The sequence below is a fragment of the Sus scrofa genome, chromosome 6, assembly GCF_054392235.1.
Source record: "Sus scrofa isolate SSC_HxYL_T2T_F1_AM1 chromosome 6, Sscrofa_HxYL_maternal_Yorkshire_Landrace_v2.0, whole genome shotgun sequence".
NCBI lineage: Eukaryota > Metazoa > Chordata > Mammalia > Artiodactyla > Suidae > Sus > Sus scrofa.
In genome coordinates, this window is record NC_139388.1 from 76,264,870 (window position 1) to 76,382,470 (window position 117,601).

The 117,601-nt window shown below is 53.8% G+C and overlaps 6 protein-coding genes across 53 annotated transcripts; 4 read left to right on the forward strand and 2 right to left on the reverse strand.

Moving 5' to 3' along the window:
• Nucleotides 1–17,916: 17,916 nt before the first annotated feature.
• On the reverse strand, nt 17,917–24,553 carry FBXO2 (F-box protein 2). Of its 2 annotated transcripts, XM_084962778.1 has the most exons (7): nt 24,508–24,553; nt 24,388–24,471; nt 20,628–21,002; nt 20,063–20,192; nt 19,888–19,983; nt 18,555–18,690; nt 17,917–18,346 (listed from the first exon to the last, which is right to left on the reverse strand). In XM_084962778.1, the coding sequence occupies exons 2-7, from the start codon at nt 24,407–24,409 to the stop codon at nt 18,212–18,214; spliced, it is 894 nt and encodes a 297-aa protein (XP_084818904.1). In that variant the 5' UTR covers nt 24,410–24,471; nt 24,508–24,553; the 3' UTR covers nt 17,917–18,211. The 2 variants fall into 2 exon arrangements, with proteins under 2 accessions (XP_084818904.1, XP_020950994.1); XM_021095335.2 differs by having other exon boundaries at nt 24,388–24,553.
• Nucleotides 24,554–24,609: 56 nt separating this feature from the next.
• On the forward strand, nt 24,610–31,812 carry FBXO44 (F-box protein 44). 8 transcript variants are annotated; one of them, XM_021095337.2, is made up of 6 exons: nt 24,610–24,708; nt 26,334–26,615; nt 28,349–28,475; nt 28,607–28,702; nt 28,813–28,948; nt 30,688–31,812. In XM_021095337.2, exons 2-6 carry the CDS (start codon nt 26,351–26,353, stop codon nt 30,829–30,831), a joined length of 768 nt encoding a protein of 255 aa, XP_020950996.1. In that variant the 5' UTR covers nt 24,610–24,708; nt 26,334–26,350; the 3' UTR covers nt 30,832–31,812. The 8 variants fall into 8 exon arrangements, with proteins under 8 accessions (XP_020950996.1, XP_020950997.1, XP_084818907.1 ...); XM_084962779.1 differs by lacking the exon at nt 24,610–24,708 and adding an exon at nt 25,038–25,110 and having other exon boundaries at nt 26,186–26,615; XM_003481951.4 differs by lacking the exon at nt 24,610–24,708 and adding an exon at nt 25,038–25,110.
• An 883-nt stretch (nt 31,813–32,695) lies between these two features.
• FBXO6 (F-box protein 6) lies at nt 32,696–51,714 on the forward strand. 25 transcript variants are annotated; one of them, XM_084958322.1, is made up of 9 exons: nt 32,696–32,782; nt 34,862–35,003; nt 38,936–39,029; nt 43,069–43,322; nt 45,940–46,234; nt 48,760–48,886; nt 49,359–49,454; nt 50,245–50,380; nt 50,606–51,714. In XM_084958322.1, exons 5-9 carry the CDS (start codon nt 45,970–45,972, stop codon nt 50,777–50,779), a joined length of 798 nt encoding a protein of 265 aa, XP_084814448.1. In that variant the 5' UTR covers nt 32,696–32,782; nt 34,862–35,003; nt 38,936–39,029; nt 43,069–43,322; nt 45,940–45,969; the 3' UTR covers nt 50,780–51,714.
• MAD2L2 (mitotic arrest deficient 2 like 2) lies at nt 51,130–64,560 on the reverse strand. 11 transcript variants are annotated; one of them, XM_084962789.1, is made up of 10 exons: nt 64,400–64,560; nt 56,026–56,077; nt 55,810–55,928; nt 55,230–55,372; nt 54,483–54,554; nt 53,611–53,711; nt 52,694–52,788; nt 52,294–52,367; nt 51,709–51,801; nt 51,130–51,475 (listed from the first exon to the last, which is right to left on the reverse strand). In XM_084962789.1, exons 5-10 carry the CDS (start codon nt 54,552–54,554, stop codon nt 51,434–51,436), a joined length of 477 nt encoding a protein of 158 aa, XP_084818915.1. In that variant the 5' UTR covers nt 55,230–55,372; nt 55,810–55,928; nt 56,026–56,077; nt 64,400–64,560; the 3' UTR covers nt 51,130–51,433. The 11 variants fall into 11 exon arrangements, with proteins under 11 accessions (XP_084818915.1, XP_084818913.1, XP_084818914.1 ...); XM_084962787.1 differs by lacking the exon at nt 64,400–64,560 and adding an exon at nt 63,908–64,167; XM_084962788.1 differs by lacking the exon at nt 64,400–64,560 and adding an exon at nt 56,526–56,613.
• Nucleotides 64,235–92,182, forward strand: DRAXIN (dorsal inhibitory axon guidance protein). Its single transcript, XM_021095333.2, has 7 exons — nt 64,235–64,352; nt 76,230–76,693; nt 79,021–79,211; nt 81,375–81,486; nt 82,370–82,459; nt 84,516–84,605; nt 87,269–92,182. Exons 2-7 carry the CDS (start codon nt 76,240–76,242, stop codon nt 87,379–87,381), a joined length of 1,050 nt encoding a protein of 349 aa, XP_020950992.1. The 5' UTR covers nt 64,235–64,352; nt 76,230–76,239; the 3' UTR covers nt 87,382–92,182.
• Nucleotides 92,183–102,811: 10,629 nt separating this feature from the next.
• On the forward strand, nt 102,812–114,566 carry AGTRAP (angiotensin II receptor associated protein). Of its 6 annotated transcripts, none has more exon segments than NM_001445403.1 (5): nt 102,812–102,915; nt 107,224–107,258; nt 109,282–109,387; nt 110,274–110,469; nt 111,881–114,563. In NM_001445403.1, coding segments are annotated over 5 exon segments (465 nt in total). In that variant the 5' UTR covers nt 102,812–102,888; the 3' UTR covers nt 111,982–114,563.
• The last annotated feature ends 3,035 nt before the right edge of the window (nt 114,567–117,601 follow it).

Genomic DNA, 117,601 nt, shown 5'->3' on the forward strand with positions numbered 1-117,601 from the left:
CAGAACCAATTCCTGTCCCCAGCCAGTGCTCAGGAGAGTCTCACCTACTGGGTGGTAGCAGAGGGATGGAAAATGTGATGCTACTTAGGGTCCCCAGGGTGGGGACCAAACTTGGTTGGCTCACTCGGTATGCCCCGCCCCCAGCCCAGTGCACAGCAGGAGACTGCAGATGTTCAATAGATGTTTGCCAAACCAGCGAATGGAATGAATGAACGAGCCTCCTCTCCAAGTGGGGGATGGGGGCCATCTCCCTCTCTCAGTCCACACACGTGCAGGGCTGGCAGCCTGAATCGTGGATGGGATCTGGAATGGATCACCAGGCGAGCCAGCCTGGGACCCTGGGGCCTGCGGATGAGCCTGTGGTGCTGTGCGAGAGCGGGCTAGAGACAGCCCTGCGATGCATCACAGTAAATGCCCAGGAAATAAATATCGCACTGCCCTAGCCCTTCCCATCTCGGGCTCTAATATCCCTTCCTCGGGGAAGAAGACTTATTATTCAGTGCCCGTGATGACAGCCAACAAGTAAATCAGCCGCCTGGAGGTTGCGCCCTGGGGAAATTGGATGTGGCTTCTGGTGATGGCCACTCTGCAGGTGCCGTGTGGGAGGAAGAGGGGTCACTTTGGGGCAGGAGTGGGGGCAGGGGGTGGGTATGGAAAGAAACTCCCTGCCCATCCTCCTGCTTCCCAGGAAGCTCGCCCCATTGGGAACCTCCTCCCCAGCCCAAGGCTCTCACTTCCCACTTGATTAGGAGTTCCACCCCCCCAACCCCACCCCACCCCCATATTGTCGCTTGCCTCCCTGGGACAGAACCAGCTCGCAGGTGAAATAGACAAAGGCGCAACTCAAAGGAAACATAGGGCGGTCTTCTGGGCACTGTCCCTCCCAGAGCCTGCCCCCCACTCCCAGGCCCTAAATCCTACACCAATATCCACCCTTCTAGGCTGGCGTGGGCAGGAACCAAACCCACCAGTTACAATAATAAGAGATCACATCTGTTTTCCCACTGTTGACACCTAATTCTTTCCTATTTGCCTGGCACAGAATAGCCCCTCGATAAATATTTGTTGAATGAATAGATGAATAAATGAAGGCATGAAGAAATGGTTACAGAAGAGAACAGGTCTAGGCGTGCATTTTTTCATCTGTGTCTCTGCCTCATTATGGTCCTTATCTTCTCAAGGACGCACCACCCCTTTTCATCACGGCAGCAATGTAATTCACCGGGTCACACTAATTTCTAGCCTCTGGGTTTAAGGGCTGCTTGGTTGTGCTACCTTTCCTCCAATTGTCAGAATGACACTGTCCTGCAGTCCTCGCCCCTCTCCAGATGGGGGGCATCATAAGCAAACCAGCCCATGTCCACCCACCGCCTGGCCAGCGTCATCTTCCTACATCCCAGCAGGCCTCATGGGACAGTCTTCATGGTCAATCAGGATTCCGGATGCTGGGCCCAATGAGGAGATGCTTGGGGGGCAGAGGGCTTTCCTATTGCCTTGAAGCTTCATGGAGAAATAAAGTTCTGGGTATAGTTAGTGTCTACAGAGCCATGAACTCGGTGAGGATTAAAGGCCGAGTTCCAAGCTCTCCCCAAGGTCAGCAGGATACTGCACTCGGCAAATCTTTCTCCTAATTATATCTGAATTATGCACATCGATACCAAAGTCGATATACGATTTCCTCTAACAAGTCAAGAACATGCAAGAAGTAAAGACCCGGGGAGAAGGAAACCTATTTAATTGGAAGTGAATTTCTCTCTTTTTCTCTTGGCTGAGGGGATACATGGCTGTGTAACAACCCCAGAGAAGAGGTCAGGGGTCTAGAGCAGGGCAGAGGGGAGACAGAACATGAAGACGGGGCGTGGGCTGGAGGGGACCAGGAGATTGGGGTCACGCTGAGAGCATGATGGGTGCAGCACCCGTCACAGACCAAAAGGCGATCTTGGAGATTCTCTTTCCACTGAGCAGATTAAAATCCCCAAAAGCTGGATGTTGGTGGCCCAGGAACACAGAATAAGCACGGACTCTTACCCTTGGACATGGACTAAGGAGGAAAGAAAGAGAAAGGAAGGGAGGGAGGGAGGATGGAAGGAAGTCAGTCTATTACACTTGGAAGATTTGCCGTGTGCCTCTGCCAAGACCTGTACGTCCAGGCTCTCATTTAATCCTCGACACTCCGAGTTAGGTACGGTTATGACCCCATTTCAAAGACAAAGGCAGTGAGGTTCGAGAGGTGAATTGTCCTGCCAAGTTTCCAAGGCTGTAAGCACAAGGCTGGGACCTCAACTCTGCTGGTCCCACTGCACCTCACTGCTCTCCACACAGGCAGGCAGAGAGTTGCCTATGGGGGGGCAGAAAAGGGGACAAGGACTCCCACCTTGATGCCATAGGAGCTTTAGGCACAGGGGTCCCCTCCTGCGGGCCCCTCCTGCAAGGACGAAGCACCAGGGCCTGCGCCCATCACAAGGGCTGGCTTAACTCCCTTTGTGCTTTATGCCCAATCGTTTTGTTACGGCTCGTCCTCCCCAGGGAGACCGGATGCACCTAATGAGCAATGTCTGTGTTCTGTGCTCACACATTCTGCAAGCCAAGAACCCAGCATGAGGCACCGGAGCCTGGTGGCTAAGACCTTGATCTGTGGAAGAAGGCTGCCTCTACCCATGTCCCAGCTCTGCCATGCCTCAGTTCTTCCATCTCTAAAATGGGACTGATGGCAGTGCCTAACACAGTGTAGGCGCTGAATAAATGTTAGCTATTATGATTGCTCAGGGCAGGGTGCCAGGTCTCAAGGTGAATGGGGCACCATCTCTGTCCTTGAGGAGCTCAGGGTATAAGAACAGGGGAAAGACAGCACCCTGAAGGTCAGTTACAGAAGTGAGCTAAGGGACCTTGGGAAGTCAGGAAGGAAGCCCTTAACCTTGCCTGGCTTGATGATTTAGGGAGGCATGGCATAGTCAGAGAAAGCTTCCCTGGAGTGGTGACCCTGGGGCTGAGTCACCAGGTAGATAAGAGAAGAAATGGTCTTACAGACAGAGGGCTCAGCCTATACAAAGGCCATTCAGAATATCTGCAGCAGGCAGTGACGGAAGCTGAAATGGAAGAAATGGGCAGAGCCTAGCCTTCCAGAGGCCCTGAGTGCTAGGATTAGGATTTCATCCCCAAGTGCCAGGGAGACCCAGAAGAGGGATATGATGAGCCTTGCATTTTTGGAAAGCTTGCTCTATGTTTGAGCGGAGACTGGGGCACAGGTATAGAGGGAGTGAGGCAGGGGGTTGAATCCTAGAGCCCAAGCCTCCAGATCCCAGCCCCCAGCTCCCAGCTCGCAGCACCCAATTCCCAGCCAGACTCCCTCTGTGGGAGCCTCAGTGGGAACCAGAGCTCAGCGGGACTGGGGAAGTTATTAATCGCTCCATGACACTGCAGGCCATGGTCCATTTGCTGCTTTTCTCGGTCTGTTTTGAAACTGTGAAATGAGCCCTAGTCTTCAAGGCGGCCGTAATAACCATCCTGATTCTGACATTTAAATTACAGATGGCATTTTCAATTAAACAGCCACTCTCAGCAGGTTTAATTTAGCTATCAGTTCTGGTCGGTTCTTTAAGTGCTTTAAAAAAAAAAAAAAAAAAAAAAGCCAGCAGAGAATTCTAGGTCTCCTTCCAGGAGATGGGAGGGTCTCTGAAATGTGACACAACTGTCATCTTCTAGCTCCCATAAGGCCTCATGCAGCCTCCTGTAAACAGTCACACTCCACTGAATTCCCCCTTGCGCACTCCCAAAGGCACTCGCAATGCTGCACACACAGGCAGACCCAGACTCCCAGCTACAAATCCAGGGGCTTCGGGGTCATTGTTGCCACAAGTGTGCAGAAGTTATGCCTCTCCCATCTGATAAGAGAAACAGTAAGAGATTCTGGAACCAGACTAGCTTGGATTGGGGTCTGTGCTCTGCTACTAACCTGCCAGGTGACCCGGAGCCACTTAACTTTGCTGAATCTCAGTTTTCTCAGCTATAAAATGAGAATAAAGATGAGACTGAGTTGGAAGAATGTATTCAAGTGTCCAGTACTGGTGCTGGCTGATATAAGTGACCAATGATCCTTGTGCCTCCCCTCTTTCCTTCTCCTACGTAGACTTTCACCCATCAACTCGGAAGATCTCTGGTTCTAGAGGGTGTGAGGGTGCTGTCCGTGGTGCTGAACCACACCTAATGCTTACTCTCAGTTCCAGATGAGTCATCTCCTTCATCCAGCCTGGTCTTTTGCTCTAAGAATCTCTCCCAACCCAAGGTGGCTACTGCAGGTGACCTGGGTAAAAACGGTCCAAATTTTCTCCTAAGGTTCTGCCTCCCCATATCTCAAAGTAACTAAAATCCAGGTTGGAAGGCAGAGGCACCCAGAGGAACAGCATGTCTGGCCCTGAGCTCCAGCCCATATTGACACAGAAAATGCTCAGCTTCAGCCAAGAAAAAGTCCAGCTTCTGGGCTCCATCAGGGTTGTATCTGAGGTTTTTTGGTCCCAGGTCGATCCCTGCTCCGTATCTGGACGGGATGAAGATGGGCCGTCTTCTCCGGCCACAGCGTGTGCTTGGTTCCAACATTAGGGAGAAGCTAGCTCTGGAGAGGCTGCAAGTGGCCAAATACAATGTATGTTCAGGCACTGCCTGTCCCCTCACTCCAAACAACTTCTGATCAGGTGGAATTAGGGCTGAGAGAAGGATAGAATGGAGGGTATCACCCCTACTGTAAAGTCCAGCTACCAAAGACCCAGAGAAAACCAGAAATCTGCCCAGTGTGTCAGGTCAGGGCTAGTGCTCTAGTCAACCCCAGGCCAGCAGAATGCAGGAATAGCTTCCCAAGGAGTTCGAAATGAGGGGGAGGGTCGTGAGACTGCAGCCTAGAATCTGGTTAAAACAGTGTCTCCAAAGCTGTGTATTGAGAGCAGGGCTGGATCTCCTTGTGTTTTCTAAGAGGTAAAACTCATTGGCTCTGGCAGAAACTTGTTTGTAGAACAGTTACAGTTTACAAAGCACTTTCTCAACCCCTCACCTCCTTGGCTCTGGCCCCAAGTCCATGTGCTAAGTGCTATTATTTCATTTCACAGGGAAGGAAGCTGAGGTTCAGAGAAGTGGAATAAGTTGCCCACGGCCACCCTGGAAGAAAACAGCAGCACGTGGACTTGAACTCTGGACATGAAGAGTCCCATTATCATCCTGGGAGGAAACAGCAGCATGTGGACTTGAACTATGGACATAAGTCCCACTCTCATTGTCCTCATGCCCTAGGCTGCCTTTCTCAGAAGGAAAAGGGAGCTGGCAGAAGACAGGGGAGCTAGGTACTCTCTTAGGGCAAAAACATGGACGGCTGAGGCTGAAGCTACAGAGATTCAGGCCAGACTCAAGAAGATAGGTGGGCACGCACCTCTGCCCTGCACACCTGCAATTGGTGCTTCTGAGACTGGGTACACCTGCCCTCAGGTAAGGTTGCAGCACCATCCTCCCAGGCAATGCATCAACTTTTACCCTCTTGCTGTCCCTTTCGGTATTTCTAACCCAAGCCTCTGCCCTCTGTCCTCAAAGCCTTTAGGGGTAGTCTTCTGTGACCAGCAAGCCCCTATTTACAGGGGGCGGGGGGGGCACCCATCTATTATATGCTGAACCTGGTAGGGGATTTGAACCCCTCCCTGTATACCTCAAAAGCAGACCAATCCCTGGGGTCTTGAGCACCTGCAATGTGTCCAGTGCTTTATACAGAACAAACAACTTTATGGAATAGGCATTATTATGTCAATTTAAGAATAAAATTTATCAAGATTCAGAGAGGTAAATAACTTTGCCTAAGGCCACCTAGCTTGCCAGTGGTAGAAATCAGATTTGAACCCAGGTCCTGCCTGCACGTTTGCCAACTAGGCCCACTGGTCCAGGCTAGTAGCCATGAGGTGGGGTGGCCAGAGAAGACTGAGGGAATTCTGGAAAGGCTTCCTGGAGGCAGAGCACTTCTGAATTGCCCTGGACCCTGCCTCTACTTTGCACCAGGTGCCCCACCCATTCCTCAGGTCCACAATCTTCAGATGCTTCCATCTCCCACACCCTCTGGGGCCCCTTCCCCAAACCCCTGTGGGCCTCTTGCCCTGACCCCTTTTCCAGAAGCCTGGAGTACCTTTTTTCTTTTTCTTCTTCTTCTTCTTTTTTTTTTTTTTTTTTTTTTTTTTTTTGATTTCTAGGGCCACACCATGGAACATGGACCTTCCTAGGCTAGGGGTCCAATCGGAGCTGTAGCCGCTGGCCTACGCCAGAACCACAGCAACATGGGATCCGAGCCGCGTCTGCAACCTACACCACAGCTCACGGCAACGCCGGATCCTTAACCCACTGATAGAGGCCAGGAATCAAACCCAAGTCTTCATGGATGCTAGTCGGGTTTGTTAACCACTGCACCATGACCAGAACTCCCTGGAGTAGCCTTTATGTCTTAGGGGGAAATACTAATAAAGTCTAAGATTTGCTTTGAATACCAACTGTGCCTGAAGTTGCACTGAGTGCTTTATATACAGCATCCTGTTTCATCCTCATAACTGCCCAACAGGTGGGACCAATCTTTCTTCCTATTTAATGGGTGAGGGAAAAAGCTCAGAGAGGTCTGGAGCTCCGCTCAGAGTCACACAGCCAGGAAGGAATGGAGCTGGTCACTTAGCACCCATGCCTGAGCTGGGGACCGCCGTGTTCTGCTGCCTCTCAGAGTCCAACTCCAAGTCCATTGCTCTGTGCTTCTCATCACCTCTCCTTCTAACTCCTGAGGTCCCATGTCCCTGGTGGACAGGGGCCAGGCGGCCCAACTGGGCACTTGAAGAGCCCCAGAAATCAGGTATCTTCCAACTCTGCCCACTTCCTAGCTCATTTTCTTCCTGGCTCCGGAGCCTTTCCAGCCTTTCCCCCACCCCCGCCAGCCTAGGTCCCCTCCCAGCCCCTCCTTTCCCCGCAAAGGAAACAGAGGCAGGGATGCTAACCTCCCCCCACACCTGTATGCACAGCTGATCCCAGAACCCAGGAGGCAGAGCCAGCAGGCTGCCCCTCAGGAAGAGCATCCATCCCCTCCCCCAACCCAGTCTCAGGTTCCTCCTCTGTAACTGGGAAAGGAGCAGAGTCGGGGTGACCCGAGAGTGAACTTCTCCCTGGGAGCAAAGAGAAAGAGCCAGCCTTCATGGTGGGTATGAAACAGGATGGTCCTCTTTGTGTGGCTTTTTTTTTTTTTCCGCTTTTAGGGCCCCACCTGCATCATATGGAAGTTCCCAGGCTAGGGGGCTAGGGGTAAAATTGGAGCTGTGGTTGCCAACCACAGTCACAGCCACAGCAATGCCAGATCCGAGCCACATCTGCGACCTACACCACAGCTCACAGCAATGCCAGATCTTTACCCAACTGAGCAAGGCCAGGGATCAAACCTGCCTCTTCATGGATATAGTCGGGTTCATTACCGCTGAGCCACCACAGGGGCAACCCTCCTCCTCCTTCCTTGATCCCTGGAGCAGATGTTCTACCAACAGAGTAGAAAGGGTCAAATCGCTCTGGATGGGGTTGGAGGGGGTGTAACATAAAAAGACCACTGCGCTATTATAACATGACTTTATATTGGGGGAAAACAAAACAGATTCCCCGTTTTCTCACAATACAGCCCGGAGATCACCAAGCTTGGCAAATGTGACTTGGCCATTGGCGGCTCAGACTGCAGTGGGGCGGGAGTGGGGCAGAGCTAACTGAGGAGGGAGCAGAGCTGCTGTGGGCTGAGAGCACCCATCGCCCCCCTCCCCAGGCCCCCGCTGCTGTCTCCCTGGTCAGGCCTCCCATCCCTACAGATCCCCACCCTGGACCAGACAGGAAGTTCCTTGCCCTAGCTCATTAGCCCTGAAAAACCTGCTCAAACCCAGGGGGATGGTTTCTCAGCTAAAATAGCTCCATCTCAGGCTAGTTTGTTCCTCTCATCCCCACATCATTAGTGAAAGTGCAGCCTCTGCAGCTCCTGGGCTGTGTAGAGGGGGAGGAGCCCCCACCCCCTGTCCCTGGGGACCCCCGGCCAGGCAGAAGGATGAAGGCTGGGTCTGGCTTGGGGACGGGCTGGGGGAGCAGATGGAGCTGGAGACCATGAGGGAGGCAGAGGGAGTGCCAACAGAGCCCTCATATCCTGACCAAGAGGATGGCAGGCACCCCCCCGACACACAATGAAAATTGGAAGCAATTGCTGTCAGCATGGCTATGGTCAGCTGAGTGTCTGCCCTGAACCAAACACAGAGCCAGACACCCACTCGTCCCTACCCGAGGCTGTGCCGGGCTGGCCTCAAAGTTAGACTTTCATCCCAGCACCCAGTCGCCCTCCTTTGAGCCCCATGGCACCTGTCCCCTCCTCTCAGCCCTGCGGTTCTCAATGGGTGGCCCTACTCCAGGCCTTGCCCATCAGGATTCCATCCCTCAGAGTTCCCGTGTGGTTCAGCAGGTTAGGAACCCAACCAGTATCCATGAGGATGAGGGTTCGATCCTTGGTCTTGCTCAGTGGGTTAAAGATCTAGGGTTGCTGCAAGCTGCAGTGTAGGTCACAGATGTGGCTCAGATCCCACGTTGCCATGGCTATGGTGTAGACCGGCAGCTGCAGCTTTGATTTGACCCCTAGCCTTAGAACTTCCACGTGCTTCAGATGCAGCCCTAAAAAAAGAAAAAAGAAAAAAAAAAATTCTCTCCTCTAGCTCAGAGGTGGACTGTGAACCCACAGGACTTAATGGTGGAAAGGCACAGGCCTGGGGGTGCCCAGCCCCTTCTGGGGTGAGCCTGCCTGTGATGAAGCCACAGAGAGCTGAGAGACAAAAGAGAAATACCAAGTTCTGAATATACTGTTGGATCTTCTGGATCCAGCTTTACCTGAAAGAAATCGATACTGGGCTTCTCTGTATGTGTGAGGCCCAGATTTTGCTTTTTCATTAAACCACTTTGAATTGTATTTCTGTCATTGGTAGCTGGCAGAGTAGCAACCAGTACAAGGATTTTAGTTTCCCCCTCCCCCCCATTTTTGGATCAGGAAACTGAGACCCAGAGAGGTTAAGCTACTTGCCCCAAGTCACACAGCTTGGGATGGGCTCCAGAATGAAAAGCTCCCAGCCATAACTTGTTCCCCCTGAGGTTATGGGAGGAAAGGGGTCAGGGGAGGCACTGAGGTCATTTTCAGCAGGACAAGGGACAAAAACTTAAGAGATTGCCATGGTCACCAGCTCGCTGTGTGGTTCCCGACAAGCAGCCTCACCTCTCTGAAACTCAGGCTGGGAACAAAACATCTCACCCCTGCAGAGCGCAGGTGGCCCCTCTGGCAGGCAGGACAGCTGCCTCTTGTCCCTCATCCCAGAGGTCTGTGAGCAGGGGGCTTCCCCAGCCAGGCGACAGAGCCCCTCCGCCCTCCACCCAGCTGTCAGACACTCCCCACCACACACACACCCCACCTGGTTTTAAATGTCTCTCAAAGACCAAATTCAATTTCATATAACTCCACCAGCTCTGCAGTGCAGAATTCATCGGATGAGGAGCCTGCTTTTCGGGGAATAATTCATTTTTCCGGTGTTGGAGTGGAGAGTAATTGATCCAGGGGGCTTGATGCCTCCCTCCCCTTCTCCCTCCTTGGGACCATCTGATTCCAAATGCAGCCCTGAGACTGTTAGGTCAAAGTCATAGCAATAAATATGAGGGGGGCCTTCTGCTTTAATATATTGGATTATTCCACTCGGCGGTGACGAAAAACAAGATTTAATTCCCCGAGAAACGCCAGCAGAGAAAATCATTTCCCTGCCTGCTTCTCCCCTCTTTTTTTTTTTTTTCCGAGACATCTTTGTCTTTATGCAGGCTTTAGGGCTTCACTACACCCTGCGCCAGCAGAGACTTTGCCACACCTGCCCACCCTTTCCAGGATCGTCGCCTCCTGTCTTGAAGCAGATTCAGGACCCTCTCTGCCCACCCCCTTGATCATGGGTCCCTGAGGACAGAGGTTTCTATTCGAATGCAGGTGACATTATGGTGCTTAGTACATTGATAAATTACAACAATAAGGCACCGGGAGAAAAACCAGTTACTGCCACAGCTCCCTCTGAAGGGACAGGAAGCTAAGGGCTGACCAGGGAAGTAATTGACCTTCCAACCACTCTTTAGTCAAGAGTCCATGTACTGCCTCCTCCAGGAAGCCTCCCCCGATTAAAGTCCAAGTTAGATGCCCTTCCTCCAGGCTCCCAAAATACAGCAGGTTCCCCCCTTGCAGCCCTGTTACTATCAGACAATTGTTGCCAGATTCGTTCATTCATTTAACAAATCGGAGCTGCAGCTGCTGGTTAACATTTATTTATTTAACAGACTCCTCCTAGCACTTGCTGTGCACAGGCCCTGATCCAAATGCTTTCCAAATACTAATTCATTTGATTCTCATAACAACCCTACGAGCAAGGAACTGTGATCAGCCCCATTATACGGAGGACCAAACTGAAGCACTGGCTGGTTATGTGGACTCGGCCAAGGTCATACGGGCAGGGAGAGTCATTACTGCAAATCCAGCGGTTCCCCCCTTTAGCGCGTGAGCCTCCAAGGGACAAGGATCTTGTTGGTTCAATAAACCCGGAGGCTCACACCCTCCAACAATCCCACCACTTACAGGATTGAAATCCACCGTGAAGGTCGCATGGGAAAGCCCCTTGGTGTCGAGAGAGCCCCAGCTCTGCAGTGGGACAGACCTCAGCTGGATTCCAGCTGTGTGACCTTGGCCAAGACTGAGCCTGAGCCTCAATTCTGTCACCGTCTCTCCAGCAGGAATGAGAATAGTACACAGGTATGCTGGGGGAATTAGCAAGAGCCATGCGCCAACAGTGCTTCGAACACACCTAGCCCACAGTGAGTACCCAGGAGGTGTGAATGTCATGGACTAGCCACTGCGGCCTTTGGGGATCTGCCTGCCACACTCAGAAAAGAACAAAATTTTATCAATGCAAGTAAATGAAACAAGCCCTGAGATCAGGATGGAGGTTTTTCGTTAATAGTAGTTGGGGAGCTCCCATGTTGGCTCAGCAGTAAGGAACTCAGAAGACTAGTATCTACAAGGACGTGGTTTCGATCCCTGGCCTCGCTCAGTGGGTTGAGGATCTGGCGTTACTGTGAGCTGAGGTATAGATCACAGATGCAGCTTGGATCCAACATTGCTGTGGCTGTGGTGCAGACCAGCAGCTGCAGCTCCAATTCCACCCCTAGCCTGAGAAACTCCGTATACTGCAGGTGCAGCCCTAAAAAGGAAAAAAAAAAAAAATGTTTTAAATAGTAGTAGTAAGAAAGGTGAGTGGCCAAGAATTACCAAGAAGAATTTTGCAAAGCTCACGCAGTCCATTTACTTCTAGGAGGTGCCAAGATGTGGGAGAGTCTGAAAAAGGGACTTGCTGGACCAGAAATAGCACTTGGTGGGTGTTGCAGTCATTTAGCAAGTGCGGCTCCAATGCCTTTCGAGTGCACTGAAGCATCATGGAGGTGGGGAGGGGCATGAGCACTGGGGGCCCTTAGACCTGGGCCTCATCTCAGCTGGCTCCCTAGCTTATAGCTTTGTGACCTTGGCCATGAGACCCACCTCTCAGAACCTCGGCTTCCTCACCCATAAATTGGGATGACCAAATAAAGCCTCTCCAGGGGCTGCTGAGGGGAGCCAGTGAAATAATGTCATCAGGGTAGGAGAGGAAAAAATGGTTATCTTCCCTCCCTCCCCTCCCCCCGTTCCCCTCCCCCCGCCCCGCCCCCAATAACAGTGGCCCCAGAGGCAGCCGTCAGCCCAATCCCATCATCCCACCAGCCTCTCATCTTGTACAGAGAAGCTTGCAGGCAACCAGGTGCCGAGCCTGGAACCTTGGGGGCTTTGGCTCCTTGGAGCAGCAATGCATGTCGGCAGGTGGGGCGGCAAGTCCCATGTCGCCGATAAGTATGAGGAGCCAAGCCAGACACCATCCAAGTGTGTCTGTCTCCAAAGCCATGCTCGTCCTCCTGAACAAGCAGCCTCCCTGATTCCTGGGAGAGGAAGGGAAGAGGGAAAGCAGAGTGGGAAGGAGACAGGGTACCCCTGCATGCAGATTCCTTTAGCAAAAGGGACCCCAGGATGGAGCCCATGAGGCTGAGATAGGTCACAGAGAGATCCTCCATGGGAGGCAAAGTAGGGCAGAGTGACAGGTGTCCTGGAATGGAGATGCAGGAGTGACCAGGACCTCAGAGAGCAAAGGCCTGCTAGGGGCCAAGGTTCAGGAATCCCCACAGAGCCTCCCTCTGTGTCTTACAGACATTACCTGGGTGGGCGGGTCCAGGCTCCTCATCTTCCTGTCTTTGGCTCCAGCCCCCTCCCTAATCCAGGCAGTTCTTCCTAACCTCTAACTGAAATCTTTCCTGCTGCATCGCCAACAGACCCCGGCTGAAGCCTTAGGAGATGCCCCCCAGCCCTGCCCGCTCCATCTGCAGAGCTGGCAACTCCTGGCTCAGGGCGGTAATCCTGCTGACAATTAATTGGCTTTTGTTGGAGGAGAATGAATAGCATCTCATCTTAATCTTCTTCATTATTCTCCTTGTTCAGCAGAGTCAACACAAGATTAGGTTTAATTTACGGGGAAAAAATAGCGAAGTCATTACTCACTAGGAGATCAGGATTGGATCTGCCTGGGTGTTCTGTGTTCACTGCAGGCAAAAGGGGCCATGAGGAAGGCCCGGGGCTCTGCTGAGGTGGGGACAGACTGGGGGGTCTAGGTCCCCAGACCCAAATGGGGCTAGACCCCTGGAGACCATAGGTCCTTTCCAGTCTTATAGGGTTCAGGCCTCCGGGACCCAGCCTCCTAAATGTTTCTCAGGAGCCTCTGGCATAAGAGCAGCAAAAAGTGGGGCAGGAGGCTCTGCCTCTGCAAACTCAGCTTCAGCCCCAATCAAGGGAAAGAAATCAGGACTTGGATTCAAATCCTGACTTCCGAGGTCCCTTACTCTGCAGAAAACACGGCAGAATGGGCCCCATCTGGGGACTCCCTTGACAATGCTGACACCTAGGGGTGCTTATCGGAACTGGTCCTTCCTTCCCTCCTGCCTCTCTGTCCCCAAGTAAATTATAACATGCATTTGAAAATCCAGATTTACAAAGTAAAGGAAGCAGAAAGGGAAAGAGGGACTTTTTTTTTTTTTCATTAAAAATGGTTGTACTGGGAGTTTCCATTGTGGCTCAGCAGGTTACAAACTCCACTAGTATCCATGAGGATGCAGGATCGATCCCTGGCCTCGCTCAGTGGGTTAAGCATCTGGCATTGCCATGAGCTGTGGTGTACGTCACAGACACTGCTCAGATCCCACATTGCTTTGGCTGTGTCATAGGCTGGCAGCTGCAGCTGTGATTCGACCCCTAGCCTGGGAACTTCCATATGCCCCAGGTGCGGGCCTTAAAAAAAATAAATATAAAATAAAATAATAAAATAAAACAATAAAATAAAATAAAATAGGAGTTCCCGTCGTGGCACAGTGGTTAACGAATCCGACTAGGAACCATGAGGTTGCAGGTTCGGTCCCTGCCCTTGCTCAGTGGGTTAACGATCCGGCATTGCCGTGAGCTGTGGTGTAGGTTGCAGATGCAGCTCGGATCCTGCGTTGCTGTGGCTCTGGCGTAGGCCGGGGGCTGCAGCTCCGATTCGACCCCTAGCCTGGGAACCTCCATATGCCTTGGGAGCAGCCCAAAGAAATAGCAAAAAGATAAATAAATAAATAAATAAATAAATAAATAAATAAATAAAATAAAATAAAATAAAATAAAATAAAATAAATGGTTGTATAGAGGCTCCACCAAGAGATCCAAAAGGAAATACATCTCACCCTCCCCGACCCCTTAACAGAAATGGCCCAGATGCTTAGTGCCCCTCCCTCTGCTTGGGCAATGATATGCAGAGAAGCCCTGGAGCCCCACAGTCCTTGTCATTTCCAACTCCTCCTCCTCTGGCATGTGCCCATCTTGGACCTGGTACCATAGCGAAATGGCTAAGACCAGCCCAACTACTTACTCATCATCTGACCCTGCACAAGTTAGCCAATATCTCTGAGTCTTAGCTCTTCCCTCCATAAAATGGGAATAACTGAATGCACCAGAGAGGGCCACCGAGCGGATTAAACAAGGCTGTGTGCCTAGCACAGGAACTGGTACCAGTAAGGCCTCAGCAAACCTATCTCATCACCACCATCATCACCATTTGTTCCTCTTCGGAAATTCGGGTTCATCACCTAGACTGTAAGCTGCCGATGGCTAACTCCCCATCCCCAGCTCCTGCTAGAGAGGGGACAGGTTTTCCTTAAAGATCACTGATAGCATATCTGCTCCTGGTAGCCTATACACCTTGTAAGGCAGAGCACACAGTAAACTCTCAGGATTGCCTACCCACATCCCCAGTCTCATGTCAAACCACCTTCCCACTTGCTCACCAAGCTCCAGCCACGCTGGCTGCCTTTCTGATCAAAAAGTAAATTCATTCCCGTCTCAGAACCTTTGCACTTACTGCTCCTGCAATGTTCTTCTCCCAGATGTCAGCATGGCTGGCTTCTTCTCATTATTCAAATGTCACTTCCTGAGACAGATCCTCCCTGATCACCTTGACCTCCTGGCCTCACTCTCTACTTTGCTTACTATGCTATTGGGGTCAAGTGACTAAGCGGCTGAGTAGAATTCCGGTCCCACCACTTACTAGCTGTGTGGCCTCAGGCAAGTTGCTTAACCTCTCTGTGCTTCAGCTCTCTCATCTGGCAAAGTGGAAACAATAATGGTTCCCACTTGATAAGGTTATTATGATGAATCACTATATATAAAGCTCTTGAAATAGTACCTGGCATATATACTAGGTGCTCTATCATGTCAGGAATTATTAATTTAGCTGCTTGTGTTATGTTTCTCCATCTAGGCTGTATATTCCAGGAGGACAGAGTCCTTACCTGTTTTATCCCTGCCTGGGAGAGAGAAGGCACTCAAATGTATGGATTGCTTAGAAAAGCTCTTGGAGTTCCTGTTGTGGTTCGGTGGGTTAACAACCCGACAAATATGCACGAGGATGCAGGTTCGATCCCTGGCCCAATCAGTGGATTAAGGATCCAGTGTTGCCCTAAGCCGCAGTGTAGGTCACAGACATGGCTCAGATCCGTCATTGCCATGGCTGTGGTGTAGGCCGGCAGCTGCACCTCTGATTTAACCCCTCGTCTGGGAAATTCTATGTGCAGCAGGTGTGGCCGAAAAAAAGGAAAAAGATAAAAAATAAAAAGCCTCGTGGGATTCCTGTCGTGGCTCGGCGATATCGAAACGGGTTCGATCCCTGGCCTCACTCAGTGGGTTAAGGATCCAGCGTTGCCATGAGCTGCGGGTGTAAGTCGCAGATGTGGCTTGGATCCTATGTTGCTGTGGCTGTGGCTTAGGCCTGCACCTACAGCTCCGATTCAACCCCTAGCCTGGGACTTCCATATGCCGAAGGTGAGGCCCTAAAAAGACCCACCCCCCAAAAAAAAAGCCTCTTAAGGGACACGCAGGCCTCTCTCTACCGCGTCTGGTGCCTTTGAGCGCGGTGCAACCTGTCCACCTTCTCTGGCTTCCACACTCCTCAAGGGCTCTGAGGCGCCCCCTGCTGGACACCGTCTAGGTTTCACCCTGAAGGAAGCCGATACCCGCCTCCTCCGGCTGTAAATTTTCCCAGACCGCCTGGCTCCGCCCTCTGGAGTAGGGACGGTAGAGCTGAGGGGTTCCGCGCATGCTCTTCGGAGCCAAAGGCCCCTGGATCTGAACTTGTGCTTCTCCAGTTACTCTGTGCCCCATGCCAGGAAAGTCTCTTATCCTCGGTCTCATGTGTAGAAGGTGGTAATGAGGCCCCTGCCCCCGCTTCCCCCGCATCCAAGTGGGGTGACATGACAGGACATGCCCTGTCCGCAGTGAGCCTTGCAGCCACCCCCACCCCCCAGGTCAGAACTTGGATGACCCCTGAGACGCTGTCTGTCTTCCCCAGCGAAACACCACCAGTGTATCCGGCTGTCCCTCCAGTGACAGACCCGCAGAGAGAGTCTGGACCACCCCGTTATCCGAGCCCCTCAGATCTCCTCTGTGCGCCCCATGCCCTGGTGAGAGAATCTGGCTTCTCAGCTTCTGGCTCCTTCTTCTGCAAGCAGGCAGTTGGCTGGGGGTGGCCTTACTGGGCTTGCACCCACTTCCGTGGCTGCTCTGTCTCCCCCATCATGGCCCCAGGGGCTGAGGTTTCCCTGGGCTTTTTCCCACCTCACTCCCCACTTGAACTCAGCTCTCACCAGTGCCCTTGGCTTTGGCTGCTGGCCACAGACACTTCGACTCCTGTATCTCTAGCCCAGAGCCCCAGACTCCTTGTGGGCCTGGTTCCTGAATGCCCCCCCTGGGGGGGAGCTCCCCCACCTGCCCCTTTCATGGCGCCATATTCCTGCCCTGACAGACGGTCCTTCTGACACCTGGACCCGGACTCCTGGCTTCTTACACCACTGTATCTCCCTGTCCACCCTCCTCCCATGGCCCCAGGGTGGGCTCTGGTCCTCCCCCGGCTCATCCCCATCTGGCTCCCCACGTGCCCATCCTAGTCCCCCACCCCAAAGCATCCCCTTGCTTATTACTCCTCTATTTCAGCCTGGGAGCTTCCCAGGGTGACCCTCTTCCTTCCTGGCCCCTCATCAAACTGGGCCCTCAGGCCAAGGCCTCACTTCCCCATCTGATTGGCAACTCAGGTGGGAGCAGAGGATGCCTTTCTCACTGGACTGAGAAGTCCCCTGGAAAGGACCCAAGATGCTCATGGGACAAGGAGCTGGGCCTCCACCTTCAGATTGGTCTTCCCAGGCCAGCTGAGCATGGTCCCAGAGCAGGGCCTCCGCCTCCACCATTAGACTGGAGGCCTTCTTGACACCAGATAGATCCCTTCCTTGATGTGGCCAGGCCAGTGACTCTTCCTGGAACAAGGAGTGTCTTACTCGCCCCTGCGACTTTAGGACCCTGCACTGGGTCTGGCCCGAGGCTGGGGCTTCAGGAATCATGGGTGGGTTGAATGAACCAATGAACAAATGCAGGTAGGCCCCATCTTAAATGGCAAGCCCACCTGACAATTGTCACCATCAGGGTTCAGAATCAAAGGAAAGCTGGAGGGGCTTGAGAGACCAGATGCCCCTCCCTCTTGGAGAGAACAGGTGTTTTAAGGCCCTAGACCACTCCCAAGACAAGCAGCTGAGAGGCCTAGGGAGGGGCTGGGTTTGAGAGCTGCTGGGAGGCCACAAAGTGAGTGCCTGGCCCAGAGCCTGGCACCACACCCTTCCCTCCTCAGCTTGTCCTCTTGAACCAGTGTAGGGGCAGCCTCTGCGCAGGGCTTAGAAAACGACTGATGAGACCAGATGCTAATGGAGGAGAGCATGAAGGGGACATGAACTGAAGAGGGACACTAAGCTGCCTCTTCCTGAGCCCCCCACACTGCCACCCCCTCATTCCCCACCCTGCCACCCCCTCATTCCCCACCCGGAGCCACTGGCATCCATTCCTGGGCCCAGGGAATCTGTCCCCTAGAGGGCATGCTGCCACACCTACTATCCTGCCTTCAGAAGGGAATGAAGGGGATCAAGAGAGGCCAGGAGGGCAGCCCGCGCACACACAGCCTGTTGTGGCTCCTGGGCAGCTTGGGTATCATTCAGGCGCCAGGACCAGCTCCCTGCTCCTTAGCCTCACAATCCCAGCCTTTGTCCGGCCAGGCCTGCTGGCTCCACACCCTCCCAAGGGCCCCTGGAAACCAGAGCAGCTGGAGCCCCACCAAGTATTTTTCCAGGGGCCCTCGGAAGACAGAGACGAATGCAAAGGGAGGGGTGTTCATTCATCCGTTTCTTCAATCATTCCTTCCTTGGACAGACATTTATTGAGCTCCCGTTTAGTGGCAGGCACTGTGCTAGGTGCTGGCGATTCAGCAGTGGGCCCAGCCCAGGCCCTGGCCCTCACTCATCTTACTTTCTAGATGCAAACAGATACCATCAGAACCCCTCTTTCGCGGTGTAGGGGCTGGGCTCGAGTACCGGACAGGAAAGGAGTGCTTGGGGCTGGGGCAGGTGAGGATACTACCAACTAAGGCCTATCTCCCTCGGGGGCCTCCGCCCCTCCAAGTCAGCTGGGGGAGGCTGGAGGATGGGTCATTCAGGGCTCTACCCACACGCTGCTGTTGGTCACTCGGGCCCCGAACCAGCCCTTCCAGTAGACGCGGTCCTGTCCCCCATGCTCGAAGCGAACGAAGCGGACGCCAGGCCCGTAGTCGGTGAAGGTGTGGGAGATCTAGGGGTGGGGAGAGGCGGGGAGGGGGAGGGAGGGTCAGGCTCGGAGCCCTGAGGCCTCTTCCAGCCACCCCAGCCCGGCGCTCCGACCCTGGATGTCTCAGCGCCGCGTCCCTCCTCTGAGCCTCTCAGCCAATCCAGCCAGGATGCGGGCGGGGTTTCTAATAGCCCCGCCCCCTCGCGCCCAGCGACCCCGCCTCCAAGCTCACCTCAATCCACCCGTCGTCGTTGTCCTGCGGCACTACCACCTGCCCGCTGTTGAACTCGGCCAGTACGTCCTCGTGCTCCGACAGCAGCTTCACCGTGAGCTCGTACAGGCAGCCGGCGTCTCTGCGGCCAGAGTACCTACTCCGAGGGAGGGAGCAATGGTCCAGAGCAGGCCTCAGCCCTGCTGAGCGGATACTCCGAGCCCGGCCCGCTGGAGAAGTTAACGCTGCAGGCCAGTACTACCAGTGTCCCCATTTTACAGATAAGAAAACCGAGGCCAGAGGGAGAAAGTGACCCGCCCAATGGCCAAACCCAAGGACTAAACCCCACTTGGGCCAAACCCAACCTCGGGACCAAAGCTAACCCACAGAGACACTCTTTGGAGCTCAGACATTGAAACATACACACACACACAAATAAAACTTGCCAACATTTAACACTCAGGAGGAGGAGTTCCTGTCATGGCACAGCAGAAATGAATCTGACTAGCATCCATGAGGATGCAGGTTCCATCCCTGGCCTCACTCAGTGGGTTAAGGATCCGGCGTTGCCCTGAGCTGTGGTGTAGGTCGAATAGGCGGCTGGGATCTGGCGTTGCTATGGCTGTGGTGTAGGCCAGCAGCTGTAGCTCCGATTGCACCCCTAGCCTGGGAACCTCCATGTGCCACAAGTGCGGCCTTAAGAAAGAAAAACAACAACAACCACCACCTCAGGAGGAAACAGTGTCTTTCAGAGAGCAGAAGCTTTTAATTTGATGAAGGCTAATTTACCAGTTTTATCTTTTATGGATTGTACTTTGGGTATCTTACCTAAAAAAATCTTCTCCTAACTCAAAAGTCCAAATTATTTATTTATGTGTTTTGTCCTTTTAGGGCTGCATCCAGGGCATATGGAGGTTCCCAGGCTAGGGGTCGAATCAGAGCTGTTGCTGTCGGCCTAGCCAGAGCCGCAGCAACGCCAGATCTGAGCCGCGTCTGTGACCTACACCGCAGCTCACAGTAATGCCAGATCCTTAACCCACTGAGCAAGGCCAGGGATGGAACCTGCAACCTCATGGTTCCTAGTCGGATTCGTTTCCGCTGCTGCGCCCCAACAGGAACTCCGCCAAATTATCTTCTCCTGAAAGCTTTATGGTTTTACTTCTTACATTTATGTCTATAACCCATTTCATAATAAAGTTTTGACTTTGGGGGAAAAAAATTAAACTCAGGAGGGGAGGTGGCTTTCCACCTTCTGAAAACCCGAGCCCCGGGTTTCAAGGCAGTGGTCCCTGAGGCAGGGCAGCCGTCTCCTGTTTGCCCCCAGCCCCGTTCTCCTTCCCCCAAGGCCACTCACCAGTCCTTCACCACGATGGCCGGCTGAGTGGTGTCCAGCAGCTCCTCCCAGTAGCCCTCAGCCTGCAGGTCAACGACCTGCGCTTTGCGACACCACCTGGGGAACGGGGGGGGGGCGGTTAGGAAGGAGTGAAGGCCCCCTCGCCCCCCTTGAGCTCCATCCCCCGTGTCCTTACTCAAAGGAGGAGGCAAAGTACTTCTTGACGCTCTCATCATGGATGAATTCCAGACCAGAGTCTCCAGGCAGCTCCTCCACCCTCCAGCCGTCGCCACCGTGCTCCACATCGCTCCAGCCCTCCAAGTCCTCTGTGGGGACACGACAACCACACGCGCGTCACCCAGTCCCCGCAAGGGCGTGGCGGGGCCGACCCGTGCCCCTATCTTGGAAGGAGGGGAGAACAGGGCGAACGTGGTACTTGAACAGCGTTGCGGTGGGCAAATGATGGTGGGGACAAATGGTGAGCACTTCCGGTTTGTCTCCGGATCCTCTTTCCCCCTTGGGAGGGTCCCCCATGGGGCCTGTCTTGCCCCAGCTCCTAGGGATGGAACGACCTGGGAGAGTGGCACTTCCCACCCCCACCCCAGGAGCAGGACAGGAAGATAATACTACGGTATGATGGGGGTTACTCTGTGCTGAGCACCGCGCCAGGCGCTTTATCAAGGCTGTCCTTGTTACGGCCCATTGTGCAGAAGGGGAAGTTGAGCCCCCCCAGGCCGGGGTAACAGTGCGTGACGGCTCACCTTCCCCGCATGGGTTGCGCAGCAGGTTGCGCCTCCTCTTGCTCAGGAAGTAGAACTGCTGCCAGTGGTCGCGCTCGTCCTCGGTGCCGCCCTCGGGCACCAGCCCCTCCTGCTGGCACTTGAGCAGCCACAGGGGGGCGCCGTCCACCAGCTCCTTCCAGCGCAGGCACACCAGGCGGCAGGCCTGCACCAGCTGGGCCGCCGGCAGCTCGGCCAGCACGCGCAGCAGCAGCGGCTCGGGCAGCTCATCCAGGTACGCCGCCTCCTCCTCCTCCCCCTCGTCCCCGGGCCGCTCCTCCTCGGCTCCCGCCTCCTCCGTGCACGCCTCCTCCTGCTGCTCCTCCGGGCTTGCCTCCTCTGGCTGGCCCACGCTCTCTAAGGGCGGGCAGAATGGGGCGGGGGCGGCTGTCCCAGACCGTCCCACGCCGCGCCCCACAACCGCGGTGCGTCTGGCATCCGCCCCCCACCCACGCTTGCGCAACCCGCAGCTGGGGGCCGGCGATTCCGTGACCAGAAACCGGGGCCACAGCGCAGCCCCGCATCTGAAGAGTGGCCTCAGAGGCCCCAGTGTCCCCTGCAGGGCGGGTAAACCCCATACGTGAGCCCATAGCAGTAACTGATGACATTATTAACACATGAAGTCCCTTAGCCCTCTCAACCACCCTCTTAAGATCCCTGATCCCTCACCTCCTCAGGGGAGCCCTCCTGGACTTCCCCATTTACATCCCCTCAACTCACAGGGGGTGGTTTATAAACACCTCTTTCCCCCACGAAGGAACTGCAGGAACCAGGTCTGGGAAACTCACCACTTCACTCCCACAGTGCCTGGCACCTGGCACCCTGCCTGGCACACTATCACCAGCTACTGTATATTGGACACTTAGCAAGAGTTAGGCACTGTTCTAAGCATTGTAATGTTATTTACTCTTTAAAGAGATGTGAGGATGCATCTCTTCGAGGATATCCCTCTTACTGTCCCTATTTCATTGATGAGGAAACTGAGGCACAGAGAAATAAAACGACCCAAACGAATGGTTGGAACCTGGATCTGAACCCAGGCAGCCTGGCTCCAGAGCCACTTTTTAACCACCACACCCTAGAGAAAAACAGCTCGTGGAGTTCCCGTGGTGGCACTGTGGAAACAAGTCTGACTAGGAACCATGAGGTTGTAGCTTCAATCCCTGGTCTTGCTCAATGGGTTAAGGATCTGGCATTGCACTGAGCTGTGGTGTAGGTCACAGACGTAGCTCAGATCCTGCATGGCTGTGGCTGTGGCGTAGGCTGGTAGCTGTAGCTCTGATTCTACCCCTAGCCTGGGAACCAACATATGCCGCAGGTGCAGCCCTAAAAAAAGAAAAGATAAAAGACAAAAAAGGAAACAAAAACAGCTCGTTGGCTTAGGATTTTGATTTTGCAGATGAAAATGCTCTGGCTCAGAGATGTGGAGTGACTTGCCAAACATCACACTGCTAGGATTTGGGCAGGGGACACGGGGATCTGAGGCCTGAAGGGAAGGAGCACGGGGGCTTGGGGACAGGGGAGGGAGGTCATAAGAACAGAACATGGGGGAGTTCCCGTTGTGGCGCAACAGAATTGAATCCGACTAGGAACCATGAGGTAGCGGGTTTGATCCCTGGCCTCGCTCAGTGGGTTAAGGATCCGGCGTTTCCGTGAGCTGTGGTGTAGGTCATAGACGCAGCTTGGATCCTGTGTGACTGGGGCTGGGGCGTAGGCTGGCAGCTGAGCTGCATCTGGACCCATAGCCTGGGAATCTCCATATGCCATATCCAACAGGAAGTTGAAATAAGTGCTCGTGAAGGAAGGTTTCTTCCCTCCCTTTTCCTATCCCTGGTCCTCAGCTTCCTTATCTATAAAATGGGCCTAATCCCTGTACAGACCATTCAGTGCTGATATTCAGCTCCCGAGAGGGGCAAGGACATTCCAGTTTATAAGGAGAAGGACAGATGTCAGGAGCTGTGAGCTGGACTGTCTCCTGGATCCTTGCTGGCCTCGGCTGGGCCACTGAAGCCTTGAGTAAGCAGATACCAAGTGCCCAGAGTCCCTGGAGGAGGGGGAGACAGTGGGGAGGAGACGGGGCCATTCTGGGTGAGAGGGAAGCCACTACTCTCAGACCTAGGATGAGGGGTTCCTAAGGGCTGGGCCCTGGGAAGCCGAGGTGCTGGTGGAAACAGACCAGGCATGGGGGCAGGAGCAGGTAAGGCCTAGACTCAAGTCTGAGTGTGGACAGGGCCCGGCCAGCCTACCCTTCATGTCCTCACGTGCAGCTTTTCTCCTCCTCCCCACGCGGCCAGGGCCCTGAGAGCCGGATCAGGGTTTACCCCTTTGGAGCCCAGAGCACATAGTGAGTCCTCAGTAAGTCTTATTTAGTGACTCATTATTCAACACAGTTCCTTTCATTATTTGCATTTTGGTTTTTCTTTTTGGCCACATCTTTAAGATGTGGGTCTTTATCCTTCCCTGTGCAAGGAAGAAACTGAGGCCCAGAGAGGCTTACTGGCTGCTCCCAAGTCGCAGGGCAGAGCAGTGGAAAGGCAGAGAGGAAAATGCCTGCCCTGGAGCCACGTCACCTGCCCATCCTGCCGCCCACAGCTCTCTGGGGAGTTGGGCTCAGTGTCCTCACCTCTCCACCCCTCCCCCTGCCCTGCCCTGCCCTGCCCTGCCCTGTCCTGCCCTGGTGGACACCTGATGCTCCCCCGAAAGGTGCACCTCGCCCGGTCCCCTCTCCTGGCCCCAGGCCTGGCATTCAAGGCCCCAGATCTAATTACAGGGCCCCCCACCCCCTCTCAAGCTCACACAACTCCCTACATTGTTGCCTTCGGGAAGTTATCTGGCCCCTGGAAGCTGCCTCCAAGGCTGATTCACTTGGCCCTGGGAAAAAGCAGGAACCTATTCTGGGGCCCTATAAAGGGTGTGGCAAAGGGGCCACAGATTGGGAGCAGGGGCCGAAGGAGCTAGGATTTTCAGGGATGGGGGGCGGGGCGGAGGGCTCGGGTACCTGCGTGAGCATCAGTTTGTTACCTCTGCCTCCCCAAGCAATGGCCACTCTCAGGTAGGCCTGGTGAGCAGGGAGTGTGGGGATGCTAGAGCAGCTCTCTTTCCCACCCTGACTCAGCAGACAACCCCTACAGGCCCAGCAGGGAGGCAGGGGGCCTTTGGTACCAGAGGAGATGACTGGGCAGTCTCAAAAACCGGAGCATTGACTACAGGCGACGCCCCCAGCCCTCCCGGGTCCCCACTGGGCACGCAGTCACCCAAATAAAGGACAGCCCCTCCAGATAACGGATCCCAGGAGGAAGGCTAGGATGGGATGGGGAGAGGCTAGTAACCCCAAGAAATCCACTGGGATTTAGGCAACTCAGGGGCCAGAGTTGGCAAACGGAAGAAGCTGATGGAAGAAAGAGGCTTGTGGCTTATTGCATGCCAGATGGGTTCCAGACCCCGCGGGACAAACCCTCGGGAAGCTGCGAGGAGGCAGGAACGTGGCATTATTCGTATGCTATTTCCTGGGTCTCCCTCCTTGCCTGCCATCTCTTGGGGCCTCCCGCAGACAGAGGGCTGTGCTCTTTTGAGACTGTCTCAAGGGCTTTGCTTGGGTGAAAGTGTGCCGCGCTGGGTCGGGGCGGGAGGTGGTGAGGGGGCCAGGGGTCTTGGTCTCTGATGTCCCCTCTCTGCAGTACTCGCCCGCCTGCCCCGGTCTCCCCTCCTGGGTTAAGCGAGTGGATCCGGCCGCAGCGGCTACCTGGGTCACCGTCTCCGTCCATCGCTGCGGAGGGCGGTCGCGAGAGGAGGAGGAGCCGGAGCACTGCGGGGCTGTCCGAGTCCCGCGGCGGCGGCGGCGGCGGCGGCGGCGGCGGCGGCGGCGGCGGCGGCGGCGGCGGCGGCGAGTCCAGGCGCTGCCCGCGTCTGGGTCGGGTCCCCGCCGGCCGCGCCTCTTAAAGGCCCCCGCCTCCGCCCCCGCCCCGCCTTTGGCCCTGCGCCCGGACGCCCAGCAGTCCCGAGCGATCAGCCGGAGGCCTGAAGCTCTCGGTTCCTGGGAGGATCGACAAGGAGGCCAGGAAAGGTCAGGGGTCGGGTTTGGTTTTTGTGTTTTAATGGGGGTAGGGGGAGTCCGGTTCGGAACGGCTCCCAGCGCCGCCCTGGGCTGGCTGCTGGGAGGCGGCGGCGAGGGAACAGGGAGAGTCTGGGTCAGGCGGAGGGTGCGGGGCGCGCCGCCCAGGCGGAGGGAGCGAAGCCGAGGCTCCTCCTGGCACCGCCCCCACCTCGAGGTAATTTTCCTACCTCTGCGGGGGGCGCGTCCCAGGACTCTCGCTCCCCGCGCCGCTGGGACCCGGTCGGGCGGCGGAGGCGGGGCCGGGGCGGGGCCTGGAGGGCCGGGGCGGGGCCGCACCCACGGGCGACCGCAGGCCGAGCCCGGCTCAGCCGCGGCCACCGAGCGGGATCGCACAGCGGCGGCCGAGTGCAGGTGACCTGCGGGAGTGGGCGCGGGGCGCGGGCGCGGGGTGCGTGCGGGGGCCGGGCGGGCGGGCGGGCTCGGCGTTTCCCGGCCCCGCCGCAGTGCGCAGAGGGAGGCCTGGTGCCGACAAGGCCCAGGCCTCGGGGTTGCTCGGCGCGGCCTCGAGCGGCGGCGCGGGCGCGAACCCCAGCTGGGGTCTCCATCGATGCGCAGGGGTCCGAGCCTCGACTTTGGGGGACATTTGAAAGCCACAAGGCGGGATGGGAAATCCAAGGCGCGCGCGGTGAGGGGGCACCTGGGGCTGGAGCCCAGCCACAGCGGTGGGAGTAAGGGTATAGGAAAGGCCGTTCCCCATCACTCACGCCTCCTCCAGTCCCAGCCAGTTAGATCATTTCCTCCGCAGAAGGTGGTTTGAGCGCTTTGGTCCTACGTCAGAGACAATGGTCATTATCCTCCCCCCACACGTTCTCTCCCTCGTCCGTTTTGAGAATGGGAGAGAGAATGCAGAAGGCACCAGAGAGGCTGCAGGGCTGCGGATTATTCCCACTCTAAAGACGGTCAGGCCTATTGAAAAAGGCTGGCTCTAGGAGTTCCCGTCGTGGCGCAGCGAGAACCAATCTACTAGGAACTATGAGGTTGCGGGTTCGATCCCTGGCCTCGCTCAGTGGGTTAAGGATCTGACGTTGCCGTAAGCTGTGGTGTTAGGCCAGAGAGGAGGCTCGAATCAGGCGTTGCTGTAGCTCGGCCTAGGCTGGCAGCAACAGCTCCGATTCGATCCCTCGCCTGGGAACCTCTCTATGCCGCAGGTGCAGCCCTGAAAGGACCAAAAAAAAAAAAAAAAAAAAAAAGACTGGCTCTAATGGCTCTAGACCCAGAGAAGGCTCTGGCTCCTTTCCCCTCTGCTCCTGTCTGTGTACCTCTGGGCAGATGCTGCCACCTTTTCTGCCTCCTTAGCTCCCCTCAGAGACTATTGTGAGATGCTTGTAAAAAAATTAGAGCTCACCTTTTACTGCGCTTCCGCTGTGTCTCAGGCTCCTCGAACCCTCCTCAGGAGGTAAGTACCCTTCCTGACCCCATTTTACAGAGGAGGAAATTGAGGCTCAGAGAGGCTGACTTTCCTGGGATAGTCAAAGGCAGAGCTGGGAGGGGAACCTCCACCACCGCTGCGTGCTGTGAATACCTGGTCCTGGGAAGAGGGCCAGGTCTGTAGTGCAGCTTTTCAACAACCACAGGAGCGTGTCCAGAAGCCATGGCCGTGGGCAACATCAACGAGCTGCCGGAAAACATCCTGCTGGAGTTGTTCACGCACGTGCCCGCCCGCCAGCTGCTGCTGCGCTGCCGCCTGGTCTGCAGCCTCTGGCGCGACCTCATCGACCTCGTGACCCTCTGGAAGCGCAAATGCCTGCGCGAGGGCTTTATCACTGAGGACTGGGACCAGCCCGTGGCCGACTGGAAGATCTTCTATTTCCTTCGCAGCCTCCGCAGGAACCTCCTGCACAACCCATGTGCCGAAGGTGGGGTGCAGACTGGGTCTGACGTCCCCCCAACACACACACACACTGTCATGAGACCATCTAACATTTATTAAGCACTTACTAGGAGCCAGCCAGGCATTTGGAGGGTTTTAACTTCTTTCATTCCCTCACAGTAATCCTAAGAGGTAGGTACTGTTGCACACCCATTTTTCAGATGGACAAACTGAGGCCAAGAGTGTCATTTCTTATTCCACTCTTAAGATTATTCCCCCAGTGGCCTTTCCTAGGAGAGGGAATGTTGGCTAATTGGAACTAATTGTGCCCAAGACACAAGATTTTCTTAGCCTAGTTCCCAGACTCCAGGACTAGGCCTATAGGATTGTCCCAAGGGCAAAAGGGGGCTTTGCTTATGAAAGAATGAGAGATCCAGTCTTCTTTCTAGTACATTACAACAGGTGAAACAAGACTCCGCATCATCCAGATTCCCTGCCCCCTCTCCCCTTTTTTGGCTTTGTGGGGCCATACCCATGGCATATGGAAGTTTCCAGGCTAGGGACTGAATCAGAGCTACAGCTGCCAGCCTACACCACAACCACAGCAACAAAATATCAGAGCTTCATCTACAACCTACACCACAGCTCACAGCAACGCTGGATCCTTAACCCGCAGAGTGAGGCCAGGGATCAAACCTGTGTCCTCATGGATGCTAGTTGGGTTCATTACTGCTGAGCCACAGTGGGAACTCCTAAGATCCCCCTTTTCCCTTGCTATGGGTAACTCATTAGCTAGACAGTGGGATGGGATGAGAACCTCCTCCATTATGTGGCCAAATTCTGCAAAATGAGAATAAAACAACCCCAAGCTGTCCAGAGCTTTAGGATACCTACCGCATTTGACTCCCCAACAGTTCTTGACCACCAGTTGGCACACTACTGTCCATAAGCCACATCTGGCCCAGGAGCTAAAAATAGTTTGTATGGTTTTAAGAGGTTAAATTTTTTTTTTTTAAAGGCTATAAGGGAGTTCCCTTCATGGCTCAGCAGTTAATGAACACAACTAGGATCCATGAGGCCATAGGTTCGATCCCTGGCCTCGCTCTGCTCTGTGTTTGAAGGATCTGGCATTGCCATGAGCTGTGGTGTAGGTTGCAGATTCAGCTCAAATTTGGTGTTGCTGTAGCTGTGGCTGTGGCATAGGCTGGCAGCTATAGCTCCAATTTGACCCCTAGCCTGGGAACTTCCATATGCCATGAGTGCCACCCTAAAAAGCCAAAAAAAAAAAAAAAAAAAAAAGGCTATATGTATAGTCAATATGTAACCCACAAAACCTAAAATAGTTTGACCCTTTATAGAAAAAGTTTGCCAGCCCCTGTTCTTCACCCCGGTTTATGGAGGACAAAACCAAAGCTCAGAGAGAGAAGGCAGCTTGCCTAAGGTCATGGAGCCCAGTATGGGTAGAGCTGGGACTAGACCCAGATCTGTCTGGCTGGCATCAGAATGTTCTCCATCACCGAAGTGGTCCAGCCATTCCCATTATCACATGTCTCAGAATTCCCAGTAGAAGTCAGTTTTCACGGGGCCTGGCACACAGGAAGCAAATAATACAAGGCAGGCGGTGTTGATCTGCCGTGTTCCCCAGCCCAGGGCTTGAGGGCAACTCCTGAAATCCAGGGAGAGATGCCAGGAGCAAGGAAGACATGGGAGGTGACCACTGGTGGTGGGGGGGGGCGGGATGGGGAGCTTCCCTTTGATGGGAACTCTGCTTTCCACCAGAGGGATTTGAGTTCTGGAGCCTGGACGTGAATGGAGGTGATGAGTGGAAGGTGGAGGATCTCTCTAGAGACCAGAGGAAGGAATTCCCCAATGACCAGGTCAAGAAATACTTCGTGACTTCTTATTAGTAAGATCCAAGGGGTTCCGGGGTTGGGGGGAAGCCCAAGTCACTGGCACACTGGGGTCTCTCCTGCTCTGAGAGGGGCAGTCCTAGCCCCCGGTGCCCTAGTGGTGAGCCCCAGCCCCTCCCACCCCCAGCACCTGCCTCAAGTCCCAGGTGGTGGACCTCAAGGCCGAAGGGTATTGGGAGGAGCTGATGGACACCACACGGCCGGACATCGAGGTCAAGGACTGGTGAGTGCCTGGGGCGAGGGTCTGGGGGAGGGCGCCTGTCACTCAGGCGCCCCACCCCCACCCTGCCCCCCACCTCCGAGGCCCTAAATGGGCCCTCCCTCTGCCTGCAGGTTCGCAGCCAGGCCAGACTGCGGGTCCAAGTACCAGCTGTGTGTTCAGCTCCTGTCGTCAGCGCATGCGCCTCTGGGGACCTTCCAGCCAGACCCAGCAATGATCCAGCAGAAGAGCGATGCCAAGTGGAGGGAGGTGTGTGAGCTGGGGAGAGGCCAGGGGGCACCCTGCCCAAGGCTGACACTGTAGTCAGATAGGCCTGGGTTCAGATCCCAGCTCTGCTACTTCTCACCTGGGCTATGGCTGCTCTGAGCTCTAAAAGACATCGATAAAATGATGCTGGTAAAGCCATATTCAAAAAGTTGACTATAATTCATTACCAATATCAGTTATTACTATTATCTAGGTCAGGGTTCAGCAAACTTGTTCTTAAAAGGTCAGATACTGGAGTTCCCACTGTGGCTCAGTGGGTTAAGAACTCCACGTAGTGTCCCTGAGGATTCGGGTTTGATCCCTGCCCTCACTCAGTGGGTTAAGTAGTCCCCCTTGTGGAGTGTTGGAGTCCCACTTGTGGCCCAGTGGAAATGAATCTGACTAGGAAGCATGAGGTTGCGGGTTTAATCCCTGGCCTCCCTCAGTGGGTTAAGGATCTGGCATTGCCATGACCTGTAGTGTAAGTTGCAGACACAGCTTGGATCCTGCGTGGCTGTGGCTGTGGCATAAGCCAGTAGCTGTAGCTCTGATTTGACCCCTACCTGGAAACCTCCATATGCCACGGGTGCAGCCCTAAAAAGAAAAAAAAAAAAAAAAAAAAGAATCCAGCATGTTGCAAGCTGTGGTATAGGTCACAGATGTGGCTCGGATCCAGTGTTGCTGTGTCTGTGGCGTCAGCCAGCAGCTGCAGCTCTGATTCAACCCCTAGCCTGGGAACTTCATATGCAGCAGGTACAGCTGTAAAAAGACAAAAAAGGCCAGATACAAATAGTTAAGCATTACAGGGTGTACTATCTCTTTTATTACTCACCTCTTCAACTGTGCCTTTGTGTTGAGAAAGCAGCTTTAGCAAATGGACATGGCCGTGTTCCAATAAAACTTTATTTACAAAAATAGGTAGTGAGCCCCTAGACCATGGTTTGCCAATGCCTCACCTAGACCAGGGCTCTTGAGTAGAACTTTCTGCAGTTATAGAAATAGCCTGGCTGCCCCATCCCATTTCTTAGCCAAGGGCCACATGTGACTTATTGAAAACCTAATGAGTCCATTCCTAGTGCGACTGAGAAACTGAATTTTTAATTTTATCTAACTTTATTTATTTATTTATTTATTTTGTCTTTTTGTCATTTCTTGGGCCGCTCTTACGGCATATGGAGGTTCCCAGGCTAGGGGTCGAATTGGAGCTGTAGCCACCGGCCTACACCAGAGCCACAGCGATGCAGGATCGGAGCCACATCTGCAACCTACACCACAGCTCACGGCAATGCCAGATCCTTAACCCACTAAGCAAGGCCAGGGATCGAACCCACAACCTCATGGTTCCTAGTCAGATTTGTTAACCACTGAGCCACAACAGGAACTCCTAACTTTAATTAATTTCAACTCACATAGCCACATGTGCTCAGTGACGACTGTCTTGGACATCTTTTGGCAGCTGGCAAAGTTTTCTTCAGTTCCTTTGAGCTGCATTGAGATAATCCCATGGCCTGGACCCAGCAGGATTTAACTCCATTTTACAGATGAGGAGACTGAGGCATAGACAGGAGGGGTGGTCTGCCCAGAATCAGAGTTTGGACTAGAATTCCATCTGCTGACTCTGGTTTGAGCCCTAAGACCTCAGCGCATCCTGGCCCCCTCACCCCCCCAGGCAGGGCCACGCTCAGAGTCAACTCCTCTGACCACTCTCCTCCCCCCCCACCTGCTCCCCACCCCACCCCCAGGTCTCCCACACGTTCTCCAACTATCCGCCCGGCGTCCGCTACATCTGGTTTCAGCACGGCGGCGTGGACACTCACTACTGGGCCGGCTGGTACGGCCCGAGGGTCACCAACAGCAGCATCACCATCGGGCCCCCACTGCCGTGACGCCCCCAGGCCCCCAGCCACCTAACCCCAACTGGTAAACTGCTGGTAGAGAAGGGCTGGGCTTGGGAAGGGGAGGTGGGGGCCAGGCTCCCCTAGACTTCCTAGTTCATCCTTGCCCCCCTGCCCCCAGCTGCCTCTCTGTGGCACCTCTTACTTTGGGCCACCTTTGTATGTTATTGTGGCTAGCTCTCTGCCTGGGGCTCTCAACCTGAATGATAGGGCTCCTGAGGTTAGGGGGGTACAGGGCGTTCCCCCAGGCTCCTCCCCCAGATGCCTCTGACGGAGGGTCTCCAAGCTCCACTGGCAACCAGTGTCCCTTCCTGGGCCTTTTCTCACTGTCCTCTTTGAGGGCCTTTCAAGCAGGGACAGTCGAGACACCGGGTAAGCCCACGGCTCCCCTGCACGGCTGCCCTCCCAGATGCTAGGAGGTGAGCACGTAGCTCAGATGGGTCTGGGAGTGGAAGGAGGGCTCTGCCGGCCCATCCTCTGCCCCATTCTTTGCCACTCTCAAGCTCCCTGGCTCTGCCCACATGCTCAGAGAGGTAGTTTTGGCCCAGAAGTTCAGGCCTGATCCTGAGATAGGCAGGCCTCGGGTGGGGTGGGGTCCTGGCCGGGTCTGGACTGGCCTTACTGTCCATGAAGTTCCAGAAGCCACATGGGTAGGAAATGAGGGCAGGGGTCTCCAAATGACACCCCTGGGATCCTGTGCACGGTAACCCAGGGCAGGAAGGGGGCAGGATTGGACCCTGAGAGCTGGGATGTGTGAGCCCTGGATAAGTGGGGGGGAGAGGGCGCAGGTTAAGGACCATTTGTCCACCTGCATGCCTAGGCCAGGCCCCCAACCTACCCTCGGAACTGCCGTTCCCAGGACCTCCCCACCCTGTCCGACCATGTTCCTGCCTCTCCCTCCTGCTGGAAGGACAGAGTGCTCTGATCCTACCCCTGCTGCATGTGGCCAAATAAAAGGTCTTCCCAGCCCAACCTGTGCCCTGTGCTTTCTAGGGTGCGGGTGGGGGGAACCATAGACCTTGGGGGAGATCCTGCCCCTGGTCTGCAGAAGCCACAACTTGTATGGCTCTGTCCAAGGTACAGAGAGAAATGAACATCTCCGGGCCAGACCTTCACAGAAGGAGGGACAAAACAGACCCCTGGATGAGCTGCAGACACCTTGCCCTGGCAGTCCTCCAGTATACTGCCAGCTTCCTCTGGAGGCCTGGCCACGCTGAGGGGGGAGTGCTGGGGCGGGGGGGAATATCTCCAGCAGCTCTTGCATGGCCCTCATGCTGGGTCAGCGGTATCCCAGGCACTGCTTACTGGTGTGTTCCTCACTGCCCAGAGCGTTCCCGACATTAGATGCAGTCAAAGAATTTAGAACGGTGCCTGGCACACAGTAGGTGCTCAATAAGTACTGTTAATGTGCACTGTTTCACGCAACAGTGAGCTAAACTAGGGCTTCAGCTAGGGCAGGGACCACCACCCAACAGCTGTGAGATTAGCAAGTTCGCCAAAGACACCCTTCCTTGGAGAAGATGCAGCCCCGAAGAGTTAATAACTGGCCGCGATCAAGCACCCTTGTGCAGTGCACAGCCTGCACGACGCTTTGCGGTTGCCTGATGAACGGGGGGGAAAAAAGGAATTCATTAACTTAATCCTAACAAAAACGCAGAGAGGTACTTTGGAGGAAACTCAGGCCTGCCCGAGTTCAGGTCCTAGGGGAGCGTAGGCGCCAGGCTCACGGCCAGCGTTTCAGCAGTCACCCTGCAGGCGGGACCCCACCTCCCTCGCTCCCTCCGCGCCGCGTAGCGGTCGGAGCAGGGGCCCGGCGGGGGCGGGGGCTAGGTCAGGAGGCGGCTCCCGCTTCCCCAGAGGGAGGAGGAAGCCGAGAGGAGATGGGTCCCCGCCGCTGAGCCGCCCACCGCCGGGAAGGAAAGGCTGACGTTCAGGCGACAAGGTCGGGAGTTGCCGTAGCGCGGGCCCGGCACGTTCCGGGGGACCCCAGACCCTTCCGCTCACGGCGGGGGAAAGGGTCTTGGCGTGGGACCCGGCGAGGCCGTGGGAGCCGCCGGCCGGGACACCGCGGGAGGTGGCCCGAGCGCGGCGCGTGACGCAGGCGCGGGGCGGGGCGGGGCGAGAGTGGCCGGCGTCGCCGAGGTCGCAGGTCCAGGCCGACCCCGAGCTCAGGTCCCGTCGAGCGCCCCGCCCCGCGCCCAGGTCTCCGCCCCACGGGGGGATCGCTAAGGGGGCGCCAGGCCGGCGGGCGGGGGTGTGGGTATCTGGCGCTAGGCGTCGCCGGGACCTTAACCGAGCCCGCGGACGCTGTCCCGGGCGGCCCGGGACGCCGGCAGCCGGCGGGGTGGGGGCTGGAGGGTGGGGGGAGGCCGTGGAGGGCCGCTTCCGGGCGGGACCCTGGGCGGGGCGGGGCCGATCGCCGGGCTCTGGTCACCGCTGGCGGAGTCCCCCGTGCCGCGGGGCCCGGAGCATCCTAGGCATCCGCGGCCACGCCGGCCTCACCTCGCGAGCAGCGCCTCGGCCGGGGGGCCGTCTGGGAATTCTGGGCACCGTCACGCTAGGCCTGGGACCCAGGCCTAACTTTCCCAAGCCTCAGCTTCCGCTTTCGGAATTGGTCTTACTAAGAGTGCCTTAAGGGGTTGTTGGGACGGTCTCTGGTGGCAAGGAGAAGACAGGGCTCCGGGCGTGGCACGTGAGAAGCCCAGTCGGGGCGTGGTGGTTTCTTGGGGCTCTTGTGGACGTTTCCAGCCCAGAGTGCCCAGGATGGCCTTCACCCCCCACCCCCCGCCCCCGGAACACCCCTCTGCAGTCAGGCTTAGAGGATGGGGTTGGGTGATAACATGCGACCAGAGCAAAGACCGGACTTTGAACAACAGAGGGAGGAGCTTTTGTACCTAAGACACCTCTTACTTGGAGCCCAGGGACTTTTATTTGGCCTAGACAGGGCGTTTAGAAGTTATCAACATTTAAAAATTTCAGAGTTGCCTTCTGGCTCAGTGGGTTAAGCATCCTGCTATGGCTCGGGGTCATTGCTGTGGTGGGGGTTCATCCTGGCTCAGGAACTTCAGCATGCTGTAGGTTGAGCAAAAAAAAAAAAAAAAAAAAAAAAAAAAGAAGAAGAAGAAGAAAAGAAAGAAAGAAAAGGGAAAAAATGATTTTATGTTATTTAAAAATGTTTACAATTCTTCCCAGAAAATGAGAAGACCTGGCCACATGGAGTATTTTTCCATCATAGAATTTTGCACAAGATACAAGTACCTCATTTATCTGTTTATTTTTTTTCTCTGGTAAAATGCTCCTTCCTAGGCCAGAGTGTGTGCTCACCCTCATTTTTTATAGGATGAAAGCTTTGAGAACTGTGTGTAAAATTAATCAAGGGAAACTTTACTAAAATAGAGGCAAAGAAGCAAGACAGAGGAGCACTTAACAGTCAATACAATCTCTGTAGCAAGAGACCTTCTTGGCTTCTCTGGCAGGAAGTGACACTACTACTGCCAGCAGGAAGGTAAAAAAAGACTTTCTCCTTCCCTGGCAACAGCTCAGCCAATGAAAAGCCACTATACTTCCAAATCCCTATGTCTTCCAATGGACTTTTTTTTTTTTTTTTTTTGGTCTTTTTAGGGCCCCACCCACAGCATATGGAGGTTCCCAGTCTAGGGGTCCGATCAGAGCTACAGCTGCCGGCCTACACCACAGCCACAGCCACACCAGGTCCAAGCCACATCTGCGACCTACACCACAGCTCACGGCAAAGCCAGATCGTTAACCCATTGAGCAAAGCCAGGGATCAAACCTGCAACCTCATGGTTTCTAGGGTTTGTTTCTGCTGTGCCATGACAGGAACTCCGACTTTCTGTTTATAATGGCCTCCCCATCTTGCACTTCTCTATAAAAGAGTTCCCTCTCCGTAACAGGACTTGTAAGTGGTTCGCCATAGTTGCATATCCTGCATTACAATTCTTTGCTGTTCCCAAATAAACCTGTTTTGCTAGTAAAATAACTGGCTGTTTTATTGTTTTAGGCTAGCATTACACGAAGGTTTCAACCTGGATCCAGAGAAGACTCCCCAACAACTCCAAGGCTGGTGAGCAAACAGGTGCTGGTACCTACAGAGAAAGCCCGGAGCTCACTCATTGCTTTCTTGCCAACTTTGGAGTTTGAGGGTAAGTTTTTCTCCTGGATCTGAGCTCCGCTCTCTTTGCGTTTTGAAGCTCTCCAGGTTTTATTTGGAATGTATTTAAAGACTTCATCCTTTTTTGTTAAAGCCTTGTTTTGTCAGTGAGTATTTGGCCCTTTAGCCACACTCTTGAAATCAGGCTGTTACTTCTGGAACTGTGCTGTTCAGCCTTTGGCTTGACTCCTTTGGGATCAGGCTGTTCCTACTGGAGCTGTTTTGGTATTTGGCCTGCTGGCTGCATAAAAATTATTCTTTTCGGAGTTCCCTGGTGGTCTAGTGGGTTAAGGATCTGGTGTTGTCACTGCAGTGGCATGGGTTCAATCCTTAGCCTGGGAACTTCCACATGCCACAGGCATGGCCAAAACATAGTTATTATTATTCTTTCCCTCTAGGGAGAAACCCCTGAAAGGTGGGATCCCAGTTGTCTAAATGTTTTGAGGAGCCCCCCTCTCGTCAGGGACTCTGGGCAATTTTTTGTGTAAAAACTGAAATCTCTCCTCGCATGCATTTCTAACTAAATGGACCAACTGAAACAAAAGTATTTTAGAACCTCAGTGGCAATATGGGGAGCTTTTCAACTCCTCAAACTTACCTTTTGAAAAGTGTGTTAGATACCCATAGATCCGAAGTTATCAAATCTGAACCAGACATCTATTTGATTGCTATTTTAAGGCTTCCAAAACTTATAAGGAGGCATTCCCTTCGTGGCGCAGTGGAAACAAATCTGACTAGGAACCATGAGGTTTCAGGTTCAATCCCAGGCCTCGCTCAGTGGGTTAAGAATCCAGCATTGCTGTGAGCTGTGGTGTAGGCTGGCAGCTACGGCTCCAATTAGACCCCTAGCCTGGGAACCTCCATATGCCCCAGATGTGGCCCTAAAAAAAGGACAAAAGACAAAAGACAAAAAAAAAAAAAACTTATAAGGAGTCTAAAATTGCCTCTTTGCAAAATACAACTTTTAAATTTACTGAGGCAGACATAATATTCAAGAAAGACGCAATGGCTTCCGAGAGGTCATTTTGCCCACGCCCTCTTCTGTCCCTGGATGCTGAAGCCCATCCCAAGGGCCACCTTCCTTTCCCTCTGCACCTCCCCATTCTGATTCTTTCCGGGAACTTTCCTTTTCTCCTAAAGCTCCACTGACTCTTCCTGCTCCCTCCTCTGAATCTTTCAGAATCTGCCTCCTTAAAATTCAGTCTTCCCGGAGTTCCTGTCGTGGCGCAGTGGTTAACAAATCCCACTAGGAACGATGAGGTTGCAGGTTCGATCCCTGGCCTCGCTCAGTGGGCTAAGGATCCGGCGTTGCCATGAGCTGTGGTGTAGGTTGCAGACAAGCCTCGGATCTGGCATGGCTGTGGCTCTGGCGCAGGCCGGGAACAACAGCTCCGATTCGACATCTAGCCTGGGAACCTCCATGTGCCTCGGGCATGACCTTAAAAAAAGTCAAAAGACAAAAAGAAATCAGTTAAATCTTCTGAGGATTGAAATAACCCCCAAATTCCTTATGTTCCCTGAACTAAGGCCAAATTGCGAGCCATAGCAAAAGCCTTCCGTAAGGTGCCGGAGGCCCGCATAGGTTTGCTGAAGACTTGAATGTAGTGGTTCAAACCTCCCCGTCTGGTTTCTCAGGTTTCTACCAGTTCATCCACTGCTTGCTGGTGAGGGTCAGGCAAACACTGAATGAAACTAGCCCGATGGCAACATTCTGGAGGAGCTTTAGAGGAGCAAACCCTAACTCTTGGCAGGAGGCTAGAATGCTCTCTGGAAACTTCCACCAAGCAATTACAGTAGCCTTTGCTAAGTCTGTTGACTGGAGCAAAATTCAGCCTTGCCCACAAAAATCTGGTGAACCTCTTCATGGCTTATCAACCTCAGGTCAATTTTTAAAGAAAACTACTCTTTCTTCAGGTGATGAGTCCACCCTGGGTAGCTGTTACCTCCTCGTTTTTAATGGGCTGAATGGAGATCTTTTTCTTTTAGTTAAAAGAACTAGCATGGGATGGGAAACTATGTCCACTCTGGATTCATTTGGCAAATCAGCTCACTTGCTCCCTAGAGGAGCCGCCAAAGAGAGACCACTACTTTTTTTCTTTTTTTTTTTTTTTTTTTTTTTTGTCTTTTTACCTTTTCTTTAGCCGCTCCCGTGGCATATGGAGGTACCCAGGCTAGGGGTCCAATAGGAGCTGTAGCTGCTGGCCTACACCACAGCCACAGCAATGCAGGATCCGAGCTGTATGTGCGACCTACACCACAGCTCACAGCAACACGAGATCCTTAACCTATTGAGCGAGGCCAGGGATCGAACCTATGTCCTCATAGATGCTAGTCAGATTCATTTCCACTGTGCCATAACAGGAACTCCAGCCGCTAAAATTCTTAATCTTCAACTCCAGCAAGTGAAGGTCCCTAAATACAACCAAAAACCTTCTAGTCTCTGCTATTGCAAAGAGGGGGGGCGATGGGAAAAAGGATTGTAGCCAATCATTGCGAGCATTTGAGGACTTTTTCTGCCTTAACAGTGTCCTCTTAATTCCCAGTGCAGAGCTTCCAAGGAACTACAGGGGCTCTTCCCAATCCTCCAAGGTAATCAGCTCAAAGAAACTCCTCTCCAAATTGGGAAGGAGTCTCTCTCTGTCCTGATTGACAGCAGAGCTGCGCCCTCCGCGCTCCAGGCTCGGCGGCGCCGATGGAAGGTGGCCCCAGCCTCAGAGAACGAACACAGCTCAGATAGTGGGGCTCTCCGCAAACCTCGGCAAGTTCCTTCTCTAAAACTCTTCCCTTTTGTTTAGGCCCTTTGAGAGATACTGTAGTCAGATTCTTTTGTTTTTATTTTCGTTTTTGTTTTGTCTTTTTAGGGCCACACCTGCAGCACATGGAGGCTCCCAGGCTAGGGGTTGAATCAGAGCCGCCAGCCTACACCACAGCCACAGCAACGCCACATCCAAGCCACGTCTAGGACCTACACCACAGCTCACGGCAACACCAGATCCTTGACCTGCTGAGCGAGGCCAGGGATCGAACCCACAACCTCATGATTCCAAGTCGGATTTGTTTCCGCTGCACCATGATGGGAACTCCTGTAGTCAGATTCTTAACCCGCTGCACCACGGCAGGAAATCCCTACCATTCTCTTTAGGACCCAAATCTCCGGTTGATACTGGCAAAATCCATGGGGCACTTCCCACCAAGATTCAAATAGATCACTCCAGGAGTTCCCGTTGTGGCGCAGAAACGAATCCGACTAGGAACCACGAGCTTGCGGGTTCGATCCCTGGCCTTGCTCAGCGGGTTAAGGATCTGGCGTGGCTGTGGCTGTGGCATAGGCTGGCAGCAACAGCTCCGATTAGACCCTTAGCCTGGAAACTTCCATATGCCGTGGGTGGGGCCCTAAAAAAACAAAAAGACAAAAAGAAAAAAAATTGATCACTCCAGACTCTCTTGAGAATGAATCAGTACCTTCTAAGGAAAGAAGCCCCTCAAGGTATCAAGCCCTTAATAGAAGTTTTCAAGGCTTAGAGCCTCATCATCCCTTGCACGAGTCCTGGTAATACCCAGTTTTACCCATGAGAAAACCCAAGGGCTGAGGATAGAGGTTTGTCCAGGACCTCCAAGGAATAAACCTCACTGTTATCCCTGGACACCCCACGCGTGACTGCCGCCTCGTCCCACTGGAGGCAGATTGTTCACTGTGACTAATGCGCAGCTTGTAGTCTTCAGTATCCCAGTTGACAAGCTGGCCAACATCTTGCTTCACCTGCGATGGATAATAATATACCTGCACAGCAGGGCCCTAGGGTCCCACAGGAAGTTCCTGCTTTTCACGCATCTTGAAAGCTGGTTTGGAGGATGTAAAGATTTCTACAGATTCTACTTGATGACAAGATACAGATGACTTGCTTCTATGCTCTCCTTCTCAAGCCTCCTCACAGGAAGACAGCATCCACCTGCTGAAATTTTTGGCCTTAAAGGGATACAAGTCCTCAAAGAAAAATTGCAGTTTGCTCAAACACGGGTTCGACTTTTTTTTTTTTTTTTTTTGTCTTTTTATCTTTTTAGGGCTGCACCTGTGACATATGGAGGTTCCCATGCTAGGGGTCGAATCGGAGCTGTAGCTGCCGGCCTACACCTACACAGCAACACTGGATCCTTAACCCACTGATCGAGGTCAGGGATGGAACCCGCAACCTCACGGTTCCTAGTCAGATTCGTTTCCGCCCGCGCTGCAATGGGAACTCCAGGTTGACATTTAGAGAGCACCTGACCTCAGAGCAGGGGCTACATCTGGATCCAGATCAGCTTCATGATATCCTGAACTGCCCCAAACCTAAAACTAAGCTCCAGGTACGAGGTTTTTCTCAGACTGTCTGGCTCCTGTTGAAACTGGATTCCAAATTTCTCTCAATCCTTACATGCTTTATTAAAAACCAGCAAACCGGAATTCCCATTGTGGCACAGCAGTAACACACCTGACTAGTATCCACAAGGACATGGGTTCGATCCCTGGCCCCACTCAGTGGGTTAAGGATCTGGCCTTGCTGCAAGCTGCGGTATAGGTCACAGATGCAGCTCACATCTGGCACTGCTATGGCTGTGGCATAGGCCAGCAGCTCCGATTCAGTCCCTAGCCTGGGATCTTCCATATGCCATGGGTGCAGCTCTAAAAAAAAGACAAAAAGTAAAATAAAATAATAAAATTAAAATAAAATAAAATAAAAACCAACAAAACTGACCCTGTTAATTGGGGAGCTCAAGATGATACAGTTTTTGAAGACTTAAAGAAAAGCTTAATGAGACTCCCCCCTCTTGGACATCCCAATAACCAGCTTTCCTATCCCCTCTTTGTATGTGAGAAGGAAGGGAATGCCCTTGGAGGACTCACCCCAAAACATGGGGACACCACTGGCCCAGAGGTACTGCAGCCACAAGCTGGACCCTGTGGCACAGGGATAGTCCCTTTGCCTCAGAGCCATTCCTGCCACTGCCCTTCTGGTTAAAACCTCCAAAGAGGTAACCATGGGATCCCCTTTCACCATCTTTGTACCCCATGCGGTGGAAGCGCCCCCCTAAATTCTCATCCACTCCACACTGTGTCACCTCACCCCTTATGGAATCCTTTGGCTAAGCGCTCCTCGCATAACCCTTTCCCGTGTGCTAAGCTCAGCCCCGCCACTCTTCCCCCGCTTCACTCACCAAAGCCCTCGCGGCTGCCTGACACTGACAGGTCACCTTTTGACTCCATGTCAAAATTTGCAGAAGATCCCTCTAACCAATGTAGATTTTTTCATGGTTTACTGATGGTTCTTATTTAAAGGGAGAAAGTGGTTTATTTTGTGCTGGGTATGCTACTGTAATTCCTTTTGATATCATTGAAGCAACACCTTTGCCTATGGCTGAATCACCCAACAGGCTGAGTTATACGCTTTCACTGGGGCTTGTACTTTAGCCAAAGGCAAAAGCACGAATATTTGTACTAGGAGTCGAATTGGAGCTGCAGCTGCCAGCCTATGCCACAGCATTGCAGGATCCGAACTGTGTCTGAGACCTATGCCACAGCTCCTGGGAGTCAGTATGCCTTTGGAACAGCCCATGACTTTGGGATAACATGGAAACAATAAGATTTCCTTACCACTAATGAGGAGATTAAAAATGGATCTTAGGAGTTCCCGTCGTGGCGCAGTGGTTAACGAATCCGACTAGGAACCATGAGGTTGCGGGTTTGATCCCTGGCCTTTCTCAGTGGCTTAAGGATCCGCCGTTGCCGTGAGCTGTGGTGTAAATCGAAGACGCGGCTCAGATCCCACATTTCTGTGGCTGTGGTGTTAGGCTGGCAGCTACAGCTCCGATTAGACCCCTAGCCTGGGAACCTCCATATGCCGCAGGAGCGGCCCAAGAAATGGCAAAAAGAAAAAAAAATGGCTCTTATATCCGAAATTCTATTAGATGCTACACTCTTGCCAGCCACCTTGACTATTATTAAGATTCTGGGTGGGAGTTCCCGTCGTGGCGCAGTGGTTAACGAATCCGACTAGGAACCATGAGGTTGCAGGTTCGGTCCCTGCCCTTAACGATCCGGCGTTGCCGTGAGCTGTGGTGTAGGTTGCAGACGCGGCTCGGATCCTGCGTTGCTGTGGCTCTGGCGTAGGCCGGTGGCTACAGCTCCGATTCAACCCCTAGCCTGGGAACCTCCATATGCCGCGGGAGCAGCCCAAGAAATAGCAACAACAACAACAACAACAAAAGACAAAAAGACAAAAGCCAAAAAAAAAAAAAAAAAAAGATTCTGGGTGGAGTTCCCACTGTGGTGACATGGGTTAAGGATCTGGTGTTGTCTCTGTAGTGGCTCGGGTCACTGCTGAGGTGCAGGTTTGATCGCCAGCCCAGTGCAGTGGGTTGAAGTTCCAGCATTGCTGCAGCTGTGGTGTAGGTTGTGGCTGTGGCTTGGATTCAGTCCCTGGCCCAGGAATTTCCATATGCTACAGGTATGGCCAAAAAAAAAAAAAAAAAAAAGGGATCCTGGCCATTCCAAGCTTGAGTCCCTATAGGCTAAAGGAAACCACCTCACTCACATGTCCACCAGAAACACCGTTCTCAGAGGAACCAACAGCCAAACCTCTGTCATGATCCAAAGGGATACTCCAAAAAAAAAAAAAAAAAAAAGAGTTCCTGTCATGGCGCAGCAGAAACGGATCCAACTAGGAGCCTTGAGGTTGTGGGTCCAATCCCTGGCCTCACTCATGGGGTAAGGATCTGGCATTGCTGTGGCTCTGGTGTAGGCCAAGCAGTTATAGCTCCAATTGGACCCCTAGCCTGGGAATCTGCACATGCCACTAGTGCAGCCCTAAAAAAAAAAAAAGGATACTCCCTAATATAACAATCTAAAAAAGTTGACTATAAATGCCCAGTGCCCCCAGAAAGGAAAAACAATGTTGGAGATCGAGTAATTGTTGGCTCTATAGAAAGAATTCTTGTTTGAACCAAATAACAAACTGCTTCCACTAGAAATTCTGATTCCCACTGCTTACGACTGTGCATGCATTGAAGTCTTGGTTCACTGACAAAACGATAGCATTCACGAATCGGTGTTGATGGGGAGATAGTAATAAAGCCGCAAAGAGTACGCGCCTTCTTGTCCCACCTGTCCAAAATACAATCCAAAGAAACCTGTTTGCACTGTTCCAGACATTTTGAATAACCTAATGGGCCTTTCAGTTTGGTAGATGGAGTTCCTATAGCTGCCCCCATCTCATGAATATACATATCTTTTATACATGGTCTGTATGTTTCTCACTGGACTGAATGAAGCCTTCCCCTGGCAGACAGGCTGCTGCTGCTTCTGTGGCTACAATTTTGTTAGAAAAGATTATCACCCCTACCTGGGGAACCCCCTTTGAACCTTCACAGTGACCAAGGAACCCATTTTACTGGTCAGATGCTTGAATAAGTTTGTGTTCTTTAGTCAGTTTTACAGTATTTTCACTGTGCCTATCATCCTCATCCTCAGAATTAGTTGAACATACTGATGGCACTATTAAGCCTCAGTGGGCAGGAGTTCTCATTGTGGCTCAGTGGTAACAAACCCAGCTAGTATCCATGGGGACACAGGTTCAATCCCTGGCTCTGCTCAGTGGGTTAAGGATCCGGCATTGCCATAAGCTATAGTGTAGGTCGCAGACTTGGCTTGGATCTGGCATGGCTGTGGCTGTGGCATAGGCTGGCAGCTGCCACTCCGATTTGACCCCTAGCCTGGGGACTTCCATATGCCGCAGGTGTGGCCCTAAAAGGAGAAAAAAAAAAAAAAAACACCTCATTGAGTAAAGTTCGTAAAGATCCTCCCCCCCAAAAAACAAAAAAAGCATTGCCATTGGTCCTTCTAAATCTCATATCCACACCGTCTACCCCTTTTAGAACTCAAACTCTCACCCTTTGAGACAGTCACAGGCTACCCAATGTTCTTGGCCTCATCCTCTTTTGATCCACAGCTGATAAAAGAGATATATTTCAATATTATAAAGACTTAATTGCATCCATTAAATATAACAATGCTCTGGTAGAGCAATCTTTTTCACAGTGTGCTCTTGGGATACAAAGACCTTAAGCATCACGGCTTTCAACCTGGAGATTTCATCTATTAGAAAAGGAACCTCCAGAAGGATTCTCTTCAGCCTCCCTGGAAAGGCTCCATCAAGTATTGCTAACCTACTCTTGTGCCACTAAACTCCAGAGAACAGACTCCTGGATTCATGGGACATATGTAGAAAAAGCTCCAGACCCTGACTTGACCTGCATACCATCTGGTGACCTGAAGGTAAAGATTTCCTAGAATTGAAGCAGATGACATCTGATGAGCACTTTCCCAGGGTGTCTAGACAAGGCCTGTTAGAAGGTTTAGAATTCACAGAAGTGTCTCTCTTTCATCTAGACTATAAAACTGACTCTAGATTCTTATCCAAATTCAGTCTCAGATTTTGCAACCTACGGTCTGTATTATTGATAAAACATCTGATACCAAACAATTCCTTTTGAGATAACAATACTGTTTAATTACTTCATGTTTATTCCTGCACTGTCATTTCAACATTCTTGTTTAATTCCTTCAGTTTTGAGTATGCCTTTGCTGTATTCACTATTCTAAGATACAGACTTTAGATGGGAAATTCCTGAGAACTCTCCCTCCTACCCCTCCTTGTTACTCATATGTGATTGAAAACCTGTGTACACCCAGGAAAGGTCCTTCCTGGCATCAAGGGACAAAAGGCCACTGAATGCTGGTTGAAACAAACAAAACAAAACAAAATGAAACAAAAAAATCTGACTCTTAATCAGCAGTGCTTTTGGAGAAAGATCTTGATTAAAAGGGGGAAATGTGAAAATGAATAAAGGAAAACCTCACTAAAATGGAGTCAGGAAGCCAGAAGGGGGAGTACTGTCAATATAGATTCCCAACAAGAAGAATCAATACAGATCTCTGGCAAGAAGTAACACTACTACTGCCAACAAGAGGAAGAAAGATTTTCTTCTAACAGCCCCTCTGCCCTTCTCTTCTATAAAAGAGTTCCCTCTCTTTGTTTAATGTGACTTACAAGTGGTTCACCAGTTGCATGTCCCAAATTGCAATTCTTTGCTGCTCCCAAATAAATGTGTTTTGCTGGTAAAAAATCTGGCTGTTTTATTGCCTTAGGTTAACAGCTGCTTTTGTGGCCACGTCTCAATAGAAAATGAGAAGTCTCTCCAGTGTCCCTACACGTGGGAGGAGAATATTCCCTTTCCCACCAATAAGCAGACAAGACCATCTGCTAAAAAAAAAGAAAAAAAGAAAAAAAAAAGAAAGAAAGAGAGAGAAAGAAAGAAAGAAAGAAAGAAAGAAAGAAAGAAAGAAAGAAAGAAAGAAAGAAAGAAAGAAAGGAAAAGAGAGAGAAAGAAAGCCCATCTTCATCTTGAGTGACAGTGGCTACAGGCCCATCCCAACCACCTGAAGAAATCCCCTTGGAGAACTGGATAACCAGAATCCCCCTAGGCAAGATTTGGGCCAAGGTGGTAGCTCTGTAATTTCCCCCAAACCCTGTGCAGTTCAGATGTAGAGAGAGGAAGGTGTTCTTGTAGGCAGGTAACTCTACAACTACTGAAGAGTGGTTTTATTCTAAGGCTGGAAATCTGGGTGCTGGTGTCATGGAACACTTCCTAGCCAGCCCTGTGCTAAGTGCTCTACTTGGACTAACGCAGCCATCCTAACCCTTCTCAGGTCGGGACAGCTGCCAACTCCTTTGCGGGAGGAGTGCAGCGGATTCAAACTCAAGCAATCTTGCTTCTTCACCCTCCATCTGCTTTTTGATTTCTGGGCCTTTCAGAGTGGCCTGAGGCCCAACCCAGAACTGTTGCAGGGAGCTTCTCATCAAGATGTATTATCACATCCTGTTTCTAGGCTAAAGTGAGCAGTTTGGGGAGGGCAAGTTTGTTTCTCAGCACTAGCCCATCACTTTAGTTGTAAACTGGTCTGTGGATATAATAAAGGTTTTGTTTTCTAACGGTGAATTCACACCATTAAAATAACATCACCAAAAGCTTTTGCAGAGCTTCCAGACAACAGCATGGCCTTGGCAAAATCACAGTTCACCAGGCCCACCAACTTAAAGTTAAGCAATTAATTTTTTTTACTATTATTATTATTATTATTGTTGTTTGTCTTTAAGGCCACACCGGTGGCATGTGGAGGTTCCTAGGCTAGGGGCTGAATTGGAGCTACAGCTGCTGGCCTACATCACAGCCACAACAATGAGGGATCTGAGCTGAGTCTGCAACCTACACCACAGCTCAAGGCAATGCTGGATCCTTAACCCACTGAGCAAGGCCAGGGATCAAACCTGTGTCTTCATGGATCCTAGTTGCATTCGTTAACCACTGAGCCATGATGTGAACTCCAAGTTAAGCAATTAATTTTTTTTTCTTTTTGTCTTTTGTCTTTTTTAGGGCCACACCCGCAGCATATGGAGGTTCCCAGGCTAGGGGTTGAATCAGAGCTGTTGCCGTCAGCCTACACCACAGCCACAGCAATGCGAGATCTGAGCCACATCTTCGACCTACACCACAGCTCACAGCAACGCAGGATACTTAACCCACTGAGCGAGGCCAGGGATTGAACCCGCCACCTCATGGTTCCTAGTTGGATTTGTCTCTCCTGTGCCATGACGGGAACTCCAGCAATTAATTTTTAATGGGGGGCTGGGACCTCTTAAAAAATTAGTCCCTAAAGACCTTATACATGTTGTTATTGCACTCTTTCAAATGTGCATAACATGTGACCGATCTGTATTTTGAGGGTCTACTGTGTACCGGAAGGGGGCTCAAATGTTCCCTGTCCCAGGTCCCTGGGGATCTGAAGAGTCCACCTCTTTGTCAGGGCTCATGACCACTGTTGCTCCCTACAGGCTTGTGTGTGCCCCCTGCCCTGCACAGCCATGGCCCTGGTCAGCATCAACCAGCTGCCCGAGAGCATCCTGCTGGAGGTGTTCACGCACCTGCCCGCCCGCCAGCTGCTGCTGAACTGCCGCCCCGTCTGCAGCCTCTGGCGTGACCTCATTGACCTCGTGACCCTCTGGAAGCGCAAATGCCTATGTGAGGGCTTCGTCGCTGAGGACTGGGACCAGCCCGTGGCCGACTGGAAGGTCTTCTACTTTCTGTGCAGCCTCCGCAGGAACCTCCTGCGCAACCCGTGTGCTGAAGGTGGGCTGGCACCTCCCTTTCCTTAACCTCAGGGCCTTTGCACTTGCTGTTCCCATGCTACCCAGAATGTTCTCTCAACCCCTAACACCAATCACGCTCCCTTGGTCCCTCTCCTTGTTCTTCGGATCTCAGTTCAGAGATGTGTCCTGATCTCCCATCTGCACACAGTGCTCCCCCACTCTGTCACATCACCCCACTTCCTTCACAGCACTGGCCATAACCTGTCATTACTGAATGTCTTTTCTTGTTTTTTGTGTTTTTTTTTTTAATCTCTGCCACAAATTTTTTTTTTTACTTCTTTTTTTTTTTTTTTCATTTTAAAGGATTTTCAATTTCTTTTTTTTTTTTTTTTTTCCCACTGTACAGCAAGGGGGTCAGGTTATCCTTACATGTATACATTACAATTACAGTTTTTCCCCCACCCTTTCTTCTTTTGCAACATGAGTATCTAGACATAGTTCTCAATGTCTGCCACAAATTTCAAGTTCTTGGGGCCTGATGGGTCTTGCCCCTCTGCACCCCGTGTCCTCATAGCAGGTGCTCAGATACGTTTGTTGGATGAATGAACACAGCGTAGACCCCCTTCCCCGTGGTTCAGTTCATGCCGCTGACGGACGCTGAGGGTGGGCTTCCTCTGTGCCAGACACTAGTCTGAGATCTTTACAAATGTCACTGTCATCCTGTTACCCCATGATACAGAAGAAAGTGAAGAACTACAGGCACATGGTTTGAGGCGCCTATTTTTGCTTACGTTCTCATATTCGCCAGGGCTTTTATTTCATTTGTTTATCATATATCATGCTTCTCGTTGGGGTATGGCTAGGTTAAGAGGCATAGTTTGGGAGTTCCCATTGTGGCTCAGCAGGTTAAGAACCCAACTAGGATCCATGAGGATGTAGGTTTGATCCCTGGCCTTGCTCAGTGGGTTAAGAATCTGGCATTGCTATGGCTGTAGCGTAGGCCGGCAGCTGCGGCTCCAATTCACCCCCTAGCCAGAGAGTTTCCATGTATCACAGGTGGGGCCTTAAAAAGAAAAGGAAAATAAAGAGGCATAGTTTGCACACTTAGAATCCCTTTCACATCTGTTTTCTCTTTTTATCCTCAAGAGCATCCCCAAATAAGGAAGGCTGGCTCTGTTTTATAATGGGGAGTGTGAGGTCCCCAAGATAAGCGTCCTGCCCAAAGATCTAGAACTGCCTAGTGTCTGGGGTCTGGTCTGGTCCGTACTGTTGAAGGCCCTCAGGCTCCTTTAAGAGGCCCTGTAGACAGTAGCCCAGACCCTCAGGCTCCTCACCTCCCCCAAATTCTGCTTAGAAGCTGCCCAGCCAGCCTGGGCCGCTAGCTCAGTTCACACAGCCATGCAGAGCCAACCCCCAGCCTTGCTCAGCTCTCCCCCTGGGCCTGCACTGGGCACTAGCCCAGCTCTCGGGCTTCTGACTTACTCCTCTGGTTCTCCAGTGGGGGCCTCCAGGACACCTGGGGAATGGATGTGGGCTCCTAGGAGATGGAGCAAGGGACTAATTTGGAGAGGTGCCCCTGGTGATTGTTCTGGAAAGCCTGGGTGGAGAAGCACTGTTGTTTCCTGAGGTTCTCAGCTCAGTCTGAAGGGGGAGATGAGGACAGCCCAGCCCTCCAAACCTGCCAGGCCAACCTGGGAGGGATCCTGCCACGAATATGGACTACATGCCACCAACCCACGGGATGTCTGGCTTCCAAGTCATTCCTCCTCCATGGGTGTAGGGGGTCCAGGGGGCACAGTAGGTTCCCACGCCCCACCAGCAAACCCCTCAGCTCTCACTTGTGCAGTTAACCCCCTGGACGCTGACATCAGGGGGGATGTCACTCATCTAGCAAGTGGTCTGAGTTGGGATGAACTCACATTAGCCATGAAGAACAGAATTACCTCCACTGACCCTTCAAGCATAAGGGTTTGTGAACTGGAATTTTTCCCAGAGCCCCTCGGTAACAGGGAAGCAAGAAAAGTTTGGTTCAGAATTTCCAAGCACACTTTTTCTTTTTTTTTCTTGTCTTTTGTCTTTTTAGGGCCAAACTCACAGCATACGGAGGTTCCCAGCCTAGAGGTCTAATTGGAGCTGTAGCCGCCGGCCTACACCCCAGCCACAGCAACACGGGATCCGAGCCGCATCTGCAACCTACACCACAGCTCACAGCAACGCCAGTTCCTTAACCCACTGACCGAGGCCAGGGATCGAACCTGCAGCCTCATGGATGCTAGTTGGGTCATTAACCACTGACCCACGATGGGAACTCCTTTTTCTTCTTTCTTTTCTTCCCCAGCTTTGCGTGAGGCGTTGAGCTGGTCAGGGACAAAAGAGGAGAGAGAGGGTCCCGGATCAGAGCTGACTGGGGACACTAGTGGGCATGTGGGGGCGGAGGGGAGCATTATAGCACGGCTCCTGGGGCACCATGGGGCACACACCTTGCTGTCCGAGCCTCACCCCCTCCCACCAGGGACCAGACTGGACATTCACACGGAATGTCACCTGGGCTTCTGCTCTTCTCAGATGATATGACGTCCTGGAAAATTGACTCCAATGGGGGGAACCACTGGAAGGTAGAGAGCCTTCCTGGAGCCCACGGCACAGATTTTCCCGACTCCAAAGTCAAGAAGTACTTTGTCACATCTTACGGGTAAGAAAAATGGAACCCAGGAGCTGCGTGGAGGGGCGTGGGGGTCCAGGCCTAAGTCAGGGCCTGGCTGTGAAGCTGGAGGGAGGGGGCTTCCAAAACCAGCTCAGCGTCTACTGCTTCCTGGAGTGGGAGTCGCCTCAGTGGCTGGATTAAGGCGCCAGGGGGTGGAGGGCAATTTGAGGAGCCCCGCCGGGGGGTGAGGGTAAGTTGGGGTGGTACAGGGAGTTCCCCAAGGCCCCCTCCTTGGGACCCCAGGAGGGAGACTGGGCCGAGGGACTGGGATCAGAGGCCACCCAGGCCCAGGTGGGCCGGCCACCTGCATGGTCCCCACGGGCCTGTAGAGAGGCGGGGGACAGAGTCAGCAGCGCCAGTGGTTGTCCTGCAGTGGGCCCCGTGTGCTGCTGGACCCCCAGAATCCCCTCCCCGGGTCTGGGCTGTGCCCAGGAACACACGCTTTTCCTTCCGCCCCCAGCATGTGCCTCAAGTCCCAGCTGATAGACCTTAAAGCTGAGGGCTACTGGGAAGAACTGCTGGACAAGTTCCGGCCAGACATCGTGGTCAAGGACTGGTGAGCGGGGCCCACGGCCCAAGTCCCACCCTCCGTCTCCCTCCCTCTGCTCCTCCTGAGAACCCCGTAGGCAGTGCCCCGCAGTGTCCTGGGGCTGAGGCTGTTCCCCTCCCCCAGCCCCCGACAGACCCAGCACTTATCCCTCCAACACCCAGGGTCCCCCACCACCCTGCGTCCGCAGAGGTTCACCCTGCTTTACTGGGGGCGGAACTGAGGCTCCCAGATGCGCTGTCACAAATGCCGCCCTGCACCTCGCAGACACGCACATGCCTCCCAGGCTCTTCTGCCTCCCCCGCCCCTTTTCACTGTTCAGCCCAGGCTCTATCTCAGGCTCCTACTCTGTGCCCAGAGCTTTGCAAGGCTCTAGCTTAGCCCAGGGAGAAGCAGGACCCCGGTTCCAGCCAGGCCCAAGGCCACCACTCTGAGGGTGGAAGGTTAGGGTTTGAGTGGCGTGCAGAGCTGCCAGCCCCCATCACACAGCCCACCCCACCCCACCCCCAGATCTCCAGCATGACATAGAGATGACAGATCCAACTGACCACAGAGAGAGCCTTTTGCTCCTTATTCTTCACTGGAACTCCCCAGTTGTCCCTTTTCTCTGATGGAGTCACTGAGGCCCAGTGCAGATAGACTGCTTACCCCCGGGCCACAGGGAGCGCTGAAGCCAGATGGGCCTCATGGGCAGAGCAGGGAAATGAAACTTGGGGCTCCAATTTGCCAGCCTGCTGCCCGCCCGCCTCCGGGGCCAGCTGTCTTGGGGTGCACGGTCCTAAGCCCCGTCCTCCCCCAGGTTCGCCGCCAGAGCAGACTGTGGCTGCACCTACCACATCCGAGTACAGCTGGCCTCCGCTGACTACATCGTCCTGGCCTCCTTCGAGCCCCCGCCTGTGACCATCCCTCAGTGGAACGATGCCAGGTGGACAGAGGTGAGGCCTCATGTGCTGGCCCCTCGCCCCCCCTCTCCTGCCCCCACCCCCAGCTTCTCTCAAGGCAGGAAAAAGGGCAGCCCCCAGTCCTCTGCCCAGAGGTCCTGCCCTCTGGTCGGGAGGCCCTCCTTTGCAGGACCTGGCCCCACCCCTTCCCTCTTCTGTGCAGTGGTCATCCTGTCTCTTCTGGTCCTGGTGGTTACTTCCTGTCCCCTCCCCCTCTAGGTCTCCCACACCTTCTCAGATTACCCTCCAGGTGTCCGCCACATCCTCTTCCAGCACGGGGGCAAGGACACCCAGTACTGGGCAGGCTGGTACGGGCCCCGGGTCACCAACAGCAGCATCATCGTCAGCCACAGGATGAGCAGGAGTCCAGCCCCCTCGGTCGTACAGCCTTAGCCCATGCAGGGGCCAAGGGAGGCCACCCCCCCTCCCTTCCCCACTCCTTCCCCAGAGGCCCTCCTGACAGTCAGCCATGCATCTGTCCTCTGTCCAGGCCAGCCGAGCACCAAGGGTCACCTCCAGGCAAGGGCTGAGCCAGCAGCAGGCAATAAGGTCCCTGCCCCGGCCCCAGCCTAGGCCAGACCCACCAGTCTGTGAACTTACTGTCACGCAGCTCTGATATCTTGTTGTAATAAATGTTTTCAATAAAAGTAGCCTGGGGTTGGGTCTAGGGGTGAGGGCACAAAGTCCTTAGCACTTTGGCAGAGAAGCAGCCCCCCCTCAACCCCGGGTAGTGACAGCTCGGCTCAGCCTGGGGGCTCTTTATTGAAACGACTCACAGCATAGCATTTGAGACAGACAGCACTGGCAGCCGGGTCCCAGAAGGCTGAGAAACTGAGGTCTCAGCCCCCTTCACTGCCCTCCTCGGAGAGTCCCTCCATGCAGGCAGCCAGGCCTGAGCAGCCCCAACCTGGAGGGTGGGGTGGTCCACACACAGAGGCGATAAGAGCACTTGGAGTCAGGGTGGCCCTGCAGCACTGCCCTAGGCTGGGCCCCCCGAAGTCCGACAGCTGCGGCATCCACGGGGTGGGGGGTGGGGCAGGCACACCCTCAGCTGCTTTTATGAGCTCGCTCTTCCACGTACAGCTGCATCTGATGGACAGGAACGAACAACCAAGGTCAGGTGGACGGCCCGGGCACCTCCATTGGAGAATCAATCCCCGGGGTCTCTGCCAAGGGTGGGACTGTGTGGCCCCAGCCAGGGGTTAAGGAAAGAGGGAATTGGGAGCCTTACACGGGCCTGCCCCCAAGCCTGGATCCACAAGCCCTCGGGCCAGGCCTCAGCATACCCTAAATAAAGCGAACTCGGGCCCCAAGCATCTCACCTTTAAGATGTCTGACGTCATGGTTTTTAGGGGTATCAGTCGGGGGTCGTGCATGTGGACATCCTGCTCGTCTGCCAGGATCCAGGGGAAGTCCTGGGAAGGGGACCAAAGCAGGGGGACGGGCTGGCTGTGACCTGCCATCACTTTGCTACCTCCCCCGCTTCCAGAGCTGGGGTCCTCAGACTTCAGGGAGCATTAGAATCACCAGGGAACCACCAGCAGTGCAGAGTCCCAGGTTCCTCCACGGGAGAGATTAGCCTGAAGACCTAAGCTGGGCTGGGAGCCCAAGCAATTTAACAAGCCCCAAACAGCAGTTCTGAAACTAGATCAAGGATCCCTCCTCCCTGGGTACCCCTGCGGAGCTGGTGGCTCCCCCCCCTCTTAGGGCTGGGTGCTCAGGTGGGGCGATGACAAGCAGGTGGCCACAGAGCTGGCACACAGTGAGAGCGTCCTGATGTCAGGCACTGCCATAAGCAGTGCAGTGAGTGTCCTGCCGTGGGCCGCACTCCTGCTCGCTCGGAATTCTGGCTTTCAGAGCCTCCCAGCTGCCTCCCCGCCCCCCGTCCCACACCAGACTCATCTCACCTTGATGACCTGGATCTTCTCCATGTTGCGAGTGGCAGCCTCTCTCGTGTGCACTAAGACTGTGAAGGTACAGCCTAAAAGAGGCCAGAGTTTGGTCAAGGCCGGGCCACCCCATGCCTGCCACTGGGCACAGCCTCTTCCCACCTCCCTAGCTGGCTCGGCAGCCCCGTTGAGCAGAGTGTAAACCCAGTGCTCAGAAAAGACGCAGTCAAGCGGGAGACTGAAGCCCAGGTGGGGGTCAATCAGGGGAACTTCCTGGAGGAGGAGGGCTTTTGGAGGGGTTCCAAAAGGCAGGAAGGAAGAGAAGTGGCTTAGTGCAGCCAACCGGGAACCTGGGGCCAGAGTCCAACACAGGTAGCCATGGAACTGCCCAGGGAAGAGGGGGTAGGGGGGAGCACACCTGGGGGGTTGTGGTCCAGGACAGCATCGCACACACTGATCTTCAGGATGAAGGCTCGGAGCAGCTGCTCCACGTGAGACAGCAGGGAGTCGGAGCTGGAGAGGAGAGAAGAGAGTCTCCCCTCACACGGATGCCCCCCCTCCCATCCGCAGGCAGTCAACCCAGGAAGCTGCCTTGGGGGTGCAGAGCCCCAGTGCTTCTGAGTGTGTTGACTTCTGAGGGCCTAGCTACCTGTCTCCACACAGTTAAAATCAGCAGGGGAGTTTAAAACCAATGCTGAGCCCCATCCCAGACTAATGAAGTCAGAATGAGGGGCCAGGGGGGCTTAGAACCCCAATAAGTTGTTGTAACATGCAGCCCAGCCTGAGAACCAGGACACCAAGCCTGGAAGGGACAGGACTTGCCCAAGGCCACACAGCAAGCGGGGACAGAGTCTAGGGCCCTGACCTCACCATAGGAGGCCAAGAGCTGACCAGCCAACACACCCGCCCAAGGTCAACTTCCAGTTGACTGTGGACCGGGAAGTCAGGAACCGGGTCTGCATCCTGGCCCTGCCGCCACTGACCAGGTCAGGGTCATCTCCCTGGACCTTAGTTTCTATAGGTCGTATAGAATGAGGTCAGAGGAGTTGCCTGGTGGCCTAGTGAGTTCAGGATCAGATGCTGTCACTGCTGTGGCATATGGTTTGATCCCTGGCCTGGGAGCTTCCACAAAAAAACATAAAATAAAATGAGGCTGGGACTAGCCGTTCTCCAGCGGTGTGATTTTCCCGGTGTGATGAGAAGGGTCTCCCTGTGACTCAGCCACCAAGAGGCTTTGTTAGGTCAGCACGCTTGCCACGTCTCCTCTGGGACCTATAGCAAGGTGCTCAGGAGCTGCCTTAAAGGGGTGAGGGGAGGGCGAGCGAGGCGGCGCACCTGATGGACAGCAGCGGAGGCTGGGTGATTTCAAAGACGAATTTCTCCACTGGGCGGTGCTCTTTGTCCAAAATCACCACCACCACTTTCTCCACATCATTCTGCAAGGACAGAATCCTCTATTCCAGAACTGGACACCCACCCCACCCCCTGGCACCCCTCCCTGCCCAGGGAAGGATGGGAAAGGCACACTCGCAGCCCCGTTCAGCTGCCAGGCCCAGAGTCCCTCAGAGCCCAGAAGGAGGAATGAGAAGCTGAAGTGGGCACCCCAGACACAAGTGGGGCCTGCAGGGAGGAGAGGATGCCTGGGCCCGGGGGGGGGGGGGGTGCCAGGACATCTCAGAGAGCAGAACCAGACAAAAAAGACCATGAAAGGGAGTTCCTGTTGTGGCTCAGCGGCAACGAACTGACTAGAATCCATGAGGGTTCGGGTTTGATCCCTGGCCTTGCTCAGTGGGTTAAGGATCCTGCATTGCTGTGAGCTGTGATGCAGGTCACAGACACGGCTTGAATCCCACGTTGCTGTGGCTATGGTATAGACCAGCAACTGCAGCTCCGATTCGACCCCTAGCCTGGGAACCTCCATATGCCACAGGTGCAGCCCTAAAAAGCAAAAAAAAAAAAAAAAGGAAAAGAAAAGAACATGTGAGAAGAACCCAAAACCCTCCAGGGCCAACTCTACTAACCAGGGCTCCAGGCCAGCATGCCCTGAATGTGCCCACATGCCCCAGGGCCTGTCCCTGGGCAGGGGGTCTCCAGAGTGCAGGGAATAGGCTTCTGGGTGTTAAGAGTCACAGGGCCTCCACATGGTTCCGGCATCACCCGCTCCCAGCACTGGGGGTGACGTGGGCTAAGGGGCCCGGTGCCCTCACCTTCTCCAGGAGCGGCTTGACGCAGTGCAGTGTGTCCTGGATATACTGGTTCAGCTCCGGGTGACAGGACATCTGCACACAACCCCATGATGGCTGGTGAGGCCACAGCACTGACGGGGAAACCACTGGACAACCCCTCCAGCAGCCTAAGGCCCTATCTGCTTTTGGAGAGAGGACCAGCGGTTCCCTAGGGCTCCCCACCCAAGAGACAGACTTCCCATCATGGGGCTAAGAACTCAATAATCCACAGAGAGAGAGAAGCTAGGAGATCCTAAGAATTCGGTCTCAATATCAGCATTTAATATGGCATTAGGTGTCCCCAGTGTGGGGTCACTGATCTACTCCAGATTCTGAGAAGTCCCCACATTGTGACATTTGGGCATACAGGCATTTTTCCAGAGAAGGGATCCAGAAACTTAATTTTCAAACATTAAGAATCTGGAATTTAGGGGAGGTCCCTGGTGGTCTTGTGGATAGGAGTCTACATTTTTGCCACTGCAGCCCCGGTTTTGATCCCGGGTCTGGGAACTAAGACCCCACATCAAGCCACTGAATGCCGCAGTGGCAAAAAAAAAAAAAAATCTGGAATTTAGGAGCTGTATGGCCTCAGGCTTAACTTTTCTGGGCTTTAGTTACTTCCCCTGTGGAACAGCTCATAGAGAAAAAGTGAGGATTATGAGACTGATGTGCTGCCTACTGCGCTAAGGAGGCAACCAGGAAAAAGTGAGGATTAAGTGAGATAAGTACCTAGTACACAGTGGGTGCTCAGTAAGTGCTGATTCTTTTTTTCCTATTCCTTGTATATCCTTTAAGCTTCCACCACCTTCCAGTATTCGGTCATTTGTCCTAATATTTACTGAGTGCTGCTAAGGGGCAGGCACTTCTAGAGACTGGAAATAGAGTAGCATATATTTACTGCTTTGTCTGCTTTTTAACCTAAAACAACGCATTACAATTAGGGTACATGAGAGGAGAAGGTAGGTGCCTGAGGTTTATAGGAATCCCCTCCCCAAACCAACCATTCACCAACTTCAGGAGACCTTTAAAGTACAAAGACAGTGGGGTACCGGGGTGCTCTAATGGGAGGGCCTGGTCCCTAACTTTTGGCAAAGGGAAGTCCCAATTCAGTGGGGATGGAAGGAAATGCCATGGGAGGAAGGGGTGGGAGCTTGTCAGGCTAACAGAAGCTGCCACCAGGCTGTTGGGGAAGTCAAAGTCAAGGCCAGGCTGCTGGGGAAGGAGGGGGATAAGCTTGAAGATGGAAGAGCGTTAACCCCCCCTACACACTATGATTTGGGGTGCAACGAGCCTGGTTGTGGGGGCTCACCTGGACGGGCACGTTGTACTTCTTACGTTTCTGGAAGATGCCCACCGGGTAGACCTCACGCACGTAGAGGATCAGGTGCACGGCCACCTCCAGGAACTCGCAAAGCACGTCGGCCACCACTGCGAGGGGGCAGAACCCGGTGCGCTCGGGGAAGCCCGCCAGCCCAGGCCCTCTCTGGGCACCCCGACCCCAGGTCCGCAAGTCCAGCCTCCCTACCTTGACCAAAGTTGAGGTCCTGTCTCGTGATCGTGGTCATCCTTCCGGACACCTGGGGGTGGGGCAGGAGTGGAAGCTAGTTCCAAAGGCCCAGGCAGCCGCAGGGCCCACCGGCCCCCACTACCCCTCCCCCCCTTTGGGGGCGGAGGGGATCGAGGCGGGACGCCCCTCCCTTCACACAGAACCAGGGCAGCTGGGAAGGAGCCCCCAAGCTGGCGTCAGAACTCAGAGGCATTAGCTGCGCCTCGATCACTGGCCTCTGTCCACTGGCCACCGCGCACTGCAGTCTCGTGGCGTGGGGTGGGGGTTAAGAAGAGGCCAGAACTGTGCCTGCATAAAGGGCACCGCCGCGGCCGCAGAGAGAACAACTGGATGCGCAGGGCCGAGAGCGCAAAGCGGGGATTCGCGGAAAGCGAAACTAGACTAGAATAAGACTTCGCCCCCTGCCTGGATGGATCCTCCCCAGAGGGAATCTCGCCTCTCTCTCTCTCTCCTGGTACCGGCTCCGGCCTCGATTCCCGGGTCGGGGCCAGGCCCCCGGGAGGGTAACCGCCGACCGGTTCACTCGCGCCTCCCGCTCAACCCGCCGCCAGGGCGCCGCTCGGTGACGTCCGCGGCGCTCCGGTGGGTCCTAGCGCCGGCTTCCAGCCACGCCCACTCCCCCGCGCAGCCAACCAAGGGTGCGGGAGGGAGTGGCCGACGGGGGGCGGGGCTTTGGAGGGGCGGGGCCCCGTCTGGGTTGTGATCCCAGGACCCAAGAGAGCGAGTACCGAGCCACGCCGCTCCCTTTCAGTTTTGGGTGGGCGCGAAAAAAGACGACTTTAGTCTCCCCACCGAATGGCTCCGTATTTTCCTCCCCAGGGCATTTCTCTCGCTTTAAGAGGCGCGGGAAGTGGGCGGGTAGGTGTTGCTGTTGAAAGCCAGGTGGAGGGCACAGCGGGGCACTATGGACAGCGACATCTACTGCTAGCTCCGGAGTCACCATCCCCGGAACCTCAGCTGCCCAACCGAAAGCGAATCCGCCGGCTCCGGGGCGGGGACTGGGAAGGCTGGCACCGGGGACGTCCCCACCCCCACCCCCACCCGGAACCTAAATGCTGCCTATCTTGACCTCCCAAGAAGATAAAACCTCCGGAGCAGAGCAGCGTAACAATAGCTAACATTTATAGAGGTCTAGCCACGTGCCGGGGACTGGGCTAAGTGTGTCTGTGCATTAGTCACCAAATCCTCAAAGCAATTCCATGCGACAGTTGCTATGATTGTCTCGGTTTTACAGAGGAGCCAAACGAGGTTCAAGGGTGAAGTAGCCTACGCGAGTTACCCAGCTTTTGGGGGAGGGTGTACGCAGGGTTGACTCCTGCCATTACACTTTATAGCTCGGAAGTTCCCCAGAGCCATGGACTCTGAAGGACTGAGAGGACCATGGGAATAATAATAAGAATAATATTAATAATATTGATTAATAATTACTAAGGCGGATTGAGCACTTACTATGTTGCAACCACTGATTTCTTTAATTCTCTCATTAACCCTAGGAGCTAAGCCTCTATTTTATAGTCCTACTTTAGAGATGGTAAAACAGGCTCAGAGATGTTCCCTAATTTGCCAAAATCACACAGCTGGACTACAAACCCAGTTCCAACTTCTACTTTAACTCCCAGGCTTCAATTTATTTTCAGCCCATTTTACAGGTGGAAAAACTAAGGTCAGAGAAGTGGCTTCAGAATTACAGGCAGCATAGCAGGGCCAGAAATCTGGGGATCTTGTTTCTGACCTCCAGGAAGACAAAAGCCTGTTAAGAGTCATAAACCCATCTGTTGTACACGGATCTAGCCAGGAATGCTTACCATTTACTGCTCAGTACTGAAGACCTGCACCGCCTTCACCCCAGATGCTTTCAAGCCTGCATTTACACACTTCTAATGGGTGGGGGCAGGGAAGAGAATAAGTAACCTGACCCTGGAAGCCAAGAACCCCAGCAGAGCCTTTCTCTAAAGCAGTCTTCGGAAATCCGCCTCAGAATCCCCGGGGAGCCCATTAAATCCCTGGAACCTGGACTTCCCTGACCTACCGGATCAGTCAGAGTGCAGAGCAGAGCACTGGCCCTTTAACAAGCTCCCAGGGACCCTGATGCCTAAGAAAGTGTGGGAATTGCAACCACCATGGTTTGGACTTTCCCAGAGAAAGTCTCCACTTCACAAAATTGCAATGCTTAACCTAAAGGAATGGATGATTTATTTCAGAAATGGATGCACCTGGCAGAACGTTTTGGTCATAGCAACCCTTCTCAAGACCTGGGGACCCTGCCCCCGTCATGTAGGAACCAGCTGAGCAGCTCCCCGTCTTGTAGAAAAGTGTCCCCTGGCTCCTTGAGATTTAATTACTGTAGATGCTTTGAAAACTGGTGGAAACTGCCCCTCCCTGGAGGCTGCTCAATGCAGCATTTTCATTGGTAACAGAAAGTGGCGCTCTTAAGGGGGCAGTTCCTTGAAAAGGGTCCCTTAGGACTGGGGTCTAGTGTGGAGAAGCTCAGAGCCCAGCTACTCCTATGGGATGACCTCCAAGGCACAGGGTGGGTGACATGGGGGCTCGTGCCAGGCATTCCTTCCATGGGTCCTAAGCCCCAGCCCCCACCCCTATACCAAGATGACACAGTGCAAGCCACCCACAGGCCTCCTGCCACACAGAGCTAAAGACCTTCAGAGAAACCTTGGTGGACAGACACCCCAGCACTCCTATTTTTTCCAGTGGGGAAACTGAGATCCCAACATCCTGGTTCAACCCTGGGGTCGCCCTTGTCAACTAGAAACTGGATAAAAATGCCTAAGTGCAGGGCTTTGGATTCAGAGCCAGCCATAAACGGAGGAAGGGGGGCTAGGAGACAGATGAGGAGGGATCGCGCTGGTCTGACCCCAACCCCCAGAAGGCCTCCATGTCATTTGTGAAAGGAACAGTCTGGACAGATGTTCCTAAACTTCTGACGGCCTTGGTTTTCATGGGGACCAAGAAGCTGGGGATGGGGCAGAGGCAGGGGGCTGAATCAGTTTGGGGCCATAGGGGAGCTCTGGGAAAAGTTATCTGTCATTTCCATCCAGCCGGCATCTGGTTTTTCATATCTTAATCACATCAGCGTGATGGATGGTCAAGGGACTGAGATTACATTATGGGATTAATTTATTACATTTTTGCGTAGCCATTTGCTGGGAGACTGGTTTTCAAAGTTATTTGCATATTCCTCACCACAAGGATAATGTGTAGGAGGGCACGCGGGAGGGAAGGATGGATGTTTAGGATGAGAGAGAGCTTATTTGCCAACTGAAGCAGCCTCCTAAGAGTCTGCCATGGGCTGGAGAGAAAATCACTCCCTAGAGACATTTAAATTGAAACTAAGAGAAGGTGAGATGCAAGCAAGGTTGGCAAAGACTAAGGCCTGCCTGGATGAAAGAGGATTCCCGGTCTTCACTGAACAACACGCACCGAGTGGACAGGATCGAACAGCAAGCAGTGAAGTGGCCTGATCCTTCCTGATCCCTCCCCAGACGCTTCCAAAGTCGTACCATTCCCACCAGGCTGGTCACCCGACATATCTTCCATCTCATCCCTGCCTAAGGTTCCCAGGACACCAGACACAGGGAGAGAGGAGGAGCCTGAGTCTGCCACACATAGCCAGGTGACAATCCCACTGATACCATGATGCTCAGGGGCCCTTTAGGACACCCCCTGAGCAGAGACCCAGCCTCATTCATTCCCTCAGTCCAGCACCTCACCAGTGCCTCGTCAAATCCAGGTTCTGAACGAATATGGGTTTTTTTGTTGCTGCTTTAAAAAGATATTTATTTATTTTGTTTTTTATGGCTGCACCTGCGGCACATGGAAGTTCCCAGGCTAGGGTTCAAATCTGAGCTACAGCTGCCAGCCTACACCACAGCTACAGCAACGTGGGAGCTGAGCCGTGTCTTCGACCTATGCCACGGCTCACGGCAACACTGGATTCTTAACCCACTGAGCAAGGCCAAGGATGGAACCTGCATCCTCATGGATATTAGTCAGATTCTTAACTCACTGAGCCACAACAGGAACTCCTGAACAAATGTGTGTTCAATGAGCAAAAGAAAGAATGAAAGGTGAACAGTGGCTCACTGCCCGCTGCCTGACATGAATCCTAATTTAATCCTGATTAAGAGCAGACCTCTGATTTCAGTGCTTGGGCTAGAGGCGGTGGTATGTAGAGAAGAGCTGCTTTCTCTTTTTTTTTTTTGTCTTTTGTCTTTTTTGTTGTTGTTTTGTTGTTGTTGTTGTTGTTGCTATTTCTTGGGCCACTCCCACGGCATATGGAGGTTACCAGGCTAGGGGTTGAATCGGAGCTGTAGCCACCGGCCTACGCCAGAGCCACAGCAACGCGGGATCCGAGCTGCGTCTGCAACCTACACCACAGCTCACGGCAACGCCAGATCGTTAACCCACTGAGCAAGGGCAGGGACCGAACCCGCAACCTCATGGTTCCTAGTCGGATTCGTTAACCACTGCGCCACGACGGGAACTCCAGAAGAGCTGCTTTCAAAAACCAATTCCCACGGAGTTCCCGTCGTGGCTCAGTGGTTAACGAATCTGACTAGGAATGGCGAGGTTGCGGGTTCGATCCCTGGCCTTGCTCAGTGGGTTAAGGATCCGGCGTTGCTGTGAACTGTGCTGTAGGTTGCAGATGCAGCTCAGATCCCACGTTGCTGTGGCTGTGGTGTAGGCCGGCGGCTACAGCTCCGACTGGACCCCTAGCCTGGGAACCTCCATATGCCGCAGGAGTAGCCCTAGAAATGGCAAAAAGAAAAAAAACAAAAAAACAAATTCCCACTCTGAACCTCATCTGTAAAATGGGATCATGGTAGCACCAATTCCATAGAGTTGAGCAAGGAGTGAATGGGATGACATTTGTAAACAGTTCGAGTGCACCATGCATAATAATTAGGCACATAAGTGCCTAATTAATGGCTATTGTGACAATGATACTAAGATCCACACACACACTATCTAATCCCCTAGAGCAGACACTCTAGACCAGCCATCAGGCCTTTCAAAACCTCACCCAAAACATCCGTAGCCATGCCCCTCTCACCGTTCTATTGCCCAAAGCAGCTGGCAGCCCCTAAGATGCCCTAAAGGAGGACATGCATCCTCATGACACAAGATTCCTAACGACAAGGGGCTTCAGCTGAAGATAGGTCCTTTCCCACCCCCCATCAGGCCTTCTGCTGTGAGGCCTCACCTGCACAGCTGCCCCATATCCTGGGGGCCACTGCTGGCCTCGGACCCAAGCCAGAGCCCTCACCTTAGGCCAGTATCACTGGGCGGCTTCTAAGACTTAAGCCAGGGCACAGCCCCCATGCCATTCCCTCCCCAGCGCTCCGCTCACTTGCCAGTGTCACTGACCCCATGTTGGTCGGGGGGACCTCACACATCATCTCTTCTTAAACTTTGAACCTATACCCAGAGGAATGCACAGAGATACTAAATGTTTCCTACAATTTTAAGCGTTGCTGAGCCCTCTGAAGTCATCCTGGACCACAGGGTAAGAACCCTTGATCCAGCTCAACTGCTACTTTTTAAAAATAACTGATTTATTGAGATAAAATTCACAAACCATAAAGTTCAGCCCCTTAAAGCGTGCAATTCGGTGGGTTTTAGTATAGTCACAAAGTTGTGCATCAATCACCACTAATTCCAGAACATTTTCACCACTCCAGAAAGAAACACACACCTGACCCCATACCCTGGCCCTGCACATGTGAGCAGCCACGTCCCCAAGTCCCCGGCCTCCCTGCCTGCAGCCACCACCAGTCTACTCCCTGTCTCGATGGACGTACCTATTCTGAACATTTCATATAACTCCTACAATGTGTGGCCTTTTATGTCAGGTTTGTTTCACTTAGCATACTGCTTTTTTTTTTTTTTTTTTTTTTTTTGTCTTTCTGTCTTTTCTAATGCCGCACTCACGGCATATGGAGGTTCCCAGGCTAGGGGTCTAATTGGAGTTATAGCCCCCGGCCTACACCACAGCCACAGCAACGCCAGATCCAAGCCGCTTCTGCAACCTACACCACAGCTCACAGCAACGCCAGTTCCTTAACCCACTGAGCAAGGCCAGGGATTGAACCCACCTCCTCATGGTTCCTTGTCGGATTCATTAACCACTGAGCCATGACGGGAACTCCAACATACTGTTTTCAAGATCCATCCCGATTATGGCATGCATTGGTATTTCTTCCTTTTCGTGGTCAAATAATATTCCATTGCATAACTATGCCACATTTCATTTAACCACTCATCAGGTGATGGATATTTAGGGTGTTTCCCCTTTGGCCATTCAACCAAGGGGACACTGAGGCCCAAAATGACCCTAACCTGGTTGGGACAGGAGTCCAGGTCTCTCCTAACATCCGCCATTCCCCTCAGCATCACTCTGGGAGCACACAGAGAACAGAGAGTCCAAACATGACGAAAGATCACCCCACTGGGGAGGTGTCGTCATAGCAGCGCTGGAACCAGAGGATCCAATAATTTGCTTTTGGTTCAGTGAGCGCCAGGCCACAATTTCATCCTTGACAAGGAGAATCAGGTCCCCTGTCTCCCTGCCGGGCCCAAGCCACCATCACCTTTCTCTGCCGCAGTTCCTAGCTGGTCTCCCTGCTTCTGTCCACGTCCCACTGCAATCTATTCTCAACTTTGGGAATTAGAGTGAATTTGTTAAAACCTAGGTCCAGTCATGTCTCTGCTCTGCTCATAACCCCGTCCATCCTGGTGCCCACCAGGCTGGTAATATTATAATAACAACAGCAGCTCATTTTTCTAGAGCATAGCCTGTGGGACCGGCACCTTAGAAATATTATCTCCTTACGCAGACCATTGCACTTAATCCTTGCACCCTGAGAGTTAGGGATAATGGTGAGCTCAGAAAGGTTGGGCCACTTGCCCGAAGGGAGGGGCAAGGGCATCAGAAGAGAGGCCCAGGCTTCTCGCCTGACGACAGAGCAGAGCTCTTAAACCTCTGAGCCATAATTTGCCACACTCTGGAGAAAGAAGAAAACAGTCGAAATGGAAGCCGCTAAGCCAGCTCTGGGGAGGACTGCTGCTTCCCGGGCGCCCGCCCCACCGCTCTTTGATCTTTGCGCCGCCCCTGGCCCCACTGACCCCGCCATGAGTTACGGGGGCCGCGGGACCCATAACACAGCATTCCGGGACTCCCAGGGTCGGCAGGACGCGGCACCCTGAGCGGTGATGGATGAGCGGGCCGAGCTCTGGCTTTGTCCCGGCTGGGCCAGGTTGGGGAACATCAGACCGCTTTTGGACGGGGCGTGGCGAGAGGCGGAGTGAGTGAGTGTGTGTGTGTGTGTGTGTGTGTGTGTGCGCGCGCGCGAGCGTTCCGTAGAGGGATTTTTTTTTCCCCTCCCTTCCCAGGATGTGTGAGTGGAAAGGAGACACTAGTACGGCCGTCAGTGCTCCCGAGTTGCACCTGGTAGCGCTCTGAAGACCCCTGTACCCCCACATCGAAGAGCGACCCCTCCCAGGGCCCCGCCCCCCACTGCGCACACTTTCCGAGGCTACAAAGGCCCGGTGGTGCCCCGTTCCGCCTCCCTCACACCAGGCATTTCTTCCGTCCCATTTGACAGCCAAGGCGGAATAATCCTTTTGGGAAACTGCCGGCCCCTGCCCGGCCAGACGCGGCCGCAGCTGAACGATCAGTTCCGATCCATTGTTGGGGTCCGCCAGGGACCCCCTGCCGTGGCCCTTTGTCGCCCGTTCCCGGCGGGGCCACTCCAGATGCGCCACCGCTGCCCGCGCCCCGCCCGTCCCACGCGCCCCGGGCCGCGTCGAGGCGGCTCTTACGCACCGGGAGGAGTGGGCCCGCCTCTCTCGGTGCCCGCACGGCCGCTCGACTGCGCCCGCCTTTGTCTACCTTCTTTGTCTGCCCCGCGCCCTCGCGGCGGCGGCGGCTAGGCCTCTGGGGAGTCGGCCCGGAACGCCGAGCGCAGCTGGCGAGGGCGCGCGGGCCGGGAGCGCGCTGGGCCGGGCCCGGCCCGGGGCTGGCCCTCGGCCGGGGGCAGCGGAGTCCGCTCCCCGCCACCCCTCCCTAGTCCCCTCCTCATGCTCCCGCCCCCTTCCTCCCGCCCACCCCCTCCCCCTTCCTCCCAGCCCCGCTCAGCCTGGGCACATCCTCCTGCCTCCCGCGCACCTCTCCGCGCGGTCCCCGCTTCACAGCTCGGCCCTCGGCTGCGCTCGGCTCCCGCAGGCGCTCGGCCCCTCGCCCCTCGGCGTCCGCCCCGCCGGCCGGACAGGTAAGGCATGGCCTTGGCCCGCCCCTGGCCCCGCCCTCCCGCCTCACCTGGCGGCGCGCCTGGACAAAGGTGGGCTACCTGGCGCGCTCAGGGGCGGGGCACGCCGGGGACTGAGGCTGGAGGTGAGGATGCTGCTTTCTTCCCTGCCCTGCGGACCCTTGGACCCGTCGGTCCGTCCGTCCGCGCCTCGGCTCCTCGCCGCGCCTCCCCCTTGCTCCTGGCTCCGCTCCTGGCCTCTTCGTCCGCCCGCCTTCCGCCGGACGCTCACTTTTCCACGTTCTGACACTGCCTCGCGCGCGCCCTCGCTGCCCTCTCTCGGACGCGGTTCTCGCCCACTCTCCTCGGCATTAGCCTGCTCCCTCTGGGACATGGTCTCTCTTTGTCTCTCTGTCTCTGAGTCTCCGGGGGGTCTCTCGGACCGGGGACCCGTCTGCCATCGTTTGAAGAAGCTTCGAAGACTCGCTGAGCCCCGAGCAAAGCTGGCAGGAGTGCCTTCTGCTCCTTTCCAGCCTGCCCAGGAGGTTAGGGTGTATTGCGGGGGGAGGAAGGTTCTAGGTTCGCCTCCCCCCACCCCCGCCCCCGGCCAGTGATGCTGGTGGCCTCGCGCCCTCCCATTCCCGGCCAGTTCTGAGCCCTAGTAACCCCGACGGCGGCGCTGGGCTCACTCTTCTGGCCCCGGCTCAGCCTCTCCCTCCCCATTGCCGGCTTTTCTCCAACCGCTGCACCGCGGTCTCAGACGCCTGCGAGAGCCGAGGTTTGAGACGTGAGGTCTCTTGGGTTTCCCGCCAAGTCTTCTTGCCTTCCTCCACCGGATGCTCCCTCGGCCCTCGCCTCGGTCTGATCCTTCTTGCCCAGCGCACTTCTCCCTGCTGCCCACCTCCCAGCCTGACAGCATGCAAGAAGTGTCTCAGGACTGGTTCAGTACCATCCCTCTGGGGTCAGGCGGACGGTGGTTCTGGGGGCGATCTTGGACAAAGGAACGCACTTCTCTGAGCCTCAGTGTCCCCTTCATAAAACGGAGCTAATTGCACCTACCTAGAAGGATGTGTGTGGAAACAGTGAAAAAAGCATATCGGATGCCAGCCGGTCACACACTTGGTGGCCATGAGGGATTCTGTAGTCCCTGGGTGGGGTGGGGATGGGGTTTCCACAGGAAGGGGGCAACTGACCAAAAATCCAAAGCTTAGAGACACTGCAGAGAAACGCGACTGTGGCCCCTGCCTGGATCACAGTCACCTCCCCCTACACACTCTGACGGGCTCTTCTCTCTCTCTCTCTCCTCCCCTCTGTCTGTCCTACAGTCAGAGCTTAAAAATCAGAGTGGAACGGGTCTCCAATTTCAAACTGAGATCAATGTGGCTGTGTCAATGTTGCCAGCAGCTGGTCATTTATCATGAGGCATCCACGTGACTCATTCCCAATTCTGCATCTCTGTCTTGCACCCATTTCTTTTTCACCAGCCATCTCCTTCCCTCTGAGGAGGGGGATTGTCTTGCTGGACCCGGCACCTGCTGTGTAGTCACCCAAACCCTCTGATCATCATCTATGTCATATCACCCCAGGGGTCTGGCAGTGATGGGGGCTTAGTGGCATAATGAGGACAACTTTGGAAGAGGGACGTCTCCCGGCTGGCAAGTTCTGGGCTCCCCTGGCTGAGGTTTTTTTTTCTTTTTTTTTTTTCCATCCACAGCCAGGGCTGGCAACTAGAGCCTTTCTCTTTCAAGGGGGGAAAATGGAACTAGGGACACACACACACACACACACACACACACCGGCCAGACTCCTGCTCGTCATCCTTCCTGCACCTTCTCTGCCCTCCTCCTCACTGTTCAATCCACCCCCCTCCCCATCCCTAAACCCATTAAATTAACTACCCTGCCTCCCTCCCACCAGACCCCCATCCACGTCTTGGGTTTCAGCCATGACGGAGGACTGATCATCCCCACACCCTGACTGCCTCCGAGCTTAGAGCTCTTCCCTCTGTCTGAAATGTCTCCCCTTACAGGCCAAGGTCAGATGGCTCCTCCTGCAGGAAGCACCCCCCGCACCCCAACTCCTCCTTGCCTCCCAGTCTTATGGTCAGCACTTCCCTGGGTGGAGCTGTGGTCCCAGTGCCTGAGACACAGCAGGTGCTCTGTCCATATTTGTCCTAATGAGCAGAATCCATGGCCAAGGGAGCAGGCATGAACTGAAAATTGCAAGTCACAGGTTATCGCTGGGTTCCACTGTGTCCTGCTGGCTAGGCCAGGGATGGAGTTGGTCCTAGAGCAAAGGACCGTAGCTGGGAAGGTTGGGGGTGGGTTGCCAAGCCTCTTGGGAAGTCCTTGTGGTACTGGCGGCTCGGCATGCCTCCAGAAGAAGAGACCATCTCTGTGTCTGATTATAGCAGAGGAAACAGACTAGACAAGGCAGCAACTGCCCACGTGCAGCAGACTAGCTTAACAGCTAAGCAACCTGGACGTTCGCTTGTCTCAGCCGGAAACGTGGCAGAGCAGGGGTTTTGCACCATGACCTCTTTGACTCTACAGCTTGGGAAGAACAGGAGCTGGGCGCGTTCCCGGGGTGGGGAGGAGCCATAGAACACCCTTATTCTGGCCCATCCAGGTGAGATCTGCTTCTCTGGCTGCTCCAGGCTCTCTGCTTGTCCTCCCCAGCCCTTCCTTCCGAGTGGGCCCCTGTGGCCAGTGGAGCACAGGCCTCCCCAGGAAGGACAGGGGAGGGCAGCCGAACCCTTGCCACTAGAGCAAGTCGTGGCATTAACCATCCGGTACACACCCCTGGATGGGTGTGGGGGTAAGAGTGACAAGGATCCTCCTAGAATCCAGAGCAGATGCAATAAAGTCATTGCAGAACCTAAGTTTTTCAGCATCCCCTCTGTGCCAGGCTCCAGGTTCAGGCCCCCGCATCTCCAACAGTCATAGCATCAGCACTGGTATTAGTTACTCAGTTAGCATGAGGCACAGTCGAAGATCCTGCTCTTGGAGTCAGGTGGCCACGGGTTCAAATCCCAGCTCTACCACTCTCCCGTGTGACCTTGAGCAAATGCTGCAAATCTTTGTCTCAATGTTGAGCCATTATTACTATTATTATTACTTTTAAACTACTGTCCACTTCAAAGGGCTAAATTTGATCATACATATAAAGCTCTAGGCTTAGAATAGTCGATGCCCAATAAATGATACCCAAATATTGGTTTTTCAGATGTGGGGTGGAAGCCCAGAGAGGTTAATTGACTTGCCCAGGGTCACACAGCTATTAAATCCTGGAGCCAGTATTCACACCCAGGCTTGTCTGACTCCAGGTGGCTTTCTAGTCCGCACTGGCCTCTGCCAGAACTGACAGCAGGTATCTTGTCGCTTGATGATTAAGTGATGGGTTCCATAAATCAGTAAGTGGTGTTAAATTGTCTGGGAACCAAGATAATGAAGTTTGGGGAAAAGGGGGGCCAGGAGGCTGGCTTAGGAGAGGAGGAGGGGTGATGAGTACCTGTCACGTGGCAGGAGTTAGGACTCCACCCCCCCCTCTTCTCCAAACAGCCCCGCTACACAGGTTTTTTTGAGGTGTGAGGCCTTGAGAGGGTGGGAATTCCCAAAGCGGCTGCTGGAAAAAATAAAAGCAGATGGGGCTGCCCCACTGGGGAAGCCAAACCTCATTTGCCAAGACAATGGTCCCCTCCAGGCTGGCCTGGGCCTGTGCTGACCCGCCCCACGGAAGTCATTGATCACCCCACCTCGGACTGAGGATGCGGCCACCTGCGCCTGTCCCCCTGTGCACACAGGCACACGTGCATACATGCTTCCAGAAACTCACCCCCAACCCCCACTCCCGCTCTTTCCTCTCCTCATAATAATAGCTCCTGTTTTACACCCTGACTGGGTACCACTCCCTTTGATAGCTCTGTCTCCTCTCATTCTCACAACCACCACCATTTCACAGGAGATGAAACCGAGGCTCAGAGAGGTTAAATGACTTGCCTACGGTCACACAGCTCTTTCCGCTCTGCCTTCCTATGGCTCAGCTTAATGGGCTTGAGCTGGCATCTGTGTGCTTGAATCAGTCCTAATTATGTCTGGATCTCAACCTTTCATTAGGCCTGTGGCCTCCCTACCCCATCAGAGTGGGGACACCTAGCACACAAGGACTGTGTCTTTGCCCACAGATTAGAAGCGCCCTCCAGGAGTTCCCGCTGTGGCTCAGTGGGGTAAGAATCTGGCCAATGGGAGTTCCCCTTGTAGTGCAGCAATAACAAATCTGACTGGTATCCATGAGGATGCAGTTTCAATCCCTGGCCTCAGTGGCTTAAGGATCCAGCATTGCTATGAGTTGTGGTGCAGTTTGCAGACGTGGCTCGGATCCCGTGTTGCTGTGGCTGTGGTGCAGGGTGGCAGCTACAGCTCTGATTTGACCCCTAGCCTGCAAACTTCCATATGGCACACGTGTGGCCCTGAAAAGCAAAAAAAAAAAAAAAAAAAAAAAATTCCCCTGGAGATGTTTTTTGGCCTCTTGGGGGGTAGAGGTCTCTTCCAGTCCAAGTTCAGCAGAAGGCTTCAAGTTTCTTACAAGCTAGAGAGGGCTAAGATATTTCCATGTGGAGGGTCACTTCAAGACCTGAGCTGTGGCCAAGGGACTGGCAGGAATCAAGACCCCTCCCGTATAGCCCCCCAACCCCCAGCACTGTGCACCCCTTTATGAAGAGCCCTTGAAAGCTAGAAGGGCTCCAGTCATTCCAAAGACCCCTGTGTGGGTCTCAGAGTGCCCAGCGGCTCGGTGGGTTAGCCTCTCCTCTGTGCTAAGGGTCAGTCACAGTTGGAGAGGTGGCCAGAGCAAGGCAGGACTCCTCCAAAAGCCAGTGAGGAGTTCCTGTCATGGTGCAATTATTAACGAATCCAGCTAGGAACCATGATGTGGCAGGTTCGATCCCTGGCCTTGCTCAGTGGGTTAAGGATCCGGCGCTGCCGTGAGCTGTGGTGTAGACTGGCGGCTACAACTCTGATTAGACCCCTAGCCTGGGAACTTCCATATGCTGTGGGTGCAGCCCTAGAAAAAGACAAAAACAAACAAACAAACAAACAAAAGCCAATGAGAGGGAGGGCTGGCCCGGGAATGGGCTTGCTGTCATCACACGTTGTTGTTCTTTTTTGGGGCTTTTAACATTCACAGGTATGTCCTCTGAATTCATGTTGCCTCAAGAGCTGTCCCTGGTCCCCAGGGGCTCAGTCTAGAACCTGGAAGCTATGGTCTGTCGTCTTTCCCCTCAGGGGGCTGACAGTTGGATAGACAGACAGATGAAAGGGTTGTCACAGTGGATCATAAATTCCCAGGCTTCCTAGGCAGACAGGAGCCTCGAGACCATTGAACCTACCCCAGGGACCCAGTGGTCTTCCTCTACACCCCCCAGCTACTTTCTCTGAGAGTGCAAATCATTTCCCATGATATCTTATCCAGAGTCCCAATACTTAAAACCAATAAAGGCAGCGTTTTATGAGCAAGGTGACGCCCCACCACCCACCAGTACTCTCTTCCCCAAATCAAAATTTTCTCCATCTCATGCAGATACAATTCAAGCCCTATTTGCCAAGAGATGCTCTTCAGCGCCTCCTCCATGGAGATGCTGCTGGACCACTGTTAGGCCCCCAATTTACCGTGTCGCCTATTTTAAAGTAAATCAATGAGAAAAATGAAAGAAACTGTCCTCAGTTATATAGAAGAATGCAATGGGTATTGGTTGCATGTGTTGATATAGGACCAAATCTCTAACATGCTTTGGTCATTCGTGTGCAGAAAATCCTACCGTATGTAAATAATTAATTGCAAATGGCAACAGTGCTTTCATTTGTTTTGGGGTTTGGTGGGGTTTTATTGGCCGTGCCCAAAGCACATGGGGCAAGGGATCGAACCCAAGTCATGACAGTGACAACACTTGATCCTTACCCCGCTGTACCACCAGGGAACTCCTGGCAACAGTTCTTTAGAAATGGCTCACCTTGCATCCCTGGAACACTCTTCAGTGAACCAGGGAAGCCCAGGTTATGGCGGGATGGTACCCGAGTTAAAAGTGGGTAGAGAATGCATTTGAGAGCATCTGCTGTTTTCACTACAGTTTTCTTTCGAAATAGTTTGGAAAAATTTTTTTTTAAAAAAAAATGAGGTTAGACTCAGATGCTGAAAGAACTTCTGAAATGTTTCTACCAAACTAGTGGCTTTAATGTGTTACTTTCACACACAGGAAGAGACCCTGGGTCAGGGAGCTGGGTTAACAGCCAAGTTCTCTCAGTGGGTGGTTGTCTGGCTCACAGCCTGGGCTGAGCATCATAATCCCTCGGCTCCATTAGAGCATCACTGGTACCCTGGTCCAGGATTCCCATTGGACCCCACTTGGCCTGCCCTGCTCCCACCTGTCCCCTCCCTGTCCCCTTTTCTCCCCCAAACCCATTAGGCAGCAGGTGAACCTATCCGAAAAGAAGGAATTCAAGCCCTACAACTGTCCTGGGATGCCCAGTGGTGGCCACACTCTACAGTTGTCTGCCAGGCGGGTGGGCAGCAGCCCCCAGTCTCCTGGCCTCCAAATGCCAAGCTCTTGAAGGGAAGGGGGAGGGGGTGGGGACTCAGGAATCAAAGCGGGCTCTGGGCTCCGTTAACGGCCTTCATTTGCATGTGACACTGCCTCCCAGCAGGCTTCTGGATGGAGACCGCTCTGGCAGTTCAACTCTGCACAGTACGGGGACAGGATAAGGGCATGAGACAGGTCCTTTTTCTATCCTTTGTCAGTTTCCTCTTCCCAGCTGCCAGTGCCCAGTCCCCCTCCTGGACCCCAACTGCACTCACAGCAATGGCAGGCAGGCCACCCCCGATGAAGCTCAGTGAACCGGGCGATGGGGTGCAAGGACTGTCCAGGTGCACTGGGTGCGGAGAGAACCCAGGCCTTGAGATGGGGCTTTGCCATTCACCAGTGATGTCACCATGTGTTTGTGGCTTACCTCCCTCCCGGGGCCTGGGTTTCCTCATTTTAAAAACATGGAGTTGAGTTCCCTCTATGGTACAATGGGGTCAGTGGTGTCTCTGTAGTCCTGGGACGCAAGTTCAATCCCCAGCCCTGGGGTAAGGATCCAGCATAGGTCACAACCATGGCTTGAATCTGATCCCTGGCCGGGGAACTCCATATGCCTCAGGGTGACCAAAAAAGAAAAAAAAATAAACATGGAGAAAAGCCTAATGGGTGCTGGGCAGTTGAGAGGATGCGCTAAGAAACGGGTGAAATAAGCTTGTAAGAGGCGGTGCTTTATTGCCACTCAGGGAGCAGCATCTCCTGTGATGACAAGTGCTCTGGCTTTTTTTGTTTGGTTGGTTGGGTTTTTTTAGGGCCGTACCCGTGGCATATGGAGGTTCCCAGGCTGGGGGAGTCCAATCGGAGCTACAGCTGCCAGCCTACACCACAGCCACAGCAACGCCGGATCCTTAACCCACTGAGCGAGGCCAGGGATTGAACCCACAACCTCATGGCTCCTAGTTGGCTTTGTTTCCACTGTGCCACAACAGGAACTCTAGGTTAGTTTTTAATGAGTCTCTATGAGATCTCTGTTGTAAGAGAGCCGTTTCTGGGTTGTGAAGATGCTATTGGCTCTCAGCTGCTCTTGTTCAGGGCGACTCCAGGCTCTTGAATGTCTCCCATCCTACAGGAGAATCAGACCCAGGCCCAGAAGAACAGGCTTTGGGCACAAACCATGGGCAGCACCACCCAGAGCTGATGGGGATGCGGGCGGTGGGGCGACACTGTCTGCCCCTTTCTCCTGGATGCTGGGTCTTTGTGAGGCAGCTTCCGACTGGCTGCCAGGACAGCAGAAATGGATCAGCGCCCTCACTGCTGTGGATCCTTGGCACTGCTTCCATAGCAGCCCACGTTTCCTGAGTGGTTCTTTGCCAGGCTGGCATCTTGATTGCTGGGCTGTGCCAAGATTCAAGTACAAATCCTGCCGGCTTGGAGAGAGGGCTCCATGTAGTAGTGTCCAGGGGTAAGAGGTGCCAGGATCCCAGGCCCTCACTCCAGCTCTTTCTCTCTGTCTCCCTCTCAAACACACACACACACTCTCACACACACACACACACACACACACACACACACACACACACACAGGGAATTTATTTATGATCTTCTGCTCACGTGTCAGTTTGGTTCCCTTCCAACCCATAGCTCTTAGTGCCAATTATTTGCTGGGTCCTGTGGATTTTATGGGAATAAGGGGGATGGGGGGCTGATTCTTCTGTCTAGTCAGGGACTTTAAAAAAGGCTGATTTGGGGAAGAAAAAAAAAGGTTTTCATTGTGGTTCATCAGGTTAAGAACTCATCTAGTATCCATGAAGATGTGGGTTTGATCCCTGGCCTCGCTCAGTGGGTTAAGGGTCTGGCATTGCCACGAGCTGTGGTGTAGGTCAGAGAATCGGCTCAGATCTTGTGTTGCCATGGCTGTGGTGTAGGCCGGCAGCTGCAGCTCCGATTAGACCCCTAACCCAGAAACGTCCATATGCCGCAGGTGTGGCCCTAAAAAGAAGGAAAAAAAGAAAGAAAGAAAGAAAGGCTGATTGCCACAGCAGGAAATGAGCTGAGCAAAGCTGTGTGGGGACCCCCCCCCCCCGCCCCGATCGGGAGTGCATCTCACTGGGGGGGCTGAAGAAGGCTTTCTGGCAGAGGGGACATTTGGGACGAGTCCCAGAAGGTGAGGAGCATTTCAACAGAGAGAGATGGGGGCGGGGTGAGGAGGAGAGGCTGTTCCAGGCAGAGGGAACAGCCTCTGCAAAAATCAAGAGACAAGAAAGACGGGTGTGTTCAAGGCCCAGGGATCCGTCTCCGCTGGCCATGAGGGGGAGGAAATAGAAGTCCAGGCTGCAGAGTTAGGTTGGGGCCACATTATACGAGATCTTGAGTGCCAGAGTGAGGAGTCCGGACTAACACCGGAAGGTGGTAGGAAGCCAGGGACAGTTTGGAGCAGGATCAGGGGAATCTGGCAGCAGCATGGGCTGGGTCTGGGGGCGGGGATGGTGCTGATAAGGTCTGGGGGGAGGGGTGGCCTTCAGCCTGCGCGCTGAAATCCCCCCTTCCTTGTGCAGGCGGGCTGCGTACATGATTTGTGGAGCACAATGGGTGGAAGGAAACAAAGATGACACTGAACTTGGGGTTCCTGGGTACACTGAACAGACCCAGCCGACAGACTTGATAACAAGGCTTCAGTGGGAAAGAGAGATGGGGAGGATGGGGTGTGTGTGGGTGGTCGTGGTGTGTTGGAGGGGTGGGCTGCACTTCGTTTCCTGGCTCTGCCAGGGAGGAGCTGTCCTTTGGGACTAGTGCTGAGGCTGGTCACCAGCTCAGAGGCTGGCTCCGAGTCCCTGATCGGCCTCATGTGTGTCCACAGGCACAGCAAGCTGCCCATCCACGCTGTGGGTCAGCCCACCCCTCCCCCCTCTGCCACACCTCTTCTGGTCCCTCGCCTGCACTTTTGGGGTGTCCTGCCTTGCTCCTCTGTAGCCTCACGTTGGAGGGGCTCCATTCACTGGTCCACATCCCCAAGGTTCCCTGTCGATGGAGGGGCCCTGTGGGCTTCCCCCAGGCTCTCGACATGCTGTTCCTGCAGGACAGAAGAGTGGGCCTGGCTTGGGGACAGCATCCAGCACAGACTTAGCCTTTCTCGGTCACAGAGAAGAGGAAGGCGTCTGGTAAGACAGCCTGGCATCTGCCTCAGGCCTGGCAGTAGAGTTTGAGGGTCCCTGGGAGCAAAACAATGCTTGACTGACAGGCCTTTCAAGCGGCCCCTCCTCCCCCCACCTGACGGCGGAGCACCAGCTTCCAGGGGGCTTCATTACAGAAAGGCTGGTGGGGCAGTGGCAGCCAGGGCCCCGGCCTTCCAGGGGACCAGGACATGCCAGGCTGGGATGAAGGAACGGCAGGATAACGGGCACAAGGTGACCAGGGCAGATGGGAGGGGGCTGTTTCCCTCCCTCCGGCCCCCCACCCCTCTTAGAGTGGGTCAGCCTGCCCTCCCCACCCAGTTCAAGGGCCCTTCACGCAAGGTTGGCTGATGGTGAACCCCCAGGGTGGGGGCAGGGGAATGGCCAGTGTGGGGGCTGCAGGAACTGAGGGGGCTGGAGGGAGATGACTAGTCAATCATGACCAGCCCACCAACCTTTCCTCAGCCCCAGGCAATACCAAGGCCACAAATCACCAGGAAGCGGTTGTGTAAGCAGCTTTGCAAGCCTAATGGAATAGCAGGAGGCCCGGGGAGGCCATAAAAATTCAATCAGGAGGAGTTTCCATCGTGGCGCAGTGGTTAACGAATCTGACTAGGAACCATGAGGTGGCAGGTTCGATCCCTGGCCTTGCTCATTGGGTTAAGGATCTGGCATTGCCGTGAGCTGTGGTGTACATCACAGACACGGCTTGGATCTGGCGTTGCTGTGCCTGTGGCGTAGGCTGGCGACTATAGCTCCGATTCGACCCCTAGCATGGGAACCTCCATATGCTGTGGGTTTGGCCCTAGAAAAAACAAAACAAAAAAAAAGCATTTCAATCAGCCTGGCTAACCAGATGCCCAACTAACCTCTTGTGTGAATGCAGTGAGGCTGGTGCAGGGCGAGGGAGGGCTATGGGGAGGGGCCCCAGGGTGGGACACTGCCACCAGTCCCAGCCACGCGCCTCTGGAGCCTTAGCTCCAAGTTCCTCTGGGACATCCAGGGGTCCGACTTTTTCCTCTGATATAGATGGGGGAGCAGTGAGGTCCCCTGAGGAGGTCTCACTCCTGGTGCAGAAGGAGGGGCTGTCCACAGGGTACCTTAACCAGAGGTAGCTGACCCCACCCTACAGGGTCAGAGTCCAGCTTCTAAAGACCCCGGCCCCGGCAGGGACAGTGCCAGGCCAGAACCTGCCCGGAGCTTGGAGGAAAAGATGGGCAAGGCCTGGGCTGTCTGGGGACCAGGGTTGGGGGGTGGGACAGTAATTCAGGGCACAGGCATAGCCATTACATTAATGCCACTTACTCCCTGTGACTTAGCCTCTCTGGGCCTTAATTTCTACTTTGGAACGCGACAGGAGCCACTGCAGAGCACCGCTGAAAGGACCAAGGGGTACAAATTCACACCAAGCGCTGAACTCGGTGCCTGCCTGCAGTGCGGGCTCCAACGCTATTATTCTGTGGGTGTGAATTTACCCCTTGCGTCGAGTCCCTGGACCACAGACCTAGTCCTGAGCTTGGAGGGACTGAGCTCATTCCAGGGAACTTGGCCAAAGGCAGGGGTTTGTGCAGAAAAAGGAATTCTGAACTAATCGGGAAGCTGGGTGCTCCGTGAGCCACTGAAACCAGGGATCCGCAGCCCTGGCCCTGCGGTCTTTCTGGGCCAGTTAGTCCCCATCGTGGGGGACAGTCCTGTGCCTTGTAGGGTGTTTGGCAGCGTCCCTGGCCTCCACTCAGGAAAGTCAGTAGCTCTGCCTAGGTCTGTTATCCACATATGTTTCCAGATGTTGCTAAATGTCCCCGGGGGAGGGTGGGGAAGCTTCCCCCACCCCATCCCTGTTGAGAAACACTGGGCTATGAGTGTGAGTGAGGGGGTTGGGGAGTGGGACGTAGAGGAGGGGTCTGCAGGGCTGGCCCCTCACAGTGCTAGTTTTTTTTGTTTTTTTTTTTTAGGGCCACGCCTGTTGCATAGGGAAGTCCCTGGGCTAGGGGTTGAATCAGAGCTGCAGCTGCTGGCCTACACCACAGCCCCAGCAACACGGGATCCTTTAACCCACGGAGCGAGACCAGGGATCGAACCCACATGGATCCCATGGATACTAGTCAGGTTCTTATCCAGCGGAACTACAGCGGGAACTCCATAGTGCTACTTTTCTTGCAGGGAAAAGCCCATGGCTGGGCCTGCCACCCATGTTGCTGCCCCCATGCTGTTCCTCGCCCTCCTGCTGCTTCTGGAGCTGAGCCTGGCCAGCTCCCTGGGACCTGGAAGCTCTGCTCAGAACCTTCCCGAGAATCACATCGACCTCCCAGGCCCAGCACTGTGGACGCTCCAGGCCAGCCACCACCGCCGGCGGGGCCTGGGCAGGAAGGAGCGGGGCCCAGGCATGCCTGGCCGGGCCCTGGATGGAGCTGTGGTCACCGCCACCAGACAGGCCTCCAGGCTGCCAGAGGCAGGGGGGCCACTGCCTGGACAGAGCCCTGCAGGCCTGCTGCAGAGCCAAGATCTGCTGGCAGGGCTGATGCTGCCATACCCTGAAAAGGAGAGCCGGTCTCCAGGGTCAGAGAGGGTGAAGAAACGTGGCAGGGAGCACAAGAGACGGAAGGAGAGGTTGAAACTGCACCGAGGTAGCTGGAGGTCTGCCAAGGGGTGGGGCCCTGCCATGAAAGGGAGGGGCGGGGTGGGGGCAGCAGGGAGAGTCTTCAGCCCCACAAGGCCAAGGGGACTTCAGAGGCAGGACAGGGAGGAGGTGTCAGTGACGAGAGGTCCCTGGGAGGACATCCGCAGGCCCCGTGCGGGCAGGTAGAGAACACCCAGAAGAAGGGTGGGGTGTTCCTGGAGTCGGGGGTGGGGGCGGGCGGACCTAGTAAGAAGAGGAAGCTAGGAAAGGCCTGGGGGTGGAGCGTGGGAGCAGGAGAAGGATATGTGGCCATGGGAGCACAGTCTTATCAATAGATCATCCTCCTAAATCAGGAAGTTCCACCTTGTGTCTGACCTAAATCCATCCTACTCTAAGGCCCGAGTTGAGATGGGACAACTCCGTGTCTTCCAAGCACATCACTTAATCAACTCTGAAGCACGGAGCAAAGGCTGAGAGCCTAGACTCTGAACCCAGATCTGTCCACATTCAGATCCTCAGTCCACCACTCACTGGCAAGTCGCCTCAGTTTCTCCTTCGACAAAATGAGGGTAATGGCCCCGCCTACCCTCAGTAGAGATTCAGAGACGGCTAGGTATCCAGGTATCCAGGTATCCAGGGTACTTAGAATGGCGCCTGGCACCTGTCTAAGGGGCCAGTGGGCAGTGGTTGTTACTAGTCAATTGTCAGCTTGTTCGTGATGCTGAATCAGTGTTCTCCGACCTGGACACGGCTGTCGCGTCATTATTTCTTCTGGCTCTGCCCTGTCTGTCTTATGGGAGCCCCTCTAGTCCTTCTTGCCTTCCTCTACGTTTCTTCCACATTCCCGAATCCCCTGTGAGCCGAGCCGGCCCTGGCCCCAGCCTCCCTCTTCCTTTGCCCATCCAGTCTCTGAGCAAACATGTTCCAGCAGCTCCGCACCGCCAGCTCCTCCCCGATCCTCCACCCCACCCAGCCCTGAGCCCTCACAGGCAACCGCACCTTCCAGGTCTCTTCATGTGACAAGACTGCCTCTAGGGGCAGGCCGAGTGCCCCGGGCCTGGGGCAGGGCAGGAGTTGGGTAATGGGGCCTCAGTCCCCTCTGCACACAGCTGGGGCTCGCTTCACTGCCAGGTCTACTGAGACCCCCCCGCCCCCGCAGCAGATGGACAGAACACAGTCAGGGGAGGGGGCCTGGCTGAGATGCTCAGGCTCCCAGCCCTGGGGATCATGTGTCAGATTGGGATGCAGGTGCCGGCATCCTTGACAACAAAGTCAGTGGCCCGAGGACCCAGCCCCACTCCAGCCCCAGCTCTAGCGGACCAGTGGGGCCCTCCTAGGAGAGGAGCGAAGGGAGGAGGGGACAGCAGAGGCCCAGAGGCCAGGCCCAGCCCTGTGGACCAGCTGTGAGGCCTCAGGCTCGTGGAGCCTCAGTTTTCTTCTGTAAAATGCACGGAGAAGATTCAGTGGTGCCTCTTTCTCTTCTCTGGAATTTGGTTCTGGAGAGTAGGGTGGCCCCAACAGACCCCACCACCTTAAAGTCAGATCTTGCCTGAGAAAAAGAGGCAAGGGCGAGCCTGGGCCCTTGAGTTTTTCTCAAAGCTCCCTGGTTCCCGACCACCCCCGACCCCACACGGTCTCCCCTTCACACTCATCCCACCCCATGCTCATGTGTCTTGGAGGGCAGCATCCATGGTTAAAGTATTGACTTTGGGTTGGAATTCAGACTAGCTGTGTGCCCTCAAGCAAGTTGCCTAACCTCTCTGTGCTTCATTTTCCTTCCCTGTAGAAGAGGCTGGAAGAGTACCTACCTCCCTGAGCTCCTGCTAAGGTTAGGTGAAAGAATGCTTGCAAAGCAGGACTCAGCACACAGCACAGTCCTGGCCCACAATAAACGGTCATTATTACCACCTAGGAAGCTCTCACCTCCCTGCCTCCTCAGAGACTTCTCCCCTACTTCAGCCTCATCACGTTGCTCCCCTACTGAAACTCTACCTCATCCAGGAAGCTTTCCACGATTAATTCTACTAGGTTTCATTTGTGGTTCTTACACCCCTGGCCGCACCCAACCAACCCAGACTTGGAATTACTGGAATGTTCTCTAAAGGGAGAATCCTGGGCCCTCCCCGGCAACACTCAAATTCATCTAAGACATCCCCCCTCGTCCTGCCCCCGGGTTTCTTGTTTCCACCTCCCCAGGAAGCTGGGTAGGAGGAAATTGGTTGAGCCCAGAGCTTGCCATGGGGTTCCTGCCCCCCACCCCTTGTTCACAGCAGGTTGGTGCCGATATGGGGAGGGAGCAGATAAAGTCCCTGTGTTTCCTGCTCCTTGTGTCAGGCCGAGCCTTGGTCAGAGGTCCCAGCTCCCTGATGAAGAAGGCGGAGTTGTCAGCAGACCAGGCTCCAGATGCCAACACAGAGGACTCCTCTACCAGCCTGGCTCCCACCCTACTCTACCTAAGCACCTATGAGGCAGCACCTGCCACAGAAGAATCCCTGATCCTGCCTGTCACATCTCTTTGGCCCCAGGTAAGGGGCCCAGGATGGCCTCAGATGGTGTCATGCAAATCTTTCTTAGTACATTTAGGGTGACTGAGGCAGGAGCCAGAGGGAGGTGGTCTAGGCCAGCAGTGGGCTGAATGGAAGCCAGGTCTTCTTTTTTTGGGGTCGTGCCTGCAGCATGCGGAAGTTCCCGGGCCAGGGATCGAACCCGTGCCACAGAAGTGACAACACCAGATCCTTACCTGCTAGGCCACCAGAGAAGTCCCTAAACCAGTTCTGATGCCCATCCAGCCCAGTTCTGGCCAGTGGGCATGCCATCTAGGGAGGGCTGTCCAGGCAGTGGTCCTAAGCCAGGGCCAGCTCAGCACCCTGGTGTCTGCATCTACCAGAGCAAGCCTCTCAGGGAAGTTTGTATGTACCAAAAGGCCCAGAGAATTATAGTTTTTAATATCATGTCCTGGGAGTTTCCAGGACTCAGCAGAAACGAATTTGAATAGTATCCATGAGGACACAAGTTCAATCCCTGGCCTCACTCAGTGGGCTAGGAATCTGGCATTGTTGTGAGCTGTGGCATAGGTCAAAGACGTGGCTCAGCTCTGGCGTTGCTGTGGCTGTGGTGCAGGCTGGCAGCTGTAGCTCTGATTCGACCCCTAACCTGGGAACCTCCATATGCCGCAGGTTTGACTCTAAAAAGCCAAAAAAAAAAAAAAAAAAAAAAGCCCCATAATCAGGAGTTCCCGTCTTGGCTCAGCGGTAACGAACCCGACTAGAATCCATGAGGACTCAGGTTCGACCCCTGTCCTCAATCAGTGGGTTAAAGGATCCTATGTTGCTGTGGCTGCAGCATAGGTCAGCTGCTGCAACTGATTCAACCTCTAGACTGGAAACGTGTATCTATAAATGCCTCTGGTGCAGCCCTAAAAAGGCAATAAAATAAAATAAAGATAAGACAAAGAAAAGAAAAGAGAGTTCCCGTCGTGGCGCAATGGTTAACGAATCTGACTAGGAACCATGAGGTTGAGGGTTCGATCCCTGGCCTTGCTCAGTGGGTTAACGATCCAGTGTTGCCGTGAGCTGTGGGGTAGGTTACAGATGCGGCTCAGATCCCACGTTGCTATGACTCTGGTGTAGGCTGGCAGCTACAGCTCCGATTAGACCCCTAGTCTGGGAACCTCCATATGCCACGGGAACGGCCCAAGAAATGGCAAAAAGACCAAAAAGAAAAAAAAAAAAAAAGGAAGAAAGAAAAGATCCGAGTGATCCAGAATTAACAAGCTTTAGTTAACACTTTGATCCATCTGCTTCAAATCTTTGAAAAGGATCTGGGGGTGGAGGGGGGCGTCAAGCAAGCAGACGAGGCAAATGCAGTCGTTATTGGTGAGTCTAGGTGGAGGGTGTTTATTCTCGCAATTAACAAGACATGCGTCATTGCACCTCTTCTGTGGCTTTGAAATTTTTTCAAAATAAAATCATTGAGAATGCTTGATAAAGCATATATGTAGAAGAAATAAAATAAACTTTTTTTTTTTTTTTTTTTTTTTTACTTTTTGGCCATGTCCGCAGCATATGGATAATAAGGATATTTCCAGGCCAGGGATCGAACCCGCACCACAGCTGTGACCCCAGCCACAGCAGTGACAATGTTGGATCCTTAACCTGCTGAGCCATCAGAATCCCTTGAAAGTCTGATAAAGCAATGGGCCATCTCTGAAGCATACATGGTTCCACGTATTGTCTTGGGGCCCCTGAAGCCCATCTGTTGAGACCCCAGCCCAGTGCATCCTACTCTGTGCAGATCCAGCCCTGAAACCGCTGGCCAGGGCTTCGAGTGGAACTGTGCTGTGGCCTCAAGGGTGCCATGGAGAGCTGATCATTTCTGCAGGGGAGCGAAGGGGTGGGGAGCGAGCAGCTGGGCTTCCTCCTGAGCCCACCCCCCAGAGATCTGCATAGGCTGCCTATAGACACCATCCTGAGGTGGGGCGGCTGCTCTGGGAGGAAACTGCCAAAGTAGGCTTTACAGCAGAAGCCCCAGGTGGCTGCCCCAGTGTCCCTGGGCTGGGACTCCAGGCTGTCCAGAGAATGAGCTGGTCTCCGAGGAGTCCCTCCTTGGCCCACTGGCCCTGGGACCCCATGTTTCTTCTTCCACCTGTTGGGATCTTCATGCTTCGTCCCCTCCACCTCCCTCTGCAGGCTCAGCCCAGGCCTGACGGCGAGGTGATGCCCACACTGGACATGGCCTTGTTTGACTGGACCGATTATGAAGACTTAAAGCCTGCGGTCTGGCCCTCTGCGAAGAAGAGAGGTACCTCCACCCACCCCTGCGCTGGGTGTTCTCCCCTCCCCCAGCATCTGCTGGGTTGGGGGCCTTGATGGGTTCTGCTTGACCTACAGACATCCAAAGTTTGGGGGAGGGCATGGATTCTATAATGGAACAGACACTCGAAATGGAAATGCTGCTTTCTGGAAGTTCCCATCATGGCTTATTGGGTTAAGAACCTGGCTAGTATCCACAAGGATGCAGGTTCGATCCCTGGCCCCGCTCAGTGGGTTAAGGATCCGGCATCGCCACAAGCTGCAGTGTAGGTCATAGATGTGGCTTGGATCTGGCATTGCTGTGGCTGTGGCTGTGGCGTCGGCCGGCAGCTGTAGCTCCCGTTCAACCCCTAGCCTAGGAACCTCCATATGCGGTAGGTTCAGCCCTGAAAAAAAGGAAAAAAAAAAAAAAAAAAAAAAAGAGGAGATGCTGCTCCCTGAAAGTTCCCTTGTGGCACAGTAGGTTAAGGATCCCATGTTACTGCAGCTGTGGCACAGATCACAGCTGCAACCCGAGGGCTATCCTTGGCCTGGGAACTTCCACACATGCCAAAAGTGCAGCAAAAAAAAAAAAAAGAAAAGAAAAGAAAAAAGAAAGAGAGAAAAAGTTAGGAAATACTGCTCTCAAGTCCTCATCACACATCAAATGCTTTCCACATAGCGAATTATTAAACCTGGAAAAAAAAAAAGTTAGGTTTGTTCTGGTATTGATACCACTTTAGAGAAGAGAGAACTGAAGCAGGGTTGTATGGTGCCTTATCTAAGCCACCCTGCGGGAGTGGCAATGTGGACACTCTGACCGTGGTGGCCTGTGCGTAATCTCTCTGTCCTGCTGAGCCTCAGCCCCTGACGACAGGTCCTCTTGTCCCCAGAGAAGCAGCGGGGTAAGCTCTCCAGTGATGGGAACGAAACATCACCAGCTGAAGGGGAGCCTTGCGACCATCACCAGGACTGCCTGCCAGGTACCCAACCAGCATCGTATTGGAGGCACTATGCCGGGGGGCGGGGGGAAACCTGGGTGGGGGTGGGGGATGGGGTAGGTGTTCCCAGACACGCTTTCAGGACCCGTTAGGGATGGTAAATGATGCCAACCGCCGCTGCCACTTTACTGAGAGTTGCTGTCCTACTTTATTCTGTTTGATCCTCACGGCTGCACAGAGAAAGGGACCCTGTCATTCCCAATTTTCAGGCTAAGAAATTGAGGCTCTGAGAGGCCAAGTGTTTCAGCTGAGGTCACACAGCCAGGAGTGGCTCAAACCTGGGTTTACCTGGTTCTGAACCACCCACGCTGCCTTAAGTTGGTATACACTGCTCTCTGCTTCTCCCTCCTCAAGTCTGGTTGAGCTTAATTCTGTCCTGTTGCATCACGACTGCTGGGCTTCCAGGGCTGGTTTGCTAACATCCTGACCTGTTCAGCTGCTGAGTCCATCAGGACAGTCTGAAAACAGGGGCCCCGGAGTTTTGATGGATGGCCTAGACGGCTGGCCCTTGACTGGGTCAGTCGGAACTGGGAAGCCGATACTGAGGTGGAGTTAGAAGTGCAGGAGGGGAGTTCCCATTGTGGCTTAGTGGGTTAAGGACCCGACATAGTGTCCATGAGGACGCAGGTTCAATCCTTGGCTTTGCTCTGTGGCTTAAGGATCCCAAATTGCCCCAAACTGCAGCTTGGATCCCACTTTGTTGTGACTGTGGTGTAAGCTGGCAGCTGCAGCTGCGATTTGACCCCTGGCCTGGAATCTTCCATTTGACCTACTGGCAGGTGCAGCAGTAAAAAAATAAAAAATTAAAAAATTTTTTTTAAAGTGCAGGAGGTTTTTCTGGGGGTGGTGGTGGGGAAGGCCAGGGAGTGATAAAAGTGGGAGGAAGCAGGGATAAAAGTGGGAGGAAGCAGGAGACTGCGGAGCAGCCAGCCCAATAGGAAATTCCAGAGCAAAAATTCCCTGTTAGAAGAGGCCCACTCTGGGCAGAAAAGGCCAGACCCTGGCACTCCCTCCGAGCCAGGATTGTCCTGCTCAGGAACACTGTGGTATATCAGTCAGGGGGCTCCTGCAGGTGTTAACAGCTGGAGGCTGGCAACTGATGGCTGTCTTGGCTGATGGACAGCAAGTGATTTCCAGGTAGAGATCCCAGGGACATGCCTCCCAGCACTTGAAAGTTTGTTTGTTATATGGCCTCACCTGTGGCATATGGAAGTTCCCAGCTAGGGGTCTAATCAGAGCTCTAGCTGCCAGCCTACGCCACAGCCACAGCAATGCCAGATCCGAGCCACATCTGAGACCCCACAGCTCTCGGCAACGCTGGATCCTTAACCCACTGAGCGGGGCCAGGGATCGAACCCACGTCCTCATGGAGACCAGTCTAGTTTGTTACCGCTGAGCATGAGGGAACTCCCCAGCACTTGTTAATTCAGGAGCTGGAATATTCTACAGAACAGCAACTGAACCAGCAGTGTGAAGCATGTAAGCCAGACCACCAGCACCTCAACAGGCTGTTTCCTTTTCAAACCATTGTTTTCGCTCTGAGCAGAAAGAAAAGGCTCATGTTTGGGCCAACTGGTCAGTGGCTGTGAGAGCTGGCTCCACTGGTGGGCGAGGCCATGCCTGGGGGCTGCCTCCTGGTTGGGGGGGTGGGGGGTGGGCTTCCGTTTTCCCATCTGTTGAAAGATGGGCTTCAATGAGCCATCCCTGAGGCTTCTGCCAGCTCTACGCTGACTCCACACCTGGCCACCCCTAGCGGTTTCACCCACGCTCCGGGGAGGGGATCCCAAAGCGCCCTCGCTCCTCCCATGATCAATCAATTGTCCATCTGGGGCAGCTGGGATTTCTGCCACCGCCCCACCTCCCGGGGGTGGGGGCATTGGCCGTGACATCCTGCGGTGGTTCCGGCTGGGAGCCTCGCACACCAGATGGCCCACCCTGCCAGAGAGATGATGGATCTCCAGTCCCGTGGGAGCGTGTGCAGGGTGGCGGAGAGGGTCCGCTGGGCACGGCTGACCACGTGTGCTTGCCCTACGGGTAGGGACCTGCTGCGACCTCCGGGAGCACCTGTGCACGCCCCACAACCGAGGCCTGAACAACAAATGCTTTGATGACTGCATGTGCGCGGAAGGTGAGCCTGCCGCTGGGGTATGGGGCGTGGGGCTCCCCGGGTGCCGAGAACCTCACAACCCTCCTTTCTCCTGGAAGCTGGGGCGGGCAGAGCAGGGGGGGCGGGAGGATCCCTGGGGAGCCCAAGACGCCAGCAGGAACAGCTTTGCTCGGTGCCTCCCCAATCTGTGAACTCATTTAGTCTCCATTCCTGGCATTGTTGCTCAGATTTGCTTTTCTCACCTCTTGAAATACAAGCTGGCACCATCTCCCCCGATCTGGAAGCAGGAGAAGCAAGGAGAGATGGGATGTATCGTTGAAAAGAAGATTAAACCTGAGAAGACTGGTGCTTTCACACCAGAATTCTATCCCACAGGAGCCCTTCCAAGTGTGATAACAAGGGGTGGGTGGGTGGAGTCCCCAGGAAAGGATGTACTTGCCCAGCTACCTCTCTACTGCCTCGGAGCTCCCACCTGGAGCAGTACGTGCCCTCCTGCCCAGGTGTGCCCAGCTGTCTGCTAACCCCTTTACCCGTTATCCCCTTAAGGCTCACAACCATCCTGGAAAGGGAGAGATTATTCTCCCCATTTTATAGGAGGGCAAACTGAGGCACAGGAAGGTTAAGTGACTTACCCAAACTTACACAGCTAGAAAAGTACTGGAATAGTTTAAATTTTGTATTCTGAAATTTTTCAAACACATATTGGTAAGGAACCCCCCTTGGCATTACCCAGCTTCCATAATTATCACTCATGGCCAGTCTGTGCTGCCCCTCCCATCCTGTTCCCTGTTCCATTCGGATGCCAGGAAACCTCCCGAGGACCAGGAGTCCTGAGGACTTCTGAGAAATTCCAAAATTCAACATTCATGTCCCAGGGCTGAAGTCCAGTCATCTAGGCCAACCTGGGTTCTTAGAGGGTTCAGGAAGGGCTTCTGCAGCCACCAACTACCTCTGGTCATGATGCCCTGTCTCCTCCCAAGTGTCCGTTGTGTGGCCACAGGTCTGAAAGCCCAGTGACCCAGGTGGTTAAGTTCTAGACCCTGAAAGCATGAACTTCACAGCAATTCTTTTATTCTCTTGAGAGTGATATATGAGGATCTTAAATTGCTGAGGGCCTCCTTTCTTCCTGTGGTCACTCCTTACCAACATGTAGGGGTCTCTCAGGCCACACTGACGTCTCTCCCATCTTCCAACTGCTGATCAGGAGGATGTGGCCTTCTGCGGCCTTAAATGAAAAATGTCTACCATGTATATCGGGGGATGCTCGTGGCCATGATAGAGAGAGCCACAGCCAGGAAGCCTCCTCCCCCCTGGAGGATGAGGAGGGCTGTGCCTATTTTAATTAGGGTGGTCAAGGAGGGGCCCTTTGAGACCTGAAGGCTGTGAAAGAGCCAGGTATGCAAAGAGCTTCAGGAAGGGATTTCTGGCCATGAGAATGGCAAGTGCAAAGGCCCTGGGGCCCAAAATGGCTGGGTATGTGAGAAAAAGTTAGAAGACTGGGTGTGGCTGGAATTAATGAGGAGGGGAGTGGGAGGTGGAGCAAGCAGACTGATCCTGGAGGGCCTTCTAAGCCGGGGTAGGAAGTTCAGATTTCTTTTTCTTTTCTTTTCTTTCTTTCTTTCCTTCTTTCTTTTTTTTTTTTTTTTTTCGTCTTTTATCTTTTTAGGGTTGCACCCGCAGCCTGTGGAGGTTCCCAGGCTAGGGGTCTAATCGGAGCCGTGACCGCCAGCCTATGCCAGAGCCACAGCAACGCCAGACCCAAGCCGTGTCTGCAACCTACACCACAGCTCACAGCAATGCTGGATCCTTAACCCACTGAAGGAGGCCAGGGATCGAACCCGCAACCTCATGGTTCCTACTTGGATTCGTTTCTGCTGCACCACGACGGGAACGCCTCAGATTTCTTTTTGAGAACATGGGAACTTTTATAGGGGAGGGCAGAATCTGCATCCCTTAGATAGACTTTTTTTTTTCTTCCTTTTCCAGGGCCACACACATGGCATATGGAGGTTTCCAGGCTAGGGGTCTAATCAGAGCCGTAGCCGTTGGCCTACACCACAGCCACAGCAACACCGGATCTTTAACCCACTGATCAAGGCCAGGGATTGAACCCGAAATCTCATGGTTCCTAGTCGGATTTGTTAACCATTGAGCCACGACGGGAACTCCAATAATAGACTGTTTTTAAGAGCAGTTTTAGGTTTACACAAAGATTGCTAGAAAATACTGAGTTCTCATATGCTGCTCCCTCCAGCCCCCGTTTCCTATTATTATCTTTCATTAGCGTGGTACACCTTGTACAAATGATGAACCAATATCGATATGTTACTATTATATTAACTAAAGTCCATAATTTACATTACGGTTCACGCTTGGTGTTGAACATTCTATGGGTTTTGACAAATGCATAGACATGTACCCACCACTATAGTATCACCCAGAATAGGTTCATGGCCCTAAATATCCCCTGTGCTCCATCTGTTCACTCTTTTCTCACTCTGATGATTCTCTTTTTAAATCGGATGATTCTCTTTTTAAAGCCCATTCAGGCTGCTGGGCGTGGGGAGCGATGGGTTGGTTGTAGGGCGGAAAAGAGAAGAGGGTGGTGGTGAGAGGAGGGGATCCCAGAGGGTGGGGGGAGCTGGCTGGTGGCACCTCTGACCCCCTTGCCTCTCTTCGCTCAGGGCTCCGCTGCTATGCCAAATTCCACCGGAACCGCAGGGTAACACGGAGAAAGGGGCGCTGCGTGGAGCCGGAAACTGCCAACGGCGACCAGGGATCTTTCATCAACGTCTAGCAGCCCGCTTGCGCCAGGCGCCTCCCCACCCGCCTGGCGACTGAGCGCGGAAGTACTCGGGCATTTGTTTAGAACTAGCGGTGGCAGATTAAATTGCGGGACCGGATGACTGAGGCTGGAGCTCAGGCCCAGGACACTCAGCCCCCAGAGGCCGCCGAGCAGCATCACACCTGCCCCCACAGGGTGCATGGGAAACCCACATCCCCTGCGCATCCCGGAATCCGGGTTCTCCGCGATGGCAATGTCGAGAGTGCCCTCTACTGTCCAATAGCAGTACTGCAACAGCGTCAAGTTTAAAAAGGAAGCGGTTTCTGAGCTGGAAAAGAGTGAAAACTCCCTGAGAGATAGGGAACCCTGAGGGCGGGAGATGAGTACGGAAACACCTCCTATGTACCAGGCACTGTGCTAAACGCGGGGCATGCGTTATCGCCTTTATCACATGACCTTTTAAAAGTAGGCGTAATCACCATTTTACAGGTCAGGAAAGGGAGGCGGGGTTATGACTTGTCCAGGGTCTCAGATCAGTGCTCCTCAAGAATCCCCGGGGGATCTGGTGAAAATGCAGATTCCAACTCGGTCGATTCTGCATTTCCCACAAGCATGTTCAGGCTGCTGGACCAGGGGCTCCCTGAGAGGACCAGGTCCTAGGCAGTCAGGGGTGGAACTGGCATCTGAACCTGGGCCCCTCAAGCTCCGAGGCCCCCATCTATCCTCCTCCACAGCTCAGCACACATTCCAGGTTCTCCGTGGCTTTCGATGAGAGAAACTCGTATTCCCTGGGAGTCCCTTTTCCTGTGGTGAAACAGAATCTCTGTTCTCTTCCTTCCTGGGCAAAGGTGTATCATTTTTAAAACAACACAAAGTGTACATGAAGCACCTGTTTGCTTGTAAGGCATGACTTGGGCAGACCGGCCCCTGCCCTCTGGGAGTTTCTGAGACATGAAATGTTTGGGGGAAAAATGGTAATGACGTTCCTTTTTTCTGTGGCTCTGCTCACCTCGTCCTGGGACATGCTCCTTGGAGCTGCCTGGCAGCTGCCACCTCAGGGGTTCTTAGACTTTTGGAGTGCATGTCCTTTGAGAATCTAATGCAAGCATGGACTCAAAAAATACACACACTGGAGTTCCCGTTGTGGCTCAGCGGGTTAAGAAACCGACCAGTATCCATGAGGATGTGGGTTCAATCCCTGGCCTCACTTAATGGGTTAAAGGATCTGGCATTGCCATGGGCTGTGGTATAGGTTGCAGACATGGCTTGGATCTGGTGTTGCTGTGGCTGTGGCATCGGCTGGCAACTGCAGCTCCACTTTGACTCCTAGCCCAGGAACTTCTATGTGCTGTAGGTGCAGCCATATAAAATGCACACACACACACACACACACACACACACACACACACACTCACATCCCCCATGTGCACCCACTTTGCATTCACCTCAGTGGTTCCCAGGCCTCCCGGAGACCATCCCAGAACCCCCAGCCTACACTTCTGCCAGCAGAGCCCAGTGAGAACTTGGGGTACCTCTGAGATGCTTTCTGAAGCTAACCGCCCCCACAGGTCAGACCCTGATGCCCACCTGGAGCATCTCTCCCAGCAGATGTGGCTCCAGGGGCCACCTCAGGGAAAGCCACTTAAATCCCACACCCCTACCCCCACCCCTGGCATCGCACTTCTGGCCAACCCTCAGGTCCAGGGCAACCCAGGTTGCAAGCCTTCACCATCCAGATTCCTCGTGGGTCTGGACACTTGCCAGAGGGACCACGCCCGCAGGATGCCAGGGCTGTTTACTCCGCTGGGAAATCAGTCAGGGTCAAGGGTCCAGCACCAAGGAAAGCAGACAGATCTAGGAGAAACCAAATACGCTGGCTCTTTTCTCCCTATTCAAGTTTCAGGGGCCTGGAAATCTATCTTGGGGAGAGGAGGACCGAAAGAGATCAAAGCCGGCTATTTGCAAATTGAATCCACTAGGAGTTTTGTCTGTTTGAGACTAGACAAGGCCCACACTGTGTGTCTCAGATGGGGTGGCTGATTCGAGACCCTGATTGAACCCCAGGGAACCCAGGATTGCTTTTGCCTGAAGGGGCAGCGGTTAGGATGGCCTTGGGCCATCACTGATGGAAAACGCAGAAGTTCAGGTCAAATCCGAAAGCCCCAAGAACTCTCACTGCCTCCCAGGGGGGGTTCCAGGGCTAGAAATTCAAGGCCTTTTTGCCCTAGCTACTTCCAGTTTGCATTTGCAAAGGCTCAGTGGGTGGAATCCTCTTAACAGAGTTAGGGATAAAAGCCCTTTTCATGTTGTTAACTTCTCTGCCAGGAAGTTCCTTAGGTCTATCTTAAATTTCTTTTGCTAGTACAGAAGCCAATGTCCCCTAATCCAGGATTGGACAAACTTTTTCCATAAAGGCCCAGAGAAGTATTTTAGGCTGTGTTCCAATGAAATTGTTTAGGGACACAGAATTTTCACCTGTCACAGATGATTTTTTTCTTTTTTTCTTTTTTGGCCTCCTGGTGGCATATAGAGTTCCGAGCCACGTTGTGACCCGAGCCAAAGCTGCGACCACACCAGATCCTTAACCCACGGTGTCAGGCCGGGGATCAAACCTGCGTCCCAGCGCTCCCGAGGCACAGCTGATCCCAGTTGTGCCACAGCGGGAATTCCCAGGTGATTATTCTTTTGATTTTCTAAAACACATTTTAAAATGTGAAAACCTCTCTTCACTTGCAGACTACATAAAAACAGGCAGTGGGTTGGACCTTGGCTGCACATTAGAATGATCTGGGGAACTGTGGGGAAGATTCTGGTTTAACTGGCCCAGGTGGTGTCTGGGCATTTGCAAAGCATCCTGGCGACTGACCTGCACTGGGCCTGAGCCCCCTGCCCTGCGTGGAAGGGCAGCTGCTGGCCTCCTCTATGGCTCGCCATCTTGGTGACCTTAGGAAACTCAGTTAAGGTCTCTGTGCCTTGATTTCTTTATCTGTAAAATGGGGATAATAACTCACCCTTCCCAGGGGCATTGTAAGATGTAAATGCAAAATCCTTGCGACATGCTTAGAACAGTGCCCGGCACATAGCAAGCCCTCCGTGTGAACTAATTTATTTTCTAGGATGGTTTTAGTAGGTATTCTGGATTTTTTTTTTTTTTTTTTTTTTGGCAATGATTCATCACATACTCAGAGATCATTTTTAAAGCCACCATTCAGGCTCCTTCCCTAACGTGTGTCCCCTGGAACTCTGGGGGCGTGAGATGCTCCGTTGAAAAGAAGGGATGGGGTTCGTGGTCAAAGAGGTTTGGAAAACTGCTCTGGACTCAGCCCGAGGCAGCATGTACAGATCCTGGCCACCGAGGCAGAGTTGCAGGTGTCAGTGGCTTTGCAATAACAGGATCATGAGTTTCTAGAGATACCCGCCCCCCGGGGTGGGGGTAGGGGGCAAGCTACGCAGGAAGCCAAGTGGAAACCAATAGCTGCTGAGCTGGTCACCGGTGCCCCCTGCATTCCTCCTGCGGGAACCTTCCAGCCGTTCCCCAGAGGTACCCGGCGTTCCCACAGGGCTGCCTGGCTGTGATTTGTCTGGCGATGCCAGGAGTGGCTCCTGAGCCTGCTGGGAATGGGCAAAGGGTCTGAAGACATGAGAGCCACGCCGCGTGGGAAAGTGACAGCTGCACCTGCCCCTTAAGGAGTCATCCAGCCACAAGTCACCTCCCAAAGCCACCACTGAGAGAGCCACAGGTGGATCCTTACTGCAAGCCATAGTCAAGCCGTCCAATAACAGCTTATGTTGAGATGGTGGACATCAACTCCAGGCAATGGGGTTCACTTTGCTGCTGGAGAGAGACAGTGACCATGCCTGTAACCTGCAAGGAACATGTTTCTAAAACAACAGAACAACAGGGGGAAAAAAGGGGTGCTGGGAGGGACAGAGGGAGGGGCCCAAAGAGCAAACAGACCACTGATGTTCCCCATTGGGGGTGTCATGGAGTTGAAAGGGGCACCACGGCCTCCGTGATGACCTTCACTGCCACGGGAGACAGGAGGGCGTGTGCTGGGGAGGGGTCGGCAGGACCAGGGGCTTCCATTGCAGGGAGTGTATTTTCAGAATTCTCATCAGGACAGAAGGGCTGATAGAGCATCGGCTGCCTCTTCTGGATGCAAGAGGCTGTCTAGTCCCTCCGACCTCGCCCTGTGGTCCAGGACCAGCAGCGGCCCATCACCTGGGAGCTTGGCCGAAATGTGGGATCCCCCTGCTGAACCAGAGTCTCCGGAGGTGGGTTTTCGCAAGTTCTCCAGGCCGTCCTTGTGCTCGTGTCTGGGATGCAGAGGGGGAGACAGGACAGTCGGACGGTCAGGGACATGTAGATATGCCTCGGGAGGCATCTGCGTTCAGATGCGAGTTGGCAAATCTGAGATCCGGTTTGCCTCGTTAAGAGCCAGTACTGGCAAACTTGCAGGCTCAGAGGCCCTGCCTCCTGGGCTGGAACTGGCCTTTATTTTTCAAAATTGTTTTTCCTTTTCAGATTCTTTTCCCATATAGACTATCACAGAATACTGAGTCCCCTGTGCTCTGCAGCAGGTCCCCTGGGCCAGGCCTTTAGTTTTAGAGGAAACCACGCGGAGCACCTGGGCCTGAGGCCTCTGTCACTGGGTTGTCTGACTCTTAGGAACTTCCCTGGGGGGGGGGGCTGCAGTTCCTCTTTAAGGTTTGGGGGCAGCAGGGGAGGGGGGAGGGCTATGCCCTTGTAGTCCTGTGATGGCGGGTTGCATGCGCTCTCTGGAGCTGTAAATAAAGACACCATGGTTAAGAAGCTGCCGTGTTCTCTCTCTCTGACAGGCCAGGAGGTGGTCTGTCTGTGTGGGCAGTGAGCACACACAGGGCGTTTGGGGGGGTGTCTCAAAGGCTGGTATTTCTCCAGCTCCTTATTCATCCGCTCCACCTCTTCCACTGAGCGTTTGCTCTGAGCTAAGCAGTCACCAGGCAGACAGAGTCTCTGCCCCCCCCGGACCACGTCACCAAGAGGTCCTTTACCCAGACCTCCTGGGTGGGAGTTTCACATTTGTATCTCCCTCCCATTTGGGCCAACTTAAGTCCCAAAGAGATGACAAGGCTGCCCCCCCGCCCCCCACAAGGCTGGCAGCCTCATTCTGGGCCTGGGTGGCCAAGTACGGAGAAAAGCAGATGCCACGTTTGGCAGAATGAGGAAGAACGAAATGCTGTCACTTGAGGCCAGGCCTGGGCATTCTTGAGAAATGGTGTGGCCTGGCTTAGTACCAGGAAGGACGTCTTTTATCACAGGGGCAGCTCCAGCCTGCACTGCCCATCTCCTCGGACCAGGCCCCCAAGCCTAGCTGATCAGAGAAAGGCTATGTTATGACTCTCAGTGACTCTATGTCCTAAAGCCAAGATAGGGCCCAGACTCTCGTGGGGCCACAAAAATGTGGGAGGCCCTTAAAGACCTGGGGTTCCCGTGGGGATCTCTGGGCCCAGGCACCTGCTGAGGGACTGGCGCCTGGGGCCTGGATGCAGAAAACCTCCTAATCCGGGGTTTCCTGCGATGCACCCCTGGGATGCCAGCATCAGGATGCTCTGGGGAGCAGACCTGGGTTTCTGAGTGCCACCCAGCCTTCGCACTCACAATCTCTAGGGGTGGGCTTGTGAATCTGCATGTATAATAGATGCTCCCCTCCCCCCCAGGTCTGAGAACTATGGCACCAAACTTCCTGAGAACTCACTTTCCCCACCTCCCCACTCCACGCCTCCACCCGCTCAGGCCCCAGGTAGCTGGCAAACTGCCCACTGGAGATGGGCCTCAGGATTCAAGCCCCTTCTTACAGCCATTGCAAGTCTCACCCTCTCTGTCCCAACTGCTCAATGAGGCCATTGTAATGCAAAAGCCTCCATAGTGGAGTTCCCGCTGTGGCTCGGGGGTTAAGGATCTGGTGCCTCTGTGGGGGCTCAGGTCTCTGCTGAGGAGCAGTGGGTTAAGGACCCAGCCTTGCCACAGCTGTGGCATAGGTCGCAGCTACAGCTGGCTTGGGAACTTCCATATGCTACAGGTGCAACCAAAAAAGAAAAAAAAAAGGCTGCATAGCCAACAGAAAATGGATGAGCAGGAACGTATTGAGCATGACTGTGTTCCAATAAACCTTTATTTACACAGAGGGCTGCTGTGGGCTGGATCTGCTAGTGCTTAGTAGTTTGCAAACCCCTAGTCTCCTGCTGACCCTTGGGTCAATGATTGCAGAAAGGCATGCCAGGCTTCTAAAAACCTCTTCTGCCCAGGGATGTCAGCTAAACCTCATTTCTGCTAAAGAGGATCAGAGGGGTCTGGTTTTTTGGGGGGTTTTTTTTGTGTTTTTTTGTTTTGTTTTTTTTTTTTGTTTTTTTTTTTTGCTTTTTAGGGCCGAACCCACAGCATATGGAAGTTCCCTAGCTAGAGGTCGAATTGGAACTATAGCTGCCAGCCACAGCCTTAGCCACAGCAACAGCAACTCGGGATCTGAGCCATGTCTGCAACCTACACCACAGATGTAAGATCCTTAACCTACAAATGCTGGATCCTTAACCAACTGAGCAAGGCCAGAGATCAAACCCATATCCTCATGGATACTGGTCAGGCTCGTTACTGCTGAGCCACAACGGGAATCTTTCAGAGCAGTCCGAAGTGAGGAGTCAAGACCAGTTGAACCCAAGGCCATGGAGATTTTGGCGCTCTGTGCTGGCAGCATGGGGGCTGCCCTCAGGAGATCAGCTGGCTGGACTGGGGCTGTCTCGGGATTCTCCAGAGAAACAGAGTCAGTAGAATATTTATATTTATGCATCCTTACATGTCTATGTATTTCTCTCTTCTTTATTTTCTTTTTAGGGCCACACCTACAGCATATGGAAGTTCCCAGGCTAGGGGTCAAACTGGAGCTGCAGTTGCTGGCCCATGCCACAGCCACAGCAATGTGGGATCCAAGCCACATCCGTGACCTTTGCTGCAGCTTGTGGAAAGGCTGGATCCTTAACCCACTGATCAAGGCCAGGGATTGAACCCACGTCTCCAGGGACACTATGTTGGATTCTTAACCCACTGAGCCACAAGGGGAACTCCTATTTGAGTCTCTCTGAATCTGAAACCTGATTGTGTCCACCAACCGCACAACTCTCTCAAATGCTACAAGTTCACTGAGCACCTGCCAGGAGTCAGTCACCCATCCTCACCCCCACCCCCACCCACTCCTCAGCTCCCAGGACTGTGCCATCCTGGGCCAGCGGGGAGTAGGGGGCAGGTCCCAGTCTTGGGCTGCCTGCACTAAGGTCACACACTCACCAAGGCTGCCTCCTGGGGGGCTCCTCAGAGCGGAAGGGGGTCAGGGTCCCTCCCAGGGGCTTCCAGCTGGGGGAGCCCGCGGAGGCACCGTGCCCACTGCTTCCTCGTTCTTCTCTTCTGTCCCCCCCAGCTCCTTGCTGACCCCTGGCAAGGGAGTAGAGACCTCACGGAGCCGCCGCGGAGACAGAAAGCCGTGGGCAGCGAGCCAGCCTGCCTGCAGTGGGCGAAAGCAGACACCCAGATAAACCCTGCGGCAGATGGGCATCTCGGGGACCGCAGGGCTCAGCCATAAGTGGCCTAGTTTGGGTTTCTTTCTTTCTTTCTTTTTGCTTTTTAGGGCCACACCCGCGGCATATGGAGGTTCCCAGGGTAGGGGCTGAATTGGAGCTACGGCTGCCATCCTACACCACAGCCACAGCCACTTGGGTTCCAAGCCACATCTACAACCTACACCACAGCTCCCAGCAACACTGGATCCTTAACCCACTGAGCGAGGCCAGGGATCGAACCTGCATCCTCATAGGTAGTAGTCGGATTCGTTTTCCACTAGGCCACAACAGGACCGCCCCGGTTTGGGTTTCTGAGCATCATTAAAATGCAGCCAGAGCCCACAAATGCCTCTTTTGGAATCCAACCCCATCCACGGAGAGAAACGGGGGCCTGACAGAGGGCAGCAGGCAGCATCCTGAACTCGGGACAGAACGGGGACAGGAGGCAGTCAGCACACATTTAATGAGGGCCTGTGAGGTCACATGCGCACGCACGCGCACACACACACACACACACACACACACACACACACACACACGCAGCCGGGGGTCTGGCTTTGTCTTGGGCAACAGCCACTTACATGGCTTTCTTTCTGGCTGGTATCTGACACCACTGTTTCCTGGGAACACAGCGGGCCAGGCACAGGCAATTTCCCCTCTGCCTCTTCCACGCTCCCCAAGAGATCCACAGGGGGCTCTGACTGGCTCTCTGATGCCTGACTTGAGCACACGGGTCTCTGGAGGAACAGGGTCATGGCACTAAGTGTTCAGTGAGGTCTTCCCAGGATGGGACGCAGCCAGCTGTGATTTTCATAGGATCCCGACGGCGTGGTGAAGCAGTAGGAACCCTAGAAATAATTGGCTGCATTTTAAGGCATAGGGAGAGTTGTCAAGGAACCTGACTGGAGCCTGTAAAAGTTAGCAATGGATGCTGCTGAAGTTCCAAGCCTGTGCCATGGGGACAAATCTGTCAGAATCAACCCCACTTCCTTTTGACCATCACACGAATAAATGCCTCTTGGAAGAGGGGGGCTCTCACACCTCCCAGCAATGCCCAGGCACCTCCAAAAACCCAGGAAGGGGGCAGGAGCAGAACCACCCACTCTGTGGTCACTGCTGTAGTGCGGGTTCAATCCCTCATCCAGAAACTTCTGCATGCCACCAACTCGGCCAAAAACAAAAACAAAGACAGGATACAGCGTCACCCACCCTGATGCCCCCAGGCACGTGCTTCCCCAGGACCATGCCCCTGGCCTGGTTCTGAGCGAAGGATGTTGCAGATACAGCCAGTTTTACTGATGGGTCATGAGGGTCCTGGATACTTTCAGAATCGTGGCATCAACCAGAGACGGGGCCAAAGTACAGGGGGTGGAGAGCCGCCCTGACTCCAGGCGGCCAGGGTTCCACTGGGTTCCTTCACTTCTCCTGCCCCCCTTCCCGCTGTCTTTGCTCAGAAAGGGAGAGAAGAGCAAGGAAAAACCGTGACCAGTGAAACTCACCAGCCTTTCCCCGACCCTGCCAGGCCTTAGGACAAGAAACACAGAGCCAGCCCGAGTGCTTGGGTCACGCCGAGAAGCAGCACTGGAAGAAAGGTCTCCACATCAAATCCAGATGCAGCATTCATCCCTGCCAGGGGCCACGGCTCTGCCTTCCCGGCCCTTCTCCAATGCGCTCCGGTGGAAGGCCTGCTCTCTCACAGATGCATGTGACTTGCAGGCAGCGTTTCGGTTACTTTCTCTGCTCTGCCTCTTCTGGTTTGATTTACTCACTAGGGGAAGAAAGTGGCCAGGTCACAGCAGAATTGTTGGGTGTTTCATATGTGGTGGACAAAGGGACCGTTAGCAACCATTTCAGAGCCTTTTCCATATTCTGTGCCTCCTTCGCTCCTCACACCACCATGGACTGATGGTCACTGTCCCTGCTTTCTAGACGCAGAAAAAAATTCAAGAGTTCTCACCATGGCTCTGTGGAAGCGAACTGTATCCATGAGGATGTGGGTTCTATCCCTGGCCTCGCTCAGTGGGTTAAGGATCCAGCGTTGCCGGGAGCTGTGATGTAGGTCACAGATGCGGCTCAGATCTGATGTGGCTGTGGCTGTGGTGTAGACTGGCAGCTGCAACTCCGATTCTACCCCTAGCTTGGGAACTTCCAAATGTGGCCTTAAAAAGCAAAAAAAAAAAAAAAAAAACTAAAGAAAATTCACCAACTAACCCAAGTTTTCATAAAGACGCAGAGTGGGGATAGAGGTTGGGAAGGTGGCAGCATGCTGTAACACTGAGGTCCACCCCCGGGGTTTTCTACTAGGAAAGGGGTATGGGCATCTTCTCTGTATTTAAGGGGCCTTTCCCTGCTGCTTCGATTCAACAGGCATTTATCGTGGGCCAGGAGATGCTGAGAGATGCCAGAAGGTGTTATACTTTTTCCATAGCAGCAGGCCTCCTCTTTGCTGACCGAGCATTTGCAAAGTGCCAGGAGCTGCGCCAGGTGCTGCACCAGGCATGCTGTGTAAATGATCTCATGTGCTCTCCCACCATCACCCTGAAGTTTAAGATCACTCAGCTAGGAGGGGGCCAGGCAGAGATCCCCGAAATAACTTCACCTAAAGGACACAGCAATCACGGGGGAGGAAATGGCTGTGGCCGCTTCATTGGCCATTTGCGTAACTAGCGGCACTACAGAGGGGCTTCCTGGGGGAACCCGGTTGACCGGTGGCACCTTGAGGACAAGTGGAGAGTTGGGTGGCAGGTCTTCCCGGTGCCTGTGATGGAGAAAGTGGTGCTCACATACTGGTCCAGCTGGTGTGTTCCCTGAACACCAGCTATGCACCAGGCAAGCCTTGAGGTTGCACGACCCTCCTGGGGCTTGCGGTCTAGATGGTGGGAGTGGGGGGTGGGGACAGATAAACAAGTCAACAAGCCAAGTGACAGGGCGACAACTGTGGGGATTGCTAAGTGCTATGAAGAAAATCAGGAGTTCCCGTTGTGGCGCAGTGGTTAACGAATCCGACTAGGAACCATGAGGTTGCGGGTTCGGTCCCTGCCCTTGCTCAGTGGTTTAACGATCTGGCGTTGCCGTGAGCTGTGGCGTAGGTTGCAGACGCGGCTCGGATCCCGGGTTGTTGTGGCTCTGGCGTAGGCCAGTGGCTACAGCTCCGATTCAACCCCTAGCCTGGGAACCTCCATATGCCGTGGGAGCGGCCCAAGAAATAGCAAAAAAAAAAAAAAAAAAAAAAAAAGACAAAATAAATAAATAAATAAATAAAGGGAAATTTAAAAAAAAAATTTTAAAAAATCAAATACGATGGTGTAACTATCTCAGAAAACAGGCAATTTCTTTTCTTTTCTTGTCTTATCTTTTTAGGGCCGCACCTGTGGCATATAGAGGGTCCCAGGCTAGGGGTCAAATCAGAGCTGCAGCTGCTGGCCTACACCACAGCCACAGCAACGCCATTCTGAGCCGCATCTTCGACCTACACCACAACTTGTGGCAACGCTGGATCCTTAACCCATTGAGCAGAGGCCAGGGAGTGAACCTGCATCCTCGTGGATACTAGTCAGATTAGTTTCCACTGAGCCATGATGGGAACGGCTGTTTAGCAATTTCTTAAAAAGTTAAGTATACACATGCCATGTGGTCCAGCCATTCTATTCCTAGACATTTACCCAAGTGGGTGTTCAATAACTATTCTTTGAATAAATGAATGAATCTACTGTACATGTCTGTTTGTTTGTTTATTTCCAATTACGGCAAAAAATATATATAACATAAAATTTACCATACTAACCTTTTTTTATTTTCTTTTTAGGGCCACACCGGTGGCATATGGAAGTTCCCAGGCTAGGGGTCTCATCGGAGCTACAGTTGCCAGCCTACACCACAACCATAGCCATGCAGGATCTGAGCCGCGTCTGTGACCTACACCACAGCTCATGGCAACGCCGGACCCTTAACCCACTGAGCGAGGCCAGGGATAGAACCCACATCCTCATGGATACTAGTCAGCTTTGTTTCTGCTCCACTGCAACGGGAACTCCTACCAGCCTAACCATTTTTAAGTGTACGGGCAGTAAGGACCATCTGCATTGTGGTGCCAGGTCACTTTCTTTGTCGAAGGTACGATGATAAAACTCAGCTGACATCGACAAGATTGGTGAGGATCATGAGAAATTTAAACTTGACTTCCAGAACTGTCCTCTCTAAAAATATGACCCTGAAGTCTGTGGAATGTGCTTCATGGGGGCCCACTGGTTCTTCTATAGTCAGGAGAGGTGGTGGCAGGAACTCTGGCTCCTTTGAAAACAGTTTTACTTTATTTTCTTCCTGTGGGCTCCCTCTCCAGGCCCAAGCCTCTGGCCCCAGCTGGTCAGGATGAATGCTGGGTCACTGTGCCCGCTGAAGACACATTCCACAGACCCAGCCTTGAGCTTCATCTGGCTCCAATCTGCTTCCCCCCTCCTTGTCTTGATCCATCCTTTGCATCTCGGCCTGGGCTGTATTTTCCTGTGATGTGGGCAGTGGAGCTGAGCAGCTGAACATCACGCTCCTGGAACCAGACCTCCTTGGTCCCCAGCCCAGTTTCATACCAACCAGTGATGTGCCTTTAGGCAGGCTCTTAACTTCTCTTAACCTCAATCATCTTACTGTAAATCAGGATAAGAACAGCACCTACAGAAGTTCTTGCTGTGGCTCAGTGGAAACAAACCTGACTAGTATCCATGAGGACTCGGGTTCGATCCCTGGCCTCACTCAGTGGGTTAAGGATCCGGCATTGTCGTGAGCTCTGGCGTAGGTTGCAGACAAGGTTCAGATCCCGTGTTGCTGTGGCTGTGGTGTAGGCTGGCAGCTGTAGCTCTGAATCCACCCTACCCCGGGAACTTCCATATGCCACAGGTGCGACCCGAAAAAGCACAAAATAAAATAAAATAGCACCTACAGAGTTTCCACTGGATCAGTGGACAAAGCACCGGGATGCAGGTTCGATCCCAGTCCTGGCACAGAGGGTTAAGGATCAGGTGTTGCCACAGCTGCAGCTCAGATCTGATCCCTGGCCCCAGGTCTGGGAATTTCCATATGCCGAGGGACAGCCAAAAAAGAAAACAAAATTGTAAGAATAGCGCCTACACCGCAGGGGTTGTCATGACTATTTATTAGGAGTGCTTTTCCCACTAACACAAAATAAGTACTTGATAAGGGTCAGCTCTAATCCCTTGTTTGTTTGGCATTTTCTCCTTAAAAGGTGATCACAATCTTATTACACAGCTGCAGACTTGGAGTAAACACCTCTAGGATCTGGCGTGAGTGGGGAACATTTACTAGAAGGAAATCATATAATAATAATAATAATAATATCCACCAGTTGTTGAGGAATTACTCTTTTCTAGGTACTCTGCAGATACCAATAATAAGTACTCTTGAATCACAAAATAGTAGCAGATCCTGATTTAGTGCTTACCGTCGGCTAGGCAACGTTCTAAATATTTTTCACATATTAACAAATCCTAACAACCTTTTGAGGAAATTACTACTCTTATCCTCATTTTACAAATCAGAATCCTGAAGCACAGAGGCAGTGACTTGCTCAGGTTGACCAGTAAGTGGACAAAGTTAGGACTCAGACTCTTGTCGATCTGGTCCAGTTAGTCCCCTGTGCCTTGAATCCCAGACAATCACACCATAGGAAGCCATCTGTCTGGTCTCTAAAGCTTCCCAGCTCTCCGTTACTATGGCCGATGCTGTGCTATTCTGGCCCCTGGGCTGGAGGGCTGTGTCTCCAAAGGGGGCATTCATTTAGGCCAGTGGACCCTGCAGCCCTGCAAAAGTCCCCACACCCACCTAGAAAAATCCTTCCTGGAGTTCCTGCTGTGGGTTCAGAAATTGACATAGTGTCCGTGAGGATACACATTCAATCTCTGGCCTCCCTCAGTGGGTTAAGCATCTGGGATTGCCATGAGTTGCAGTGTAGGTTGAAGACACAGCTTGGATCCCGCATTGCTGTGGCTGTGGTATAGGCCGGCAGCTGCAGCTCTGATTTTACTCCTAGCCCAGGAACTTCCACATGCCACGGTGCAGCCATAAAAACAAAAAAGAAAAGAAAATGAAAAATCTTTTCTTTGTAACTGGAGAGAGTAAGTGTCTTGATATGATCTCAGGACCCACCAGGCAGTTTTTCAGGTTTCTATGTGGTCCCTCCCCTCCTGGAAACAAGAAAAAGCCCTCAGACCAAAGGGGACCCTCTAAATGAAAGCTGGTATTCTCCAAATGTTCTCTGGTTACGGTTGAAGGATGGGGAAGGAAGAAGGATGGACGGACTCTTTGGAGGTGGTCAACAGTCCTTGAGAGAGATGCCTGGTGGAGCAGCCCTTTCTCCCTCCATCCTTTCCGTTCACAGCTGGAGGCAGACGGTGTCTTGATAGAATCTTTCTTCTGGAGACAGGTGTGACTATAGGTTTTCTGCTGGTCTTCCAGCTGGATTTTTTTTTTGAAGCTTTTGTGTGTGTGTGTGTGTGTGTGTCTTTTTTGTCTTTTTAGGGCCGCACCCACAGCATATGGAGGTTCCCAGACTAGGGGTCTAATCAGAGCTACAACTGCCGACCTACACCACAGCCATGGCAACGCCAGATCCAAGCCACATCCATGACCCACACCACAGCTCCTGGCCACGCCGGATCCTTAACTCACTGAGCGAGGCCAGAGATCCAACCCGAAACCTCATGGCTCCTAGCCGGATTCATTTCTGCTGCACCACGACGGGAACTCCTGAAGCCTTAAGTATAACTCAAGTAGGCTTCAACCACTGTGTGCTGATAACAGCAACATCCGACGTGTATTACCCATTTACTAAGTGCCAGGCACTTGTTCTTTAGGTGGGTACTTTAGATTGACAGACTCTATCTTGAACCAAACTGCAGTTAGGCTCCTCTGAGCCCTCTTCTTGACCAGGCCTCCACCCAGCCTTCTGCCTCCAACGTGAAGGAACTGCAGAGCCCAGTGTGAGCAAGAATCCTGCTAAGTCAGTTTAGCCGGAATCCCCCTCTTCTCCCCGCCTCCGCTGGTATCTGATCACCCTCCATATCTGATTAAGTTCCCCATCCCACACACCTTTGATACCTCTCTTCGGCTTGCCTTTAGCAAGAATTCCCCTCCCCCTGAAGTCTGCTCTTGGTGATTTTCCATCCACTGCTGCTCACCCATAAATCCCTGCTGGGCCCCATTGTCCTCGCTCCCCTCCTGTAGTACCTCCGCCCCAATAATTTTTGTTTGTTCAGGTTTTGTTGTTGTTGTTGTTTTGGGCCACACCTGTGAAGTTCCCAGGCCAGGGATGGAACCCCCACCACTGCTGCGACCCCAGCCACAGCAGTGACAACACTGGATCCTTAACCCACTGTGCCACCAGGGAACTCCCCCAAGAGTCTTAAAGTCGTCCTTACCATTTTAGCAAGTGTCAGAATCATTTTTTTCTTCAAACATGAGTTAGTTCATTTATCCTCCCAGGGATCCGAGGAGGTAAGTCACTGTCTCCACTTTCACTGAGAAGAAAGAGGGTGCCCTTAGGGATGAGTCACCAGCCACATCTGTTTGTATCTGGACGTGCCCCCAAGTTCTCCTGGCTGCAGGTGGTCCTATCAGCTCACCTGCTGGGATTTTAATTCGGCTAGAGAATGCGCCCTTGGCGACGTAAACCTGGAGAGTCTCCACCCACCCGGGAACTACCTGCGCGCAGCGAGGTGCTCGGAGGGCGCGAGAAGCCTGACGCCATCTCCTAGCAACGGGGCAGAGGTCACGTGATCCGACTCACGTGGCGCCCAGCCCAGCTGGGGTTGGAGCGGGGGTTGCGGGCGGAGCCGGGCGGGGCGGGGCAAGTTTGTTTCCAGAGTTCGGGGACCAGGAACCCACGCGGTTGCTGCGCAGGTGCCCTCCGACTCGGTCGGGATGGAGCTGCCCGCCGTGAACCTGAAGGTGGCGACGGGCGGGTCGGGGTAGGGGTGGCCCAGCCGCAGGCGGGCGGGCGCGGGGTGGGTCTCCCGGAGCGTGTGGGGAGATTGAACTTTTCAAGTAGGATTTTAGAGGCGAGAGGACCGAGAGTTTGGGGAAAGAGGGGTGGTAGGGAGAAAGAGATTGTACAGGCCCCTGGTGAGAAGGAGGTGGGCAGGTAGACCATAGTAGAGAGAGGGTTCCGGAAGGCCAGCGGGGAAGACGGAGAGGGAACTGGAGGAGGGAAGCGGGGGAAGGGGCCGCCTCTTCCCGGGGCCAGACCGGTCCAGCTAGGAGTGCCAGGCCCCTGAGGATAGCTTTGGCCTGCGCGCCCAGAATTCCCCTGGAGAAAGAGGAACGCAGGGAGGCGGGGGGGTGGGGGGGGGCGCCACCGAGAGCCGGGCTAAACCTTTCACCTGGACCCCCACCCCCACACCCGCCGCCACGTCGGCCTTCTTTGTTGGGCAAATCAAGTTAAAATCAGATGATCCCAGACAAGAGGTTTTTCCAAAGTTTATAAATCCAACATCCTTGTTGCATAAGAAACACAGACACCCAGAGACGTTACTCAAAAGTAGAAAACCCCAACTGTGCGCGCTTAGAAAACACTGAGGCTTCCTGGGGTGTCTTCATTTCCTGAGCCGCGTCCTCAGCGGTCAGGATGCCAGCGGCTGTTCTCCTTTTTCTCCCCACCTCCCCCAGCCCCGTCCGTGCTCCTTGGCTGTGTTTGCCACTGAGAGGCTGAAGCCTTCGGCTTTGGTCGGGAAGGTGTGAACCTTGGACCAGACCTGCCATTTTGGGTCTTGGTGCAGTTTCCTTTGAGACTGAATCCAGGAGGGCCCTCGTACTCACGGGTGACAAAGCATTTAGCCCCTGTGATGCCTGGTACTAAAGGAACCTAGGAGATAAATGACTACAGAACAACACATCATTCATATTTGGGTAATTAGATATGGTCTGTGTGGTGACTTCATAAGGGCAGATTCACTGGCATCCGTAATAACTTCCTTCACCTCCCCAGGGGTTGGGGTGGGGTGGGGTGGGGGGAGACGGCTGGAAACAGGGGGTTGGACTTGGGTTGAAGGTTTAGCTGGGACCACCTTTACATGAAGGCCGCGCTGAGGCTTATTGGTGCCAATACGCAGTCTGTTCCAGGCAGCTCTGTTCCAGGCAGTGTGGGGTTCCGGCCGGGCTGCCTTTTCTCTGATGAGAGATTTGCCTAAAATAATTGACGAGCGGGAATGAGGTGAGAGACAGAGCTGCAGGAGTGGAGAGGGGAGAGAGCCCCCATTCCCGGGCCGTCTGCGCCCCATTGTTTCTTTAATCACATCAGCCTTCTAAGGTTTTTACGGATGGGTGCACTTCGGCTCAGATCAAGCGAGTGACTTGCCAGAGTCCCACAGAGATTAAGGGGCAGGGGCAGGATTAGAAACCTTCAGGGTCTGGCTTCAAAGCCGTGCCCCTTTCTGGCCACCACTTAGAAGTCTTGTGACTTCTGCCTTGACTGTGTGTGTGTGTGTCCCCTGGGAGGCCTTAGTCTGTTTGGGGTCTTTTTTGAGCAAGGCTATGGGCCCGAGAGGCCATACATGGCCACAGGTATGGGCTGTGCGGGCTTTTGGTGCCCAGAGTGAAAGGGCTGGTCCTTCCCTTGATTTGGGAGATAAGACCCCTCATCTCCAAGGGTCTTAGCTGTTAACAGTCAGAGGCAAGTAACAGCTGGGGGTCCTGAACGGCTAGGGTTGCCAGGTAACATCCAGGTCATCCAGTCAAATTTGAACTTCACATCAACCAGAAGTGATTTTTTTTTTTTTTAGTATGAGTGCTTCCCAGGCAATATTTGGAATATACTAGAAAAGTATTCATTATCTGAAATTTAAAATTAACTGGAGGTTCTGTGTTTTCCTTGTTGTTAAATCTGGCCACCCTGTGGAGGGGACAGTGGATCCTTGTTCCCGGGCATCTAAGTGGGATGTTCAGAGCTGCTTGGGAGTTGGGGTGGTGCACCTCTGTGGCCCTGCGCTACCTGCTCCCCCATTTCATACACTCCTGGGCACTGGCTGAAGGGCAGCCTGCCCAGAGGGGCAAGGGTGCCAGGTGAGCAGAAACACTGCCCCAGGCCCTCTGCTCAGTCCCTAACCCAGCCCCATCCGTGGGGCAGATCCTGAGCTGGAGGAATGAAGTGACAAGATTACAGAGCTCTAGACTTGGGTACATGAGGTCTTGTGAGAAAAGGCCATGGGGAGGAGGGTGCAGGGGGTGGTGTGACCTTAGGATTAAGAACTCAGGGGTTCCCATCGTGGGGCAGCGGAAACGAATCTGACTAGCATCCATGAGGATGCAAGTTCAATCCCTGGCCTCGCTCAGTGGGTTAAGGATCCCTTGTTGACATGAGTGGTAGTATAGGTTGCAGACTTGGCTTGGATCTGGCATGGCTGTGGCTGTGGCGTAGGCCGGCGGGTACAGCTCTGATTCGACACTTAGTTTGGGAACCTCCACATGCCATAGGTGTGGCCCTAAAAAGACAAAAAGCAAAAACAACTCAGGAAGCTGACCCCCTAATATAGTCATGAGGTTGGCCCAGTGTGGGGGTGATTATCTGGCAGGCATTGCTGCAAATGTTTCACACACCCCTCCACTTCCCTGGAGCCTCCCAACACCCCTATGAAGCATCATTGTCCCCACTTTACCGAAGAGTGAGCAGCAGTTCTGAGAGCTCCAGTGACTTGCTCGTGGTCACACAGCTCTAGGTCAAGGGGTTGGGATCTGATCCACCTGCTTGGCCCCAGTGCCCACACAGTTAGCCACCACCTGCCTCTGCCTCCCCTCTCGGGCATCCCTGACTGCTGTCCCCTAGCCTCAGCCCTCACAATAGGCCACTGGGGGGTTGCATGGGACCAGTAAAAATATATTTCGTATATTGATCTGTACGGCGACCTCAGGTGTGTCTGGGAAGTCCCACCCCCACCCTGAGGGCCCTCTGGTGGCCACCGAAGGGCCTAAGTCCTGGTCCGCATGACCACTCGGCTTCCCCTTAGCCTTCCTTCCTCCCTTCCATCCAGTCTAACCTGGCGCAGTGCAGGGGATAGAGCTCTGGCTTTGGGGCCAGACAGATGTCGCTGTCTGTCCAAGCCAGGCTTTGCTGTTTCCTAGCTGTGTGGCCTGGAGCAAATTTCTTAACCTCTCTGAATATCCATTTCCTCACCATAGAAAGAACATAAAAATAGGCCCCACCTAAGAGGAGGATCCAGTGGTCCAGGAGGTGGGGTAGCATTTCATTTGCATTAGCATCAAAAGTCAGACCAGATAGACCGATTCTGAGATTTGTATCTGAGTTCCCTTGTTAATAAGCATTACCCTTTGGGCCAATTAATCTCTCACAGCTTCAGTTTCTTCATGAGTAAAACAGGACTAAAACTACCCCGTAGGAGTTCCCGTTGTGGCTCAGCAGGTTAAGGACCTGAGATTGTCTCTGTGAGGATGCAGGTTCCATCCCTGGCCTCCCTCAGCGGGTGAAGGATCCGGCATGGCCACCCACAGTATAGGTCGCAGATATGGGCTCAGATCCAGTGTTGCTGTGGCTGTGGTGTAGGCCGGCAGCTGCAGCTCTGATTTGACCCCTAGCTGGGGAACTTCTTTATGCCACAGGTGTGGCCCTTAAAAGAAAAAGAAAGCTCTACCTCATAGAGTTGCAGAGATGCCGTGGGCCAAGTGTTCAGGTCAGTGTAGACACGTGGCAGACAAGTAAGTCCTCATGACTAGCAGGGGTTGCTGTGGTTGTCGCTGGTACGGGATGCCTGTTCTGCACAGGAGTTTCCTGTTATAGACTGGACACTTCTAGTGACCATCAAGTGCCTGTCCCTGCGGTTGAGGTGTCCCTGTGGGACGCATGGTTGGTAGGTGCTGCCCTGTTTCACAGAGGAGGAACCCGGGGCTCTGGCATCAAAGAACGTGGCCCCTGGACCAGAACCCAGGTCTCTGGCCCCCACTCCAGCCTCCTACGATCCCCTCTGCCTTGGCCCATTGGCCCTTCCCCTCCCCCACTCTTCTGACACACGGGACACTGGCTGGGAGAGGGCCGGGCAGCCCCTCTGGGCTGAGCGTTTTATAAAGAGCCCAGGAGCTCAACCCCTCTTTCGTCCTGCCCAGCCCAGAAAGGGCAGGCTGCTCAGGCCTGTCCTCGGGGCTTCCAGTGTTTTCTGGCTCCAAACGCTTTCCTGCCGTCCCCCCTGTCTTCGTAGCGGTCACATTCACAGACCTATTCTCCACCCCACCCCCTCTTTTTTTGTGCCACAGGCGATCCTCCTGGTTCACTGGCTGCTGACCATCTGGTGAGTGAGTCTGTCCATGTCCAGTTCTGTGTCCACATGTCTCCTGGGTCTGCGTCCATGTGCATCTCATAGTCTTGCCCACACCTTCCAGTCCATTCCAAGACTAAATAGCACCTCTGTCAAAGAGCATCATCAACAAGCTTCCCACCTGCCAAGGATGTCGGAGGGGCGGGTGGTACCCAGAGGATCGCAGGATGGCTTGTCATCATTACAGTCTGCTCTGTCTGTTGAGTTTCTGGGGAGATTTCTCTGCCCAACCAAGAATGGAGACCACTGAGCACCCGCACAGGTGCAGCAGGTGTGAGTTTGGGAGCAGTGATGATCAGGGTGAATGACCTGGGGGAGCAGAGTCAAAGTGCAGGTGTCCTCAGTCACGCTCCCCAAGATTCTGCGCTGGTGAGTCTGAGCTGGGACCCCAGCACCTGCTTTCTCAAAAGCGAAAAATGAGCTCGTAAAAATGACCGACTTATTTCCAGTCACTTATGCTAAAGTGCTTTGCACCTGTTTTCTGTGTAGTACACTCGAGGGAATGTCATTGAAATATAGGCAGCACCCCAGTGCATGCGGGGCCATCTAGGCCGAGTGAATATGGTGGGTAAGAGCATGGCCTCTTTTTTTTTTTTTTTTTTTTGTCTTTTTGCTATTTCTTTGGGCCGCTCCCACGGCATATGGAGGTTCCTAGGCTAGGGGTCAAATCGGAGCTGTAGCCACCAGCCTACACCAGAGCCACAGCAACGCGGGATCCGAGCTGCGTCTGCAACCTACACCACAGCTCACGGCAACGCCGGATCGTTAACCCACTGAGCAAGGGCAGGGACCGAACCCGCCACCTCATGGTTCCTAGTCAGATTCGTCAACCACTGCGCCACGAAGGGAACTCCCAAGAGCATGGCCTCTTGAGCCAGGCTGCCTGGGTTTATATCCCAGTTCTGCCACGTAGCACCTGTGTGACCTTGGGCAAGTTACTTGGCCTCTCTGTGCCACCGTCCCCTCATCTATAAAATAAGGATACTATTAGTGCCTCCTTCTTAGAGTTACTAACACAAATGCACATATATGATCTAATTTAAAGCACTTAAAACTGTGCCAAGTGCTAGTAAAGCCTCTGGGTTATCGATTATTTTGAGTTGACAAACAAAGAAGCAGTTCAGTTGGTAGCAACACCCTGCAAAATAAAAGAGGGTGAGGGGTGTTTTAGAAAGTGGTGAAGTGGTCATTAAAATTGGGCAGTCAGGGAAGGAGTCTCAGAGTTAACGGGTGAGCTGAGGCCAAAATGGCAAAAAGGGACTGAGGGTTCAGGGTAGAGGGAACAGTAAGGCAGCGAATGAGGGTACAGGCTGGGCTCTGTCCCCCGATCCCACAGGACCTATAGGCCATGGTCAAGGGCCAGAATTTTTTTTTTTTTTTTTTTGCTTTTTAGGCCCGCACCCGTGGCATATGGAAGTTTCCAGGCTAAAGGTCAAATCAGAGCTACAGCTGCCGTCCTACACCACAGGTCACGGCAACGCCGGGTCCTTAAGCCACTGAGCGAGGCCAGGGATCGAACCCGCAACCTCATGGTTCCTAGTCGGATTCGTTTCCGCTGCGCCATGACGGGAACTCCAAGAGTCAGAATTTTATTCCAGGAAAACTGTTAGAGGACTTTTAGCAAGGGAGTGACGTCGCTTGATGTACCTTACTGGTCGCTATTTATAGAATGGCCAGGATGGGGCAGGAGTGGAAGTGAGACCAGCGGGGAGAGGCGCTGGTGATAAATCCCCGTAGGAGAGGATGGTTTGGGGATGGTTTGGACCAGGAGGGATTGAATCCGGTTTGGGATCCATTCAGGAGGCAGAGCCAGTGGCATGTGCTGACACTTCCAGTGGTGGGGTGGGAAGGAACAAACATCCCATGGCCATAGACCATGGCCTCTGCTCGTAGGGTCCCTGAGCCCTGGGAGCCGTAGGGAGGTGACCTGTGGGGGGGGCGGGGGCACCTGCGGGACGCCCACCTCCTGACGTGACTCAGGCGCCTCTTCCCGCAGGGGCTGCATTGTGTTCCCGGGCCCCTATGCCTGGGCCAACTTCACCATCCTGGCCTTGGGCGTGTGGGCCGTGGCGCAGCGGGACTCCGTCGACGCCATAAGTATGGTGAGAGCTGGGGAGACGGCAGAATCGGCTTCGGGGTGATTGTGGGCCCTGCCCCATCTTCCCCTTCACCTGCCCGGTCTTCTCTCCCTTCCTTTCCCCATTATTTCCCATCTTCTAGGGCCTCATAAGTTAGCCCGCCCGGGCCTCCGGCCCATGCGTGTGTGTTCACTAGCCTGGCCTGCTTCTCTGCCTGCCTGGCTCAGAAAGCCCGGGGTCTGCTCATCTGTTCCCCCAAGAGCGGCTGTAGGGTGGGCTCCCACTGGGGCCCCAGACCATTCTCCCCACGTGCAGATAATCTGCTTCTAGGGCCCTCTCAGGGAGGGATGTGGCTGGAAGGCCCTGTGAAGAGGGAGCTCCCCCACCTCGTGAGGTCAGAATGTACCCAGTCAGCGGGGCTGCCCCACAGGAGAGCTTCCTGACACCCGCTCAGCCCCGGGTGGCGGTGAGCACAGCAGTGGCCTCTCAGGATGGCCAAGCAGGGATCTCTTTGATGGTAGAGGTGGAGACAGATTCCTAGGGACCTTCCATCTGGGAGATTCTGGACCCAAGTCTTGTGCTTCATCTTGACCTCAAGGATGAGAAGAGATGGGAGGGGGCCGTACCAGAGCCAGCAGGCTGGGCCCACACGGGGTCCCACATCCCTGCCTCCGGCCCCTCCAGCCCCACCATCCCCCGTCGGACATCTCATCCATGGGGTCCTGCCTGCAGGCTTGAGCTGTTTCCCCGCAAGCCCTGAGGACCCAGCAGGGCACCCAGGGAGCTTCCGGTCTGGGATCCCTGGTGGGGGAGCGAGGAGCGTGTGATGGGGGGTGGCAGTGGGCAGCGGGCTCATAAACCCTGATGACATGTGGTCACCCCTGGGCCTTGCGCTTGGCCTGTCTTGCAGTTTCTGGGTGGCCTGGTGGTCACCATCTTCCTGGACATCGTCCACATCAGCATCTTCTACCCGAGGGCCGGCCTCTCGGACACGGGGCGCTTCAGCGCGGGCATGGCCATCCTCAGCCTGCTCCTCAAGCCGTTCTCCTGCTGCCTCGTCTACCACATGTACCGGGAGCGCGGGGGTGAGCTCCTGCTCCACCTGGGTGAGGCTGCTGCCTCCGGCCAGCTCCCCGCCTCCCCTCGGCCTCCACCTCGCCTGCCCCCACCCCAGTCCCTGCCCCAGGGAGCCGACCTTGCCCCCGAGACAGGGCTCCAGGAGCAGGGAGGGTGTGGGCTCTGGGCGCCAGGCTGAAAGATGGACAAGCTTCTGGCCTCTGCCGCAGGATCCCAGTCCCCTCCCCACAACTGTCCCCGCCTGGCATGACCTTCCCCTGGCACACAGGCTACAAGCCAGCATTGGAGACTTGGCCAGGCCCCCGTCTGAGCCCAAATGTGCTTTCAGCTGGGGTTGTGGTCCCTTTCCCCAGGCACCTCCAGGCAGTCTGCGGTCTGAGGCTTGTAGGCACCTGCGGGGCCAGCATCCCCTCTCAGCTCCTGCCGGCCCCTTCTCCGGAGCCCCCTCTCCTGCCGCATGAGGTCTGGTGGCCAAGGGAGAGGTGGCGCCGGCCTGGGCCGTGGGAGCCCCAGCCTCAGCCAGCGCTGAACTGCAGGCACTTTACCTTAGCCCAGCCCCCAACCCCTGCCTGCAGCGTCTCTGAGCTGGTCCCCTTCCCGAGGTGGTCCAGCTGCTTCCTTGTTTTTCTGCCATTCCCGTTCCTTCTTCACTCTCTGAGAGAAGTAGGGAGAGGGGTGTCTTCTGCCTTTCACTCCTGAGAAGAGAGTGGCTGGCGACTAGCAGGGGGCACAGCTGGGCTAAGGGCAGCAGGGGCCTGGGGCCCCCACACTGGCCAACCTCAGACTGCCTAGACCGGCCCTCAGGGGTGGGGTGGGGGGATGAGGAAGCGAGGCTGGGAGCCCTTGGGCTTGTTCGGGAGAAGAGGACAGATGTGCAGGTGCAGGTGGGAGCGATGGGAGGGCCGCCCAGAGCCCCCCAGCTTGCTTGCACCCTCTGGGCTCCCCAGATGCGCCGGCCCTGGAGCTTTCTGGATACAGTGACATGATCAGTATCCACTCTGCAGGAGGAGGAGGGGAGCCCCCAGGCCCAGGACCGGGCATCCCTTGGCCAGGTGTCAGTACACGCTGCTTGGGGGCAGGGGGGGGTGGGCTAGTGGCTAAGAGCCCTGTCTTTGAGGTCATGCCGCCTACCTTTGAATCCTGATGTTCTTGGCTTCTGGCTCTATGACCCCGGCCAAGCCAGTTTATCTCTTTGACCCTCAGTTTCCTCATCTGTGAAGTGGGGACAGTAGGGTTGCTCCCGTAGGGTTGCAGGATTAATAAACAATATATGTTAAAGGTTCGGTGCCTGGGGCTGCAGCCACTGTCACTGTCCTGGTTGCCAGGATGCTCAGCTCTGGCCCTTGTGGTCGGGGAGGGAGAACCTTGGTTTGGCCACAGTGAAACGTCCTAAGTCCTCACCCTCCATTTTTCCTTTCTCTCCATCTCCCCGCCGCCTAGGTTTCCTCGTGCCTTCGCAGGAGCGCAGCGCCTACCAGACCATCGACTCAGAGGTGCCTGCCGACCTGGAGAGCAGGCCTCAAGGCCCCCAAGGATACTGAAGCCGGCCAAGTCCAGGAGCCAGCTTGACAGACCTCCAGGGAGGCGCAGGCGGCATCACCCTCTTTGTACCTCGGGTGTCATTTGTGTCTTGGATGGCCTCCCTTTCTTAGAACTAACATGGGAACGAACCCAGTTTCCCAGCTCAGGGGTTGCCTGAATCAAGTGCCCTGAGAGGCCAGGAGCCCCCGCCCTGGCACACCTGTCCCAGACTCCCCGAGGCCGCTCCTCACTCCAGGAATCATGCTGGGCCCAGTCTGGGAACTGTGGTTGCTTTTGTCACCTCCACCCTAAGTGGCTCCGTGAAGGCCCCAGGCCAAGCTGTGCCTAAGCCCTCAGGCCTCCAAGGGCTTCAGCTCAGGTTCAGGCCCCAGGGAAAGCTTCTCACTGCCTGGTCACTTGGTGCCTGGGGACCCCGGGGCTGGAGGCAGGAGGTGTCTGCAGCCTTTGAGACCCACCACGGCCTCCAGCTGCCTTTCTCAGAGCCATGGCATTAAAGTTCGGGGAATTCTGTAGCTGAGTGTGTTTTGAACCCCTTTTATCTCCCTTCTGGGCGGGGGCCTGGACTTGCCATGCCTGGGAAGTTTTCTCCTGCAAATCCTCAGGACACCAGAGCTTAGGTGCCTGTTCTGCTGTGGCCAGAGGACACAGGGGCTCATGACCAGCTGGGCCTACCTCGTGCTCAGCTCTGGCCTAACCAGGGCCCCAGCAGCGGAGGGCACTTTTCCATGTGACATGTGAGCCTCCAGTTCTCCAAATTCAGACAACTCAGCACTTGGTTTGAATCCTGCTCTGCTACTGACTGGCTGTGTGCCCTTGGGCATCTTAGCCTTCTGACCTCTGTGTCCTCTGGCAAAGGGCTAATGCCTGCCTGGGGGGTGGGAGTAGGGGGTGATGCTGCAGATCAAGTGGACAGTGCCTGGCCTTGGAAGGGTTCCCTAAGTGACAGTGAAGTTGTTGGTGGAGCTGCTCCTTGAGCCCGTGATGATGTTGAGTCAGTGGGTTAGGGGTGACCTCTTCTTGGCAGACCATGTGTCTTGGCCTCAGAACTGACTGGAACACTTGTCTAAAAGTTCCCAGGATCCCATGGCCATGGCCCTACCCCATTCCCACTGGGACGGGTATTGACCACAAGGCCCCAGATACCTGGGCCATGCTGGCTTTGTCCCCAGCACAAAGAGGTCAAGGCCTAGTGCTCAGCCCCCCTCCCCCATTCTTCTGTACCCATCCATCCAAAGAGGTTGAGTGCCTGCCATGCTCTGGGCAAGGACCTGGGGTTACAGGGGTGAGCTCAAGTGCTTACTTTGGGAAGAACAGATATTAAGAGTCCATGGAGTTCCCATGGTGGCACAGCAGAAACAAAGCCAATTAGGAACGATGAGATTGTGGGTTTGATCCCTGGCCTCACTTAGTGGGTTAAGGATCCATGTTGCCATGAGCTGTGGTAAAGGTCGCAGACGTGGCTCCCATCCATTGCTGGGGCTCTGGTGTAGGCTGGCAGCTACAGCTCCGATTAGACCCCTAGGGTGCAGCCCTAGAAAAGACAAGCTGGGATTATAAGAATTGGGCCTTGTTTCTCTTTGACACATCAAAGAAAAAGTTTGTTGAAGGAGCTGAGCTCATTTGGACTAGAGAGATAAGATTGTGAGAACGGTGGGAAGAAGGAGGCAGAAACTGGAGCAATGAGATTTCAAGTGGAGTTTGCTGACCGACAGAATTATCAGGAGCTCTGAGCAGGCGTCTGGAACTCAGGCTCCCCCGCCACAGGGGATGCTTGTTTTTTTAGACAGGGGTCATTTTGTTGAGCCAGGTAGTCTGTGGCCTTGGAGCTATCTTTGTCTTTGGAAACTCATCTGTCACATGGGCCTGTTCGATAAAAAGGAGTCTGTGTCCTTTCAGGCCTTGCTTCATTTTCCACCTAAGAAAGATGACCATTCAGTCACTCCTGGGGTCAAGGAGAGCTCCCCAATTATACATATGCAGTAAGACTCCTAGGGGTCAGAAAGGGAGGGGACACCAGGCCATAATAAGTCCTGATGCCATCTCAGCATCCTTTGCTCTGGAATCCATCTGTGTCAAAAGATGTGTGTGCATACTGGTTAGGGTCCTGTGTCCAGTCAGGTGTGAGAATTAAAACAGGATAATTGGCTAAAGGTAAACAAAGGCCCAGAAGAGCTGTCCTATGTAAGCGATTTAAATCCGCTCTCCGGGAGCGCTACTCATTCAGGGGGACAGTTGCACCCACGCGCCTCTCTAGGGTGTGTGACTTCTTTGCTTCTGACGTTTTAATAAACCACTTCCTGGAGTTCCCGTCGTGGCTCAGTGGTTAAGGAATCCGACTAGGAACCATGAGGTTGCGGGTTCGATCCCTGGCCTCGCTCAGTGGGTTAAGGATCCGGCATTGCTGTGAGCTGTGGTGTAAGTTACAGACATTGGCTCGGATCCCTTGTTGCTGTGGCTGTGGCTGTGGCGTAGGCCAGTGGCTACAGCTCCGATTGGACCCCTAGCCTGGGAACCTCCATGTTGCACGGGAGCAGCCCAAGAAATGGCAAAAAGAAAAAAAATCATTAAAAAATTATAAAATAAACCACTTCTGCATGTTCTCTCCCACATGTTCTACTGTGACCTTAACAATGAAATTTACACCTGTGTCACAGTCTTTGCCTCCTTGAAACATGCTTGCTTTCAACAGGGGGCAAGGATCAGGGCAAGTATCAGGGCAGTTTTGCTTTTAGCCTCTAGCTGATCTGGTGGCTAGGACTCCTGGTTTTCATCCAGGCTGCCCAGGCTTAATTCCTGAGCAGAAAATTAAGATGTCTCTGCAGGAGTTCCCGTCATGGTTCAGTGGAAATGAATCTGACTAGGAACCATGAGGTTGCAGATGTGACCCCTGGCCTCGCTCAGTGAGTTAAGGACCTGGCGTTGCCATAAGTTGTGGTGCAGGTTGCAATGGGGCTTGGATCCCACATTGCTGTAGCTGTGGTGTGGGCCAGCAGCTGCAGCTCCAATTCTACTCCTAGCCTGGGAACCTCCACATGCTGCAGGGTCAGCCCTAAAAAATAAAATAAAAAGGAAAAGAAAGAAAAAAAAATCTCTCTCCAAGCCATCACTCACTGCCGTCTCTCCAAGATCAAGTTCATATTTTACTCTAGTATCTGACATTCTAGAAACCGTCAACCACAGGAAATAAATTCTTGTCTCTGGTCTCTCACTGGCAGGCCTGAAGTCACTTATCTAGTTGGCAAATCTTGTATTTCTTGTTTTCACAAAACTCCAGATGAAGAAGCCAGAGAAATGGCCCCAAGAATATCACCCTGTTTTCCTCGTGGCCGAAGCTGGACCAGAGCTGGGGCCCCTGCTCCACTCCTTTGCCTCAGGCCCAACCGCAGTCTCTAAATCAGCCTGGAAATTCCAGTTCTCAGAGCCTCCCTCCCAACCAGTTCTGGAGCCAGCGAGTCTCGGTTTTAACCCTGGCTGCAGCCCGTGACTGGCCGTGTGAGAGTCCCTCAGCCTCCCTGAGCCTCTGTTGGATAAAATGTTACAGCTCACGGCCTGTGTTACTGTGATAATTACTCAGAGGGAGGATTGAGCAAGTAGGGAGAAAAAAGTTTTTCTCAGTCCTCCTAGGGTCCCTGGCCAGGTCTGACAATTAAACGGACAGAAGTAGCAGCAGAGAGGCGTACCAAACTTCACTGAATTTTTATGTATACAAGAGAAGGGAGGTGTTCTCTGGGGGTGCAGTGGGTTAAGGACCCGGTATCGTCACTGTAGTGGCTCAAGTTGCTGCTGTGGCCTGGGTTCGATCCCTGGCCCAGGAACTTCCACGTGCTGTGGGTGCAGCCAAAGAAAAGAAAAAGAGAGAGAGAGAGAATGGAGACCCAAAGCTGTGACCAGAGCAGGAAGCTTTTAGACAAAGAAACAAGTTTGTGAAGAATTGACAAGACAGAGGGGTTTGGGCTTGGGGTTGTCAGCGGTAAAGAAATAACTAGGAAGATAAGGGTTCATTTAACAGGGTTTGTTTAAACGGATTTCTCAGCCATAAATTCCCTGACATTGGTGATAAGAATGCCTTCTTTCCTCCTGCTGCAGGGAGGGTGCATTTCGCATGGGCGTTTTATGACCTGTTCCAGGGAAGAAGGGCAGGAGGTGGAGGAGGGCAGAGCGATTTTTCTGCTTCTGCTGGTTTTTTAAACTGCTTTAGCTTAAAATATTCAATATGCCAAGGTGCCATAGTTTGGGGTAGTATGTCCTGAACCCCGTCATCAGTCAGACCATGTATTTATCTATACAGGTATTATTAATTTTAAAAACATCTATTGAGTGCTTTCTACACGCCATCAAAAGATTGAAAGAAATCGGAGTTCCTGCTGTGATGCAAAGGGATTGGTGCCATCTCTGTAGCTCTGTGGCGTAAGCTGCAGATGCAGCTCGGATCCAGAATTGCTGTGGTTGTAATGTAGGCCAGCAGCTACAGCTCTGAGTTGACCCTGGGAACATCCATTCGGCAATAAAAAGAAGAAAGAAAAAAAAGAAAAAGAAGAAGGAACCGATCCCATTGTGGCTCAGTAGTAATGAACCCAACTAGTAACCATGAGGATGCAAGTTTGATCCCTGGCCTCGATCGGTGGGTTAAGAATCCAGTATTGCTATGAGCTGTGGTGTAGGTTGTAGTATAGGCTGGCAGCAGTAGCTCCGATTTGACCCCTAGGCTGGGAACTTCCATACGCCCTAAAAAGAAAAAAAAAAAAAGAATGCAATTACTAAACAATTGAAACCAACTTGAGACTTTCACCCTCCTGAATGCACACCATATGCTGTCTAACCTGTTGATTCTTTTCCCAGATAAAAAGAAGTAAGAATGGGAGTGCCCATCATGGCTCAGTGGTAACGAACCTGACTAGTATCCTTGAGGACATGGGTGTGATCCCTGGCCTCGCTCAGTGGGTTAAGGATCCGGCGTTGCCATGAGCTGTGGTGTAGGTTGCAGATGTGGCTTGGGTTCTGCGTTCCTGTGGCTGTGGCGTAGGCTGGCAGCTGCAGCTCCAATTTGACTCCTAGCCTGGGAATTTCCATATGCTGTGGGTGCCACCCTAAAAAGACAAAAAATAAAAAATAATAAGTAAGAATGAAGAATTAAGCAATTAAAAAATGACTAGTTCTCTACTCCTAGTGGCCCTTTTTAGCAATCCTGCAGGCAGATCACACAGGCAAGACAGCATCTGGAGAGTCAGCCAGGATGCATTCAGTGGAGAAGGATGCAAACCCAAATGCATGCCTCGATGAGTCACTGAGGTTCCCCCCCACCTTTTTCGCTCTAAAAACTCATGGCTGGGAGTTCCCGTCGTGGCGCAGTGGTTAACGAATCCGACTAGGAACCATGAGGTTGCGGGTTCGGTCCCTGCCCTTGCTCAGTGGGTTAACGATCCGGCGTTGCCGTGAGCTGTGGTGTAGGTTGCAGACACGGCTCGGATCCTGCGTTGCTGTGGCTCTGGTGTAGGCCAGTGACTACAGCTCCGATTCGACCCCTAGCCTGGGAACCTCCATATGCCGCGGGAGCGGCCCAAAGAAATAGCAAAAAGACAAAAAAAAAAAAAAAAGAATACCCAGAATCAGCCCCCTGCT

Coding starts and splice junctions, on each gene's coding strand:
- FBXO2 (XM_084962778.1), bottom strand. CDS start 24,409: ATGGACGGAGACGGTGACCCAG. Junction 21,003..24,387: donor GGACGGAGACGGTGACCCAG/GTAGCCGCTGCG, acceptor GCCCGCCCTTAG/AGAGCGTGGGCCAGCCAGAG. Junction 19,984..20,062: donor TACTTTGCCTCCTCCTTTGA/GTAAGGACACGG, acceptor CCCGTTCCCCAG/GTGGTGTCGCAAAGCGCAGG.
- FBXO44 (XM_013998980.3), top strand. CDS start 26,351: ATGGCCGTGGGCAACATCAACGAGCTGCCGGAAAACATCCTGCTGGAG. Junction 28,703..28,812: donor GACATCGAGGTCAAGGACTG/GTGAGTGCCTGG, acceptor CTCTGCCTGCAG/GTTCGCAGCCAGGCCAGACT. Junction 28,949..30,687: donor GCGATGCCAAGTGGAGGGAG/GTGTGTGAGCTG, acceptor CCCCACCCCCAG/GTCTCCCACACGTTCTCCAA.
- FBXO6 (XM_084958326.1), top strand. CDS start 45,970: ATGGCCCTGGTCAGCATCAACCAGCTGCCCGAGAGCATCCTGCTGGAG. Junction 48,887..49,358: donor TACTTTGTCACATCTTACGG/GTAAGAAAAATG, acceptor TTCCGCCCCCAG/CATGTGCCTCAAGTCCCAGC. Junction 49,455..50,244: donor GACATCGTGGTCAAGGACTG/GTGAGCGGGGCC, acceptor GTCCTCCCCCAG/GTTCGCCGCCAGAGCAGACT.
- MAD2L2 (XM_084962783.1), bottom strand. CDS start 56,065: ATGACCACGATCACGAGACAGGACCTCAACTTTGGTCAAG. Junction 55,929..56,025: donor GGACCTCAACTTTGGTCAAG/GTAGGGAGGCTG, acceptor GCCCCCTCGCAG/TGGTGGCCGACGTGCTTTGC. Junction 54,555..55,809: donor AGTACAACGTGCCCGTCCAG/GTGAGCCCCCAC, acceptor GGTTGTGTGCAG/ATGTCCTGTCACCCGGAGCT.
- DRAXIN (XM_021095333.2), top strand. CDS start 76,240: ATGGCTGGGCCTGCCACCCATGTTGCTGCCCCCATGCTGTTCCTCGCC. Junction 76,694..79,020: donor GAGGTTGAAACTGCACCGAG/GTAGCTGGAGGT, acceptor TCCTTGTGTCAG/GCCGAGCCTTGGTCAGAGGT. Junction 84,606..87,268: donor TGACTGCATGTGCGCGGAAG/GTGAGCCTGCCG, acceptor CTCTTCGCTCAG/GGCTCCGCTGCTATGCCAAA.
- AGTRAP (XM_021095340.2), top strand. CDS start 102,889: ATGGAGCTGCCCGCCGTGAACCTGAAG. Junction 102,916..107,223: donor TGCCCGCCGTGAACCTGAAG/GTGGCGACGGGC, acceptor TTTGTGCCACAG/GCGATCCTCCTGGTTCACTG. Junction 109,388..111,880: donor CCGTCGACGCCATAAGTATG/GTGAGAGCTGGG, acceptor CCCGCCGCCTAG/GTTTCCTCGTGCCTTCGCAG.